Raw genomic sequence first — 144,179 nt, 5'->3', positions numbered from 1 at the left:
CAGCTTCTAATTCTTGGCAGATCTGCTTTTTGGTGATTCTCGGTTAGATCTTCACCCTCCTGACCAATTTTCTCTCAGCAGCAGGTGATAACTTGCGTTTTCTTCCTGATCGTGGTAGTGACAAAACAGTGCCATGCACATTATACTTACAAACAATTGTTTGCACTGTTGCTCTTGGGACCTGCAGCTGCTTTGAAATGGCTCCAAGTGACTTTCCTGACTTGTTCAAGTCAATGATTCGCTTTTTCAGATCCATGTATGTATATTTTTGACCCAGCAGATTTGATCACTTTTTCTGTTCACCCATAATAAAGTCATTAAAGAACCAAACTTCATGAATGTTTTTTGTGACAAAGAAGTATCTGTTCCAATCACTCTATCGGAGAAAAATCAGAGTTGTAGAAATAACTGGAAACTCAAGAGAGCCATGACATGATGTTCTTCACAAGTGTATGTAAACTTTTGACCACAACTGTAAGTACTGCACTGTACTGTGAAAGGGATCCACAGATAGAAAGACTTGTAATTCTTAAAAGATAAATGTGAGTACAAGTTATAGTAATTTTGATAGTTTGTATATTGTGACTAAATATTGCCATCTAGTGTATTTGTTGAGCTAAACTTAATGTTTATGAATAGAGTATTACTTTGCATAGCTATTTTGATTGGGAATGGCAGATCTCTTTGCATTGAGCGCTTTTCTTTTTGTGAACATTATTTTATTTTTGAGAGATAGGAATATTATTTTTGATGTGCTCTCACTAAATGATACTGTAGCGACTTAAATGTTCTTAACTGCCCAAATGCATGATGGGAATTTGAGCAACCATGAGCCACAGTGTTTGCTGCAAATGGTATATCTTCTCTGCGTTGAGTACAATACATGGTGTTAAGAAAAAGATCATCCCCAGATCTTCTTCCCCATGTCGCTTGCCACAATAATTATAACAATTGTGGAAGAGATGCCACTGCTTATTCCATTAAATAGCGCGGTTCCAATAAATGCCTGCGTTACGAATTCGCTCTTCTTGGTCATTGACGGCGCTATGAACCGGCGATTCATGTTGGCTCGCTGTCGTCGATTGGCTTGGTTCGTCCGATTTCCTCCTGAGGAAGACTGCGGCGTACATATAAACACCGAGAGTCGTTGGATGGCTTTTTGTGGGTACTGTTATTAACAAAACAAAAGCATGTGGGGGACGCAGCACTTCAGCCTGCGCTAACTGCGCACTTTCTCTACTCTCTTGTCCCTCTCTCGCTCGACCACTTTCTTCCTCACTGCTCAATCTGACAATGCCGGTCACATTGAAAATAACAGCGGCCCCCTTGGCGGGTGCCGGTAACACCTGCGTCCACTCCACTTACTTGTCTCTGCCCTTAGCTCTCAATATACTTCAAACGGCGCCTTTGTAGTCTGTTCACGGCAATGGTTGAGTGGATTGTTCCACGCATGCGTTAATTGCGTTAAATATTTCAACGTGATTAATTTTAAAAATTAATTACCGCCCGTTAACGCGTTAATTCTGACAGCCCTAAGTGTAACCCTTTTCGAGGCTGTGAGTCGATCGGGTCAGTTTCTTTGTGTAGATTATATTTACTCTATCTTCTCTACAATAATGAAGACCAACACGGTAGGACAGTATATAACCTAGAAACGTCAAAGGCACGACAACGTGGCCACCACGAGAACGCAGTGAAACGCGGGGGTTAAAGTCAATCAGCCAATGCACACCAGTCGCAGTGCGGCCGCATGTTAGACGCGTCCCAGAAGTGGCTCAACGCGACGCACGCGAAAAGAAAGGCAGAGTTTATTATTTGACACGAGACGCGGCCCTCCTGCGTCAATACAATTAGCTAGGATCGGGCAGACCGGAAGTCACTCGTATAAAAATACGGTGGATCCGGTCGATTTTCAAACTAATATGCAATCGTACCCCACTTTTTGAGTCCATCAGATCTCTTGAGTGGTAGATCGGGGCACAGTTGACTTGTCTTTGTTGATTTACTGCTTTCTTCTCTGCTACAATAATAAACAACACGGCCCCGTGTTCAATACAAAACCGTCCTACCATAACGAAACAAGTAGGAACTAATATTCACATAGGAACTAAAGTTATACAACATAAAATATACAATATAAATGAATACTACATCACATTTGTAAAATATAAACACATAATCAAATAAATACTAGCCCATTTAAATAAAATAAATTGAAATGAGCTAAAATACCTGAGAATAATACACAGATCCTGCTTACACAATTAAATGAAACTAATTTCTGTGTGGGGCTTTAACTTGAGAAAATCCACCAATAAAGCTTTTGAAAACCGTTCATAAGAAAAAAAAAAATGATTCATTGAGGCATTTCATTTGTAAAATACATGTTAAAATCTTTGTCATTGGGATTGCTTTTCTCTTTAGCACAGGACTTTTTTTTCTTCTTTCTTTCAGAAAGAAAGCTGACCAATACGCGGGGTCTGGAAGGCAAATTGTTGTTGGATTATCTTTAAAGAGCATACGGCAGGAGAAAAAAAGTCTTAAATAGCATTATTAAGTGAATTAGAATCATATTTTGAGACAATTCGACTATATACAACAATTTAGCAAAGCGCAGATGACGAGAAATTAGTCTTTTAATCAGCCGGTTAGCCACGCTTACCGTTATAGGGCTCGAGCGTCCCCAACAGGTGGATGACGTCAGCGGGAGACTGGGCTCATTGGTTTTACTATTCAGCCAATTGAGGGGGAATTATTCAGAACGAGGAAATCGCGATGAAGAGAGCCGCTAAATCTCGTTGTTTCAGTCTCTCTACTCCAATATTTTTACAGGATATTCTTTTTATCCAAGTATTTTTCCACAATAGCTAAATAAATGGCTTGAGAAGGACCAGTCAGCCCGTCGAGGGGGAAGTATTCACAACGAGGAAAACGCGACAAAGAGAGTTGCAAAATGTCATTTTTTCCGTCTCTTTCCTTCAATATTTTTACAGGGTATTCGTTTTTATCCAAGTATTTTCCCCAATTGCTAAATAAATGGCATGGTCATGACAAATAACAGTCTTGTGCTAAATGGAATATTCAGGACGACACGGCAAAATTACTCCATAATGGTCAAAATTGTCGACTTCACCTTTACTGTCACACCTCATTTTATGACACCTAAATCGGACATATCATTTCCCTTCCCCGGCTTCGGAGAATGTAAACAAACCAAGAGGCGTGACAGCTAGCCGACATGCTAACCCGAACCGAGTGATGTTTCAAAGTCTTCGAAGCGGAAAATCACACATAACTAGCCCGGATTATTTGACTTGACGACTGGGTTGTCGATTGTCTTCGCGGACTGGCAAACCGCCCGGCTGTGACGGCCCCTGGCCGTTTAATAGTTAATTTTCTGAGATTCTTCCAGTCAGCTGATCGTCGCCTCCACCAGCTGGCTGCTTCCCCTCCCACTGTGACGACAGCTGAGCGACGCAGGACGGACCGACGACGTCACCGCCGCTGATTGGCCACGGAAAAAGGCGCCAAGCTTCTTAAACCTGCCGCTGTCAACGCTCTAGGAGGTCGCATTTGACAGTATTCTGCCGCGGTCCTCCTCGCCAGCTATTTGCTCGCCATTCACGCTCATTTGCATTTGATCGCTAGTTTGATACACTCCCGCTTTTTCGGTGAGGTCTTTTGTGTTTATTCGTTATTGGATCGTTTTTGTTCACCACTGTAAATAAGAGCACTGAAGCAAGTAAGGGTAAGTCGCCATTTCTGTTCAACCCGTTTTCTCCTGTTTTGTGTAGAGTAGGAAGTTAGGTTAGAAGCTGTCTTTTCTTTGTTCCTTTTACATGATCAGGGTTTAGTTAGCGGGTGGGGTTTAAGTGTAGCTCCTTTTGTTTGTTGTTTTGGCTTGGGCTTACCCTGAAGTCACGCTTCGTCGGCATACTGTACATATTCATTGCGAGTTTGATTGTTCTGTAAATAAATTTGTGTCCACTCGTATATTTGTGTGTCTTGTTTTATGTTACGCCCTTCGCGAGCCGTCTTTGGCACGTAACACCGGCGGAGAGCAATTTACAGCTCGTTCCCCGGAGGAGGGCGGCTGCAGTTGTTGTGCAGCTAATGTGCATGAGGAGAGCTTTTTACATGCCTATCAATGATCAAACGTAAGTAGCCATTTATTTAAAGAAAGTTTGTAGTGTTTACTTTGTAATCGCTGTATTCATATTTGACATAATACAAAACAAGATGTTTACTCACTTCCTCGTAAGTCCAATGGTCCCACAGTAGTCGGGTTTGTTTTGGCCAATATCCACGGTGAATGGGAACCTTTTGAAACTCCAAAAAGGTGCACACGCCTCTCCCTCATACAGCAAGATTTTTCTGCAGCCGTTTGACTGGCGTGATGCGAAAAATAAACGTATTAATCCGCAAAATCAGCTGAATCCTTAGTCCTCATACACAACAGTACGGCTGGAAAGTGAAGAGGACACCTTCAACCGTACACATCACAGCGCCCTTCTCCTCAAAGCAAGACCGAAGGCGGAAGTCACTCATCAACTAAATAAATATAGCGATCGCTTCCACATACATCCAAGCGGTCCATATCATTCAGGAGCATAAAATACCGAGTGTATTATGAAATAAACATGCTTTTTCGTGTCACATGCACTTTAAATACCCGCTACTTTTTGAGCAGAATTCTTGCTTTGTATAGGCTAATGTTCCTATTGTTGAAAGCACAAAGGTGTGTAATTAACAACTAGCACATTTATATTTTGCATTTTGTTTTCTTACTGTACCAAAAATGAACAGAACCGTGACCTCAAAACTGAGGTACGTACCGGACCGAGATTTTTGTGTCCCGTTACACCCCTACTTAGCACACAAAAAGTCTCGGCAGTTAATTTGAGCCAATGGATGTTCACGAGCTAAATGTTATCAACCCATCGAACATATTCAATTCAATTTATTTGTATACCCCTGGATCACAACAAGGTTGTCTCAAAGGGCTTTGCAGAGGCAATATGATACACGATCAGAAGCAGCAAATGAAGAAACAAAGATGAATAAATAAAGTTCAAGTGTTGGGTATCCCCCATCCTTAGACCCTCCATGTCGGCAAGGAAAACTCCAAAAACTCCAGAGTCTTTGGGAGAAAATGAGAAATCTTGGGGAGTACCACAGTCAGGAGAGATCCACTCCCAGGACGGATGAACAGGAAGCCCCAGGACTGCTAATGGGAATTAGCAGGCGAAGTTACAGTCCGTAAAGATGCATTGGAGTAAAGGAACAAGAAGAGGTCCATCTAGCCAGATGAGACGGGGGTAGCAACGAGGACGTCCATCCAGCCAGGTGTCCGAAGAGACTAGACAACTAGATATTAACATTGGAAAATAGAAATAAAGTAAGACAAGTGGTAGGTAGAGTGAGAAAAAGGAGATAGAACTCAGTGGCTGTACTTCCCCCAGCTTTATAGCTTCTAGTGCAGCTTAGACTAAACTGTGAGTCTACTCCGACTTCAACTAGCCTGACCATAAGCTTTGCTGAATAGGAACGTTTTTAATCTAATCTTAAATGTGCAGACTGTCTCGGCTTCTTTAATATTAGCTGGAAGCTGATTCCATAAAACAGGGGCTTGGTGGCTAAAGGCTCTAGCTCCGACAGTACTCTTAGAAACCCTGGGAACTACCAGTAGACCTGCATTCTGAGAGCGGAGTGTTCTGTTGGGGCAGTATGGAACCAGAGCATCGGTGAGATAAGATGGCCCCAACCCATTAATGGTCTTAAATGTAAGAAGGAGGATTTTAAATTGAAATTTTAAAAAAATTAATTTTAAATTTAATTCTAAACTCGACTGGAAGCCAGTGAAGGGCCTGGAGCACAAGGGTGATGTGCTCTCTTCTATTGGTTCCTGTTAAAAGTCTTGCTGCTGCGTTTTGGACTAGCTGAAGACCTTTTAGAAAACTTTTAGGACAAGCTGCAAGTAGAGAGTTACAGTAATCCAATCTCGATGTAACGAACGCGTGAATTAATTTTTCTGCATCGCTTTTAGGTAAGCAATGCATATTTGGGATCTACTAGAACAGATACATATTCTTCCAGGAAATGTAGAAGCTAAAAACTAACAGGAAGGGCTGAGGTGTCTATGCACAGTTCGGCGTGTCCACAGTTTAGTTATCTAGTTACACGACAGATACATGATACTGTATAGACACAGGCCGAGAATACCTCAAGCTATTTTTTAATGGGCTTGCAACAGACGTTGTGCTGAACGCACAACTTGCATTTCATGTTCAGGGGACCAATAGACATCAGCATAAATGAGCTAATGGTTATAATAATGGGTGGCTAGAAGAGGGAACCACTGCTGCGGGTGGAGAGATGTGCTGAAGTCAGGAAGATTTGGGATTTTATTATCCAGTAGGTGTGTGCTGACGTTTCAGGGGAACCTCCTGAGATTGACACCATCAATCTGAGGTCTAAAAAAGAACAAAAGTTTAATCACCTCAAAGATATCCCCCTATTGTGGGAGTAGCCAAGATAGACAGTCTGAGACAAAAGACATGCAATTAGCAAAAAAAATCCGACAGAAGTTACGATTTGTTTTATGTGAGGAATTTTCTGTATATAATCTGGAACTGTCACACTGGGTAACTGTCATCTGTATTCTTCAATACCGCTATTCATGCTGCAAAACAATCTGCCTGTGAACTTTAAGCAGCGCGAACATGCCTTGACAAAGTAAAGTTCAGGCAAGAGCCGTGGGAGTTAAAGTTCTCTCGCTCTACTTTTTTTTGTGCCTGAAGTAAATCTAACAAATTTGCCCTTGTCAATTTATTTACTCAAGAAAGAAAACCAATTTGAAAGTGCTAAATAAAGATTGTAGACTGAGTCATTGTGGAAAGTGAATGTCTTCCTTCTGTCTCGTGGTTTTAACGTCACCTCTTTATAACTGTTATTTTTAGTTTCAAGCCTATACAAAGCTAGAATTCTGCTCAAAAAGTAGCAGGTACTTAAAGCTAATCCAACAACAATTTGCCTTTCAGACCCCGCGTATTGGTCAGCTTTCTTTCTGGAAGAAAGAAGAAAAAAGAAGTCCTGTGCTAAAGAGAAAAGCAATCCCAATGTCAAAGATTTTAACATGTATTTTACAAATGAAATGCATTAATGAATCTTTTTTTTTTCTTATGATCAGTTTTCAAAAGCTTTATTGGTGGATTTTCTCAAGTTAAAGCGTCAGACAGAAATTAAGTTTAATTGTGTAAGCAGGATCTGTGTTTCATTCTTATTATTGAATTACAGGTTTTTTAGCTCATTTCAATTTATTTTATTTAAATGGGCTATTATTTATTGTATTATATATGTGATGTAGTATTCATTTATATTGTATATTTTATGTTGTATAACTTTAGTTCCTATGTGAATATTGGTTTCTATTTGTTTTGTTGTGGTAGGAGGGCTTTGTATTGAACACCTGGCCGAGTTGATTATTATTATAGCAGAGAAGACAGCAGTAAATCAACAAAGACAAGTCAACTGTGCCCCGATCTACCACTCAAGACATTTGATGGACTCAAAAAGTGGCTTATGATTGCATATTAGTTTGAAAATCGACCGGATCCACCGTATTTTTACACGAGTGACTTCCGGTCTGCCCGATCCTAGTTACCGGTAGTAGTATTGACGCAGGAGGGTCGTGTCTTGCGTCAAATAATAAAAATCTGCCATTCTTTTCGCGTGCATCGTGTTGAGCCGCTTCTGGGACGCGGCGGCCGCACTGCGACTGGTGACCTAAAACCCTAAACCCTAACTAGCTTTAAAATAACTCATTATACATTGTATGTTTTCTTTAATATAGTTTGTGTTTTAAGAATAACAATGTATTGCATTTCAATAGGTGATTTATTAGGCTGTATTGTCACTAAATTTGTGCTTGAATTGGTTTAAAAAAAAAAAAAAAAAACAGGCAATAATATCGCAAAAATTTATGGGACATATCGCGCACTAAAATTTGGTATCGCGACAGGCCTAACCAGTGATAAGAAGCTAATTCAAACAACAAAATTCAAGCAACAAAAGTTGAGCGTGCCACCGCAGGGCCGGTTGTAGGCAGATATGTATGAGGGGCCAGTCAGAAATGTGTAGCGGGCATCATATGTACACATCATGCTCAAGCCCCCACCCCACCCCCCAGTGCTTATAATAACAGCGTTCTCTTCATTGAATTGGGCTATTAACTGTGTTCAACCATAATCTAGAGAAATGGATTGCACTTAGTCAAGTAACTGAACAATAAAATAAATAAAATATCCTTCATCCAGATTTTATCAACCAACAAAATAACATATATCTCAACTGAATGACCTAATTCTTAAATAAATTGTAACCTGAGGACTGAAAGGTAGTTATGAATAATAATGAAAAAAAAATGCTTCTCTAATTTATAAAACACAACAGATATAGAACAGAATATTTTATCTTTTCATTTTAATTTTTGTTAGCAACCAAACAATTCAAAAATCTCCCTTCACTCTACTCCACTCGACAACAACAATCTCCTAATTCACTTGCCTACTAATAGTGATTGGATGTTTACTGGGGGCTGTGCGTGCTTTACTGTGCGCCCGTTGGCCATCCTGTGAATACACACACAGCGTATGCAAAGAGAGATGAGAGAGAACTGATACTATATCGTCTTTGTGTCCCCTTTTTGGCTGATATTTTTCCATGACTGCAGATTAATCTTTTAACTTGTAATGTATTAATTTTGTAAGTATATTAACTCATTTGCTCCCAAAAACATATAAATATGTGCTATTTGTAATTGTTTCAGTGTCCCAAAAACGCATTTTACGTTTTTTTTTTTTTTTTTTTTTACAAGAGACATCTCTAGGTTCTGATGCAACTTTGCTCCGAAGCACAATGCTGAAAATCCACTATAAAGCAATAAAACTGGCCACTGGATTGAAGTAGCGCATTTGGTAAGACCCACAACCCAACGGAACGAACGGCCGGGCCGCTCGGCCGGGACGCCAGGCGACGAACGACCAAGTGCGACAACCAGGAGGACGTCCAGGATGCTAGACGGCGAACGACCGAGCAAAACAACTGGTAGGACGACTGAGATGCCAGGCGCTGGACAACCGAGCAGAACGACCGGGACCACCAGTGCAGCGGAAACGCGCACGGCCAAACCTGTTCCGCCCAGAAACATAAGTTCCCCAGGTGAACTCCGCCACGAGGCAGTGATAACCACAAAAGAAAGACTCAAAATGATCCATCTTGATGAGACACTACAGGCGGTGACGAAGGAAAAGCCCACCCCGTCCGCCGAAACAGCCGCGGCGGCCACAACAGCGCCATCTCCTAGCCCAACAGTCCAGCCATGTGCAAATAAATTGTTACTTTGCTATCAAAAGCTCTAAGAAAGATCTTGATGAGACAGACGGTAAGGGAAAAGTTTACCCCCTCTGCGGAGACAGCCGCGGCCACAACAGCGCCATCTCTCGGTTCAATAGTTTAGTTATGTGTAAATAAATTGTTACTCTGCTATCAAAAGCTCTATTTGTCTTGTTGTTTGTGTTATTTTGTGGAAGAAAAACATTATTCAGATGTTCGGGATGTCACAAAAGCAAAAAATAGCTGTGTTAAAGTCAAAGTTATGTTTGAAATTTATGCTTTTACAAAAAGCTCAATTTGTCTTTTTTCATCAGAAATTGGAAAATTGCTCAAACTAAGCTATTTTCTAATGCTGATTTCTAAAGAATGGAAAAAGATATGAACTAACTAGAGATGTCGATCGATCGGGTCCGATCACGTCATTTTCAAAGTATCGGAATTGGCAAAAAAATATCGGCCATGCCTTTTTTTAATATATATACTGTATATTTTTTAATTAAATCGTTTTCTAATTGTATTTAACATTACAGACATAATGTTACACTCATCCAGTCTTTAGGCTTAAGGTAGGGTTATCAAATTTATCCCGATAACGGCGGTAATTAATTTTTTAAAAAATGTATCACGTTAAAATATTTAATGCAATTAATGCATGCGCTGCACGACCCACTCACGCATTGTCGTGCTCAATCTGTAGTGGCTCCGTTTTACCTATGTAGAGAGGTAAAAGTCAGCGTAAAATGAGTAGAGTGAATTTTGGCAGCCTTTGGAGCCTTTTTTCAATTGGCTAAAGCCACTCCCTCTCCCTACGATTAGAAATATCATGGGAAGCAATGTAGGGAAGCAAGGTAGCAATTGATCTGTTTCTTAACACCTTACATTATTTCCCAATGCAGAGAAACTATATCAATTGGTAGCACTACGCACAGTCGTGGTTCCACTTCCCATCATGCATTTGGGCATGGCTACAGTATCTTTTACTGAAAGCTCAACAAATACACTAGAGGGCAGTATTTAATCAAAATATACAAAGTCACAAGTCTTTCTATCCGTGGATCCCTCTCAAAGAAATAATGTTGATAATGTAAATGCCATCTTGAGGATTTATTGTTATGATAAACAAATACAGTACTTATGTACTGTATGTTGAATGTATATATTTGTCCGAGTTTTATTCTTTTTTTTCTTAATGCATTGCCAAAATGTATATGATCCGGGAAAAAATATCGGGAATGATTGGAATTGAATCGGGAGCACAAAAAAAAACGCAATCGGATCGGGAAATATCGAGATCGGCAGATACTCAAACTAAAACGATCGGGATCCGATCAGGAGCAAAAAAACATGATCGGAACAACCCTAAACTTTTTTTCCTGCTGAAAGAAGAGAGTCTAATCTTTCCTTTGGTGGGTTCTATGTTTATATAGCAATAGAAAAGAACTTTCTGTAGGCCTTGCTAAATCAGTCAAAATCCAGTAAAACGGCCAGGAGCTAAGGGGGTAGCACCGGTGAAAATGGTTGGGAATGAATGAGTTAAAAATTTGCTTTCTCAACTTCTAAAATTTGAGGGAGCACTGCCACTTCTTGCCCCTGCGTTCAGCCGACGTCGGCAAGTTGCAGCACATATTTAGTCAATGACATGTCCACACAACAGTATGCAGTTGATCACTTAATTTTTTACATTTCGGGGAGCTTGCCTTGCAGTCTTCATGTCCTAAATACTATTTTACAGTTTTGCAATGTTTTCCTTTTTTGAGCCGAATCCACAATTTTACATAATCACTACTTAGGACATTTTCAAGTCAATTCAACCTTTCCTATTTATCAAGATTCTCCACACCCAGCTCCCAACTCGTCACATCGCAGCAATCTTCCCTTCTGCCGTGAAGCAGCAGTAAAAGTTCGTGGTGGCAGGAGAAAGCCACAATGGCAGCCAGATAACAATGCGGAGACTGCACACTAATTGGCTCGGGGCTTACTGGGAGAGTCGTATGTTCAGCCGCCTGGTATTTGGGGAGAGAAGATGGGAGGGAGGTGGATGGTTTGGAGTGTGGATGTGTTCTGGGGAGGGGGTGAATGTCAGTTTTGATTACGGATGTGTGAGATAAGTTTAGTGTGCGAGGTGGAAAGAATTGTGCGCGGCTTTTCTCGTGCACGACTGCCATACAAAATTCTAATCAGAGGCGATGGCATATGCATTTTTTTAAAGGTTAGAAACTAACTGGAGGTACAAGTCTTAAGCCACAGCAATAAAATCACTGCATTTACAAGTCAGTTATTGTCTAGGTGTGACACCCGCAGGAACCAGATAATTAAAGTCACCCATAGCATCTGCACTAACAATTTCTGAAACATTTACTGTTGATTTGTCATAAAATGAAGGTTATTTTCACCATTTAAAAGTGATGCATACGGCAATCAAGACGGAACCGAGAATATACTAATAGAGGTCTAAAGGAAAAAAAAAAAACATTGTAGAGCTGGTTAGCGCTGTGTTTATTACAAACATGTAAAAATTCAAAAGTCGATGCAACCAGGACTACAGAGTTTTGTATGTTGCCTCTATATGTAATTGGCCGGGAATCTGCAATATTGGAGGGGGAAAAAAGTGAATCATACTAGGATATTCTACAAAACAACTAATAAACAGATAAACAAGCTATTTTCATTCTTCTGCTGTGAGTTTATAACTAGTAGACGTCTCATCTGTTTGAAGTGGGCGGGTGTACTTCCGCCAGTTCTCTGACTGGTTGGCTTGGTGGCACATTTGTAATGTGTGTGCCAAACTGAGCGTGAAAAAACAAACCGGCGAGCGTCGGGTTCGAGAGATTGAGCGGGTAAAACTAACATGCAAACACAATTATGGAGCACATACTGTAGTAGATTATGCTCAAAATTATTTTCTGTGCTCAAAATGTATTGTTGCTTGCTCAAAATATTTAATCGCTCGCTCCATATATTTTTGTTTGCTACAAATCTATTTTTCGGTGTTTAAAATCTGTCAGTGCTCGCTCAGAATAGGGGCACAAATATAACCCCATACATGTCTCCATGCGATGCAGAATTTTGCAGCCGGGCCGAGATCGAAAAGTGGTATTTTGTATTTGGCAAAATGGATTTTGACACATCGGATTTTTTTTTTAATATGGCAAAATGGCTTTTTGTGTATGGCATTTTTTTTTCTGTTTTGGTACATGGTACGTTTTTTAGTTTATGGCAAAATGGCATTTTGTGTATGTTTTTTTTTTTTTTGGGTATATGGTAAATGGTATACGGCATTTCTTTGGTATGTCGCTTTTTTTGTGTATGGCATTTTTTTTCAGTATGTGACATTTTTTTAGTATATGGCAAAATGGCTTTTCGTGTATGGGCTTTTTTTTTTTCTTTTTTGGTACATGGTATTTTTTAAATGGCATTTTGTGTACGGCTTTTTTTTTTTTTTTTTGGTATGTGCCATTTTTTTGGTACAGTATATGGCAAAATGGTAGTTGGTATACGGCATTTTTTTGGTATGTCGCTTTTTTTGTATATGGCATTTTTTTCAGTATATGACATTTTTTTAGTATATGGCAAAATGGCTTTTCGTGTATGCATTTTTTTGGGGGTATGTGGCATTTTTTTGGTATATGGCAAAATGGCTTTTGGTATATGGCATTTTTCTGGTATGTCGCTTTTTGTTGTACATGGCATTTTTTCAGTATGGCATTTTTTTTAGTATATGGCAAAATGGCTTTTGGTATATGGCAAAATGGCTTTTCATGTATGAATTTTTTTTTGGGGTATATGGCATTATTTTTTATGTATGGCAAAGTAGCATTTGGTATATTGCAATATGGCTTTTCGTGTATGGCTTTTTTTTTTTTTTTTTTTGGTATGTGGCATTTTTTTGGTATATGGCAAAATGGCTTTTGGTATATGCCGTTTTTTGGTGGGGTATGTTGCTTTTTTTTGTATATGGCATTTTTTCTGTATGTGGCTTTTTTTTAGGTATATGGCGGGGGGGTTTTTTGCTATGTTGCTTTTTTTGTATATCGCTTTTTTTTGTATGTAGCATTTTTTTAGTATATGGCAAAATGGCTTTTGGTATATTGCAAAATGGCTTTTCGTGTAAGGCTTTTTTTTTTTGGTACATGGTTTTTTTTGTATATGGCAAAATGGCTTTTGGTATATGGCAAAATGGCTATTCGTGTATGGCATTTTTTTTATTTGGGGTATGTGGCATTTTTTTGGTATATGGCAAAATAGCTTTTGGTATATGCCGTTTTTTGGGGGGGTATATGGCATTATTTTGGTAGATGGCAAAATGGCTTTTTCTGTATGGCTTTTTTTTGGGGGGGGTATGTGGCATTTTTTTTTGGTATATGGAAAAATGGCTTTTAGTATATGGCTTTTTTTTTTTTTTTTTTTTTTTTTTTGTATATGGCATTTTTTTAGTATGTGGCATTTTTTTAGTATATGGCAAAATGGCTTTTGGTATATGGATTTTTTGGGGCATGGCTTTTTTTGCACGCCATGCATGTCCATGCCATTGACAGCTATGTGCGTCCAAAAGCCATTGTCATGCCTTGTGCTGAGTTTTGTTAAGATTTTGCCCGAGTGTATCTGGTCATTGTGATTACCCATTGATTTCACCTGTTGTTGCCTGCTCCTTGTGTCTTGATGAATCAGCGGCCTGATGTATCAACCACCTGTGTCTCATTGTCTCGTTACCCCCATGTCTGTATTTAAGTTTCCCATTTGCTGTCTGTTCTTGTTGGATCTCTCTCTTTCCATGTGTCGTTATTCTGTCAAAGCGCTCGTGTTGATATATATAGTTACAATTCCTGGTCTTTTGTTTGATCCCCACTGCTTTTGTTTGTACTTTCTGTTTGGTCAACTAACATTAAATGCGTTTTTGAGTTCACCACCGCCCTCCCTTGCCTCCTGTGTTTTCCCTGCAATTCGGTCCTCCTTGCACCCCTACGTTGTGACATATACCAAAAGCCATTTTGCCACGTATCAAAAAAATGCCATTTACCAGAAGCTATTTTGCCACATACCAAAAAAACGACATATGCCAAAAGCCAATTACCACTTTTCGTTCTCGCCATCTCTTGAATTTTGACTGGCTGGACTCACAAGAGAAAGATGTGATTAAGATGTCATTAGCGAAATGGACTTCCGACACAAGTTGGAAGCGGCTGCAAGTCATGAAAGAACTTGAAAATGACGTCCGTATTTACAGAACTTATTCGCGTGCTTGTCTGTCTGTTTACCTGTTTATGCGAATGCATTTAATAAGTAAGGCGGTGTAAACTTTTAGTGGTTGTATGATGAGCTCCTTCCTTTTTTGAAAGCCTCTCAAGGTTTTAGGTTTAAAGGGTTAATGCTTTCGAGTAATTTTCCAATTATGTTTTAAGGGTTAATGCTTTCGAGTAATTTTCCCATTATTTTTTTTTTTTTCTTTTCAAAAGAGCCGTTCTGAGAAATTTTCATAACCTTATGGTTAAAATCAATTAATGCCCTACACATTTCAGTACAAAACAGCAGTCTATGATGCATTTAGAAACAAAGCTTTGAATTCACTTTACAGGATTAATAGGTCCTTCAGTTGCTCTACTATATATTAAATCTGAAATGGGCAATTATGTTTTTGGGGAAAAAAAACCTTTCAGAGTCTACCAAACAGTTTTATTACCAAATAATGGAAACCACAATGTGAAGGAAAGGCTGCTTGTTTTTCTCCTACTTTTAAAAAGTCTTAGTGAGTCCTTTTAGGAGGTTTGAGTCAATCAGTAACCTGTCAGATCGAAAGCATTTTCACCCCGTGGTTGTTCCAGCTCAACTCAATCCCCCTTTTTTTCCTTGTGTTTTCAGCCTTCCTCTCAAACTTGTTTTATTACCTTGACTCTATTGAGCGAGCCCACCTGCCAATGAAACATCGCTCCCCGCCCGCTCGAGACCCCCACCCAACCTTACGCTGCTCAGCCGCCATATAAAAGAAGGGTCGTGGTGTCAGACATACTCAGCAAATTGGGTTGTGGGGAAAAAAGGCACTTTACAGTGGATGAAGGTAATCCTGTAAAACTAAAGCTATCTGTCAGTTGGTTCTTGCTGCTATTTTTTTGGCCTTTTGGATGGACAATGCTTACTGTAAATTACAGCTATAAAGTGGTATGAAGCACACAAAATGAATTTTGGTGAACAAGCACTGAACCTTCACAACGCTGCAGTGACACTCGCAACAAATCTGCAGCTTTATCGGCTTTTTGAAACCATCTGGTGCACTCCAGTTATCCAGCTTTGGTCAGCACAGTTGTACTAAATAGGGGCGGGAAACTCTGGGTACTAGGGTTGTTCCGATCATGTTTTTTTGCTCCCGATCCGATCCCGGTCGTTTTAGTTTGAGTATCTGCCGATCCCGATATTTCCCGATCCGATTGCTTTTTTTTGCTCCCTATTCAATTCCAATCATTCCCGATAATTTTTCCCGATCATATACATTTTGGCAATGCATTAAGAAAAAAATGAATAAAACTCGAATATATACATTCAACATACAGTATATAAGTACTGTATTTGTTTATTATGACAATAAATCCTCAAGATGGCATTTACATTATTAACATTCTTTCTGTGAGAGGGATCCACGGATAGAAAGACTTGTGACTTTGTATATTGTGACTAAATATTGCCATCTAGTGTATTTGTTGAGCTTTCAGTAAATGATACTGTAGCCATGCCCAAATGCATGATGGGAAGTGGAACCATGACTGTGCGTAGTGCTACCAATTGATATATCTTCTCTGCGTTGGGAAATAATATAAGGTGTTAAGAAAAAAGATCAATTGCTACCTTTCTGCCCCACATTTTTAAACGTAGGGAGAGGGATTATAAGGCTTTAGCCAATTAAAAAAAATGCTCCAAAGGCTGCCAAAATTCACTCTACTCATTTTACGCTGCCTTTTAGCTCTACTGTACTGTCTCAGAAAATTAGAATACACAATATTCTAATTTTTTGAGACAGTCCTGTGTATATATACACAGTTGAAGTTTAATATAATTTAAGTTATGTTCTAATATTGAAATAATTTTGCTAATTAAATCTAACATTTATTCTGGAAGCTTTCAAACTGTTTCTTAAGTAGTTTTTGAAAACAAAGGTTTGAATTGATCGGTGTATCACCTGAACCAATACATATGAAAGTATAAGTCAATACAGATGTATTTTGCATTAATCATTTAACCTATCAATTAATTAGGTTCATACTCATGAGAAATGTAGACCTGAACCCCATTCACCCCATTTGTTTGGTCTTATTAAAGTCTCGTCTCCAGCAAAAAGTTTACATGCAGGTTATGCTGTTATATCGTCCCTACCAAACCTACATTCTTGGATGACATACCTACTTTGTATGCGCCTACCGACCGACCTAACAAACTACATACAGTTGTGTTCAAAATCATTCAACCTCCACTTCAAAAGTGAACTATACAAAACCATAGTGAAAATATTTAGTTAAATAACAATTTTTCTCATGACGATGACGAGACGATAACGAGCTAAAAACGTGTCATAGACTTCATAATGATATTGACGGGTCACACCCGTCATACACTGCATCACACCTTCAAGTAGGGGACCTGCCCTTGATGTTAACTTTATCATAAAAAGCACCGAGGCACTTTCAATCAGTGACGATGTTTCGTGTGTGAATTGTCTGTTAGTGAAAATTAAAGATCAAAACAACTCTTTTGACACCAAACCTGTGCTTTATTCTTCATATACTTGAAGTGTGACACGTAAATAAGTCACAGACTCACAGCAAACATACTGTATGTACACAATAAATATTGAAGTGCACCAACCAAAAATACGACATAAAGTGATAAAAAGCTGGCAATTTTTGGCCGACTTGGTCACCGCTTCGTGTCGGTGGTTCTTCCATTTTTTTTTTATTCAATCGCTGACCTTGCCATTTGGCAAACTTTAAGACTAATTTCCTGAGACAGTCAGGAAATTAGAATATTGTGTATTCTAATTTCCTGAGACAGTCCTGTATATATACACAGGACTGTCTCAAAAAATTAGAATATTGTGTATTCTAATTTTCTGAGACAGTCCAGTATATATAGATAAAACCGCGCCATTACAGATTGAACCCGACAATGCTTGAGTGGGTCGTCCAGCGCATGCGTTAATTGCGTTAAATATTTTAACGTGATAAATTTGTAAAAAAAAAAATTAATTACCGCCATTCGGGATAAATTAGATAACCTTACTTTAAGCCTAAACTAAAGACTCTGGATGAGTGTAACATATTATGTCTGTAATGTTAAATACAATTAGAAAACGATTTAAATAAAAAATATATATATTTTAAAAACAGGCATTTTTTTTTTTTGCCGATTCCGATACTTTGAAAATGACGTGATCGATTGGGATGCCGATCGATCGGGACATCTCTAATTACATGTATACCAGAAAGTGAGGTGTGTTTTATCATTTTTACCTTTTAACATCAGCAGGAGTAAACTTCTAAAAATTTGCAGTCAACTATCATGAAAACTGTCCATCATTTTTTGGACACACCATTTTTGTATATTATATAACCTTTTTTTTTTTTTTTTTTTCTCTTAGTCCTAATAAAGTCATCCATCAATGCAAAGCAAAACGCTATAACCTCCAGAGAGGTTTGCTCTGGAGACGCCCGACGCCCTACAGCTCAGGTAATCATCAGTTGTCAGTCATCCCTCACTTAGCCTGTCAGTACGTGATTGAGATGATTGATGACCGTCTTGATACCAAGGAGGGGGGAAAAGTAGCCACGCAATCCACGGTGGAACCATCATCCAAATGCGCAATGATAACGTTTAGGTTGTTGTGACACAGGAACTCATCTGGTTGAGCAATCTGAGCAATTGAATTACCGTGTTTTCTCGACCATAAGGCACGGCTTAAAGTAAAAAAAATCTTCAAAATGGATGGTGCGTCAAATAATGTGGTGCGCTTATTTTGTGGACTGAGTAAAAATGTGTCTGTCTGACTGAGCAAATTTTGAAAAGGCGGACATAAGTGAGCCGCAGGAGAACCTTAAAGGGAGAAGGTTGCGTATGATAGGGGGCGTGCCCCATACGCGGAGATTAACCCTTTAACACCTAAGCCTGTTTTGGCCGAATTTGCATGCGTTTGTTGCCTTTATATTTCAAAGAAAAAATTGTTCACAATGGCCAAGTTGGGTCCCTTTTTAAGGACACCTTGAACTTCATGTCCAAACTGTTGTTTTCTTCACTGACCAATTATAATCCACATTTTGGACCCAAAAAGACAAAAAAAATCCCAAAATATTTTTTCAAAATTTGTAATGTTGATGTAAAATAAGATAAGATTGAATAGATAATAAATAAAATAAGATTGAATAGTTTTAAGTTTGACAATTCAACACAAACAGCAAGTATGGTCATAGGCGTTTTTGGCCTTTACATATACAGTACTATGGTCAAAACGGGTTATATACAGTGCAAAATAGTGAGAAAAAAATATATATATATCATCTAACACAAAAAGGGTTTGTAGGATATCTCTTTGTGAAGTTAGGTATTATACCCATCACCTTATCTAAAATATATACGTACATGCAATCAAGCTTCTCGAACACTCATCTTTATAAAAATTGAAAAGATTATAGTGAAGAAAAAAAAAAAAAATATATATATATATATATATATATATATATATATATATATACACAACATTGGAAAAAAAGCATTTTCAAAAATATTGACAAGTAGTTCAGTTCAATTCAAATTTTTCGGGCATACGACCCAATAAAGTTTTTTTTTTTTTTTTTTTGCGAATTCAATAAAGCTTCTGCATGAACAGGTCACGGAGTTGCGTCACACACAACGTCACACAGCCTACTCTTTCGCCGTTTGCGCGTTACTGTCAGCCTGTCACTTCTACTCGCCAAGACGCCGACTTATCCCAGGAAAACAACGACAAATACGGCTCATCTTCTTCCTTGAGTTAATGAAATAATGCATTAGCTTGCGCTAAATTTAGTTTTAGATTCATTCTGCACGTTTCAGTCGCTCGCTCAAACTAACTGGCCGTTGCTTGCTTCGCATGCCTCCTTTTCCTTAGTTGGCGCCTCGCTCGGAAATTTATTAAAAATGTCCACATTCGGTTCGTCCTACTTGACATCACAACGGCTCTTGGGATATGTAGTATTTTGTGCTGCTTTCGGTTTTGAAAAAGGACAAGAAATGATGGAAATATGGAGATAGATACATGGTCCATGCAGTGTTTTAATGCATATTTGTGCAATAAAACTATAAAACTCAAATGACATTATCTCCCGTTTTTCTTGGTCGATTGACTTCAAATAAAAACTGATGTGGACATCAACTTCCGTACTTTCAAATGAGACCAACCAGCGGCACGTGGGTGACGTAATTGCAGCGTGACGAAGTTTCAAAGACGACATGCGTAAACGCATCGCTGCCGACACGTTCGGTGTTAAAGGGTTAAGGGGGGGCCTGCTCAAGGATGGCCGAAAATGTCATTGCATGTAACTGGCTTTCCAGTACATGAATTTAAAATTAAGACTTTGCTGGTAAAATGTTGTCTATAAAAGTTGTAAAGCAATAAAACAAGCAACAAAAATGAATGAATTGAACAAAAAAAAAATTATACACTGACACTGAATGGTATGTGTTCGTGTCTTATGTACTGCTCTCAGTTGTTCTTTGTGACACATTAAGGAGCACACAGTCTTTGTGATGCAAGCTTTGTGACGCATGAATGTGATGCAATATGCTGGCACATGACAGTTCTAAGTAGCCTGATTTAGAATTTCCCCTAAAAGAAATTATGGGAAACAAAAACCTCATTTTCAATGTATGATTATAAATATTCCTGGCAGGAATATTCGATCAAAAGGGATGTCGTCTCCTGTTTTGCCACTATTTTAAAACTCACCCCCGGGAGGATTCGTTTGGCAAGGGTGTGAGTGACTGGGAAAAATTGCATTAAATAGGATATCTCTGCGGAACGCGAAAATCGGCGTTTGCTTCTCCACAGAAAAAGGCGCGCGCACACAAGCATGCACACACACATAGCTGGGATGCCTATATTTACGAGCATGGGCTAAGCTACTAACCGAGCATATATCTTGTAAATTAATTTTATTGCTGACGCCGTGTTTTGGGGTCATCAACATGTTTTGTCCCCTCTGCCCCAAACGTCAAACTCTGCCTATGCCGTGCCGATAGGCGGACCTACTATTCAGGCGAAGTAGGCGATCGCCTTAGGCCCCCAACCAATAGGGGGCCCCCAACCGGCTGCCCTTGCCCCAACGAGCAAGGGCTTGGGCCACCGGAGCCAGCAGCACCCCCAACTATTCGTCATGTATAATTATGTCAGATTACCAAACAAAAAAATAACAAAACAAAAAAGAAAGCCATTTGAATGCTGCATTTAAATTATCTCTCCCCCACACACACGCACTGCAATGGACTGTTCCACGATGACGGACTGATTATCAGTCGCTTAGCTTCATTTAACGCTGTTTATCTTCGCCTAGCTTCGTTTAGCATGGCTAAGCTCCACTTAGCTGTTCGTTAACTTCACTTAGCTCTCCCGCATTTTTCACGCTACTAAGCTCGTTTTTTTTACAGCTCACTTGCTACTTTGCACGTCAGCTATCGTTTATTTCGAACACATGTGCGAACGTGGTCTCCATGAGAGCCAAAGTGCAGTGAGGGAGGAGTTGAGAACAGGCCGCTAATGCCTCTTTTAACTTTCTTCTTCTTCTTCACACCGAACATAAAATACATGACAGCACAACCTGTGGCGAAACAATGCAGTACAGTTCCAATCAGTCATACAATAACACTCAACAGCTGGTTAACACCATCAACAGCTTAGAAAAAAAATTAAATCTATTAGTGACACCTCAAGCAATGACGAAGAATGTTTTTTTACGGAGTGTACGTAAAGCTTTCGGTTAGCGGTTTTAACGAACGTACCTCAGGTGAACATTTCAAAATAAAAGTACGTCATGTTCGTCATATAAATAGTGATCTCTGGAGTTAATCCCACATACTTCAGCATTAATATTATAATACTACAGAATACAGGTTCTACACTAAGAATAGCTTTCAAATGACACTCTTTATGACAAAAATTATTGGCAATTAATAAGTATTACAATTATTATACTACTATTATATATAGTAGTAAACTATAATAATAATGCTAGAATTTTTTGTTTTTGTTTTGAATAATTGTTTTGAATAATGTTGGAAAGGCAAAGTGAGTGTTCTGAATCTGTTTACTTTGCATTCTTTTGCACTAGTAAATGCTATCGGCATTTAACCGCATTGTTTATTTGTGATTAATTATTGTTATTTACATGATTATTTGTACTTTAATAAAGAATTTAAGTGTTCCAAAATGGTTTTGTGAATTAATAAGCGCCAACAAAAATTCCATTGCTAAATTACTAAAAAAAAAAAAAAAAAAAAAAAAAAGAAAATTATTAGATTAGTCAACTAATCTTAAAACTAGTCAGCTGACTAATCAGGAGAAAATTTGTAGTTCAGGACAGCCCTATAGTGTACCGGAACATATTTCCTCCACACCTTTCTAACGTTTTTAACCCCTGACCCATGAAGAGGGCCCCTGGATATGTTCGCCTTAGGCCCCAAAATTGCCAAGTCCGCCACTGGCCGTGCCCCCAGTAGCTGTAAAGTTCGAATGTGTGCGATTGGTCAAAAACATTGGTTTGGCGAAAGACCCTCGAAAATGGCATCTATTTGCGAAGAGACACGCTTACGAAGCGAATCCGAGTTCAAAATCTTCCTAAAACAAAAAAAAATTGGCACCAATGGAGATTTTTAAGAGGAAGACGTTGCCTAAAGAAAAGTTAAGCTGCCATGTTTAATGGAGCCCCAGCCAAGCTATTCAATCCGGTTACAGAAGATGAGGACTTTGATAGATATGTGGATTGATTAAAGATTGATGTCAGTAATTGAAATCAGCTGTGCTCCCGCTGCATTAAAAAAAAAAAAAAAAACACTAGCACGCATGCTAGCACACATGCTAGCGGGCATGGTAACGCACGATTGTCGGAGTGAAGTTCTCCCTTTGAAATCTCTGTAGCCACTAGGCTTGCCACCCGTCCCTTGAAATACGGAATCGTTCCGTAATTGGGAATTAAAAGTTGCGTTCCGTATTGAACCAATACGGAACGCAGTTAATTCCGTATTTCACAATTGTCCCATGGGGCGACCCGCGGCGTCGGGGAGGGGTTGGGCGGCGGTGCACCCAGCCTATGCACGTCTGTCACACACAAACACATACCTGCGCTCATGAGTGAACACTGAGCCAACAATAATGAACAAAAACGGCAGGAGATATTAAAGACAGCAAAATAGTTATCTGCCTGCCCGCTGCTGTCTGCCCTGCACTGCGCTCCACTTCCGGGTTCGTTGCCTAGTTACCTCGCTCGCTCTGCTCAATGCACTGCGTTTTCAAAACAAAGATGAGTCGGGACACCCCACCTCATCCTCAAAAGAGGAAACGTCCCCCAAAAATGGAGTGGCTCGACAGAGTCACTGATGATGATTATAAAGCGAACTGCAAGGCAGTTTTTGCAGTGTCTCACAGAGGTGTAAAACAGCATGCTGCAGGGGACCTCCACAAACGGAGTATAAGATCCCAGAAGAGCCTTCGTCACAATTCTTTGTAACTGAAACATCCCCTGAGCTTGATTTAGTATGTTATCATGCTCTGTATATGGATAACATATAGGCTATATTTATATTTACCTTCATACATTTTGTATTGATAGGAGCATAGCTAGGCTATTTCAGTTGCTACTATGGTTGACTTTTTTTTCAGGAATGTTGATTTTTTTTCTTAAAACATTCATTTATTATCAATCAATATGGAATGGATTTATGTACCCATAAAGAACATCTTATTTTGTTATGCTAACTAATGCTCGTCATTTGGAATTATTCCTAATAGATTAACAGCAAATTAGCACTGAATAAATAGTCCTACTGCGAATATATACTATCTATTAATTGATTATTTGTGATACCAAAATTAAAGCAATAATTTGACATCATCGCACGCCTACCTTCTAAATTACTGCAGCTGAGGTGACACAGGTATACCACACAGTAAAACGTGGCCAGAGCTACAATACTGTAGTGTTGACCGTGGACACAGGCTCAATCATCAGATTTTTATGTGATTCCAAAATGGTGAAGAAAATGACTTTGGGGAGAACAAAGCAAGAGACAAGTCCTGGGTTCAAAGGCAGTGGGTGATGTGCTCAAGATCTTAACGTCACCCATCCCATTCTCCATACAGACCGGTGCCTCGAATAAATTGAGCAGGAAGATGTTTCCCCTTGCTGTCCAGTACTTCAGTCCAGAGTCTGGGGTCACCAACAAAATGCTGGACTTCATAGAGAATGCAGACGAGTCAGCTGCTGGAATTGTAGCGATCCTGCAACATTCCTTTCAGAAATTTGGCTTGTCAATGGATCACGAGACCGGATTTGGTGCCAACAACACAAATGTTGATTATGAAATCCATAACTTCGTTTTCACTAACCTGCAGAAAAAAACAAAACAGTCTGCTGCAAGGAAACTGCCATGCCCACATAGTGCACAATACAGTTTTCGCATCTAAAAATACATACATTTCTATGCATTTTAGGAGTTTCGGGGATACCCCTTTTTTTCGCCCGTAAGGCTTTGGGCGCGACGGGGGTGTCCCTTATTTCTATTTCTGAAAGGTGGCAACCCTAGTAGTCACGCTTCTCTGCGGGACGTGTGGAATTCTGTAAAATAGTAGTCCAGGGTACCGTTTTCAGTCAATAGCACGGCAAAAGCAATTTCCCCCCATTTTTTACCATAGCTTTTAATTACGAACATAACAATTCGCTGGATTGCATTGTGTTTACCCTGTAGCTCCTCGCTAGCTACACCCCAAGGCACCAAGCATGATTGGTAATGGATAGGGTGACCAAACGTCCTCTTTTGCACGGACATGTCCACCTTTCATGTCATGTCCTCGTCATCTGGCCGGGTTTTATAAATTCATGAAAATGTCCGGATTTAATGATTTTTTACGGGACCAATTTGAAGAGAATCCCTCCGGCCGCTGGGGGGGGCAGCGCTTGCCTGCGTTGTCGTGGCTCCTACTAGTAGGAGCGGGAGAAGGAGTACAGTTTGCCCCTTGTATTATGGGGTATTACTGCCATCTACTGGGTTGACGGTTTGGCATGAGAACAGGCCGTTACAGACTACAATAAGGAGTAGTTTTAAGAGACGTTTATAGTGCTCCGTACACCTTTCTGTAAGTTTATCTTCTGTTAATGTCGCTCATGTGTCTTAGCTTATATATTATACAAAATATAGGTACAAAGAGATGCAGTATGTTGTATTAATTGTTCTGCGTTCGTGTATTTGGTTGAATGTTAGTATTGTGTTCTAAGTGGGAGCGCCTGCACAGTTGTTAAGTTTTTTACAATAAATACGTATATGATGGCAACTGTTGACTTCTGTCAGAGTTTTGTACTGGCGTGTTCTGTAAAATCCCGTTTGGTGTCGCATCGTAGTGCTACAGATGATTGTAAACATGTATAGCAAAGTTTGATTTTGCGTCGTCTCCTGGTACTCGCTAACAGGGTAGCTATCAGTGGGGTAACTAAGCCGCACTAGGCATTATGGGAAACGTAGTTTTGAACTGCTGCGTTTGGAAACATGCCGGTTGAATAGTTTGTCAGTTTATTTTAGTTATTGTTTGCGTGCAATCTAGAACATTGAATGAGAATAAAAATTGAGTGGGAATAACAATTTCAAACAATTGTCATGATAATAATTTATAAAAATGTTTATGTGGCACAAGCCTACTGTGTGTCTGTATTGACTGTACTATATTTCCACGGGTCTGCATGATATTTTTTTGGGCATTATTTAATTTTTTTTGTTTGTTTGTTTGTTTGTTTGATTATTTTTCAGTAAAAATAAAGCCTGTTGAGTAAAAAAAACTTACTTCCATATCATATATAATATATACTATATGGCATTTTATTTATTTATTTTATTTTATTATTATTTTTTTTTTAAATAAAACTGAATTTTTCTCTCCAGACGAAGGAGGCAGACTTTAAATATATTAAAGTGATATAGGCATCTCTGAGTGAACTTCGAGTAAAATTCAAGTATCTCGAGGCCAGGCAATGTCTTTTTTGGAAATCAAAATATGGTCACCCGAGTAATGGAGAACTAGTGAATTTACCCAAAGACATTTCAAATGTAGTGAAAATGTGCTCTCACCAAAATGAGTCTTTATTTAGCAACAGAAAAAAATCCATTGAGGTATACAGTCCTTAGTTAAGTAGCATCTTTGCATCGGAACGCAGCTACATAAGCATTACGCTAATGTGCTTTTCCGTGTCTTAAGTTGCTTTCATTTTCTTTTTATTCCAATACCAGCCTTTGCAAATTCATATTTGCCCTTTGTTTTCTTCTTCCTCATCTTTTCCATTAAGCTCGTTCAAGGAAAAACACTTGAACGGCAAAGGAAATGAACAAAAGCAACATTATACACCTTACTGAGTTAGCGGAAATGAATGCACAAGCCTGGACACGATGTACATTCCTTTTTGTTTTCCCAAGTTGTTCCGGTCTTGTTCATGCATTTCTCGCCACAGAGTTATGCTCAGTGACGGGGGAAGGTCAGTACTGAGCAGAGAGGTTGTGAAGTTTTTTCAAAGGCAGCAGGTGTAAAAGTCAGTCTTTAGCCGTAATGACATTAGGAGTGGGAACCTCTTGGTACCTCACAATACGATACGATTTGCGATACAAAGCTCACGATAACGATGATCTGACGATACGGCGATACAACGATTATCGATACAATGGTCAGGAAATCATTCTAGGATATTCTTCAACTAATAAACAGAAAAACAAGCTTTTGCTGTGAATTGGAATGAGTTTATCACTAGCAGATGTCCAATCCGTTTGAACTGGGAGGGTGGCAGCGAATGAACGAATCCATCCCTCCCACTTCAAACAGATTGAAAGTCAATGGACGTTAGTGGTAGCCAATGCCAGGCAATGAGGTAATTTTGGGCCATTTAAGGTCATTTGCCTGTTGATTTTCAGTTACTTCCTGTTGATTTTGGGGTATTTTATGGGTCTTTCTGTTTATTTTTTAGTTACAGAACAGGAAATTACCTGGGAATCATCCAAATGAATAGGCAGTTACTCAAACTCAACAGAAAATGATCGGAAAATGCCCTAAAATGAACAGCAAGTGAACTGCAAATGCCTTGAAAATCGGACAGAATGACTGTGAAATAAGGCTGCAGCTATCGATTATTTTAGTAGTCAATTAATCGATGAACTATTTAGTTCGAATAATCGAGTAATCGAATAAGGACCATAAAAAAATAAAATGCTTGTGCTGAGCCTCAAATGGTATATATAAAAAAAATAAAAACTAAAAAAAAAACTATGTTCGACAAAAAAACAGTTGGCTAACTTACATAGCAAAAGTTAGCTTAAATGCTATAAAATCCTTTTTTTTTTTTTTTTTTTTACAATGCTCTTAACAAAATGGTTCAGACACATATTCCCACAGAAAATCACTGGCGCCTCCAGAAATTTTTCATAGGAGTGGCCAGATGGGGCCACTTAAAATCTTGGGGTGGCCAAAACTAAAAGCTATAATTTTAGGTTTTCATTATATTATTGCAGTAAAAAGGTCAGGGGAAAACTATCAGAAAGACTTAAGGACACGGCTACTGATATACTTTGGTGTTTTGTGTAATATTCAGTGTTACTAATGATTTCATGTGCATAGTCCATAACTGTCTAGTCAACATTTTGAGTTCCACAACAATTCTGTTTTATTGTGTTATGTATATATTAGGCATAAGGTGTACATTTAACTAGGGCTGTCAAATGATTAAAATTTTTAATCGAGTTAATCACAGCTTAAAAATGAATTAATCGTAATTAATCGCAATTCAAACCATCTCTAAAATATGCCATGTTTTTCTGTAAATTATTGTTGGAATGGAAAGATAAGACAAGACGGATATATACATTCAACATACTGTACATAAGTACTGTGTTTGTTATAACAATAAATCCACAAGATGGCATTAACACTATTTACATTCCTTCTGTGAAAGTGATCCACGGATAGAAAGACATGTAATTCCTAAAGGATAAGTGTGAGTTTGTATATTGTGACTAAATATTGCCATCTAGTGTATTTGTTGAGCTTCCAGTAAATGATACTGTAGCGACTTAACTGTTCTGCCCAAATGCATGATGGGAAGTGGTGCAACCATGACTGTGTGTGTGGTGGCTGCAAATGCTATATCTTCTCTGCGTTGGGTACACTACAGGGTGTTTAGAAAAAGATCAACTCCTGTCATTCTTCCCTACGTCGCTTCCCACAATATTTATAGTTGCTGTGGGAGAGATGACAAAGCTTTTGCCAATTAAAAGCACGGCCCCAATGAATGCTTGTATCTACTCCACTCACTTGACACTGACTCTTATCTCTGTATATAAGTAAAACGGCGCCATTGTAGGCTGTTTGCGGCAATGCACGAGTGAGTCGTACCGCGACTGCATGATTAATTTAAAAAAATAATTACCACCCGTTAACGCGATAAATTTGACAGCCCTACATTTAACAAAACAAAATAAATGCATTCATTTGGGATGAAATGTATAACTGATGCTACAACAATCTAACGATATACTGGCAAGCGGGGTGGCCAGTGGGGTGGCCACCCAATTTATAGGGGTGGCCTATATTTATATGGGTGGCCCTATATTTATATTTATAGGGGTGGCGCCACTGCAGAAAATGGCTAAATATACCAATAAATTAAATTACGAATGCATAAAAAAAAGTTAGCTCAAACAAAAACTTATGTTGGTCTTAACAGGGAGTAGATGGATTCAGGCATGTGAAATGAGGTAGACTTGAGAGCCTTGTATCCACCCAAATAAATAAAACTAAATGCAAACTCTTTCAAAACAAACCATTACAACGCCAATTTAATTAAACGAATACTGGAAGCAGCCAAATTTAATTAGAATCTTTTTTTCTAATCGAATACTCGAGTAGTTAATCGATTAATCGTTGCAGCTCTACTGTGAATGCTCTGGTTTCGAATGAACAAACGTTCCCAGTCTAAATGGATTGGGCGTCGAGCACCGTCAATGCAGCCTTAGAGTTAACTGAGACACTATTATGTTGGAAGATTTTGGTAGCAACCTGTTGGTTCATTTTAATTTAATTTTAGACATTGACACATTTTCAAAATGATATTTTGATTCTTGGCAGGAGCACATCGATAACCTTTAGGGATACAAAGTATCACGATATGTCACCATTTCGATATTTTTTTCACACCCCTAAATGACAAACAAACAAGCTGAAGGTGAAGACAATATTTTAATACCTTTGTGAAAACAAGCTCCAGTGTCGAAAAGCAGTAAATCAGAAGCCAACTATGATCGCAATAATTTACCTGTATTAGCAGGTTAGCTTATTGGTACAACCTGCATTGGATTCACTGTGGTGCAACTCATCAACACCCATTGAGTGGGTGTGTTGGAGCAGGGCGACACACAGCACCGTGGGGTCCCCGGCACCACGCTTGAGAGACAAGTCGTTACCCAAATGCATCCCAATAAATGCTGAGAGCCGGCCCGGGCACGCTTCTTCATCGACCCGTGTGAAAATGCCTTAAAGTGCATCGAGTGAGAATCCCACTGGGACGGCTGAGTCAATATCAGCCAACGGCAGCAGTGATTGATTGATCTTACGCAAGCGCGATCGCCTTGCTCCACCTTTCCTTGCCCTGACGTTCTTCGGGTGCGTGCGTTAGTGTGAATGTTCCCAAATTGGATCGAGATTCAGTCACAATAGATTAGCCTGGGTGCTGTGTTTTTTTCTCACCCAGATCCGATCCACACTAAACCAGTAAATTGATCGTGTTCAAGACACCCGGTTTGACACTGATTGCCCAAATAAGAAGTGATGAAAGCGACAAGGGCACAAGGAGTAGTGCCCCACCAGATCCAGGAAGATTTTGAAACCTGATTTACCAGAGGAGCCATTTTTATAAGCACATTATACAGTACAGTAGGGTAAATAAGTATTTAGTCAACCACTAATTGTGCATATTCTCCCACTTCAAAATATTAGAGAGGCCTTTAATTGTCAACATGGGTAAACCTCAACCATGAGAGACAGAATGTGGGGAAAAAAACACAGAAAATCACATTGTTTGATTTTTAAAGAATGTATTTGCAAATCATGGTGGAAAATAAGTATTTGGTCAATACCAAAAGTTTATCTCAATACTTTGTTATGTACCCTTTGTTGGCAATAGACCCTACTCACCAACGTCACAGAATGACGTGTCGCTGTATCCGGCCGCCATATTGCCTGTCTTTGTTTATCCGTATTCTCAATGGTTTCAATTTGTCGTGCAATTTATAGTGCAATTCATGGAAGCCCCGGTACTTTCAGATGCTGTAAACTCATTGGATGCGTTGCATAAAAGGCGTTATGTGGAAAAGCTTCAGTCTATCCATTCGCCAGATCCATATTTGATGCCTAAATCGATATTTTTCGACCCGCTGTCTTCACCCTCTCTGCCTGACATCTGCTACCCTGATATCTACAACTATCTTGACCATACAAAATCAGCCTATTCTCACGAAAGTTTGAAAAACTTTAAGAGCAGCACTCTAAGCAACATTACCCCGTGTGACCCTTTACTTCCAATTTTCTAAAATGGCGACAATCAATTAAAAAAAAAAAGTTGACTGCAATGGCCGACGCTTCAAGGATAGGTGGATATTGGACTATTTCTTCAATAAAACACGCAACAACTGGGTCTGCCTCATTTGCAAAGAGACAGTCGCTGTTTTCAAAGAGTTCGATGTGACGCGATATTAACAAACAAGACAAGCTAACATGTACAACATTACAGGGAAGATATACGCAGCAACTTGAAGCTAGTTTAATTTCACAGCAGCAGTATTTCGCAAGAGCCCGAGTGTCGAAAGAGAACGCCACAAAGGTGAGATTGTTGAAATTATGAATTAAAAAAAAGAAAAAAGTAAATGTGACACACAGAATGGCTTGCTAAAATTTGTTTAAATATATTGTTCTATGTAAATCAGCCAAGGTAGCCCCCCGCATTTTTACCACACCAAATCTGGCCCCCTTTGCAAAAGGTTTGGACACACCTGTTTAACTGATGATCCGTAGAAGAGGCCAGCTTCTTTCACTTGGTACCAGCTAAATATTATTCAAAATGTAATGATGGTGGAAGAAATAAGCATCTTGAATTTGAAACTGTATGTTGTCGGCGATTAGCCTCGCAATGATCTTAATTGTGGTTGTCAGCGCAAAACCCTCTAAATATATATTAAATGCATCTTACCAGATATAAAATGACTACTACATAATCTGTGGTAATCGTTTGGAGCCCAGTTTTCTCGTTGAATTGCAGCAGTCCATCTCGCTCTCCTCTCCAGGTCTCTCGGAATACGGTAGAACTTCAAGTCTCTCCGTCTATCTTTTCTGTTATTGCAACCAACCGCCACACACGCCTTCACCATTCTGATTATTAATGTTAACGAGCAGAAAAACACGCCATAATAGGAGGAATTTACGTAGCGGTAATGCGTCAACACGACGAGTAGACGGACAATATGGCGCGGAGGCATGGTTGTGACGTCATGTGAGTGGGGTCTATAACGGAGCCCAAACGTTTTCTGTAACTCTTCACAAGCTTTTCACACACTGTTGCTGGTATTTTGCCCCATTCCTCCATGCAGATCTCCTCTAGAGCAGTGATGTTTTGGGGCTGTCGTTGGGTCATTGGTAATTATACATGACGAATAGTTGGGGGTGCTGCTGGCTCCGGTGGCCCAAGCCATTGCTCGTTGCGGCAAGGGCAGCTGGTTGGGCGCCCCCTACTGGTTGGGGGCCTAAGGCGATCGTCTACTTCGCCTGAATAGTAGATCCGCCTATGGACATATCACAAATAGAGCTGTCCCGACTAGTCGACGTTGTCGACGTCATCGATGACGTAAATACGTCGACGGGCAAAACATACCGTCGACGGGTAATGACGGGTTAAAAAAAAAATTACATGCGGATAATGTTTAGAATGGCGGGCGCTCGCGATGCAAGCGGTGAAAAAAAGCGGACCAGAATGGCCAGAGTCTGGAATTATTTCAAGGAAAATATGGAGGGTGCCACTGTGTGTACTCTTGCTAAGCTGAGCTCGCATACCCGCACGTAGCACGTCGGCAATGAAGGAACACTTGAAGCGCTGTCACCCAAGAGTAATTTTGGAACACAACAAGAAACAACAAGCTAGCGCAGTGATTTTCAACTCTAGTGTGCCATGAGAGATCGTCAGGTGTGCTGTGAGAAATCGGGTGGAGGTGCAGTAGGAGGGAAGGAAGGAGTAGGTTGAAAGTTCTGGTTGTGTGCAGATGAGCGAGGTAGTGCTCGCGCCGCGTTCAAGGACTGCTCGGATTTCTAGCTAGCAGGGACCTTGCTGTCCGCGACAATGTGGACCCCAGCACGTCTACTGCACATGATTTGGTTAGACTCGTCGTGTGTCGATATACTCGAAAGTGTCCTTGAAAAACACTGGCGGATTATAAATTCATAAAACTTTCTAATGATTTGTTTTAATTGAAGTTGCCTTTATGTGTGTCTTCTCAACTTGCATCATTAAGTTTTTTCCACATGTACTTCATGTTATTAATCTACTCTAATCTTCTCGACATCTCTGTGCACAGCATGCAGATTGTATTTATTAGGATCGTGGAAGCTCCCACTTGGGGGGAAAAATATATATATATATACATAATATAATAAAAATGTATATGGAAACACAGCACTGGCCTGCTTACTATTATCCATGACTGCACCAATGTTACTTTATATTAAAAAGTATTATTGTGAATATACATATAGTAGTATACTATCAAATTTGTACTATATATTTAATTTTTGTTACTCTGATTATGTGTGCCTTTCATTCAAAATAATTGTAATATTTCAGTGTGCCTTCTGCTTTATCTATTTTCAGATTAAAACAAAAGTTGAACAGTTTTTCCCCTCCCCAAAAAATGCGGAATGCGCACCAGATTGAGCATCTGAACTCACACAAAGTATTCTGAAAATGATTGTCCGGGACATTGCAATTCATTTTAACATTTAGAACAATATAGACATACCACAAAAAAAGAATTGTTCACAGTGTTTCGGTTGACATTTTTTTGTAGTAATTAATGCCAGCAGCATTTGGCCTCATTATCTGTGATGTATTACTGATATTTATGTTATTTATTCATACATTAATAAAAGAATTTAAATGTTCCAAAATGTTTTTTGTGAACTAATAAGCTTCAACAAAAAATTCATTATTAAATTAGTAAAAAAAAAAAAAAAAAATGTATTAGATTAGTCGACTAACCGTAAAAATAGTCGGCTGACTAATCGGGAGGAAATTAGTCGTTTGGGACAGCCCTATTCACAAATGTTATGAAAAATTTTTATATAGGTTGAAAGGTTACCTAGTGATGCTTTAAATAATGGATAGCTGCAGCCCCATATGAGATTACTGTAGAAACACCAACAATACTCGCACACTATTTTCTGTTGTTGACAAACTGACAAACCCACAAGCATCAATACCTCAGGAATTGGTATCTGAGGTGTCCTGTAATAATTTCGCAGCATTCTTTACACACAAAGTACTAAAGATTAGACAGACTGTGTGCAACTCCAGATTAAAAAATGTTACATTAAATGCCTCTCAAAATGTCCCCCACGTCAATCTTAGACAGTTTAGCCTCTTGGACTATGCCACTTTAACAGAAATTGTGTCAAAATTAAAGCCCACAACATGCTGCCTTTACATCCTTCCTTCAAACTTTTTCAAAACTGTTTTTCATTGCATAGCCCCGGACATACTTCAGATTATAAATACTTCTCTCCAAACAGGAGAGTTTCCTCAGACTTTAAAAACTGCAGCAATAAAACCTCTCCTAAAAAAAACCTAATCTGGATGCCTCAACCATTAGTAATTACAGGCCAATATCAAATCTGACATTCCTGGGGAAAATTATCGAAAGGGTTGTGTTCGAACAGATCCAGACTTTTATGATGCAAAACAATCTTTTTAACTCATTTCAGTCTGGATTTCGGCCACAACACAGCACCGAGACCGTGCTAATCAAAGTCCTAAATGATATTCGTCGGAATACAGATGCAGGCAAATCATCTGTTCTGCTACTATTGGATCTCAGCGCCGCATTTGACACGGTTGATCACAACATACTACACAGCAGATTGGAACAGTGGGTAGGGCTTACTGACACTATTCTTCAGTGGTTCACATCCAATTTACATGATAGGGATTTCTTTGTGTCAATCGGAAACTATCAGTCAGAACGAACCAAATTCACGTGTGGAGTCCCTCAAGGGTCAATTCTTGGAACACTCTTATTTAACATCTATATGCTTCCATTAGCTCAGATAATGGAACAGTGTGACATCTTCTATCACGCCGATGCAGATGACACACAACTGTACATTTCTGTGTCCCCACATGATTATAGTCCCTTAGTCTCCCTGAGTAAATGCATTCATCAAATCAATGAATGGATGTGCCAGAATTTTCTCCAGTTAAATGTGGAGAAGACAGAGGTGATCATTTTTGGGCCAAAAAAGGAAAGGTCAAAGATAAGCAGCCAACTTAGCACAATATCACTTACAGCTACAAATCAAGTCAGAAACCTGGGCGTAATTATTTGCCACGTTTACATGGAGCCAAATATTCCAATTACAATCGGAATATTTGTTCAAGCCGAATAAATGTGTTCCATATAAACACCTCATTCAGAATGAACAGGCCCAAACCGAATGGAATTTCATTCCGATTCACAGGGGTGGAATATCCCTTTTCCCAAACCGATTAGAAGTAAAATTATATCATGTAAACAGGGAAGCGGAATGGTGTCTGGTTGCGTTCTTTCTGCACTTTGTATTTAATTCAAACTTTAAAAGAATTGAATATAATTGCTCGCTTAGATGGGCGTAAAACGAGGAACAGTGAACTATTTAAAAAAGTTCACGAGAGGTTACACGAAGCCGGAATAGACCGGAGCGTTGACCAGATTAGAAACCGGTGGAAAACTGGCTACTACAAGGCAAAAGAGCAAAACAGCAGAAGCGGATACGACCCCACAAACACGACAAGTGGGTTAAAGTTAAAACAGCAGCACTCCGACGATCGATCTCCATGTTTTGCAACGTGACGCTTTGTTTTGATTAATCTGCGCATGTCAGACGGCAGTTGTCAAACGTCCTTTCGGAATAAAGGCAGTCACATGCAAACGCTGGATCGGAATAGATGAAGTGACATGTAAACAGCTGATCTGAAATTTCCATTCGGAATGATTTGAATCGGTATGAATAATAGTCAGCATGTAAACGTGGCTACTGACTCAGACCTAAAATTTGATAGCCATCTAAAGTCCGTCACTAAATCCGCTTATTACTACCTAAAAAAATATAACCTGAATTAAGGGGCTTATGACACAACAAGACATGGAAAAACTTATGCATGCATTCATTTTCAGCAGATTGGACTATTGCAACGGTATATTTACAGGTCTTGATAAAAAATCAGTCAGGAAGCTGCAGCTAGTACAGAATGCTGCAGCCAGAGTCCTCACAAATACAAGGAAGCTGGACCACATTACACAGGTTTTGAAATCGCTACACTGGCTTCCAGTGAGTCAAAGGATAGACTATAAAATACTACTGCTCGTCTACAAAACACTTAATGGCCTTGGACCAAAATACATGCATGACTTGTTAGATTCCTATGAGACATCCAGACCCCTAAGGTCGCCTGGAACCGGTCTTCTGCATGTTCCAAGAACAAGAACTAAGCAGGGTGAGGCAGCATTTAGTTATTATGCTCCTCACCTCTGGAACAAGTTACCCGAACCTCTGAAGTATGCTCAAACTGTTAGCTCTTTTAAATCAGGGCTAAAAACGCTTTTGTTTAGCACTGCATATCTATAACTGTCTATATATTTCAATCTACCTGCTTTCTATTCCTCTTGTGCTTATTTCCATTGCTGATTTCAATTATTATTAGGAGTAGTAGTTTTTTATTTTTCTTTTATTTGTATTTATTTATTTTTATTCTGTGATCAAGTGCGATCTTTTGTCTTGGTTTTTACGTTGTATTGATTTAAATGTGATTTTTATGATCTTCATGTGATGTAAAGCACTTTGAATTGCCTCGTGTTGAATTGTGCTGTATAAATAAATTTGCCTTGCTATATAAATAAATTTGCCTACTGTACAGTAGCTGTGTAGCTCACCTTAGGTTTTTTTTTTTTTTTTTTCTTGTGAATAAATTGCATAACCTCAGATTGGAATTCACAGAATGTTCTTGGACTCTTTCCATTTAGTCCTGTGAAAGTGGTAATGATAAGAAGCCAATTTTTCTCGGAGAATCGCATGTATGAGATCCTTTCTGATATACTCAAGGCAACAAAATAAAAAAAAAAATCCAACATTTCTCCGTCTCTCTCCCGGTCAAACATTCAAGTCCAATTCCAGTGGTTTTCACGTATTAGTACTAGCACTGAGGAGGAAATTTCATGTTTGACTAGCACCGTGGCGAGAATATGTTGAACTCCCCTCCGGATTCTTTATCAGGGTACATATTTTAATGAGCCGTGCACAGACGGAGACAGGAAGCGAGGTCAGCTTTAAACACGGCGATTAGCAGTTCAAAGAGAACAAGCGGGGTTTCATCTACCTCTCCTCCTCTCGGCCTTCCCTCCGCTCATGCTCGCTTCCTCTCATCTTCAAACGAGCTGGGTGGAGGGTGACGGATAGCCTCTCCTGGGTCCACCGACAGGGGGTATTGAAGACAGGACGTGTAAGGCTCGAGGACAGCTTTGTTGCCCGCGTTGCTCGGTTTCCTCGCAAGGCCCCGGTGTGAGGCCTTCTGCTTGTGTGCAGACCCCTGCTTGCCTTGCTGGTGTTCTTGAGGGGCTTTAAAATGTCATCCGTTTTAATTCAAGTAGCCCTGAAGGCACATTTTCTCCTTATGCAGGACAAATAAATCACTCAAAGAAATCTTGTACCTGTGCGGAATTCTAAGCAGTTATTGTAAACTTGCTGCATACCAAGTACTTGGGTAAAGACTGTGATAAGACCTCTGTGTACTATGGCAAAAGTCACTCAGAAAAAAAATCATTAATCAATACTTCCACGGATTGCTGATATTGTTATTCATTAATAATATTACTAAGGCGTGAAAAAGAAGCCATTCAAATGATCCAACTCGATTCTACGTTGAGAGCAAGACCGAAAAGCTCCACTGAAAACAGTGGACATGAAATTAGAATATTTGATATTATAAATAGGGCTGTCAAACGATTAAAATTTCTAATCGAGTTAATCACAGCTTAAAAATTCATTAATCGTAATTAATCGCAATTCAAACCATCTCTAAAATATGCCATATTTTTCTGTAAATTATTGTTGGAATGGAAAGATAAGACACAAGGTGGATATATACATACAACACACTGTACATAAGTACTGAATTTGTTTATTGTAACAATAAATCCACAAATGGCATTATTAACATTCTTTCTGTTAAAGTGATCCACGGATAGAAAGACTTGTAGTTCTTAAAAGATAAATGTTATAGTTACAAGTTATAGTACTTTTATATTAAAACTAGGGCTGTCAAACGATTAAAATTTTTAATCGAGTTAATTACAGCTTAAAAATTAATTAATCGTAATTAATCACAATTAATCGCAATTCAAACCATCTATAAAATATGCCATATTTTTCTGTAAATTATATATATATTCTGTAAAATAAATTGTTGGAATGGAAAGATAAGACACAAGATGGATATATACAGTGGGGAGAACAAGTATTTGATACACTGCCAATGGGAGTGGCAGTGTATCAATTGGCATGGGTTTTCCCATTGGCAGTGTATCAAATACTTGTTCTCCCCACTGTACATTCAACATACGGTACATAAGGACTGTAGTGGGCATTTCACTCTACTGTCATTTAAATCTGTCTATGCTGTCCTCACTCCGAAGCGTCTACTTTTTCCAAAGCTAGACAGCTAGTGAACGACGCCTTAATAATCAGACTTCTTCCTTCTTCATCTGATTTATTAAAAAAATAGCCTCAAACCATTGTCCTCTTTAGACCGTCATAAAACTACAAAACAAAAAGTACACAAGCATTGCATTAGCAACAACGTTAGCTTAGCACGCTATACAGGTTCACTAAACATAAACAAAAAGCGTCTCATACAAAAAATAGAACATTTCGCTTACTAACATAATATGTACATTCTTTACAACAACCATTCTTACGGACAAATCTTGTCCAAGGATCATATAATCATAACATTACAACGTAGGCGTCAGCCCGAGACGTCATGCAGCCATATTGAACTGGCAAGAAAGCAATAAACCATGTCGCAAAGCGACCACAAGAGTTCGCTGTTAGACAGCACAAAAAACCTTGCTGTAAAACTTACCAAAAGGCAGAATACTGTCTCAGCGGGACATGTGCGTTTATTGCGTCAAATATTTTAACGTGATTAATTTAAAAAATTAATTACCGCGCGTTAACGCGATAATTTTGACAGCCCTAATTAAAACCCCTCTTCATGTTTTCGTTTTAATAAAATTTGTAAAATTTTCAATCAAAAGTAGAGTTGATATAATAATAAGAATAAAAATAACAATAATAAGAATAGAGAGACCAATGTCTGAGTAAGTTTTACGTGTATTTTGCATAGCTATTTTGATATGGAATGCCAGTTCATTTTGCATTGTTGTTTAACTGTGTGAGAATAGGGCATCATTACTATAGACTGAAGTGCTTTTCTTTTTGTGAACAGTATTTTTTTTTGAGAGATAGGAATATTATTTTTGTTGTGCTTTCACTAAACGATACTTATGTTTGTTGTGAAGGAGTTGCCAAAGCTTATGCCAATAAACGCTCCGTTATTGCCAACAAAGGGTACATAACAAAGTATTGAGATGAACTTTTGGTATTGACCAAATACTTATTTTCCACCATGATTTGCAGATAAATTCTTTAAAAATCAAACAATGTGATTTTCTGTGGGTTTTTTTCGACCTTCGGTCTCTCATGGTTGAGGTTTACCCATGTTGACAATTACAGGCCTCTCTAAAATTTTCAAGTGGGAGAACTTGCACGATTAGTGGTTGACTAAATACTTATTTGGCCCACTGTATCTATGAACAAATGCTGGGTGGCGGCTTATAATCAGGTACGCCTAATAGTCCAAAAATTACGGTAGCTGTATTACTTTTTTCCCCTTAATATTAAAAAGGACACATTGTTATGCAGAGGTGTACTACTAACAATAATAATTATTTTATAGACAAATGATACTATATACAGTGGCAACAGAGAGTTGGGGGGCGCAAAATGTTTACGTCTTCTGGAGGGGGGACGTAACAAACAGAACAGCACTGGTGTAATCCAACATTGAAAATGGTAGTATTTTATATTTATTTAAAAAAAAAAATTTTTTTAAGTAACCAAGGTTGCCAGCTGGCTAGTGATATCTGACTGTTACCTCATTCAATCCGTGCAAAAAAGGGTGTATTGTCTCTTTGTTTGATGTTTTCTTCTGTTTATTTTGCACTTTAATAAGAGCTGTTTTTTCTTTTTATCCAATAGAATAAAATTGTGTATACTGTGATTTTTAAAAAAAAATTTTTTTTAAAGCCATTTTGTTTCTCCTGTTGTACCGAACCGTGATCCCTGTCCCGAAGTACACGACAACTACACGAGGCGCCATATTTGCATGTCTGTCTTGTTAAAGTCAGCAAAGTTGCTTGTCTCAAATAGTTATGTTTGTTAACTTTCTTTTCTTGAAAACAACAACAAAGAACGAACGAGCACGCTCTCTTCAAGAGCAGACATGACTGAATTTGCACTGCCAAAGGTCGGCTAGACGTACTCAAAGAAAATCAAGGAAAAATCTTTTTTTTTTTTTTTTTTCGTTTGAACTTTGAAGAGACAAAAAATCCTTGCCGAAAGTGATAGCTTGGCTGCAATTCCTGTTCAGGATGGGTTGGTTTTAAAGCTGCCACAAAAAGTCACGGTTTTTCTTTCAATGTAATCACGCATGTGAAACAACTACACGTCGACTGATTTGGGAGGGGAAACTCTTAAAGAAATGAGAGGAGACTCAGCGGGGAAATGAGATGGGAGGGAGGGAGAAGTCGATGCAAGGTCAAGACTTTTCTTTTCACATGATGGACTAATGAGCAGTAAGATCCGCTGATAAATTAGTCGAGAGAGCGTGTAAAACCTCTCATTTCATGTGATTTGCTCTCATGAGAGTTTAGTGTGAAATCTTCAAAATGTTAAGTAGTATATTAAGACATTTTTATAGATGTTTGAGCTCTATTTTAAGCTCTACAAATAACAAATTAGGGGTGGGAAACTGGCTACCTCATGATACAATTTGCAAAACAAGGCTCACTATTCACGTTCAATCGTCAATTGTTGCATTGTTGCAACTGTCTATCTTGCATGGCAAAAGTCAGCTAGCTCAGATGCTATATAATGCTAATGTTTACAACAATTGGTTAACTTCCATAGCAAAACTCCGCTAGCGCTGATGCTATGTAATGCTAATGTATACGATAAGTGGCTATCTTGCACAGCAAAAGTCCGCTAGGTTAGATGCTATAGAATGCTAATATTTACAACAAATGGCTAACTTACATAGCAAAGGTTCGTTAGCTTAGAGTCTATAGAATGCTAATATTTTCAACAATTTGCTAACTTGCATAGTAAAAGTTTGCTAGCTTAAATGCTATATAATGCTAATGTTTACAACAATTGGCTAACTTGTATCGCAAAAGTCCGCTAGCTTAAATGCTATATAATGCTAATTAATGATTAATGAATGAATGGAATTTTATTGTCATCATCATCGGTATCGTTGACAATCATTGACAATTACAAAATGTGATATGATTTGCCCAAAGGAACCGAAGAAGACGACAAAGGCGGGCGGGATGAAGCATATGCTCATCAGTTTCCCGTCCCCCATACAACTAAAGACGCACTTTCAGGCATGGAACATACATCAAAACTGTAAAATAACACAGTCAACAATCTGGGTTTAGTAACTAAGCGTCCAGTCAAGCAGCTCAATTAATGTCAGGGCGTACAAGGTTATGACTTTGTCATGTCCCTGACATTTCAGCATCTGTTTGCTGTGGAACATTTTGTTGTGGCTATGTGTGTGACATATTATCATAGCTGGTGTGAGTAGCGACTCAAAATGCTTTTCTTATAAATCTCTTAAAAGGATACATTGCTGAGATGTACATGGTGGCAACAATTGGCGCACACAAAGGTCACTGTAACAGTTTCATCAGACATGAATGTATAAAATCAAACAACATGCTGTACATATTTTATCCCAAGATTAATGTCTCCACAACGAAAACATGCTTAGTATTCGTTTTATACAGTATATTTTCCATATACTCAGTAAACTAGACATTTGAATCAGGAGCTCGGTGGACACAGCAGAAGATTATGTTTTTACAATTGGGATTAGGAGTTCAATTGTAATACATTCCAGGAGATTGTCAATCATAATTGCAACACCCCCTCCCACCTTAGATGCCCGATACATTTGTTTCATGTTATATCCGTGCAAATTAAAGTCAGCCTTTGTTGTCTTTAGTAGATAATCCTTCATGTGTTCAAGATTCTTGTAGAGACTCCTGCCGTTGATTAGTTTCAGCTCACCGTCCACATCCACGAGTTGTTATACTGCTCGGCTATGTAGTATTTACAGTTATCCAGCTATTGTAGTCAGCTGATCGAGTCGTAATAGCTTTAATCTTCATATCTTGCGTCTTGACAAGGATCCTGCAATCCGAGACCCAGGTGTTGGCTATTTTCCCAGCTTTCTTGAGTTGACGTGCTTTTCTAGCAATTTCGGCGAGTCAAGTTGTCACTCAAAAAAATCTTCGGCCCTTTCAGGTGGCGGCGCTGGTTAAGCAGGGCAGTCTGGGTCTTGTGGTCTGCCAGCTTCATGAGCACCGTCGCCGGTCCTCTCCCCCCAGATGGGAGCAGAAGGCAGCGACGGATGTCCAGCGGTTCCATGTTTATTCCATACTCTTTCAGTTTAGCAATTGCCAGTTGCGCCACTGTGTCCCCTGGGCCAGGCGTCAGTTGTAATCCAGAAATGATGAGCTCATTTGCGCGTCGGCACTGGTCGAGATCATCAGCCAGAATTTCCAGCCTCTTGATGCGAACATCTCTCTCCTCGACCACCTGCTTGAGTTTCTCGTTTTCAGCGCGAATTAAATGGAGCTCTCTTTCGATTTCTTGATTCTGGTTTTGAATCGAGCCAGTCAAGGAGACCTCCAACTTCTGTATGGAGGATTTTATTTCATCCAAGTCTCCAGGTTTCAAATTCTTTGGAGCCATACTGGGAGTCGAGCTTGCTGGCCCTGAGCGCTTATCGGTCAAGATAAGAGAGTGCTTTAGGAGCTCAGGGTGCGTCTGTACACAGTGAAGGTTGAGCAGCGAAAATAATAATATAAATATAAATAATATTTACAACAACTGGCTAACTTGCATCGTAAAAGTCGGCTTGCTTTAAATGCTATAGAATGGTAATATTTTCAACAATTGGCTAACTTGCGTAGCAAAAGTTTGCGATCTTAAATGCTATATAATGATAATGTTGACAACAATTGGCTAAATTGCATCGCAAAAGTCCGCTAGCTTAAATGCTATACAATGCTCATATTTACAACAATTGGCTAACTTGCAGAGTATAAGTCTGCTAGCTTTAAGTGCTGTATACTGTAGGCCTAATGCTAATGTTTACCAGATCTGATGCGCACCAGATTGCTTAAATTTATTTTATTTCTGTCGATGTCCCTTTTAGGGGCGCCGCACTATTGAATAACCTCGGGAGCAAAACTAAATTGAAAATCATTGTTGGTAATCACCACGATTTATCACAGCATTTGCCTGCTGCATTATTTTGCTGATATGCTTAAAACGTGTGCACACTGATACACTAATTAGCCAGGCTTGCGCTGGAATGTGGCTAAAATTTCACTTTGCTCCCATTCTTAACATCCACATTAAAAATTCTCTTTATCCATTTACTCCCGGAGTAATTCTCTCTAACAAGTGTCTCCTCAGTGCAAGCAGGCCCGGCTCCCCCGTACTGCCAAATGAAAGCTAACTCAATGAGCGCTAATCTCAAGGCCTTTATGAGCATTGCCGGGATGAAAGAACGGTAACGGAGCGGATGAAAAGCTGTTCTTTTTTCCCTTCTCTGCAGCACTGTCCACTTATGAAGGAGTTTAGGGGTTGTTTGTGATGATGATTAAAGATAAAATAAATCCTCTTCCTCTACTTTATGCTCTCTAAGACAACAAGAGTTTGCGAGTAGCTTTTTTCCATTCACTTCAGTCTTTGACAAACAAACGCCAGCTAGCGAGAAAGAGGTTGGAATGTGAGGCTATGACAGGAAATGAATATTTAAGCAAGGAGCCGCAGGTGGAAGCGCTGCAGCCATTTCAGCAGGCTTCTCGAGCACATCATTTATTTACCAGTTCAAGAGACTTCAAAGTGGGTTTAAACATCATCGTATTTTTCACTATGTTCTTCTTTAAAAAGGCACATCACTTTCTGGCTCACTCGTAGGTGCTGCCGCTGTCACCCCTAAAGTGCAGACGTGAAACATCACTCATTTGCTTACAGTAACTCATCATAATCAGAGGTGGGAAGTAACGCGTTGCATTTACTCTGTTACAGTTACTTGAGTAACTTTTTGAGAAAAATGTTTTTCTATAGTAGTCTGACTGTACCATACTTTTTATTTTTACAGGCGTAGATTTGTGAGTAGATTCTAGGGATGTCCCAATCACATATTTTTTGCACCCAAGTGTGATTCACAAGATTTTGAGAATCTGCTGATACAGAGTCCCAATTCGATACAGGAATAAAGTTAAATTATTTTGAATAAAAGTTTCAAACATGTTACAGTAATATACTGTTTACAATACTTCCTCTTTTGAGTGTTGCAGAGTATAAAACGTATATATTTTTGTTTCTTTTGTCAAGGCCATTGTATTTCCGGATTATTTTGTTGGGTTGAAACAATAGCGGTTGCGCAGTGTCTGTAAACGGGGTCTCCAGGGTAAAACACAGGGGCGTAGGTTTGCATAGGGACGGTAGGGACAAAACACTACCAACTTTTCAGGGCGCTCAAATTGTCCCCACCAACTTTTAAGCAACTTTATTTGTTTGTATAATGGCTTCAATTATATAGCTCATTTAGATTGTCTTTCCATGTTTTAATTGTTGTAACTGACCCTACCATTGTCAGGTGAATTATTTTCATTATGTTCACACTTACATGTACCTCCATTCACTTGTTAAATGTGCTGGTAAATTTTATCCCTCCTAAACGCACATTTGGCTGATGACCCCCAATCTCACACACACACACAGGCATTAGATTTTAGGGATATTAGATGTTTTTTTTCCCCAGCCAGCATCAGCCACTATAAGAAATGTAAAAAGACGTCAATGTTGTGAAAGAGAGGAACACACCACTAATTTTGCTACTGAAAGTCCGACCTGAGGCGGCACGGTGGCTGAGTGGTTAGCACGTCTGCCTCACAGTTCTAAGATCAAGGGTTCAATCCCAGGCTTCGGCCTTCCTGTGTGGAGTTTGCATGTTCTCCCCGTGCCTGCGTGGGTTTCCTCAGGGGACTCCGATTTCCTCCCACATCCCAAAAACATGCATGGTAGGCTGATTGAACATTTTAAATTGTCTGTAGGTATGAGTGTGCGCGTAAATGGTTGTATGTCTCCTTGTGCCCTGCAATTGGCTGGCAACCAGTTCAGGGTGTCCCCTGCCTATTGCCCGTAGTTAGCTGGGGTAGGCTCCAGCACCTCCGTGACCCTCGTGAGGAAAAGCGAATGAATGAATGAATGAAGTCCGACCTGCATTAGAGGTAGCATGACATTAAACTGTGTGAACTTGCTAACCTGCAGAACTCGAGTAGGTAGCTGCTTACAGAGAAGTGTCCTCCTGTACGTGTTTTTTATACTGTCAACGTTGAACTGTGAGAAATGTAGTTAACAGAGTTTTACCCCCTTCTTCCCAATTTTACTTTTTATTTTATTTATTTTTTGTTTCATTTTTTTTTTTGTTGAGTTTGGCTGTGCTTGTGGACCAAAGCAGTAGTTTTTTTACCTGAAGGACATATCCAATTTTTTTTTTTTTGTTATTCCCTGACAAATAAGTTTTTTTTTCTGTTATATTTAATTTCTTAATTTAGACAATGTGGAGTGGTCTTCAGACAAATGTTTATTTTTTTGCATTCCTGCATAGTTAAGAGATGATTAACAAGCTTGTATTTATTGTCTATAGCCACGTTTACACGCTGACTTTTATTCATACCGATTCAAATCATTCCGAATGGAAATTTCAGATCAGCTGTTTACATGTCACTTCATCTATTCCGATCCAGCGTTTACATGTGTCTGCCTTTATTCCGAAAGGACGTTTGACAACTGCCGTCTGACATGCGCAGATTAATCAAAACAAAGCGTCACGTTGCAAAACATGGAGATCGATCGTCAGATCAGCTGCTGTTTTAACTTTTCGAGTGGAAACAAAACTTCAGAATGACACGCGGTTCGTTTAAAAAGTTGTGTGGGCTGGTGGAGGGATTCATGGATATAAACTTTCCGCCGGACTCCAATTAGGTGCGCTGTGCTTGGAAGCCATGTTGCAAGTGACGTTACTTACGTCACCAAGTGACGTCACCACGTCAGTACGGAGCATGTGCAGAAAGAACACAACCAGACACCATTCCGCTTCCCTGTTTACATGATATAATTTTACTTCTAATCGGTTTGGGAAAAGGAATATTCCACCCCTGTGAAACGGAAATTCCATTCGGTTTGGGGCTGTTCATTCCGAATGAGGTGTTTATATGGAACACATTTATTCGGTTTGAACATCTAAACCGATAGCAATTGGAATATTTGGCTCCATGTAAACGTGGCTTTTGTTAATATAATTTATGTTCAAACAATGCAATTTAAATTTGCTCATAAAATCTGGACATTTTTCATGGAAGTTTTCAAATGTTTCTTTTCTAATTTTTGAAAACAAAGGTTTGAATTGAACGGTGTAGGCTGAACCAATACACATAAAAATTAGTATAAGTCAATACAGATTTATTTTGCATTGACCACTAAGAATGTCCTGTCCCCAGCAAAAAGTGTAAATGCAGGTTATGCCATATCACCCATACGAATGTTGAGCCAAACCTATGCCCTTGGTAAAACAGACAAATTAAAAACAGTCCGGGGGCATAATGCGCCATGAAACTGCTGTGGCAGCATATAGGCACATTGTTCTATCAAACACAACAGTTTTTTTGGCTGAAAATACAGCAGTTTATTTTAAATAGGGGTACAAGATTACTAAGGCGGCAGCTATCGATTATTTTAGTACTCGATTAATCTATCAACTTGTAGTTCGAATAATCGAGTTATCTGACTACGAACACTTAATGCGTTGCAGAATCAATTATAGGAGATGGAAAACCTTGGCTTGCTAAGATTGCACTTTCAAGAAAGCATTAAATGTGAATACAAAATAAAAGTCCGGAGTATTTCTTCAAACTGTGCAGAATTGCACTTTCATTTAAAAATAAATTACCTTATTGGCCCCAATATAAGACAGTGTTATATTCGTGGTCTAGATATTATACCCATTCACGACGCTAGATGGCGCCACATATCATTGAAGCGATGTTCTGTCATGACAGATCTCAGCTGCTCTCAAGTTTAACCAGTTTGCATTATTTTATTGCGATGTTTTTCCTTATTCAGATTTGTTTCAAGACTACAGTTACAGTTAGACTTCACTTTGATGGTTAATGCAGTTATTCCAATTTTGTTGTTTTATCACAATAGATTGGTTTATTTACATTTCAAAACCCAGAAGCCATTCATTTACGAATGTGATTGCACTTTAGTTTACATGTTTAAATGTTCAGATAGTAAGATTTGAATGAGGCAAAATACATGCTTTTTCTCTCAAATATATACTAATGATCATTTGTTTCAGATGTACTGTAATTATTTTCTGTATAAAAATTAATTTGGTGTTCAAAAAGTCTTTTTTCAAACTTGAGTCTAGAAAAAGGGGGTGTTGTCTTATAATCAGGGCTGTCTTATATTCGGGCCAATACGCTAAAATACTCACTCTTAAAATAAATTAATGTGGAATCTAAGTACAACAAAAGAACAATTGGCTAATTTGCATAGCAAAAGCCCGCTAGCTTATATGCTATAAAATGCTAACGTTTTTTGACAGTGCTCTTAACAAATTGTTCAAACACATAATCCCCTCAAAAAAAATATATATATACCTCTAAATTACGAATCCACAAAAAAACGTATTAGCTCCAACAAAAACTGAACTTATATTGGTCTTAACTGGGAGCAGCTGGATTCAGCCACGTTGAATAAGTTATGTCCTTTTCACTGTTCCCATTAGAGTGCTGTGTATCCACATAAAACTAAATGCAAATACTTTCAAAACAAACCATTACAACATCAGTCTAATTAAACAAATAATCAAAGCAGCAAAGTTTTTTTCCAATCAAATTACTCGAGTTAATCGATTAATCGTTGCCGCACTAGTGCCTGGCATTTGGAATAAACCTTCCTTAGTTTGATCTTTTTTTTTCCAGTTTGTGATGAGGATTAGACCAAAAAAAAGTATTTCTGTGGCACTTTGTGTAGAGGAAAGATCAACTATGACTTCAAGGTTACTTTTTGAAGTCCTAATGCATGAGTGCTAAGAGCCTTGCATCTCTTTCCATTATTTCCTCCTTTCAAACTTGCCAAATTCATGAACTCACTTGACATTTAGCATACCAACGTGGTATATTGTTTGTCGACGAACGCAACCGTCAATTCATGTAAAAACATGAAAGATTTATCTGAAAATGCTCGTTTCACAGAAATCCTTTGTGTTGATATGCCGACCGCAATCTTTCCGACTTGGCTAGTCGGTATGCGACAGGCGAGTTTTAAGCAGGATTATGAAAAGGAAAAAAAAAAAGAAAAGTTGAAAGACTGAGTTTCATTAAACTTTGTAGAAAGGAATTTTGTATGAACCTAAAGTTAAAAAAAATAATAAAGTAGATACCGTGAGCCTTCTTTCATCCTTCTGCTGTGAATCGAAATAGATTTATAACTAGTAGACGTCCAATCCGTTTGAAGTGGCTCTCATTTCAAATGGATTGGACGTCTATGGCTGCCAATGGCAACCAATGGGTTCAATTCTGGGTCATTTCAGGTCATTTGCTGTTGATTTTTAGTCACTTTCTGTTGATTTGGGGCCATTTCTTGTTCACTGCCTGTTGATTTGGGGTTACAGAAGCAGAAGTGACCCGGGAATCGCCCCAAAAACAGAAAGTGGCATGTAAATGCCCCGAAAATCGAAAAGACTGGCTGCGAATGCTCTGGTTTCCACGTCCATTCGCCCCGATTGGCCGTCTAGTCTAGTGCCGTCAATGACAGTCATTGCGAAAACAGAGATACGATTCAAGTGGAAGACGAGGGAGTGAGACACGTGGAATATAATTGTCGAGGAAGATGCTAGTTTGCACTATTACCGGTGGTTTAACTTTCTACGTTGTGCTCGAATAGAGGTGGCGGACCCTTGTCTTTGTGCATGAGTAGAACTGGCAGATCTGCATCATGGAAAACGCTAGAAAAAAATTAAAAATTGGCCAACCGAGCTGTATGGGAAGTTTTGATGATTCGCGGCGAGAGATCGTTTGCCAAGACTCGCCTCATGTGAAGAGCAGCTATTCAACAGGTATGCCGGGGGAGCCTGGCAGCATGAAAGAAAGAAGTCCTCAATCACCAAAGGGTTTCGAGGGGTCAATCTGCTTTGTGACGAGGAGGACGGCACAGGCTCAGGAGTGGATTTGCCTTATTATGAGAGACATTGAAGGCGACAGCGAAGAAGAGACTGAGTAGGTGCGTGGCGTGTGTATCTGAGCGTCTTCATATCCGACACTGAGGGTGAAGACTTCCATGGTTTGAGTGCACAGGAGGAAGATGAAGATGGCTAACAAAGATTTTTATGTTTTTAATAACCAGCCCAAATACTGCTGTACTGCCGTGCTGATGCTATGTAACTTCCGTGCCGCCGCTATATAACTGCCATGCTTGCTGGCGCTGTTTGGACCGAAAAGTTAAGGTGTGTTATTAAAATTTTGAAAACTCTGTGTATTTCTTTGTCAATATCTCATGTTACTAAGGCTACGTTCATACTACAGGTCTTAATGCACGAATCCGATTTTTTCGTGTTTTTCCGACTCGAGTGAGGCATTAACTTGACTGTCTGAACGTGACAAGTCGTATAGAACTGGACCATTTCAAATCCAATCTGGGTCACTTTCGTATGTGGTTCAAATCCGATCTGGGCCACATTTTTCCAGACTGTCGCGGCGGTCTGTACTGTCCACTCTCCCAAATCGGATTTCATGCAGCAATTACGTCATCAAATAGCGAGAGAGACGTTACCATACCGGTGCAGCTGTGCGTTATTAGCGCCTAGCTTGCAGTGAACACGGCTTTTGGGGAAGGGCTGGGCTTGACAACAGTCATAAAAAATAAAAATGGGTTGAGGATAAGCCTGAGAATGATCGGTTTTCTGTCTGCTCCATATAAGCAATATTTCAACATTGCTTACACGGCCGCGAGTCGGGGCAAACTAACCGTGTGTGTGTGTGACATGCACGGACAGTGCGTGCATGCTATCGATCCATATAAACTTTGAATATAAGCCTAAACGGGGATTATTTGTGTCTGTTATTTGTGTCCTTCTTTTGAAAAGCAAAATATGATATCCCTGGAATGACGGATGACGTGTGTCATTTGTTTTGATGCTTCTGCGCATGCGGGTCTTCTTGCTCAACGCGTGTCGGACTGCGAATTACTGCACATGCGTAATACTTGAACGGTCTCAATGGACAAAGGCAGTCTGAACGGGCACGCCAAAAAAACGGATATGACAAAAAATCGGATTCGTGCATTAAGACCTGTAGTATGAACGTAGCCTAAGTGGGCACACGCGGCTCATAGGAGAGGCTTATGCAGGGCCGGCCCAGGCCATGTGGGGGCCCTAAGCAAAATAATGCAAAGGGGCCCATATTTTTGGCCCACCATTTCGTCACAGTGTACTGTGAAACACATACATGCAATTCAACCCATACGTCCATATTTTGTATATTAATCAGATTTTGTTGCACTACATACTTCAAACTTCTCACCCCAAATGATTGTCAGTACTTACAGTAGATAGCGCCAAAGCTTTTTCTAAAAGAGGAAAGAAAGAAGTCAAGGAAGAACTTTTATTTTTTTAAGCTTGTAATCAAGTATCAAAACTCACAAAAGTCAAATAAAGCAAACTGTAGTAAACAAAATAGAATTAAGCAATTGCCAAATGGGGGGCCCCTTAGTGGTCAGGGGCCCTAAGCAGCTGCATAGTCTGCGTATAGGCTGGGCCGGTCCTGGGCTTATGTATGTACAAAATGTTTTTTCCTTTCAAAATGTACTGGGTGAGGCTTGTAATCAGGGGCGCCCAATAGTCCAGAAATTACGGTACGTCTTTGGGACACTGAAACAATTAAAAATAGAACGTATTTATACGTTTTTGGGAGCAAATGAGTTAAGTTTGAGGAAGGTGGCAGTAACCCTGCCACACAAAAAAATTATAAATGTGCTGACTGCTTTACGGCATACGTCACGTCCCCCATTCATTATAAAGACTGAAGTGGGTGCGAACGCTTTTGCGCGAATTTTGTAAAGATGGCAGAGCAACAAACGAGACAAAAAGTTTTGTCCGAGGAAGGACAAAAAAGGCTACCAGGGTAAAAAGATACTCAAGAATAAACATTGGCCTGGCTTTTACTTGCTGGCAAAACACTTCCGCTTTTGTCCACCAGCATCGCAAAAATCCACCAAAACTGAACAGTTACCAAGTGTTGCTTTAAAAGTTCACTGTTCACGGTTCGACTTGAAAAAAACTTTTTTATTAGCGTAGTACAGTATATTTCACTCCAGCTGTGTCCTTTTGAAAAAGCACTGGTGGATAAATGCTGGTCTTCTTTTGAGCTTTAAAGAAGCCTTCTCAACATTTTTGACATACACAGTAGGTTGTGTTCTCTGTGTGCGTGACTCACTCTCCTCTGAGTCCCTTTCCCTGTTCAAGATCTCGGACATAACATCCTACCCTTTTGCGATTGGCCATTTTCCATTGAGAGAAAAGACTAGAAAACAGCAAAGAAGGCTGCTGCGCCAGCTGCTTTCCAATGTTTTCTCTTCTGTGTAGTGTGAACTATCAGTGTCCTTGAGGGATCCATATTTCCCTTCCGCAAGATTCCTTCACGGGCCAAGATGTGCTCGTGTGGCTCCTGGTGATTAGACTTTGATGCTACCTTGACTGATAGTTGAGGGAGGAGTGCGTAGAGAGCGAACACAGAGCAGAGGCACCGCTGCTGACACAGTACTTTACTCTGATAACTTTGTTATACTTTTAAAAGTGTTTCCTGCTCTTCTACCACCAAAACAACAGCTTCGCATGGGGAGCGGCGCTTAAATCAACAGAATTGATGAGCTGTGTCAGTGTTTCAGGTGGAGAAGGTCGATGGAAAGCATGGGACTCAACACCAAAAGCCATCGTTTCCATTATCCAGGAGCAACTGCATTATGCACAAGATGGTGTTTCTTTATTCAGCTGCTGAACTAGTCTAGCAACAAGAGACCTCGAAACAAAACAGTCATTTTGGCAATTACGCATGAGTCTGCATTGATCTTTTCATTATATTGTGACGTCTGTTAAAGTGTCTATTGTTATTTGTCGGCTTTTCAGTCATTGTTCAAGCAATTACTGGCCAATCTGCATGCAATATTATTCTAGATTGTGCTGTAACTTTGAATTCTGTTTAAATTCCACCCTACCTGTATGGTCTGACAAACGATATCACCACCATCTTTGGTCAGATGTTGCGGATTATTCATTATTTATTGGCCAGTCAACTACAGGGATGATCTATCTCGGTCTTTGTTTACTGAACTATAGAGTGTTGACAATATATCGAAAAGGTGATATATCGCGATACTTTGTAGCCCAAAAGGTTATTGATATGCTCCCACCAAGAATCGATATAACGTTTTAAAAAGGTGTCACTGTTTAAAACAAAACAAAACAAAACAGGTTGCTACCAAAATGCTCTATTAGAGTAGTTTCTGTTAGCTTACTGGCTGCCATTGACGGCACTAGACGTCCAAGTAATTTTGACTGGACTGGTCTTGTGCCATCATTGGTACTGAAACCAGAGCATTCAACACCTCCTGTTCATTTTAGGGCATTCACGGGTTAATTCCTGTTGATTTTGAGTCACTTCCTATTAAGAGCAAAAAGTGGTATTTGGTATGTAGCCTTTTTTGGGGTTTGTGGCAAAATGGGTTTTGGTATGTGGCATTTTTATTTGGTATGTGATATTTTCTTTTTTTGTATGTGGCAAAATGGATTTTGGTATGTTACATTTTTTGGTATGTGGCAAAATGGGTTTTGGTGTGTGGCATTTTTTTGTATGTGGCAAAATGGATTTTTGGTTGTGGCAATTTCATTTGGTATGTGGCATTTTTGGGGGGGTATGTGGCAAAATGGATTTTGGTATGTGGCAAAATGGGTTTGGTAAGTGACATTTTTATTGGTACGTGGCAAAATGCATTTTGGTATGTGGCATTTTTATTTGGCATGGGATTTTTGGGGGGGTTATGTGGCAAAATGGGTTTTGGTATGTGGCATTTTTATTGGTATGTGGCAACATGGATTTTGGTATGTGGCTTTTTTTGTATACGGCATCTTTTTAGTATGTGGTGTTTTTTTAGTATATGGCAAAATGGCTTTTGGTAGATGGCTTTTTTTTTTTTTTTTTTTTTGCTGTTTGGCATTTTTTGGTATGTGGCAAAATGTCTTTTGGTATTTGGCATGTTTTTGGGTATGTGGCGTTTTTTGTATGTGACATTTATTTTTTGGTATGTGATTTTTTTTTTTTTTTTTGTATGTGGCATTTTTTTGTATATGGGAAAATAGCTTTTGTTATGTGGCATTTTTATTTGGTTTGTGGTATGTGGTTTGTGTTTTTTTTTTGTATGTGGCAAAACGGATTTTGGTATGTGGCTTTTTGTGTATATGGCATCTTTTTGGTATGTAGTGTTTTTTTAGTATATGGCAAAATGGCTTCTGGTGTATGGCTTTTTTTTGTATATGGCATTTTTTGGTATGTGGCAAAATGTCTTTTGGTATATGGCATGTTTTTGGGTATGTGGCGGTTTTTTTATATGACATTTATTTTTTGGTATGTGAAATTTTTTTTCTATATGGCAAAATGGCTTTTGGAATGCGGCATTTTATTTGGTTTGTGGTATGTGGTTTGTGTGTTTTTGTATTGGTATGTGGCAAAATGGATTTTGGTATGTGGCATTTTTATTTGGTATGTTAAAAAATGGGTTTTGGTATGTGGCATTTTTATTTTTCGTATGTTGCATTTGTTTGGGAACGTGGCAAAATGAATTTTGGTATGTGGCATTTTTTTGGTTTATGCCAAAATGGGTTTTGGTATGTTGCATTTTTTTTTTTTTTTTTTTGGTATGTGACAAAATGGATTTTAGTATGTGACATTTTTATTTGGTATGTGGCATTTTTTTCTTTATGTATGTGGCAAAATGGATTTAGGGAAGTGGCAAAATGGGTTTTGGTATGTGACATTTTTATTGGTACGTAGCAAAAGGGATTTTGGTATGTGGCATTTTTTTGTAGATGGCAAATTGGCTTTTGGTATGTGGCATTTTTATTTGGTTTGTGGTATGTGGTTTGTGGGTTTTTTTTTTTTTTTTGGTATGTGGCAAAATGGATTTTGGTATGTGGGATTTTTATTTGGTTTGTTAAAAAATAGGTTTTGATATTTGGCAATTTTATTTTGGTATGTTGCATATTTTTGGGTATGAGGCAAAAAGGATTTCAGTATGTGGCATTTTTTGTATGTGCCAAAATGGGTTTTGGTATGTTGCATTTTTTTGGGGGTATGTGACAAAATGGATTTTGGTATGTGACATTTTTATATGGTATGTGGCTTTTTTTTTTTTTTTTTTTGGTATTTGGCAAAATGGATTTACGTATGTAGTATTTTTATTCCATTTATCCATTTTGCCACATATCAAATACTACTTTTCGTCCTCGATGTCTATCCATTCTTGAGTCACCCAAAATCAACAGAAAATAATGTGAAATGCACCAAAATGAACTCATCGCCTGCCACTGGCTGCCACTGAAAGCCATAAACGTCCAATCCGTTTAAAGTGGCAGGGATGGCAATCGTCCAAGTTTTGTTTGACATTTACAGGTCACTTCATGTTCTTTTTAGGGCATTTACAGGTTACCTCCCGTTGATTTTGAGTCACCGCCTGGTCATTAGAGGACATTATTGAGTCACTTTCTTTTCAGTAACCCAAAATCAACAATAACTGACCTTTAAATGCCTCAAAATCAACAGGAAGTGACCTGTAAATGCCCCAAAAATAAAAGGAAGTGACTGAAAATCAACAAGAAATGAAGTGAAATGCTCCATAATTAAGTCATTGCCTTGCAATGGCTGCCACTGATGGCCATAGACGTTCAGTCCGTTTTGAAGTGGGAGGGATGGCAGCGAATGAACGAATGTTCATTCGCTGCCATCCCTCCCACTTCAAAACGGACTGGACGTCTACTAGTGATAAACTCATCCCAATTTATTTGTTGTATTGTAGAATATTCTAGAATGATTTTCTGGCCCATGTATCGATAATTGTTATATCTCCACTTTTCTACTGTCAGTCACTGTCTTACAAGTATTTGAACGGTATGTTTATAACTGCTCATCAGGCAGACAACTAAAATATTGTAAAAACCTTCGCTCACCAAGGAATTTCTGATCCCGTTAGAGATAACAATAGTAATTAATCCAAGTTGTCATATTTGTTTTACATGGTCGTTTGTATCATGACAGAAATCTTCTGCCTTCAAAGTACGCTATTACCTGAGATCACTTGGATACGATCATTCTGAAATTACACACCTGTCATTTATAAAAAGAAAAGGAAAAAAGACTCTTGACTATGAAAACATGACTGCTTTAATATTGCTGTAAAGAAAATGGACTAATTCATTAATTTTGACATCCTAATTTTCTCCAAGCTACCAAACATAACCTTGCATTAATGAAAGTATTTAGTTAAAGGTGAAAGTTGCGGCTCCTGTTGCCCTTTAATTATAGAGCCACTTACCAAAAAAATAATATCTCTATCTTCATTACCTCCTGACATGCACTCTGTGTATTTAATAAGCCAGGGTGGCCAACCCTTACACTAGTTCCATCAGTGCAAATGAAACCTCGGACTTCCATCACGTTTTCAGTAACCGTAGTCAGTGTGGGCAGATTAAATTAACATCCCTACTTCTTGGCAGTTGACATTACAAGTAACTAAATTATGAAATATCTCTTAGATTAAATTAAGTTGATGAAACATCACATAAACGTGGAGGCTACTCGATCACCCTTTCTAACGGAACCATTGATGCTATCTATTTTCGTGCTGGCTTGTAGCAGATACTGTCTGGATCAGGAAATGTCATTGTATTTTATTAGCATTCATACATGAATAAACTTTGAGCTGTACCCTTAGCCACATCATAGGGAAAATGGGTTTTCTATTAGAACGGTGTAACAGTGCCCTCAAGTGGCTAAAAACGTAATGTCAACGCTCTGTTTTGATTGTTGCAGATACTACAACTGCTTGTAATGCTAATTTATTTTTCAGTTCGAATTGTATTTTAAAAATAGTGACGTTCAATGAATAAAATAATGTTAGCTTAAAACGGCTGAAATGTATGCACAGCACTGAGAGAGTTTTTTTTTTTTACATTTAAGAGCTGTACTTTGTATATGGCTTGCACAGTGGCGGAACAAATGTGAACAGGGCCCAGCTGTGATGAGCATAAATGGGACCCCCTGGGAGAGAGGGGTTGGAGGAGGGACAATCTTGTGTGTGTACGTGTGTTTGGAGGTGCAAGTGGGATTTTTTTGCAGACCCCACCAGACAAAAAGCCAAGTGTGGGGGCTGACAGAGATATTTAAACACTTGAACACTACAGTCCCTGACAAAAGTGTTGTCGCTTATCCATTTTGTGGAAACAATTGCTAATAACCTGACTTTTAATTATTCAATTGGTTTCAGAAATGGCTCATATGCAGTGTTGTTAATAATGGCGTTAGAATATAACGGCGTTACTAACAGCGTTATTTTCTTCAGTAGTGAATAATCTAATCAATTACTTTTCTCATCTTGGCAACTCCGTTACCGAGGCGTGCGTTACTATGCGTTGCGATGTTGGTTGACGACCGCGAGAAAAGTCTGAAAAAGACAGACTCACGGACACGAGAGAGCAGAGCAGGAGTGGGGAGGAAGCAAGGGCTCCAATAATACCTGACTGTAGCCGCTAGCCTACAAACTACGCCCACATGATGCTTCGGTAGATATCACATACATACAGAACTAGATGCAAATGACAGACACGGCGGCATTAGCAACATGTATAATAAAGAACTACATGCGTTAGTAAACAGCCGCCATCTTAAAGCAGTAGACTTCTCAAGAAGGCGCTGTTGTAGAAAACCTTCCTGGCGGACCTAAGTAACTTTTTATCTAAAATACTCCTAAATCGGCAAAACTTAACTTAAATCTATCTTGAAATGATGAAACAGTTTTAAAAGTTACACATGTCGAAAATAGACAGAAGGGAACTAATGCAATAACAGGAGCAATTTTAACAACTTTAACGGTTGATTCACTACATTAAATGACTTCCACATATAGCAAAGGTTACTATGTAGTTATTTTTTTTGGGGGGGGGGGTTCTTTTCTTTTGTTTTTTGAGAAAAAAAAACAAAGTTTCCGAGTAGCATCACGTGCACGAAAGGCACATTCATTGATTGGAAATATAGAAGAGGAAATACCTCCCTCCTGGGAGGGGAGGGAGAGTGGAGTGTCACAGCGTGGTGCTGTGATGCTGCATGTAATGTAGCATCACATTATTTTTACATATTAAATTGTGTATAGGTTTATTTTTTATGACTGTCTTTTATTTTGCAATGATAATATAACCGTGCATCTGTATGTGTCTTTTTTTGTCAACCGACTGTTTTGTGAAGCAAAAGTGTGTATGCATTTATTTTCAAATTTAAAAAAAACACACACAAAAAAAAAACACGTAATGTTGCATAGCATAGCAAGCGGCGGGGTCGCTCTCTCCCAACTCAATGCTAAGTATATACTGGAGTATTTACATAAATACTTATTTACGTGCAATATTAATGTGCAATATTCAATGCCTTCACTGTCAACTGCTGCTACTTCAATTATTTGCACTGCCTGAACATAGGACTACCTCATACGTATTTTATATTTATTTAAATGTTATACTTTAATTCTTGCAAGCCACTTTCGAGATTTTGTACTTGTCCTGCGCTGTAAAGGGAGATGCTCCACAATTTCATTGTACAACCGTATAATGGCAATAAATGGCTATTCTATTCTATTCTATTCTAAAAATGCATAGGGCAAAATTAAACCACGAAATGGAACCTCGTGGTACCCAAAGTCACACAGGCGTGCTATCGCCTTCACTTTCGTGCTGGGTCGTAGCTGATACTGTCTGGATCAGGAAATGTCATTGTATTTTATTAGCATTCATACATGAATAAACTTTGAGCCTTAGCCACATCATAGGGGAAATGGGTTGTCTATCGGAACGCTGTAACAGTGCCCCCAAGTGGCTAAGTGGGTAATGTCAACGCTCTGTTTTATTTGTTGCAGATCCTAGAACTGCTTATAATGTTAAATCATTTTTCACATCGAATGGTATATTAAAAAATGGTGACATTCAATATACCGCTCTCTCTCAACAGCAATGTCGAAAAGTCACACAAAGTCACACTAGCGCGCAATCGCTCTCACTTTCGTGACTTTTTGAACTGTCAAATTGTCGCCACTTTCAGGAGAGCGAGACTCACGAAACGACCGCTCCGAGAGGCTCGGCCAGTCACTCTCACACGGTACATTCAGCAAAAGCATGCAAAACGCAATCGCCACATTAAAACCCAATTCTGTGTCTCAAACGCAACTGCTTAGCGCAGCACAACATTTGGCTATGGGTAATCATCTGCCATCTTGCCATTCTTGATTTTCGCTGTACTTCCACTTCCAAGGATGCCGTGCGTGTACTGTCAAAGCCTCTGCATGCATGCATTAGGTTTACTTCATAAATGAAACGCCACCATTTTGCATTTTTCATATACAACCTTCAATGATGAACGTGGGTGAAAAACGTACTCAAAAATTTCTACTTAACAAAAAGTGCTAATGAAGTCAATTCATTCCAATGAAATGTACTTCAGTAAAAATAAAATTACTGATTTAAAAAAATCTAAAACAAGTTAGACAAAAAAAAAAAAAAAAAAACTACATAGTTACAGAAATGTGAGTAAATGTAATTACCGGTGTTGTTTTCCACCTCTGATGATGAAAATGTTCTAGGAAAAGGGGTCAAAGGGGCTTACAAACACACATAGTTCCGTTAATTGGAAGATATTGCGAGGAGTTGCTTTTTTTCATCCAATTATTGTTTTAATGGCAAAAGGTTATCTTGATTTTAATTAATCACAGCAAATCACTCCAGCTTCCTCTGTGGTGACACTTTAATTTGGGCAGTTATTATCCTTGCCGCAGCGTCGACGCAGCACATTGAGTAATGGCTCTGTAATGACCCTCGCTAACTGCAGACCGCATGTCTGCCATTTAATGATGCAAGAGAACAATGTCAGACGTGCAGAATGCATATTGTCTGATCAGGAGGGACACGGGCCCTGTCAACCTTTTCACCGACAGTAACGTGTTCAACACGGCAACATGTTCAATCAAGTGTCATAGGAGTTGCGTCTTATGTACATTGCTGATAAGAACAAACTGAATGCACCCTACCTATCTCGTGTAATGGTCTATTCCAGGGGCGGAGCTTAGAGGGGTGCTAGGGGTGTGGGGGTATCTAGGCCCAGGCCTCTTGACGGCCTGCTTTGCGGCCATAAATGGGGTGTGTTTGGGCGATGAGAGGGTCAAACAGTGTATCACAAAAGTGAGTACACCCCTCGCATTTCTGCAGATATTTAAGTACGAGGGGTATTCAAAAAGTAATGCAACCAACTTTATTATGTACAAACAAATTATAATAGCAACATGTATTATACATCAAAAGAAAGGTACAAGTGTGAGGATTACAGTTTTACTTCTCCACATAGTCTCCACCTCTCTCAAGAGCTACAGTCTACCTATGAACAAGGGCATGTATACCAGTGTTGTAGAACTCAGCCGGTTGATCTCTAAGCCAATTCTTCACTTCATCATTGCCATATTGGTTGCCCCGGAGTCCTTCTTTCATTGGACCAAAGAGGTGGTGGTCTGACGGTGCCAAATCAGGAGAATATGGCGGATGTCCATCCAAATAAAGTGATGACCTCCATGGTCCTGATGCTTGTGTGAGGACGTGCATTGTCATGCTAGAGGAGCACATTGGCCATGTCCAAGTTGGGCCGAACACATCGAATTCTTGCTTTGAGCTTCCTAAGGGTCTCAATGTATACCTCAGAGTTAATGGTTTCCCCCTTCGGCTAAAAATCCACAGTGATTACACCTTGAGAATCCCAAAAAACGGTGGCCATAATTTTGCCAGCTGATTTTTGGGCCTTGAACTTTTTGGGCTTATCGGCTATGCTGGCTTTACCCACCTCTTTGTGGTCTTCAGTACTGTTTTTAAATCGCTGTACCCATATTTTTATAGTACTATAGTCTATGGTATCATACCTTGTAGACATTTTCCAGCCGGTTGTGAATCCTCAGAGGGGTTTCTCCCTCTGCAACAAGGAATTCGATTACAGCTCTTTGTTTCTGACGAGCTTCAAGAGGGGCAGCCATTTTGGAAGCTAGTTTAAGCTTTAGAAATCTGAAAATAAGAAAAACACATATAACAATCGCAAAAAGGTGTGTCCGATCATGTTTGTGCCAAATATAAACAAGATTGGTAAAATCCTGTACGAGCAATGCACTTGAGTGCATTACTTTTTGAATGCCCCTCGTATATGGCGGAAAACACTCAGATGACTCTAAGTTCCGCTCTGAGACCCCCAATTTGGCCAAAATTCAAAATTGTCCGATATGCATGTGGAAAGCTTAAAATCTCAATTTTCTGGGGGAAGAAAAATTTGAACAGGTGGGATTTTTTTTATTTTTTTTAATGTTTTGTAAACAGCAAAACCCTAGCTGGAGGTGAGAGCACGTGAGAGCAGAATTACAGATGCCACGACTTTAACGAGATATTATCGCTTACCTTGTTTCGATCCAAAAACTCCATGTGGCATGTATCACCGAGTGTCAAGACACAGCTGTGAATGGCCACAGCTGGATTGTTTTGGGGATTTTATGGGTGAAACATGGTAATATAACAAGGGTTGTGATGCAGAAATCGGAGACATGAAAGAGTGGCCGAGATTTTTTTTTTTTCTTCAATTTTTCAATTTTTCTTTGTATCAATTATTAACATCTAACATATCGGGGAAAATGCGACAGTAACAAAAAAAAAAAAAAACAATTTAGCGATAGTTAAGAGGTAGATAAGCGTGACTTTTATTACAGATGCCATTTTTTTATTCTGATGTTATTTGTTTAAAAGTTTAAAATATGCGAGTGAATAATTTTTCAAAGTTGTTTTTTTTTTTTTTTAAACAAAATATTAGACATCAATTAATGATTCTAAGCTAAAAATGACAGACATTTTGAATAATAGATATAATTACTTATCTTGTATTCATGGCTGGGTTGAAACAAAAACGGTTGCGCGACGTCTGTAAACGAGGGTTTTCAGGGTAAATTAAAAACAGTTAGGGGGCTAAATGTGCCATGAATCTGCAATGGCAGCATATAGACATATTGTTCTATCAAACTCAATAGTTGTTTTGGTTTAAAATACAGCAGTTTCTTTTAAAGAGGAGTGCAAGAGCAGAAACTGCTTTTTCAGTCTTGTCTGTGTTTTCCGCCATATCTTTTCATGGGACAACACTAACAAAATGACACTTTGACACAATGAAAAGTAGTCTGTGAGCAGGTTATATATAATAGAGTTCATTTATTTTCAGCATTGCTGCAGAGATTGAAGAGGTGGAGGGGTCATTACCACCACGATGCTTGACTGTAGGCATGACACACTTATTGTACTCCTCACCTGGTCGATATACCTAAAAGGATATATCTAAATTTCTGCAGAAATGTGAGGGGGGTACTCACTTTTGTGATACACTGTAACACTAGCAACTTTTCAGGATGCTCAAATTGTCCCAACCAACGTTTAAGCTACCTTAAAAAAAAAAAAAAAAGCTACAATGCTCAAGTAGGTCGAAATCCAGCGTAGGGCTAATGCACCTTAAAACATGTTTTGTTTTCTCCATGAGATAACTGTTGTTGTTATGTGGTCTAAACAAATAAAAGTTGATCTGATTTTATTTGACTTAGAACACATCCATAACTGAAAAGAATGGACATGCAGGTGACAATGTTTTTTTAGGTTAACTATTGTGGTTCCTCCGTTTTATTATTATAATTATTAATTATTATTATAGTTATTCTTTGTTCCGCAGCCCCTTTGAGCTCAATTTGACCCCCTTAGAATGCTTCAAAATGCACCAAAATCGGCAGACAGGTCATGACAGGTGCAATCTTTGATACCGAGTAAAGAAAAATTCCAAATACACTATGTAGCGCCCTCTAGCAGTCATTCTTTGTCCCACCGACGCTTTGAGCCTTACTTCGACCCCCTCAGAATGCTTCAAAACTCACCAAACTCAACAGCCAGGTGAACACCGGTTAAAACTTTGATAAAATGTAAAAATATAAAAATACGCGTAAATGTGTGTAACGCACCCTAGGAACAAAACCAACATTTCATTTAATTTTTTTTAAGGTGAAAGAAGAGGTAACAACGTAAAGGTTAAAATTTAGAACACATCAGTACAATAAAAAAAATGGGATACCATATACGGTGCCCAGACTGCCGTTAGTACTACATCCAGTTTTCTTTGGGTGGGCAGAGCGTGTCCGTGGGTGGGCACTGCCCACCCATACCCCACCTGGTAACGTCTCTGCATGTAGAACATAATAACTTAAAGGCAGCAAAGAACAGTACAATAAAACTGAGGGGAAAAAACAATGCATTGTGCTAAAAGTCATCACAACAAATAAAAAAAACAAATAAGAGTAAAGAAATTTGGTAGAAATCATTCTTCTGAAAACTACTTCGTGTGTAACCGCTGCACATACTCGTTTTGAGCAGTTGGGGGAGTAATACAAATTAAAGACAGAAAATCAGTCACATTTTCAGAACGAAGAAGCAGCGCTTCCAGAAGAAGAAAATGGCTCGATAGAGAATAGATGTCAATTTTGCAGCATTTAGCTACTAGTCTATCGATACCTTAAGCATGTTTGATCGCTGCTAAAAACGAAAAATGTTTAAAAGGATCAAACGCGCAAATTTCCGTCGGCGAAACGAGTCCGACGAGGACGAGCGGGAGGAGAATGTGCAGCCGATGCTGGCACCGACGTTGTTCGGGCCTGTTTTAGAAGAAGTCCCGTTCCTGGAGACGTCCAGCGGCAACAACGATAGCTTAAGCCCCAAGAGCAATGGTTTCGGGGCCAATTTTAAAACCCCCAGAGACTTGAAGAGGGACAAGAAGGGGAAAGACAACGCTACGGCGCTCGGACCCACAAAAGGCAGTTTGCTTAGTTTCGACGACGAAGAAGAAGAAGGTACCGCACCGACGCTAATTTTTGGCTAACGAACGAAGCTTTGCAAGCCGCCATTTTCACATCGTTTTTCAATTTAGCTCCATAATCATGACTCGTATCGATATAAAATGCCTCCCGAGGCTACTTAAAACGACTATGACATCCAACTATTGTATGGTGCCTCCAGAAATTTTTCATAGGGGTGGCCAGATGGGTCCCACTTAAAATCTTGGGGTAGCCAAAACTAAAAGCCATAATTTCAGGTTTTCATTTAACTATCGCAGCAAAAAGGTCAGGGGAAAACTATCAGAAAGACTTAAGGACACGGCTACTGATATGCTTTGGTGAATTGTGTAATATTTCATGTTACTAATGATTTAATGTGCATAGTCCATAACTGTCCGGTCAACATTTTGAGTTCCACAAAAATTCAGTTTTATTGTGTTATATACTGTATATATTAGGCATAAAGTGTAAATTTAACGAGGGCTGTCAAACGATTAACATTTTTAATCGAGTTAATCACAGCTTAGAAATTAATTTATCGTAATTAATCGCAATTCAAACCATCTCTAAAACATGCCATATTTTTCAGTAAATTATTGTTGGAATGGAAAGATAAGACAAGACGGATATATACATTCAACATACTGTACATAAGTACTGTATTTGTTTATTATAACAATTGGGGCTGTCAAACGATTAAAATTTTCAATCGAGTTAATTACAGCTTAAAAATTAATTAATCGTAATTAATCGCAATTAATCGCAATTCAAACCATCTATATAATATGCCATATTTTTCTGTAAATTATTGGTGGAATGGAAAGATAAGACACAAGATGGATATACATATATGTATATTCAACGTGCATTACATAAGGACTGTATTTGTTTATTATAACAATATATCAACAAGGTGGCATTAACATTATTAACATTCTGTTATAGTGATCAATGGATAGAAAGACTTGTAGTTCTTAAAAGACAAATGTTAGTACAAGTTGTAGAAATTTTATATTAAAACCCCTCTTAATGTTTTCGTTTTAATAAAATTTGTGAAATTTTCAATCAAAAAATAAACTAGTAGCCTGCCATTGTTGATGTCAATAATTACTTACACTATAAAATCAGTCGCACCCAAGCACCAGCAGAGGGCTGCAAAACTCCGCAAAACACAACAAGTGGGCCTTTCACTCTACTGTCATTTACATCTGTCTGAGCTGGGCAAGTGCGTTAATTGCGTCAAATATTTTAACGTGACTAATTTTAAAAAATTAATTAACGCCTGTTAACACGATAATTTTGACAGCCCTAATAACAATAAATCCACAAGATGACATTAACATTCTAACATTCTTTCTGTGAAAGGGATCCACGGATTGAAAGACTTGTAATTCTTAAAGGATAAATGTGACTTTGTATATTGTGACTAAATATTGCCATGTAGTGTATTTGTTGAGCTTCCAGTAAATGATACTGTAGCGACGTAACTGTTCTGCCCAAATGCATGATGGGAAGTGGTACAACCATGACTGTGTGTGGTGGCTGCAAATGCTATATCTTCTCTGCGTTGGGTACACTACAGGGTAAGGGTAGTAAGAAAAAGATCAACTCCTGTCGTTCTTCCCCACATCGCTTCCCACAATATTTATAGTCGCTGTGGGATAGATGACAAAGCTTTTGCCCATTAAAAGCACGGCCCCAGTGAATGCTTATATCTACTCCACTCTGCCTCTTATCTTTGTATATAAGTAAAACTGCGCCATTGTAGGCTGTTTGCGGCAATGCGTGAATGAGTCGTACCGCGAATGTGTTAATTGCGATAAATATTTTCACTTGATCAATTAAAAAAGAATTAATTACCGCCCGTTAATGCGATAAATTTGACAGCCCTGCATTTAACAAAACAAAATAAATATATTCATTTGGGATGAAATGGATAACTGATGTTACAACAATCTAACGATATACGGGCCAGTGCGATGGCCAACCAATTTATAGGGGTGGCCGTGGGATAACGTCACGGGCGTAGTATTGCATAGGAATGGTAGGGACTGAAGTCACTGCACACTACCAAAGTTTCAGGGTGTTCAAATTGTCCTCACCTACTTTTAAGCAACCTTATTTGAATTATATAATTACTTCAGTTATATAGGTAATTTATAATGTCTTCCCTTATGTTGTAAGGATAGAATTGACTAGTGCTGCAACGATTAATCGATTAACTCGAGTATTCGATTAGGGAAAAAAATTAATTAATTAAATTAATTTTTGCTGCTTCGGGTATTCGTTTCATTAAATGGCGTTGTAATGGTTTGTTTTGAAAGTGTTTGCATTTAGTTTTATTGATTTGGGTGGATACACAGCCCTCTTGTCTACCTTATTTCACATGGCTGAATCCATCTTCTCCCTGTTAAGACCAACATAAGCCTTTGAGCTAATGATTTTTTGGAATGCATTCCTAATTTAATTTAAAGGTATATTTAGCCAAATTTTGTGGGAATATATGTCTTAGCCATTTGTTAAGAGCATTGTAAAAAAAGTGTTAGCATTTTATAGCATTTAAGCTAGCGGACTTTTGCTATGTAAGTTAGCCAATTGTTCTTTTGTTGTACATAGATCCTCTTTTTCTTTTTGTGTTAGGCTCAGCTCAGGTATTTTAATTTTTTATTGTTCCTTATCCAATTACTCCATTATTCGAACTAGATAGTTCATCGATTAATCGACTACTAAAATAATCGGTAACTGCAACCCTATTTCGAATGAACGAACGTTCCCAGTCTAAATGGATAGGGCGTCGAGCACCGACAATGGTAGCCTTAGAGTAACCTGAGACACTATTATGGTGGAAGATTTTGGTAGCAACTTGTTGGTTCCTTTTTTTTTTTTTTTCTTTTTTTTTTTTTTTTTTTAAACATTGACACCTTTTTAAAACGATATTTCGATTTTTGGCAGGAGCATATCGATAACCTTTTGGTATACAAAGTATCACGATATTATATCACCATTTCGATATTTTGTCACAGTCCTAACACAAACATATATTAGCTGAAACAACTTACAGCCTTTTGTGGGCCAAATCGGAGCGCAGCTGTCCTTTATCCATGTCAGACGAGTCTACTCCTCAGTTATACAAGGCGGCAGTCCAGCCAGACCAACGCTGACACCAGAGGATAGTGTATCCTCCATCATTAAACAAAATACAATACTTTTGGACTTTTTGGATAGTTCTTTTGAATTTTTATAGGGTTATTACAGACTTACGCGAACATTCGGGAACAGAACTTGTTCTAACCTGGGGACTACCTGTAATTGATTTTAAAGAATCTGATATTCCCCATTTAAAAATTGAATTTCAATTCGTTATCCGTTCCACCCATCGAATAACACCATAATTGTATTGTTGCGTGTTTTTCTTTTAACATGATAATGAAGAATAATGCATATGTTAAAGATGGTAAATGTTATACAGTATAATGTGTTATTTGGAAAATATTTTAACTGTCTTTGTTCTGTGTGGCAATATAACCAGAAGGACCAGACGTCTTCCGAGTGAAGAAGTCCAATCACAGCAAGAAAATAGTGAAGCAGCTGAAGAAGGAGTACAAGGAGGACTTGGAGAAGTGTGGCGTCGTCAAAACAGGTGGGCGATTTCAGCACAATTTACTAATAAATTTGATCATATGAATTTATAAAGTGTCATTTGGTTGCTGTCAACCATCATTTAGTCAATTTGAAAGCCTAAAAAATCAGAATGGTCACCAAAAGTGGTTGTTAAAATATTGCTTGGTTTGCTAAATAGAAGCGGCACCTCAGCCTTTTGTCACTGTCAAAGAAGAAGTGGTCATCAAAGTGGAAAATGAAGTTGGCGAAGAAGAAATGGATGTTGACAGTGCTGACGAGCAGAAGGAAGATGCGAAGGGAAGTCAAGGACAAAGAAGCAGCAGTGGAAATAACACTGGAGCAACATTCAACACGCTTTCTTCCCTCAGCACTCTGAGACCTGGTACTACATTGCGTCATATGTTTAACTGTCTTTTTTTTTTGTCTTCATCTAATGGAGTGCTATAGTTCTCAAACAGTGTCCTAGGGCTTCATTTTAAATTCAGTTCGTGTATTTCGCCAGGGGAGATCCCTGACGCAGCATTCATTCATGCTGCCAGAAAGCGGCGACAGCTGGCCAGAGAGTTGGGAGGCGACGCCCCGCTTGTTGAGACGGAAACCCCCAAGAAACGACTGGCGCAAGAGGACCAAGACGGAAGCGACGACGAAGACGGGGAAGAGAAGCGGATTCGTTTCAGCGGCGTCCGAAACAAAACTCAAAGGCAAAAGATCGCGGAGGAGATAGGTACTTTACGTTATTCAAGACTTGTTGAACATCCGCTTTGTTGAGTCGTGACTAGGCATGTACCGGTATGATATTCTGACGGTAAAATAACCTTATACCAAAATATCACGTATCACGGTATAGCAATTACAGCTGTAAAATGTGTTACTTTGAGATATCTGTGTTTAAAAAAAAAACCAAACAAACAAACAAAAAAAATACCTTTTTTCCATTGAACAGAATTTTTATTTTTCAAAACATATTAGCAAATTGGAACATCTGTATAATGTTAAGTTAAAATAAAAACAAAACATTCTAAATAAAATTAAAACAAATGCTGTCCTGTAGGTGAGTCTAAACCCACAGCTCAACATTATTACCATCAGAACAAAAATAATGGAATTATTTTCCATAAAAAGCATGTGTGTAAGACTCATATTTACATTATACACACTTTCTCAACACAGACAATTGCCAGAGAGAGAAAAAACACCACGTTTTACCACCGCTGGACACACTAAACACACTGGAGTTAACTCTCGTGGCTGGTGGGAAACATTCATGACAGTGTTAACAAGAGGCGATCCGATTATGATTCAGAGGCTACAATTCAATTATAAATCGATTATTGATGCAGAGCTGCTTTTAATGTTTCGTATATTAGTTACAAAAATAGTACAAAAATCATCTCAGCCTTAAATAAACTAGTGTTTAAATATCAAGTTTACAGTTCAAAAACTATATTCAATTAATTTAATGTTGTGAATTGATTGTTGAAGAAAAATTGCTCCCGTTATTCCATAATTTCCCTTCTGTCTACTTTCGATATGTGGAAGTTTTAAAACTGTTTCATCATTTAAAGATAGATTCAAGTCAAGATTTTGCTGATTTGGGAGTATTTTAGATAAAAAGTTACCGTATTTTTCGGACTATAAGTCGCACCAGCCATAAAATGCCCAACGAAGAGGGGAAAAAAAACATAGGTCGCACCGGAGTATAAGTTGCATTTTGATAAAATCCAACATAAAGAACATATGTCATCTTGAACGCCAATTTAAAATAAAAATTCAATAGAGAACAACATGCTGAATAAGTGTACAGTATGATAATGTTACATGATGCATGAACAACATAGCTATTGAGGGTTATTCAGATAACTATAGCATAAAGAACATGCTAACACGTTTACCAAACCATCAGTGTCACTCCAAAACAGCAAAATAACATGTGAAATGATATAATAATGTGTTTATAATTTCACAGATAAGTCACTCCAGAGTATGGTTCGCACCCCGAGCCAAACTATGGGAAAAAAACTGCGACTTATAGTCCGAAAAATACGGTAAATAGGTTCGCTCGGAAGGTTCACTACAACAGAGCCTTCCTGAGAAGTCTACTGCTTTAAGATGGCGGCTATTTACTAACGCCGCTGTGTCTGTCATTTCGCATCTAGTTCTCTATACATATGCTAACGCCGCAGTCTGTCATTTCGTATCCAGGTCTGTATACATGTGATATCTACTATAGTATTACGTGAGCGTAGTTTGTAGCAAATGGGTGTTGTTTGTAGCAGCTGTCGGCCGCAGTCCGGTATTATTGTTTTTTTATCTAGCGGCATGAGTTGTCAGTCCGTTCCTCACTGTGTCCCGAAGACTGCGCTGACTGTGTTTTAGTTTCGCTTTACTTAGCATATTTAAATAATCAGAATATGGATGTTTGTGAATCGTTCTCAAATCTTCTGCGACCGTCGGAAATAATCTAAAGAATCGGAAATTTCACACACCTTTACTATTTACGAACCTTTAATTTTGTATAAAAGCGAAGTCATATTGGAGGTGTTGCCTCCTCGGCAGCCACCCTCCACAAACTTGTTTTACATATCGGTTGGCCCTCCTCCTCTAAACCGCGGCCGTCTGTAACTCTTCTGTAGCCGAAGTATTCCCACACCAGCTATTTGGTTTTCTTCAATGGGGGGAAAAAGTTCTGGAGTTTCACTACCTCCAGCCATCGTGTAGCACACCTGACTCGCTGACACTGAGCAACAACCGGTGGGGGAGGGTTGAGCCTTGCAGCTGAAAGCGAGGGATTTCTCCCTGCATTTCTAAAAAAATAGCGAATACTTTAGGTATGGTTTGACGGAATTTTTTTGCGGTTTTGGAACCATGACGCTTTCATACCACGGTCCACCTTGGAACTGATAATCGGCACATGTCTAGTCGTGACCTTCCGCCGCATGCCTGCAGGTATCGAGGGCAGCGACGACGAGGCGCTGGATGGTGGTCATGATGAAGAGGTGAGCCGGTGGGAGCAGGAGCAGATCAGGAAAGGGATCAGCATACCACAGGTGAGTATCCATACACATCCCTTTCCTGAAAGGTAACGGAAGCATATGTTCGGTCCTGTGGTTTAAGTGGCAGTCAAGAAAATACCTTTCTTATTCTAATGTAATATCAGTATATTTTTTCAGCTAATGAATGAATTGGTAAGAAATAAAGGCTAGCCATCAATGATTCATGGTAACACTTGCATAATTCCCAAGTAACGAGGTCTTGTCACTCCTCGCCAGGTCCAACCAGAGGAGACACCGGCCTACTACCAGAACAGCTATGAAACTCAGCCTTACGGCAGTGGCTACAACATGCCCTTCACCTACGGCGTGATGCCCCAGCAGGCCGGCAAGCCTCCCGGTCCAACCGACGGCGCTGCGGCTCACTTCGGTCTCTCTGTTAGTGACTTAGCCCCAGTGTCCATTGATCTGGTAAAGAAACGCCTTCAGGATAGGTAAGAGCAGCCTTCACTTTGTGCTGTGGTCTCGGAGAACCTGTAAAGCGGCATAGAGAGCTAACAACATACTTTTTTTTGTCAGAAATGACTTAAAAAACAGCATTCGAACCTTCTCTTGTGTGTAATAATGACCTCCGTGAAGTTGGCAACCCATCAGGCACAAATTTATAGAAAAATGATGTCAATTGTTTGTGCTATGTTTGTGCTGCTATCGTTTTTGAGAATTATAATTCTTTTATAGGTCAATCTGAGGTCAACCCCTCCACCCCCCGCCATTTTGATTTTTAAAAAATGGCTAAAAATGGTCAATCGTTTGTGCTGTAAAACACTTGTTTGTGCGGCAACGGTTTTGTAGTTTATTGCGCTTTTAACTCATTCGCTCCCAGCCATTTTCACCGGTGCAACCCCCTTCGCTCCCGGCCGTTTTGCTGGATTTTGACTGATTTTGCACGGTCCACAGAAAATTCTGTTCTATTGCTATATAAACATGGAACCCTCCAAAAGAAAGATTACTCTTTTTTTCAGCAGGAAAAAAGTAAGTTCATATCTTTTTCCATTCTTAAGAAATCAGCATTAGAAAATAGCTTAGTTTGAGCGATTGTCCAATTTCTGATGAAAAAAGAGAAATTGAGCTTTTTGTGAAAGCATACATTTCAAACATAACTTTGACTTTAACGCAGCTATTTTTTGCCTTAGTTACATTCTAAACATCAGAATAATGTTTTCCTTTTACAAAATAAAATAAGCAACAAGACAAATAGAGCTTTTGATAGCAAAGTAACAATTTATTTACACATAACTAAATGAGGGATGACGTTGTTGTGGCCGCGACAGCCGGGTAAATTTTTCCCTCATCGCTCCCTGTCTCATAAAGATGGATGTTTTTGAGTCTCTGCGCGGTCTGCTCGGCAAGCAGGACGGACTCAACGGCATCGTCCGCTGCACTGGTGGTCCCGGTCGTTCTGCTTGGTCGTCCAGCACCTGGCATCCCGGGCATCCTCTACTGTAGGTTGTTCTGCATTTGGTCGTCTTCCGCCGACGCCCCAGCCGTGCGGCCCGGCCGTTCGTTGCCGTTGAATCGATTTGCAGGTTTTACCAAATGCGCTATTGCCCTCCAGTGGCCAGTTTTATGGCTTTAAAATGGATTTTCGGCTTTGTGCTTTGGAGCTAAATTGAATCAGAACCCAGAGATGTCTCTCGTTTAAAAAAAAAAAAAAAAAAAGGTAAAACACGTATAAATACGTCTTTGGGACACTGAAACAATTAAAAATAGAACATATTTATTCGTTTTTGGGAGCAAATGAGTTAAACGTGAGCAGCAAAAACGAATGACACCACTTCGGGTCCATTTTGCAGTAAATGACGGGGCTCCATGATGTCATCGCTATAAATTAAAAGCATAATATCTACATAACATATCTACATAACAGTTGCAGCACAAACAAATCTTTTTACAGCACAAACGTAGCACAAACGATTGACATGATTTTTCATAAAGGTCAAATAAAGACCTTAAAGAAACTGTTCTCTTGACCCTCTTCCTACTGTCCCCCCCCACACCTGTTCTTGTTTTGTGTCAATAGGCTGGGTCATATGCGTATAGGCCACAAAGCCAACCTCAACCGGTACACAGAGATCCAAGAAGACCTGGCTTCCTCAGAGAGCGCCATATTACAGCTGGACGGCTCGTCCAATGACAATGCAGATCAATATCAATTCTTGCAAGAGATGCGAGGGTATGTTGGAGACTTGCTTGAGTGTTTCGGTGAAAAGGTAAGGGAGATCATCTGCTCTCTGTTTAACTTTTTTAATGTTTATATCCTGTAATCTTGAGTACATTGTAATTTTGAATGTTGAAAATAAGGTTTTCATTTCACTAGTTTGAAAAGTTGACTAAGAAAAAATTGGCAAGTGTCAAATATTAGCCTCTTTCAAAGAAAAAATTGCAGCATCGTATTTTTTGACAAATGATGCCTTACACAGAATACACACAAATTGCCGCAAATATGTGCTCTTTGACACGTAAATTGGATGCGCGATGACATCAGGTCTGTTGCTTGTCAGACAATGAAAATTACCTTCACCGTAACATTCCATGACAAACAGGCGCACGTACTCCAGAAGAAATTGCTACTTTAACATCGTGAGGAAAAAAGCAGAAGATTGTGCCGTCTTTTGCAGGCTGTCTAAAAGCGGCTAAGTGGGTCCTCGGTTTTTGACAGTCCTAACATACAATATTTCATTGTGACTAGACTGTCTAAGGGGCTATCCTTTCTCTGAGGCATGCTCCTCAACTCCCTTTTTCTCCCAATGTGTTTGCTTTACATGAACTGTTTTCCATTCAGTTGAATTACAATTGTGACTTTAGAGAATGTTGCAACTTTTCAGTCTCAAGGTCATAAACCGAGGACCCCCCCCCGTATTGTCTGTGATGCGAGGCAGTGCGTAGACTACTATTACAGTTGCATTTTAGACTGTCGCTGAACTGAATGAATAGTTGTATAGTGAAATCGCGACGAAAAAAGAATATGAAGGCAAACTGTGCTACAGAATCACAACTAGATACCTCTGGGTACCCATGATATGATACGAACAACGATTGCCGTATTGGCCCGAATATAAGACGACCCCCTTTTTTTCAAGACTCGAGTTTGAAAAAAGACTTTTTGAACACCAAATTAATTTTTATACAGAAAATAATTACATCTGAAAAAAATGATTATAACCATATATTTGAGAGAAAAAGCATGTAATTTTGCCTCATTCTAATCTTAATATCTGAAACCTTTAAATATGTAAACTAAAGTGCAATTACATTCGTAAATGAATGGCTTCTGGCTTTTGTAATGTAAATAAACCAATCTATTGTGATAAAACAACAAAACTGCAATAACCATCAAAGTGAGGTCTAACTGTAGTCTTGAAACAAATCTGAATAAGGAAAACATTGCAATAAAATAATGCAAACTGGTTAAACTTGAGAGTAGCTGAGATCTGTCATGACAGAACATTACTCAAGTTCAGCCTTCGCTTCAATGATATCTGGCGCCATCTAGCGTCGTGGATGGGTCTAGACCGCGAATATAAGACGACCCCCACTTTTGCAGTCTTATTTCAAAGCAAAAAACTGTCTTATATTCGGGCCAAAACGGTACTAATAAAAGAAAAGCTATTTTTATCCTTCTGTTATGAATTAAAATGAGTTTCACTAGTAGACAAATTTTAATTCGCTGCCAGTTTCATGTTGCAATGGCAGCTTTTCCTATCCAACTCCCGCGACTGACTGAGCGTAGCAATTCTCAATAACTGAGGGGTGTCCAAAGTAGTGCAAACGCAGCACAAACAAATGGCGCACCTTTGGGTTCATTTTGCAGTAAATGGGGAGCTTGAGGTATAAGGCAAAATGCACCCAAATGGGTGCCATTTGTTTGCGCTAGTTTTTGGGGCACCCCTCTGTTTTTGGGACACCCCTCTATTATGGAGAGAGTTGGTACGCTCCGTCAGCCGCGACAGAGGGGCTGCGATTGATGTCATCACTCGAAAATAATATCTCAATAGCTATAAAACGATATCAGCACAAACCTAGGACAAACGAATGGCACCATTGCTGTTCTGCTCCGCCGTGGATGGGGGGCTGCTTGAAGTCATCTCTTAAAATTAATTTCTCGAAAACGATATTAGCACAAACGAAGCATAAACGACTGACCCTATTTTTTGCCATTTTTAAGCAAAATGGGGGGCTTGCTGACCTCTGACCTATAAGAGAATGGCAAATATCTCATACATGATAGTACCAACAAAGTTTCACAGCACAAATGTAGCAGAAATTGACATAATTTTTATAGAAATTTGCGTCTGAGGGGCGGGCCAACTTCACGAGAGTGTTGATTTTGGGTGACTGGAAAGTCGTGACTCAAGAATGTCCCCAAATTGATAGAAAGATACTCAAAATCAATACAAAAACCTGTAAATTTCCTAAAATGAACAAGAAGCATATCTGTCAACCCGAGGCCATTGGCAATCTTACAAATAGTTGCATATGCCCTTGTGACTAATCTTACAACGTTTTATATGGTGTGCAATATGAAACAAAAATAAAACTAAATTTTTATAATAATACGGATTTATTGGTAATATTGTCACATATAACCTGGTGCAATCAAATTACAGTCAATATCTTCAGCTACATCATGATTATTAAAATTTAACAGCGACTTTTGTTATAATTGTATGTAGCACTTTTGGCAATTTCTATCTTGTCTTGATGGCTGCACTTCAGCTCGCAATTAAGTTTGACTTGAAGGTAGTTTGTGTGTCCAATTATAAATTAAAAAGGTCAATTGATAAAATTAACATACCGATGCAATGTTTGAGTCAGTGAACATTTCTTTTGCTAATTCTGAGAAGTGATCAACAATAGTTGCAGGCTAATTGTGTTCAGCAACAAATTGGCAAAATAAAATCTCCGCTTTCGTCACTTTTCATTCTGCAGACTGCATCTTTATGACCAGTGTTGTTTATCTTTTTTTTTTTTTTTTTTTTTAATTAATTAATTACAGTTACAAATTGCTTCTCCCAAAAAGTAATTGAGTTAGTAACTCAGTTACCTGAATGTAAGAGTAATTAGTTACTTAGCAAAGTAACTGGTGTTACCTTTCATGTTTTTTTTTTTTCTTCATTAAAAAAACAAAACAAAAACATAGTAACTTGCTATGTTTGGAAGTCATTTAATGTTGTGAATTAACCGTTAAAGTTGTAAAAATTGCTCCCATTTTTGCTGTAGTTCCCTTCTGTCTACTTTCGACATGTGAACGTTTTAAAACTGTTTCGTCATTTAAAGATAGATTCAAGTCAAGATTTTGCCGATTTATGAGTATTTTAGATAAAAGGTCACTTAGGTTCGCTAGGAAGGTTCACTACAACAGAGCCTTTCTTAGAAGTCTACTGCTTTAAAATGGGGGCTGTTTACCAACGACAGCAAGTGTATCATTTCGTATCTAGTTCATATACAAGTGATATCTAGCATAGCATCATCTGGGCGTAGTTTGTAGGCTGTCGGCTACAGTCAGGTATTATTGGAGCCGCCTTTGCAACTGCGTTACAACTCCCCCTTTCCCACTCCCGCTCTTCTTTCTCCGTGTCTCCGACTTTTCTCGCGTCATTTAACCAACGTAGTAACGCACATTGTCTCGTTGACGAAGCATTGACAAAAGCCGAATGGAGAAAAAAAAAACGTAATGCACGAAAAACGTACAGATTTTGAACGTACGGCTTACACATTTAAAAATCAGTGCTCAGTTGTACAAATTACGCCGAAACCATACAACTTGAAAGGTATGAAGAAGTGACCAGTAAATGCCCACAAGACTGGCTGTGACTTCTCTGGTATCATTGTTATTGACGGCCAGTTCAGTCAAAATTTAATTGGATGTCTAGCGCCGTCGATGTCGGCCAGTGAGCTCACGTAGACACTATTCAAATGAAAGATTTTGCTAGCAACCTGTTGATTCCTTTTTTTGTTGGTTTGATCAATAAGCTTTTGGGCTACAAAGTCTCACGATATATCACCTTTTGGATATATTGTCATACCCCTAATCACAACACGTCATAAATTGCTGACTAGTAAATGCATGTTTAACTCTTTTATAGATTTGGTCTTGCAGCACTAACTACACGGAGCAGCCTGCGTCTTCTAAACTCATGAATGTTTGTTTTAGTTCTAGATGATTGCGACCAGCATTCTGACGGATCCCTGAAATGATAGTGGAATATTGCTTGTTAGTTTAAAGCACATTGGCCTATTTTTGTTTGGGTTTTTTTAACTGTAATTCTCAGCTTGAACCATTGGCAAGTGATTTGCCTTTTCCTCACACTGGCAATATTCCAGCCGCACTATTCTGTCGTACATCACAATATTCCTCTCCCTCACAGCTACGAGGCGTTCCCGTGACTCCGAGCCCTGCGCTTGTGTAGTTCAGAGGTCACAGAAGGCGTCGTATGTTTCAGGTGCCCGTCGTCGAGGAGCTGGAGGCTGCCATGCACCAGTTACTAAGGCAACGGGCCTCGCGACTCGTCCAGAGAAGACAGGATGATATAAAAGATGAATCGGCGGAGTTTGCAAGCCTTTCAAGTCAGTCCATCTATAAGGTTTTTATGATTCATTCGAACGGCCTCGTTAGTTCTGTGCGCGTGGGCGAGCTCTGTGTCTGTCTGGATAGATTTACACCCCCTACTCTCCTTTTAAAAGTGTGTCTCTGTGTGAGAGTGAGCATGCATACATAAGGGGGGTAAAAATGTCTCTTGTTTTGCACTGCCGTGTCTCACTGTCAGTGGGATGCTGGTAAAGTCACTTGACAAAAGTTATCTTGTGAGCTCTTGAGTGTTGTTGCAGACAGGTAAGTGAATTGGAATTGATTATCTGACAACTGATGGACCGGACTAAGATGAAATGATTGTGAAGGATTTTGTAAATTGGGTGGAATTTATTCAGTACATTTATTACAGTAATGACTTTGCTACTAAACAGAGTGTATGTTGTAATCAATCAAAATTATGTGCATCCAAAATCAATTTTGTTGAGCCAATGTAGGGCTGCAGCTACAGATTATTTTAGTAGTCGATTAATCTATCAACTAGTGAGTTTGAATAATTGAGTAATCGGATTAGGGACATGCGTTGCAGAATAAATTTTAAGAGATGTAAAACATAGGCTTGCTAAGATTACACTTTCAAAAAAAAAAGCATTAAATGCGAATACAAAATAAAATTCCCAAGTGTTTCTCCAAAATTTGCAGAATACCACTTGTATTGAAAAATAAGAATACCAGAGTTTAGTCTCAAACGGTATAAAACAATAAATGAGGATCTGAATACAACAAGAGAACAATTGGCTAACATGCACAGCAAAAGTCAGCTAGCTTAAATGCTATGAAATCCTAAGGTGTTTTTTTTTTCTTTTTTTTTTTTTTTTACAATGCTCTTAACAAATCGTTCAAACACACATTCCCACAAAAAAATGGTTGAATACAACTATAAACTAAATTACGAATACATAAAAAAAACGTTAGCTTAAACAAGATTTACCTTATGTCAGTCTTATCAGGGAGCAGCTGGATTCAACCATGTTAAATGAGTTTTGTCATATTCACTGTTGCCACTAGAAGGCAGTGTATCCACCTAAATGAATAAAACTAAATGCAAACACTTTTAAAACAAACCATTACAACGCCACTCTAATTAAACGAAGACTCAAAGCAGCAAAATTTCATTCAAAGCTTTATTCTAATCGAATTACTCGAGTTAATCGATTAATCGTTGCAGCACCAATCCAATGTTCATCCTCAGTCCAAATGTATGGATTTGTAACAAATATCCTACAATATTTAGGTGCATAATTCATAATTGATCGTAAAATTTAATGTCAATATTAAATGCTAAGCAGTGTTAATGTGAGGTGAAGCTATAGGATGATGTTACAATAACTAAAGTGGCCCCTCACATCACTCCTGTGTCTTACAGATAAAGCCGTCATGGCTCCCAGTCTGGACTCGTTCGGTCGTGACCGCACGTTGTACCAAGAGAGTAGTCGCCAAAGGAGGATAGCGGAACGAGAAGCCCGGAGGTAAGGTATATTGATAATATTTTGAGTAGGGATGTCCTGATCCGATCACGTGATCGGAAATCGGGTGAAAAGGATTGAGTTTTTGATTAAAAAATATATTTATTTTTCTGTGTCATGCTCATTCAATGCCACACCTTCCCCCCTGCTAAGCAGTGCAGCCAAAATGTCCGATGCATCTTGCGTTTGGTACAAGTTAACGATGATTGACATGTTTGTAGCTTTGATCTTTCCAGAGAAGCTTGGTAGCGCTATGATCAAAGGCACAGATGTGTCAATCATCATTATAAGTGGCATAAGTGTGCTGTGTCAGATCTTTGTACAAGTGAGAAGCTGTTCTCAGCAGCGTGAGCATCAAAGCATGAGTGGATTTGAGTAAAAATACTCAATAAAGCATTTAATAGAGATAAGCATTTTTCCATGTTATTCTTGTTTAAAAATAATTCACATTATGAAGGCAGCAAGGTGGGACAGTAACATGTTTGGAACTTTTGATCAAATAAAAACGCATCGGGACGCTATCAGCAGATTTTCAAAATCAGGTGACTGACTCGGGTGCAAAATTTTGCGATCAGGACATCCCTACTTTCGGGGTATCAAGTATCACGATATATCGATAACCTTTTCGATTTATTGTCACACCCCTAGTCGAAACTAGGGGTGTGAAGACCAAAAAGTGCCCAACTTTGGTACCTAGCTCAGGTCAGGCCTGTGAATGAAAACTCACCATTTTGATATGTGCAAATTTTGTTGAGTTTTTAAGCATGTTCAGAACTTCAAAATGGCCATTTTCATTTGCCCTGAAGAAGCCCAACCCTAAACCCTAATTCCCAAATAAGCACGACTTTGGTACTCCGCCCAGGTCAGGCCCGTGAATGAAAACTCACCATTTTGATAACTTAACATCTCATATGTCTCATGAAGAGTGTCACCAATTTTGAGGAGGATACAACTAACTGCCTCGGCGCAATGGTTTCAAACGTGCACCCTGGTTTTCGACAAAAATGGCATGTTTTTCAACATTCAATCCAAAATACCTGATTTCCTGTTGAGGTTGGAATATGGGTGCCACAGACTTTTTGAAGCATTTTTGCATTTTCTCCGCTAATTTCATCGCTCTACGTTGAATATACCTAAATGGTGAGGCCTTTTTTTAAAAATTCCAGGGGGCGCCACTGAGCCATTTTTTGACATTTTTTCGCAGTGTTGCCAAATTATCGAAATTTTTGCGAAGCGGCATATTTGTGCAAATTTTGAGTTTTTGAGCCTGTTAAGACCTCCGAATTGGCCATTTTTATTTGCCATGAAAAAAGAATAATAATAATCCTTTGCAGAACAATAGGGCCTTCGCACCAGTTGGTGCTCGGGCCCTAATAAAGGCTAAACAGTACAAGAGGGTTCGTGTACTCACCTCATATTCAATTGAAATGCCTTAAAACTACTGCTGGACATCTGAAAGACAAGGAGCAATGAACGATCTCTCTTCACCTCTCGCTCTAAAAAATAACTTGCCCACAAAAAAGGCCGGGCCGCTTCTGTACCTGCCTGTCTCATACACAAATTTATTTTCCAGTCTTTTAAAAAGGAGCTCTCCCAGTAACCGGGAGCATCCATCTTTATGTTGTGCGTGCGTCCGGGCGGCAGACGTGTCTTGAATTTCGTTCCGGTACGTGCACTGTCATAAAGTTATGAGGGAAAGTCATCGTTTTTGAACCTTTATAAATCGTAATCGAATCGTCACGTGTCGAATCGCGATGCATGTAATCATTGATTTTTTGGGGGGGAACTCCTCTAGTCGAAACGCTTGACATAATGTAATTTGTGGTTTTGTTAGAGCTAGACGGCGTCAAGCACGAGAGCAGAACGGAAAGTGGGCGGAGCACAAAGAAGGCTTGTCGTCCGATGACGAGGAGACGTCTACGGACATCACCGGCTTCGACACGGAGCACGGTATCGAAAGACTCATTGACGAGATGAGACAGATGGACACCAACTCACCCGCAATGCAAACTTTTTCCTTTCTAGATCGTATCACCAGAGAATGCAAGAAAGTATTTGAGGATGTGCTGGAGGATTTCCATTCCCTGGACTACATCAAATCCCAGTTTGAAGTGTGGAGGAGAGACTACGCCGAGTGCTACAAAGACGCTTACATCGGCCTCTGCCTGCCCAAACTCTTCAGCCCTCTAGTTCGACTGGAGCTCATCGCATGGAACCCTCTTGAGGCGAGTCCTGATGAAACTTTGGTTTTAACTCTCAATGTGCAAATACTGAAATCTACCTTTCTCACGCGTCCCTTTAGGCACAGTGTGCAAACTTTGAGTACATGCTCTGGTTTGAGTCGCTTTTATTCTACGGTTTTAAGGAGAATAGTAAATTGCAAAAAGGGGACAGTGACATTGGACTGCTACCAGCTATTGTGGAGAAGGTCATCCTCACCAAACTGACAGGTGGTCAAGTTAGTCGTCTGTTCTATTGTAACTGTTAAGGACTACAGCTCACCAACGCGTGTTTGTGTGCAGTGTTGTCAGAACAAGTTTGGGACCCGCTGTCAAACAGTCAGACGACGCGACTGGTGGGCTTTATTCGCAGACTGATGAAAGGCTACCCAACTGTGCTCCATGGGGACAACCAATACACACGGGTAAGGTCTACCTTCACGTGTGGCTTTGGACTAATTGTGTAAAAAGCATTCTAAATCTTCTGTGTATTTATTTGTTCGTCAGGAATTGTTGAAAACTGTCGTACTGCGAGTACGGCGGACTCTGGATGAAGATGTATTCCAACCCCTCTACCCTAAAAAGTATGCTCTTCTTTTGCTTAAATCGGGTGTGAGGCCTTGTTCAAACTAGTAGACATAATTGGATTTTTAGCCTATTCAGATTGAAACTGGATGGCTGTTTTATAGTCTGAACAGCAGTGTTGTTTTTTCCAGGTCTTTTCATTTTTGTCTCCGTCATCTCCAGAAGTGTTTGTTTTTGTCTAGTTTTAGTCATGTGTACTCAATGTTTTCGTCCGTAAGATTAAAAAAATATATACAAAAATAAAGATTTTCACTTATTTCAAATGAAGATTGACAGACGAGCACATATTGTAGCATCTGCAAGAACAACACCAACTTGGCGATACACACTCAGCAGAAAAACAGTATTTTATTTTCAATTAATTATACCCACCTGGCAGAGGTGGGTAGTAAAGCATTACATGTACTTCGTTACATTTAGTTGAGTAACCTTTTGAGAAAATTGTACTTTTACTTGAGTAGATAAAACGCTATTTTTACTCCGCTACTCTGCACAACAGTAGTTACATTTTTCCTTTATTCTACATATTGTTTTTTTGCCAGCAATGTCATTGCCAAGAGTAACGCTACTAATTTCACCAATGAGACGTTGCAATAGTAATCACATGACTCCATTGCACCAATCAGACGCAAGCTAGCCGTTCTATGATCACGCCAGCCTGTTTAATCATGTGGCGTCTTTAAAGCACCGTAAAAAATGAAGTATTTAACATGGAGCGCTGCCCTCAACATGACACGAAAGCGCAGTTTTAAACCTCTCTCCCATTTATTTGGCACCGATTGACCACGGAAAACCGGAGATATGATCCTTTTAATTTCGATAGTAACTATGAAGGAACTACAGTATTCACTATTCAAACTAGGAACTATTTTTTGCACTAAAGGGCACTCATGTTCTTAGGACGAATAATGCTTCATTTCTGCCTTGTCCGCCGTAATTCAATGATTTTTTTTTGTATTTCTTTGTCCATTACTTACTTTTTACTCGAGTAATATTATTTTGAAGTAATGCTATTCTTACTTGAGTAAAATTTTTGGGGCTACTCTACCCACCTCTGCCACCTGGATATCACGAACTTTATGTAAAAAAAAAGTTGTCCGAGAGTTTAAAAGGACGCTCGCCGTTGGCATTAACCCAATGCTAATGCTACGAGTTACATTTAGTGTGGGATGATACTCATCACAGACTTTTAAAGGCTAAAGCAAAATTGCATATTCCCTCTGGCCAAGAAAAAAAAAATTTTACCATGTGTGTTTCAACACAAGCAAACCTGAAGTCGGAGGACACGGGGGGGGGGGGTGCGCAGCACGTCACATGAGTGACACAACCAGACACTGCTACAATGCAGGCTAGCTACACATAAAATGTCACGCATTGTGAACATATGACAGAAACTTGCGCGTTTCTCTCATTCTCATCAGACGAAAACTAGCATCTCGTTATATTTTAGCTTGCCAAAACGCGTTTTTAGCTCGTTATCATGTTGTTGTCATGAAAAATTTGTTCATTGACAAAATATTTCTCTTATATTCATCGTTGGCGAAAACACTGCTGAACAGTCAAAAAAGCAGAGAAATCTGATTGAGACCACATGCGGGAGGTAGTTTCACATCAGATCTAGGGGCCGTTTACATGGTGACCCTCCGAGAATACGAAAAATTTCAAATTTGCATTTATATGGGCCCGTCTCCATTCGAACAATGTCGCAATTCCGCATGAAAACAATGTAGTATTCATGCCAGGCCCTAGGGGGCAGTGCAGATTTACAAGGTGACAGCGAATGATGCACTTTGACCCCACCAAAGTTCCTCAGCCCGGGAAAAAAATGTGCCCGCCCACTCGAAGCAATGGCATTTTTCCTATGTTCAAAAAGGCACAAAAATGGAAACATTCAACATATTTGATTTTAAAATATTATTAAAACAGTAAATTAAAGCCGACGTTCCGCCATATTTGCTGTTTTTAATGTTTAGTAGCACCGCTGCGCAAGCCCGATGTGACTTGTACGAGTGCTGACATTATCGGCGCGGTCTCGCGCCGCGGGAGTCTTTGATATGCATGCGGAGCAAGTCCCCCACAATCGAATTCTTCCATTTTGGAGGCAGGATTCAGAATTTTTCGTCTTCGCCGACACCATATGCACACGAGGCCACTCCGCAACATAGTCATTGCGTCTTCGTGTCGCAGAGTCGCCATGTAAACTGCCCCCTAAACAGCTTGGATAGGATTTGACCATCCGTGGCAACGCTCTATGCAGGATGACGACTGTCAGATGTGTCAATATTGCAAATTGGTATAAATAGTGTGAACAGTCAGCCCTAAAAATCAGATTTCAATCCGATTGGAATCATATTTTTCTGCAGTCTGAACGCAGCCTAATAGTCTTCAGACCTATTCTAATGATGTCATACTATTGTCATTGTTTTGCTTTTGTTCAGTTTGCTGGAAAACAAGAATGGCGGTCCCTACTTATTCTACCAGAGGCAGTTCTGGACTTGTGTGAAGGTTTGTCAACAATCCCTCTTGCTTTTTCAGTAAAGCCATCTAATTCCTCAAGATACTAGTAAAATCCACTAGAGTTATGGTTCATAGTGTGTGTCTGATTTAAGAATTATTCTATTTATCAAAACTAACAGTGTTTGTTTTCAATCTCCTTAGCTTTTGAGAAATATCTTGCAATTGGAGGGCATTGTCTCCACTTCCTGTCTAAAGGACCTGGCTTTAGACAGTACTCTGAACAGGTACATCCTCTCTGCACTGCAGACCACCGATGCCAGTGAGGACAATGTTCTTAAGTCCCAAAAGGTAGGCTGTTACTTCATTTGTTTGGGAAAATATATACTGTGGTATGAAAAAGTATCTGAACCTTTTGGAATTTCTCACATTTCTGCATAAAATCACCATCAAATGTGATCTGATCTTTGTCAAAATCACACAGATGCGAATACAGCGTCTGCTTTAACTAAAACCACTCAAACATTTATAGGTTTTCATATTTTAATGAGGATAGCATGTAAACAATGACGGAAGGGGGGGAAATAAGTAAGTGAACCCTCTGCCTAAGGAGACTTAAAGAGCAAATGAAACCAATTTTTACCTAACATTAAGTCAGGTGTGTGCCCAATCCCTGATGAGTTGTTTAAAGCTGCCCTGCCCACTATAAGACACACACCTGGTAAGAAATGTCTTGATGAAAAGCATTGTCTTATGTGCATCATGGCTCCGTCAAAGAGCTGTCTGAAGACCTGCGATCAAGGATTGTTGATTTATATAAAGCTGGGAAAGGATACAAAATCATCTCTAAAAGTCTGGATGTTCATCAATCGACAGTCAGAAAAGTTGTCTACGAATGGAGAGACTTTTGGCCGTTTTTGCTTCTCTCCCAAGGAGTGGCTGTCCACCAAAAAATGACGTCAAGAGTTCAGCGCAGAATACTCAGAGAGGTTAAAAAAAAAAAAAAAAACCTAGAGCAGGGATCCCCAACCTATTCCATAAAGGCCCGCTGTGGGTGGAGGATTTTGTTCCAACCAAACAAGATGACACCTTTTCACCAATCTAGTGTTTTACAAGTGCAATCAGTTGACTACAGTCAGGTGCTGCTTGTTTTAGCAGGAACCTCTTTGGTTCAACGGTCTGTGTTGGATCAGTTGGAAGAAAAACCAGGGCCCACAGCGGGCCTTGAGGACTGGTTTGGAGACCCCTGCCCTAGAGTGTCTGTTAAAAACTTACAGAAATCACTGGCACAGTACAACATCTGTGTGCACACATCAACTATATGTAAAACTATGGCCAAGGAATAGTGTTCATCGGAGGACTTCACCGAGGAAGCCACTGCAACACCTCAACCCCACTGTGAAGATTGGTGAGGGCGCATCATGATTTGGTGCTGTTGTGCTACCTCAGGGCCTTGAGAACTTGCAATCATTAATGGAAGAATGAATTCAAAGGTTTCTCAGGATGTTTTGCAGGAAAACCTGAGGCTGGCTCTCAGACAGTTGAAGCTAAAAAGAGGATGGATGCCGCAACAAGACAATGATCCAAAACACAGATGTAAATCAACTTCAGAAAAACAGAATACACGATCTGGAGTGGCCAAGTCAAAGTCCAGACTTGAACCCAATTGAGATGCTGTTGCCTGACCTAAAGACCGCGATTCATGCCAGACATCCCAGGAATCTGACTGAACTACATCAGTTTTGTAGTGAAGAATGGGCCAAGATTAGTCCTGGTCGATGTTCCAGACTGATCTGCAGCTACAGGAAGCGTCTGGTTGTTATTGCTGCCAAAGAGGAGCCACAAAATATTAAATGTGATACTTTTTCATACCACTGTATATTTACCGGGCTGATGTTGTAATAAAGAACAGACCTCTCACGCTTTCCCTTGCCTTGCAGGTGGTTTACTGTTTGCCGACGCAATGGTTCGCCGGGCTGAAGGGCCAGCAAACGCTGCCTCAGTTAGAGCCGCTCTGTCGCTACCTTGTCCATTTGGCTAACTCGTTATACCGCAGCAGCTTGGGGGCGTCTGATATCGAGCGGCGTATCACAAAGTAAGATCCTTTAGTCTTTCCCTTAAAGCTTCAATACAATTTGTTGCCTCACTGTGCATCATTGACACCGTCCACAGGGATCACGTGAAAGAAGTCATAAAGATGCTGGTGCACGTGAAGGCTGTGGACCACATCATTTCCGTGGCAGCTGAGCAAGGCATTAAAGACATTAAGTCTCTGTTGGAAACCAAGTCGTAGACGGATAAACGGCAGCACTCGCTGGTTCTTCTTCAGTCATTTGTCTCCTCGATAAAATGCGCAAATAGGTGTAAATATTGTGAATAATGTATATAAAGGTTTGTGTCTTCATGTCTACAACACTGACTACATGTCAATAGCCTTCATAATGTATTTGGACTGAAAATTTGAGGATCAATCAGGCTTTATTAAAAAAAAAAAAAAAAAAAAAGGTTAAAAACTGCCTACACGTTTCCTCACATATGTGCAAAGTGTTTTTTTGCTAGCTCAAACACAAGGAATCCCGCTACCACCCTACATGAAAGAGTTGTAGGAATATGTTTTTCCTTTGTTTGCTTGTGAATAAAATATACATTTGAAAGTACTTGGCTCTTATCTCTGACATGACAAATATAGAGGTTGGACAAAATAATGGAAACACCCAACATTTTGGCATCATACTCATTTAACATAATTGTTAAAGAATGGCATGAGAAACATTCTAATTGAGCATCTTGTATGGCCGGCACAATCCCCAGACCTCAACATTATTGAGCATTTATGGACAGTTTTAGAGATTCAATTAAGACGTTGATTTCCACCGCCATCGTCTCTAAAAGAGAGGTTATTGTAACTGAAGAATGGCTCAAAATTACTTTGGAAACAATTCTCAAGTTTTATGAATAAATGTCTTGGAGAATTGATGCTTGAATTGCCACAAAAGGCGGACCTAGACCATTTTAAATTAGTTTTTGTTGATTTTTTTAAGGTGTTTCCATTATTTTGTCCAACCACTGGAGGGCAAACGTGAGTCCAATTCCTATTTACTTAGGCCTTTGGCACCATCTTGTGACTTGTTATGGAGATTGCTAAATGTATCATCCATTCTCATTACGAGTTACATTTAGTGCTGCAATGATTAACTCGAGTATTTGATTTGAAAAAAGTGATTTGAATTAAATTTGGAGTATTTTGAAAGTGACGTTGTAATGGTTTATTTTGAAAGCGTTTGCATTGTTTTATTCATTTGGGTGGATACACAGCCCTCTAGTCTGCCTCATTTCACATGACTGAATCCAGCTGCTCCATGTCAAGACCAACATAAGCCAAGTTTTTGTTTGAGCTATTTAAAAAAAAAAAAAATGTATGCATTTGTAATTTAGTGTATAGGTATATTTAGCCGTTTTTTTTGTGGGAATATGTGTCTGAACCATTTGTTAAGAGCATTGTAAAAAAAAAAAAGTGTTTTATAGCATTTAAGCTAGCAGACTTTTGCTATGTAAGTTCGCCAATTGTTCTTTTGTTGTACATATCGTATTGGCCCGAATATAAGACAGTGGTTTTTTGCATTGAAATAAGACTTAAAAAGTGTGGGTCGTCTTATAGTCGCGGTCTAGACATTAGACCAATTCACGACGCTAGATGGCGCCAGATATCATTGAAGCGATGTTCTGTCATGACAGATCTCGGCTACTCTCAAGTTTAACCAGTCTGCATTATTTTATTGCAATGTTTTTCCTTATTCAGATTTGTTTCAAGACTACAGTTCAGGACTTCACTTTGATGGTTAATGCAGTTATTGCAATTTTGTTGTTTTATCACAATAGATTGGTTTATTTTCATTTCAAAAAGCAGAAGCCATTCATTTACGAATGTGATTGCACTTTAGTTTACATATTTAAATGTTTAGCTACTAAGATTTGAATGAGGCAAAATAACATGCTTTTTCTCTCAAATATATTGTTATAACCATTTGTTTCAGATGTACTGTAATTATTTTCGGTATAAAATTAATGTGTTCAAAAAGTCTTTTTTTCAAACTTGAGTCTTGAAAAAGAGGGGGTCGTCTTATATTCGGGCCAATACGGTAGATCCTTATTTATACCTATTGAGGCTCAGCTCAGGTATTTTAGTTTTTCCATGTTCCTTATCCGATTACTCGATTATTCAAACTAACTAGTTCATCGCAATTCAAACCATCTCTAAAATATGCCATATTTTTCTGTAAATTATTGTTGGAATGGAAAGATAAGTAAACTACTGATTGAAAATACACCATAAGGTGTCAATGGCGAGTTTTAAATTAATTACAGATCTAGGCAAGGCAAAGTCTGAGTAAGTTTTATGTGTATTTTGGATAGCTATTTTAATTGGGAATGCCAGTTCTCTTTGCATTGAGCGCTTTTCTTTTTGTGAACATTATTTTTTTGAGAGATGTGAAAGCACATCAAAAATAATATTCCTTAAATGATACTGTAGCGACTTAACTGTTCCGCCCAAATGCATGATGGGAAGTTGGGCAACCATGATTGTTAGTAGTGGCTGCAAATGGCATACAATATGTTCTGCGTTGTGTTCAGTTAAGCGTTTCAATAAAAAGACACGCCTGTATGCCACTTGCATTTCTCTGCCTCTCCGCGCCCAATGTGCTAAAACCGTGTCATTGTAAAATGTTCGAGGCAACGCATGAACAGGTCATTCCGTGCATGCGTTAATTGAGTCAAATATTTTAACGTGATTAATTAAAAAAAATAATTACCACCGTTAACGCGATAAAATGAATAAAACTACTCAAAAGTAAAAGTGGTCGTCCAAAAAATGAAGTCAAGTGCAAGTAAAAAAGTATTTGGTGAAAAGACTATTCAACGAGTGAGTAATATTGTAAGTAACTGCTTATATTTTTGTTGGATTTTTTTTTCCCAGTTTTTTTTTCTGAGCACAAAGTTATATATATGGATTGTTTTTTATAATACTCTACAATAACCAATTAGATAACCACATTAAGCCAAAGAAATACAAACAAAAAAAATGGAATACCAGCGAGTGAAAAAAAAAAAGACAGAAATGCAGCATTATTCGTCCAAAGAGCATGACTGCCCTCTAGTGGAGAAAATAGATCAGAGTTTAAATAGTGAAGAGTTCCTTCATGATTACTATTTTGAAATTAAAAGGATCATATCTCTGTCAATCGGCACCAAATAAAAACTGGGAGAGAGGTTAAACTGTTGAGGGCAGCATTCTATATCCTTCGTTTTTTTACGGTGCTTTAGAGACGCCACATGATTGAACAGGCTGGCATGAAGATGGAACGGCAAGCTTGCGTCTGATTGGTATAATGCTGTCATGTGATGATTGTTGTGATGTCTCATTGGTGAAATCGGTAGCTGCCCTGGTAATGCACCAGGCACGTCTCTAGTCTTGGCATCGCTGGCAAAAAAATAATAAATCTAATATGTTAAATAAAGAGAAAAAATGTTAACGACTCTTGTGTAGCCCAAAGTAGCGGTGTAAGAGTAGCGTTTTTTCTTCACAAAATTACTCAAGTAAAAGTAAAAAGTATAGCTTAGTAAAACTACTCTTAGAAGTACATTTCTCTCAAAAAATTACTCAAGTTTAACAGTAGATGTAACACGTTACTACCCACCTCTGAACATATTATCCTAAATGTTGTAACGGATGGCAGGGCAGGATGACTGCATAAAAGGTAAAAAAGGGAGCAGACGTCCACTTATGCAGTTTTAATAGACAAAAATAAATAAATCCAGCTCAACCACTCGTCGTTTGGGAGTATAACGGACCATGCACACATGTTCACACTTGACTCCCCAAAAGTAGGTAGCAACTGAAGAAGAAAGTGAACATACAACATAAAGAGGCGCCACTGTGTGGTGGATGTCCTAAGGAACAAAGAGGATCACAGAAGTGACGGTTACAATGTTATGAAAATATTTTTTAAAAGTTGATAAGTTACCTAGTGTTGCTTTAAATGATTTCAATCAACCGATTATTTAATCATATTAGTATTTATTAATGAATAGACCCCGCCCAATTCTCTTAAATGTCAATGTAGTCAACTCCGCCCCACACACAAAAAAATACGCACTCGATACATTGCCCCGCCCAATCTATGTCCCACGTACCCTACCTCGCCAATGTGGCGCAATAGTGACTCAAACCTAATTCTTCAGTACCAGTCATCCTGATCGGCACAGTTTGGACTTATTATCGAGTGTCTTGCGTGTGCAATTTGTGAGAGTTTGGACCAAACTAGCTGCGATAGCCTCTGATGCTTTTTGTCTATTTGTACAAGGTAAGCTACGTTTTGCTTTCACGACTACCATGTGCGCGCACACAATACATACCGCCGAGTTATTCTGTTGCATGGAACTTCATGTACAGGCTTTGCATGAGCGAATCGCCGTTAATAGGCACACCCCACGCGCACACAATAAAATAAACACTTAAGGACTTGTTGCTCTATCCAACATTACAATCCGCCCATGCAGAATGTCCAATGACGGCTTTCCTTGAACGCATCATGATGAGGACCACAAAGTGATAAAGACACGTTCTAAATTGTTTGCCTTTACAATAGCGCGAATTCATTTGGAAGGTGGTATTTAGTTGCTTAAAATGGCACTTCCTTTAAAAGTTACTTCTTCAGATAAATTTGCTTGTATTATTGTCATTATTAGTAAAATGTTCATTATAATTCTGGCTTTACTACTGCGTTAGTAAAATGTGTTCAGACTTGAACACTAAGTCGAATTACTGCATCCTCAATAACAATTGAGTACTTAGAGGTTGGGTAGAGTAGCCAAAAATTTCACTCAAGTGTAGCGTTACCTCAAAATAATATTAAAACAGAAAATCACATTGTTTGAGTTTTAAAGAATTTATTTGCAAATCATGGTGGATAATAAGTATTTGGTCAATACCAAAAGTTCATCTCAATACTTTGTTATGTACCCTTATTGGCAATAACGGAGGCCAAACGTTTTCTGTTACTCTACAAGCTTTTCACACACTGTTGCTGATATTTTGGCCCATTCCTCCATGCAGATCTCCTCTAGAGCAGTGATGTTTTGGGGCTGTCGTTGGGCAACACGGACGTTCAACTCCCTCCACAGATTTTCTATGGGGTTAAGATCTGGAGACTGGCTTGTCCACTTCAGGACCTTGAAAAGCTTCTTACGAAGCCACTCCTTTGTTGCCCTTGCTGTGTGTTTGGGATCATTGTCATGCTGAAAGACCCAGCCATGTCTCATCTTCACTGCCCTTGCTGATGGAAGGAGATTTTCACTCAAAATCTCTCGATGCATGGCCCCATTCATTCTTTCCTTTACACAGATCAGCCGTCCTGGTCCCTTTGCAGAAAAACAGCCCCAAAGCATGGTGTTTCCACCCCCATGCTTCACAGGGGGTATGGTGTTCTTCGGATGCAATTCAGTATTCTTTCTCCTCCTAACACGAGAACCTGTGTTTCTACCAAAAAGTTCTATTTTGGTTTCACCTGACCATAACATATTCTCCCACTCCTCTTCTGGATCATCCAAATGCTGTCTAGCGAACCGCAGATGGGTTTGGACATGTACTTTCTTCAGCAGGGGGACACGTCTGGCAGTGCAGGATTTGAGTCCCTGGCATTGTGTTACTGATAGTAGCCTTTGTTACTGTGGTCCCAGCTCCTTACCGTTCTTGTTATCATTTTGACGCCACGGGGTGTGAGCTTACATGGAACCCCAGCTCGAGGGAGATTATCAATGGTCTTGTATGTATTCCATTTTCTAATAATTGCTCCCACAGTTGGTTTCTTTACACCAAGCGTTTTACCTATTGCAGATTCAGTCTTCCCAGCCTGGTGCAGGTCTACAATTTTGTCTCTGGTGTCCTTCGACAGCTCTTTGGTCTTGGCCATAGTGGAGTTTGTAGTGTGACTGACTGAGATTGTGGACAGGTGTCTTTTATACCGATAATGAGTTAAAACAGATGCCATTAATACAGGTAATGAGTGGAGCCTCGTTAGACCTCGTTAGAAGTTAGACCTCTTTGACAGCCAGAAACCTTGCTTGTTTGTAGGTGACCAAATACTTATTTCCCACTCTAATTTGGAAATAAATTCTTTAAAAATCAAACAATGTGATTTTTTGTTTTTTTCCACATTCTGTCTCTCATGGTTGTGGTTTACCCATGTTGACAATTACAGGCCTCTTTAATCTTTTCAAGTAGGAGAACTTGCACAATTGGTGGTTGACTAAATACTTATTTGCCTTACTGTAAACTGCATGCGGCTACTTTCGATTTATGGTGCTACACTAGGTCACTAGCATGTGTCACCGTTGTCCATTTCAATTAGGACTGGGAACCTCTTGGTACCTCACGATACGATTTGCGATACGAAGCTCACGATAACGATGATCTGACGATATGGCGATACAACGATATTCTACAAACAACTAATAAACAGAAAAAAAAGCTTATGCTTTGAGTTGGAATGAGTTTATCACTAGTAGACGTCCACTCCGTTTGAACTGGGAGGGTGGCAGCGAATGAAGTTCATTCGCTGCCACCCTCCCAGTTCAAATGGATTGAACGTCTATGGCTGTCAGTAGCAGCCAATGCCAAGCAATGAGGTAATTTTGGGCCATTTAAGGTCATTTACCTGTTGATTTTCAGTCACTTCCTGTTGATTTTGGGGTATTTTATGGGTCACTTCCTGTTTATTTTGCGTTACAGAACAGGAGGTGACCTGGGAATCACCCAAATTAATAGGCAGTGACACAAACTCAACAGGAAATTACCTGTAAATGCCCTAAAATGAACAGCAAGTGACCTGTAAATGCCCCGAAAATCGGACCGAATTACTGTGAATGCTCTGGTTTTGAATGAAGTCTAAATGGATTGGGCGTCGAGCATTGTCAATGGCAGCCTTAAAGTTAACTGAGATCCTAATATGGTGGAAGATTTTGGTAGCAACTTGATGGTTCCTTTTTTTTCCTTTTTTTTTAATGTTGAAACCTTTTTAAAAGGATATCTCGATTCATGGCAGGAGCATATCGATAACCTTTTGGGATAGAAAGTATCACGATATATTAGGGTGACCAAACGTCCTCTTTTGCCCGGACAAGTCCTACTTTCACGTAGTGTCCTCGTGGTCCGGGCGGGTTTTATAAATTCATAAAAATGTCCGAAAAATGTCCGTTTTTTATGATTTTTCACGAGACCAATTTGAAGAGAATCCCTCCGACCGCTGGGTGGCAGCAGTTGACATGGCTCCTACGAGAATGGAGGGAAGTAGTAGTTCTGCTTGTTTTTGTTGGCAGTTTACCCCTATCATGAGGCATTACCGCCATCTACTGGGTTGACGATTTGGCCACAATGCCTGAAGTTTTTTTTTTTTTTTTAATGATAAATACGTATATAATGGCAACTGTTGACTTTTGTCGGAGCTTTGACTGTAAAATCCCGTTTGGTGTCGCATCGGTGCGCTGCCGATGATTGTAAACTTTTATAGCAAAGTTTGATTTTTGCCTCAGCTAGCTATCAGTAAGCTAAACCGCGCTAGGCATTATGGGAAACGTAGTTTTGAACTGCTACGTTTGGAAACATGCTGATTGAATAGTTTGTCAGTTTATTTCGGTTTTTGTTTGTGTGCAATCTAGAACATTGAATGAGAACATCAATTGAATGGGAATAACAATTTGTCAAGGACAACTGTCATGATCGTAATTTATAAAAATGTTTAGTTGGCACATAGCCTACTGTGTATATGTGTATTGACTGGACTACATTTCTATGGGTCTGCATTATAAATTATATATATATATATATATTAGGGCTGTCAAAATTATCGCGTTAACGCGCGGTAATTAATTTTTTAATTAATCACGTTAAAATATTTAACGCAATTAACGCACATGTCCCGCTCAGACAGTATTCTGCCTTTTGGTAAATTTTACAGCAGGCTTTTTGTGCTGTCTAACAGCGAACTCTTGTGGTCGCTTTGCGACATGGTTTATTTTTTTTCTTGCCAGTTCAATATGGCTGCACGACGTCTCGGGCTGACACCTACGTTGTAATGTTGTGCTTATATGATCCTTGGACAAGATTTGTCCGTAAGTATGGTTGTTGTAAAGAATGTACATATTATGTTAGTAAGCGAAATGTTCTATTTTTTGTATGAGATGCTTTTTGTTTATGTTTAGTGAACCTGTATAGCGTGCTAAGCTAACGTTGTTGCTAATGCAATGCTTGTGTACTTTTTGTTGTTGTAGTTTTACGACGGTCTAAAGAGGACAATGGTTTGAGGCTATTTTATTAATAAATCAGATGAAAAAGGGAGAAGTCTGATTATTAAGGTGTCGTTCACTAGCTGTCTAGCTTTGGAAAAAGTAGACGCTTCGGAGTGAGGACAGCATAGACAGATTTAAATGACAGTAGAGTGAAATGCCCACTACAGTCCTTATGTACCGTATGTTGAATGTACAGTGGGGAGAACAAGTATTTGATACACTGCCAATGGGTTTTCCCATTGGCAGTGTATCAAATACTTGTTCTCCCCACTGTATATATCCATCTTGTGTCTTATCTTTCCATTCCAACAATTTATTTTACAGAATATATATATAATTTACAGAAAAATATGGCATATTTTATAGATGGTTTGAAATGCGATTAATTGCAATTAATTACGATTAATTAATTTTTAAGCTGTAATTGACTCGATTAAAAATTTTAATCGTTTGACAGCCCTAATATATATATATATATATATATATATATATATTTTTTTTTTTTTTTTTTTTTTTTAAGTCATTATTTTTTTTTTTTCAAACTGCATTTTTCCATCCAGAGTGACGGGGCACACTTTAAATATATTAAAGTGATATAGGCATCTTTGAGTGAACTTCGAGTAAAATTCAAGTATCTTGAGGCCGGGCTGAGTGTCCTCTTTTTTAGAAATCAAAATATGGTCACCCTACGATATATCACCATTTCGATATTTTGTCACACCCCTAATTTCAGTGGAACTTATAGTGTAAAAAGTGAACGGAAGAAAGTCTTAGAAAAGGAAACTGAGTAAATTTTCTCCTTATGAAACCCCATATTTTGTTCTTACAATTCCGCTGTCCACGACTAATCTGCCAATTTTTGCATTAGTACCTGTGTGTGAGGTAAATATAGGCCATCTTTGGGCAGCAACAGTGCATGATTCAAATGTGAGCAGCACTGAGGGGGATGGGAAGCATCTGGAGTGAAAGCAGCAAGTGGTTACACAGCAGACATGGGAGCAACAAATCAAAAGTCTTGTACCTCTTTTTTTATAACGTGATGCATTTCACAAAGGAGCACTGTGCATTCCAACTAATCCACAGTTTAATGTCAGTAAACACCAAATCATCATCGGTTCCTACAAATACATTTTTGTATAACATATTAATTCTGTTCACCTTTTGGCTGTCACAACATCAAAAGTATCTCATTTATTACCAGGCCGGCTAACTTTAGCTGCCTTGCCCTGAAAGTGGGTCACCAGTGGTCTGACTGTAGGAATGGGATACATCCTGTATGTTTAGCTATGTACATCTTACGCAAGCTTGTGGCTACTTTCCAGGTTTACCGAGATCAGACCCGTTCCCCACTCTTGCTATCTTGCTGCTGTAGTGTTTATGTAGCCAGTAAGACTAATAAATACTAAAGTGGTAATCTTGGGGCAACTAACGATTCGACTACAATTCAGAGGCGCCGATTCGATTATAAATCGATTATTGATGAGACCTCCCCCCCACACGACCCCCCGCTTGGTTTGTACATAAATTCCAAATTTGTTCAAAAAGCCTCTCAGGCTAAACGAAACTACTATTTCAGTATCAAGTTAACAGTTAATAACGGTAAATATAATATTCAAGTCCCCATTCTGTATCAGCAGCTTTAAACTACATTCAATTAATTTAATGGTGTGAATCACCCGTTAAAGTTGTTAAAATTGCTTGTGTTATTCCATAATTTCCCTTCTGTCTACTTTCGACATGTGAAAGTTTTAAAACTGTTTTAAAGATAGATTCAAGCCAAGATTTTGCAGATTTAGGAGTATTTTTAGGGCTGTAAAGCGATTAAAATTTTTAATCGTCATAATTTACAGCTTAAAAATTAATTAATCGTAATTAATCGCAATTAATCGCAATTCAAACTATCTATTAAATATGCCATATTTTTCTGTAAATTATATATATATTCTGTAAAATAAATTGTTGGAATGGAAAGATAAGACACAAGATGGATATATACATTCAACATATGGTACATAAGGACTGTATTTGTTTATTATAACAATAAATCAACAAGATGGCATTAACATTATTAACATTCTGTTAAAGCGATCCATGGATAGAAATACTTGTAGTTCTTAAAAGATAAATGTTAGTACAAGTCCTAGAAATTTTGTATTAAAACCCCTCTTAATGTTTTCGTTTTAATAAAATTTGTAAAATTTTCATTCAAAAAATAAACTAGTAGCCCGCCATTGTTGATGTCAATAATTACTTACACAATGCTCATGGGTGCTGAAGCCTATAAAATCAGTCGCACCCAAGCGCCAGCAGAGGGCGGCAAAACTCCTTAAAACACAATTAACAAGTGGGCATTTCACTCTACTGTTATTTAAATCTGTCTGAGCGGGACATGTGCGTTAATTGCGTCAAATATTTTAACGTGATTAATTGAAAAAATTAACTACCGCCCGTTAATGTGATAATTTTGACACCTAAGTATTTTAGATAAAAAGTTTATTAGGTTCGCTTGGAAGGTTCGCTACAACAGGCAGTCTAATGCTTTAAGTTGGCGGCTGTTTACTAACACTGCCAAGTCTGTCATTTCGCATCTAGTTTTCTATACATGTGCTGCTAACGTCGACAAGTCTGTCATTTTGCATCTAGTTCTATGTACATATGATATCTATTATCTACCGTAGCATTATGTGGACGTAGTTTGTAGCGGCTGTTGTTAGCAGTTAGGTATTATTGTGTTTTTTATCTAGCGGCATGAGTTGAGCCGAGTCGTGACTTGAACATTGTCATTACCCGGGTAATGACAAGCATGATGTTTACTCTCGGTCCGTTCCTCATTGCGTCCCAAAGACCGCGATGACTGTGTTTTAGTTCAGCTTTACTTGACATATTTCAATAATCGGGAATTTGTATGTTTATGAATCGTTCTCGAATCTTCCACGGCTGAATCGCGAATAATCTAAGAATCGGAAATTCTGCACACCTGTAGACATGTTTGACATGTTTAACTTTCAACTTAAAAAAAAAAAAAGTGTTTTATTTATTTGGGGTTTTTTTTCGGAATCGGATAGGGACAAAATCAGGGGACTCAGAATGCGATCGGGACATCCCTAGTCAATAAACATAACTGCTGTGATAAGCTGTGACCAGCCCTTGAACAAAGGGAGAAGGCTTCTATATTAACTTTGAAGGCATCATGCATATTAGCCCAAAAACATTATTAAAAAAACGATTTCAATATTAGGCAAGGCAAGGAAAATTTATTTATATAGCACAATTCAACACATGGCAATTCAAAGTGCTTTACATTACATGAAGATCATAAAAATCACATTAAAATCAAAAGAACGTAAAAACAAAGACAATCGAAATAGGAAATGAAATTATACGTAAAAATCACATTTAATCACGAATAGAATTAAAAAATAGATAAATAAAAAATAAATATTACTACTACTACTACAGCTAATAATTGAACTCAGCAATGGAGATAAGCACAAGAGGAATAGAAAGCAAATAGATTGAAATATATAGACAGTTATGGATATGCAGTGGTAAACAAAAGCATTTTTAGCCCTGATTTAAAGGATCTAACAGTTTGAGCATACTTCAGACCTTCAGGTAACTTGTTCCAGAGGTGAGGAGCATAGTAACTAAATGCTGCATCACCCTGCATGGTCCTAGTTCATGGAACATACAGGAGACCAGTTCCAGATGACCTCAGCGGTCTAGATGTTTCATAGGAATCTACCAAATCAAGCATGTGTTTTGGTCCAAGGCCATTAAGTGTTTTATAGACGAGCAGTAGTATTTTATAGTCTATCCTTTGACTCACTGGAATCCAGTGTAACGATTTCAAAACCGGTGTAATATGGTCCTTGTAGTTATGAGGACTCTGGCTGCAGCATTCTGTACAAGCTGCAGCTTCCTGACTGATTTTTTATCAAGACCTGTAAATATACCGTTGCAATAGTCCAATCTGCTGAAAATGAATGCATGCATAAGTTTTTCCATGTCTTGGGGAGTCAGAAGCCCCTTTATTCTGGCTATATTTTTTAGGTGGTAATAAGATTTAGTGACGGACTTTGGATGGCTATCAAATTTTAGGTCTGAGTCATTATCCAATATAATTTAAAAATCCTTTTATCAGCCGATATTATCAGCTACCCAATCATATCAAACAACTCTATTCCCAACGGAAGTAAATAGAGTTAGATTTTTCCAGTACACTCGTGGACACAATTAATAGTAATACAGTGGGGCAAATAAGTATTTAGTCAACCTAATTGTGCAAGTTCTCCCACTTGAAAATATTAGGGAGGCCTAAAATTTATATTATTAATACCCTTCTTTTGGCAATAACGGAGTCCAAACGTTTTCTGTACCTCTTCACAAGCTTTTCACACACTGTTGCTGGTATTTTGACCCATTCCTCCATGCAGATCTCCTCTAGAGCAGTGATGTTTTGGGGCTGTAGTTGGGCAACACGGACTTCCAACTCCCTGCACAGATTTTCTATGGGGTTGAGACCTGGAGACTGGCTAGGCCACTCCAGGACCTTGAAATGCTTCTCACGAAGCCACTCCTTTGTTGCCCTGGCTTGCTGAAAGACCCAGCCATGTCTCATCTTCACTGCCCTTGCTGATGGAAGGAGATTTTCACTCAAAATCTCTCGATGCATGGCCCCATTCATTCTTTCCTTTACACAGATCAGTCGTCCTGGTCCCTTTGCAGAAAAACAGCCCCAAAGCATGATGTTTCCACCCCCATGCTTCACAGTGGGTATGGTGCTCTTCGGATGCACTTCAGTATTCTTTCTCCTCCAAACACGAGAACCTGTGTTTCTACCGAAAAGTTCTATTTTGGATTCATCTGACCATAACACATTCTCCCAGTCCTCTTCTGCATCATCCAAATGCTCTCTAGCGAACCGCAGACGGGCCTGGATGTGTACTTTCTTCAGCAGGGGAACACGTCTGGCAGTGCAGGATTTATGTCCCTGACTGTGGTCCCAGCTCTCTGAAGGTCATTCAATAGGTCCCCCCATGTGAATCTGGAATTTTTGCTCACCGTTCGTGTTATCATTTTGACGCAGATTCAGTCATCCCAGCCTGGTGCAGGTCTACAATTTTGTCTCTGGTCTCCTTCGACAGCTGGTCTGGGCCATAGTAGAGTTTGCAGTGTGACTGACTGAGGTTGTGGACAGGCGTCTTTTATACTGATAATGAGTTAAAACAGGTAGCATTAATACAGGTAACGAGTGGAACCTCGTTAGACTTCGTTAAAAGAAGTTAGACCTCTTTGACAGCCAGAAATCTTGCTTGTATGTAGGTGACCAAATACTTACTTTCCACCCTAATTTGGAAATAAATTCTTTAAAAATCAAACAATGTGATTTTCTGTATTTTTTTTCCACATTCTGTCTCTCATGGTTGAGGTTTACCCAATTACAGGCCTCTCTAGTCTTTTCAAGTAGGAGAACTTGCACAATTGGTGGTTGACTAAATACTTATTTGCCCCACTGTAATAATTCAGATTTTTATTGATCTTAATTCAATGAGTAATGTGGCTTCAAAAGTAAACACAGCCACAACAATTGAAGAACGTGAGAAGGGTGCGCAGCCTTCGCCCCCAGTGCGTCTATTTTAAGTAGGTGATAAATGAGGCACAATGTATTCTCAATTCAGTACTCCATGAGGAGTTTGACCTCCTTCCATCTGGACACACACAAAACAAGGACACAGCGAGCACGTGTCACATTTTTTTTTTGTTTTTATTGACAGGCTCAGTTTGCGAAGCTAGCTTTAGTCTCAGAACGCATTATAGTCGTATATTATATACATTGCAGCGGAGCGATAAACACATTTGAAGACAGTGAACATGATGTTCCTGTCCTTTCTGACGCACAAAATACCTTCCGCACAACACTTTGTTCTGTTTTTAGTGTAATCATTACAGCCATCAATCCACATATCGGTCACATAGCTGAAAAGAACTCTCGTATACACTAAATGTCAAGCAGTGTATTCTCAATGCTGCACTTCGATTGGCTGACAAAGAACACACCCCTGTTTCTCACCTGACACACCTCCGTTGAAAGGCACTACATCTACTTCCATGCAGTCATTAATAACACAAATTCTAGTTAAACCTTTCAAGACTCCGCATAATTTTTTTTTTTTTTTAAGCGTTTTTTTTTTACAGTGTGTACAGTAGTGCACAACATCACTCCTGCTTGCAATAACTGCCATGTGATTCCCACGGATCCGATTTCGGAACGCTTTAAGATGCCGCACGCTCCTTCTCGGTAGCTTGTTGTATTGTGAAACGTGCAATTTAATCCTGTTTGGCTAAGGCGCCCAGTGTTTGTCTATCAGCTGGAGAAGGTCTGTCTATCAAGTAAGTTACAATACCAACTCATAGATCTTATTTACTGAATTATTTTTAGTGTTGCTTTGTTAGCTACAGTTCAGACAGTTCAAGTACTAAAAAATTATGTGCTTGTATTGATTGTATTTGGGACTTTTTGTGTCTCTGAGGTATTTGTTTTAAGAACTGCGTTGTAGGCTATAGGGGTGGGAACCTCTGGGTACCTCATGATAGGATACAATAAAGATGTCACGGTATGGCGATTAGAGCTGAAACGAATACTAGAGCAACTCAAGTAACTCGAGTTTGAAAACAGGTCCGAGTAATTTTATTCACCTCAAAGAATCGTTTAATTTTGCCAGCTCTAAGCATCACGTTTTGCCCGGACTACTTTTAATGCGGGACAACGCGTTGACGTCAGGTACGTAGAGAAAGAAGCAATTTTTTAAAAAATACCTCATTGCAGCCGACAGCCGCTACAAACTACTCTGACGTTGCTAAAAACTACGCCCGCATGATGCTACGGTAGTAGCAGGTAGCGTTTGATGCGTCTCGTAGATATCACATCTATGTAGAACTAGATGTGAAATGACAGACTGGGCGGCATTAGTAAACAGCTGCCATCTTAAAGCAGTAGATTCTCAGCGCTAATAAATAAGATGTCGCTAGCTGTCACTCGATCACGTAACGTTAGCCTTGCGGAGGGCTAGGTTTCTATGGATGTAGATTTGTGTCTTTGTTATGCAATTAAAAAAAAAAAAGTTGCTTCAATCAAAAAAAAAAAAAAAAAGTCGCTTCAAAATATATATTTTCAATAAAAAAAGTCACTTCAATCAAAAATAAAATGTGTTTAAATAAAGGCAAAAATAAATTTGAAACTAAAAAAAAAATGCATTTGAAAACTATTTTTCTTTGAATTTTTTTCTTTTGATTGAAACAACTTTTTTGATTGAATTAATGTAGTTTTACATTTGGGCCTTTATTATTTAATCAAAAAATAAGTTGCTTCATACAAAAAATATTTTTAAAAGAAAAATCACTTCAATCAAAAATTTAAAAAATTCAATCATAGAAAAAAAGTTTTTGAATGATAAAATATTTGAGACTCAGAATTTTGCATTTAAACACTTAGTTTTTCATTTAAACTTTTTTCTTTGATTGAAGCAATCCTTTTTTGTTTGGGCCATATTATGGGGTAGGACATTTGTATCTAAATCATTCAATCCCAGAAAAAGTTGCTTCAATCGAAAAAATCAGTTTCAAAAATAAAATGGCCCTTCCCTAAAAAAAATACTATTTTTGAAAATATTTTTTTTAAATTTGAAATACATATATTTTTTTTAAAAAATTGAAGTGTCACTTTTTAGAGAGCAAAAAGTTTTGAACTCATTTTTTATTTTACGTACTAAAAGCTTTGAAAAAAGCACTTTTTTTTAAATAGAAAGTTTTGATTGAATCGAAGGCTACGTTCATACTACAGGTCTTAATGCACGAATCCGATGTTTTGTCACATCCGTTTTTTTGGCGTGCCCGTTCAGACTGCCTTTGTCCATTGAGACCGTTCAAGTATTACGCATGCGCACTAATTCGCAGTCCGACACGCGCTGAGCAAGAAGACCCGCATGCGCAGAAGCATCAAAACAAATGACATACGTCATCCGTCATTCCAGGGATATCATATTTTGCTGTAAAAAAGGAGGACACAAATAACAGACATAAATAATCCCCGTTTAGGCTTATATTAAAAGTTTATATGGCTCGATAGCATGCACGCACCGTCCGTGCACGTCACACACACATACGGGCAGTTTGCCCCGACTCTCGGCCGTGTAGTCAATGTTGAAATATTGCTCACTTGGAGCAGAGAGAAAACTGAGCATTCTCAGGCTTATACTCAACCCATTTTTATTTTTTATGACTTTTGTCAAGCCCAGCCCTTCCCCAAAAGCCGTGTTCACTGCAAGCTAGGCGCTAATAACGCACAGCTGCATCGCTACGGTAGTGTCGCTCTCGCTATTTGATGACGTAATTGCTGCATGAAATCCGATTTGGGAGAGTGGACAGTACAGACCGCCGCGACAGTCTGGAAAAATGTGGCCCAGATCGGATTTGAACCACATACGAAAGTGACCCAGATCGGATTTGATATGGTCCAGTTCTATGCGACTTGTCACGTTCAGACCGTCAAGTTAATGCCTCACTCGAGTCGACCTGTAGTATGAACGTAGCCATTTTGACACAAAGATCCAACTTCACCGCTACTTCTGACATGGTTGAGTGACAGGTGATTACGCTAATGGCATAAAAGCATGATGAAGCAAGAATAATGGCCACCAGGGCTCTAGCCAGCCATCGGACTCGGCTCGAGGAGTTCAAGCCGAAAATAGCGCACCTAAGGCTTTGATGCGAGCTCGTGCTTCTATTATCCGAGAGTACATCTGAGATGCAATTGTTGGCTGCTTTCAACAATGTACATCGAAAATAAAGACATTGATTGACTGAAAATGGTTCAATATTAGATGAAATGTCTTGTTTTCTCGTGTACATTTATAATTGAGCTTTACCTAAAAAAAATGTTTTATTCCGTTAATCGATAGAATTTTCAGTCGATTACTCGATTACTAAAATATTCGATAGCTGCAGCCCTAATGGCAATACAACACTTATTAGGACATCATTTTAAGATATTCTACCGCAGTGGTCCCCAACCATTTTTGCACCATGTACTGTTGTGATGTGGTTCATTTTTTTCCACGGACCGGCAATGTGTCGCAGAAAAATACAGTAAATATATAAAATAGCACGACGGGGGCTTAACACGAACGTAAAGTGCAGGGAAAATGTAACTCACCACATGTTGAATCAACCTTTTTTAACAACGGCCTCTCCTAAAACTTGACAGCAAATATTATTGGTCGCAGGCATAATAAGTTCTTCTCCAATCGTGAAGGGTTTCTTGGCTTTAGCATTACGGTTCGTGTTTATCATCACTAATTGTTTCTGTCCTTCATTTTCGCACTTTTTTGTTTAAAAAATTCCAAAGGGTTTTCCATTATTCTAGGGTGCTTAGTCGAAGCAGCTTTAAAGGCTTCATTGCCTTGTTTGCTAACTTTTGGCCACCTATTATACAAAATGGCGTCGGCTCCTCTTCTGACTCGTCAGGTGGCCTTTTCCCCGTAAAAAGTTTTCCAAAGACGTCCGTTTTTCAGTCATCTTCGCTAGATATAAAAAAATAAATAAATGCTACCTCCAATTGATTTCTATGACGACATCCGACCAAGTTTTATTATTATATCTATTGACTAATGAATGAATGAATGAATGAATTTATTGTCATTGTCATCATCATCAAAAAAATCATTGACAGTTTCAGAGTGTGGAATTTTACCCGAAGGAAAGACGAAGACAGACAAGGAAAGACGGGAAAAGCAGATGCTTATCGAAACCCGTCCCCCATCAGCCCGGGACGCACAAACAGCATATTGTGTATCGGTCCAGTCATAATCTTACACATTTCGTTCAAAAGTCATTGATTGCCATGGATTTTCACAAATTGTCAATTTGAGTGAGTTCATTGTATCAGTTGATGTCCAAGTAGGTAAAGGGAGGGAAGGCCAGGGGTGCAATGGAGGCTCGCATCTGCTGTATCCGCTTCAGAAGATTAGTCATCATCCTCCCTTGCCCGGTTTGCTCGAGCGAGTCTCTCGTGATCACGTAGCTCTGTGTTGATTTTTTGACCAGTTGAGCGGCGGCGTCACTTAGCGCTGCTTGTTCCTTCGTCACCTGTGACAGTTTGTCGCCGTTGTGATGAGCAACCTTCAATATCTCGTTGAGTTGATTCTTCATCCTCATCGAGAATCCGCGAACCCAGAGGGCACCAAGAAGCAACAGGATGGCAAGAGCCATCAGAGAGCCGAAGATGAAGAGGTCCTCTACGTCCTCTATCTGGAGAGACGTTAGGCATAACGGCCTTCATTTTCCCCAGGCATCCTCCACATAACCAGACGTGAAGGTGTTGGCTTGGTGTCGGTCTCATCGTAGAAAATATTTTATCCATAGAACTCAAATGCCCAATCTACAAGTTCCATTTTGTCGCAGGTCAAACACGGCACTCTCGTTGCAATGGCAGCTCAGTAATGCGATTTTGCTGAAGGGCATATCCTAAGTGCAAGTGTTATGTCTTATTTTCTGACCCTGACATTTAATCATCCTTTGCTGTGAGAACATCTTGAACATCTAATCCGAGCAAAACGACCGGAAGTACCCCGTCCGCCATTGCTGAGGTGTGCTGCAGCCAGCAGCAGGCAGCTAACGTTACTGTTTACATTGACTGATGCTGGGCTGCTACTGAGGTGTGTAAACACTAGGGCTGTCCCGACTAGTCGACGTAGTCAAGGTCATCGATGACATAAATGCGTCAATGAGCACAACATACCGTCGACGATTAACTCATTTGCTCCCAGAAACGTATAAAGACGTTCTATTTTTAAATGCTTAACTGTCCCACAAACGTATTTATACGTCTTTTGCGTTTTTTTGTACAAGAAGCATTCAGAGCTTCCGATCTATCGCCGAAACAAAAAACAAGCCTCAAAACCAATTTTAAAGCAATAAAACTGACCACTGGAGGGCAGTAGCGTATTTGTTAAGACGCCACAACCCAATTCAAACAGTACAACTTTATTAGGGAAGTTAGCAGAGCCCCTCCGCAGCTTGCTGCTCAGGTCCACCGCACGCTCGAGTGTCCTGCACGGAAACGTGCACGGCCAAACCAGTTCCCCCCCAGGAACATAAGTTCCCCAGGCGAACGAGACAGTGGTCACCACAAAAAAAAGACTAAAAAAAAAATCCATCTTTACGAGACAGTCGGCAATGAGGGAAAAGTTTAACCGCTGTCGCAGCCACCAAACGTCATCTCTCAGTTAGGTAAGTGTGAATAAATTGTTACTTTGCTATCAAAATCTCTATTTGGCTGGTTGTTCATGTTATTTTGTAAAAGGAAAACATTATTCAGATGTTTGGGATGTCACTGAAGCAAGAAATAGCCGTGTTAAAGTCAAAGTTATGTGTGAAATTTTTGCGTTTACAAAAAGCTCATTTTCTCCGTTTTTTCATCAGAAATTGGAAAATTGCTCAAACTAAGCTATTTTCTAATGCTGATTTCTAAAGAATGGAAAATGATATGAACTTACTTTTTTTTCTGCTGAAAGAAGAGAGTCTAATCTTTCTTTTGGTCGGTTCCATGTTTATATAGCAATAGAACAGAATTTTTTGTGGGCCTTGCAAAATCAGTCAAAATCCAGTAAAATGGCCGGGAGCGAAGGGCCTTGCTCCGGTGAAAATGGCTGGGAGTGAATGAGTTAATAAAGGGTTAAAAAAATATATGCATGGAAAGTTGAGGACTGTCGGTATGCAAGCGGGGAAAGTGGCACAAAGCCAAAAAAGTGCACCAGAGTGGCCAAAACATTGACTTATTTCAACAAAACAAAGGAGGGTACACTGTTGTGTCCTGTTTCTTCAGTGCCAAGCTTGACTGCACGTTGGCTGTGAATGAACACCTAAAGAGCCCTCACCCAGTTGTAATTTTGAAAGGCGACAGGATACAACAAGCTGGCAGATCGTAAGTCCATCTAACTAACTAAAGACATGTTTTATTGAAGTTGCTAAGCCTGTCACGATATACAATGAGTCCATTTATCGCAGGGTAAATTTTGAGAGCGTTTATTTTCACGGCTGTGTTTTATTGGCGGGTGCGTGCGTACATACATTGGTGCATACGTGTTGATGGCATAGGGGACTCCAGTTCCTTTCACAGATGTTTACTGGTCATCAACACGCCGTACAATTAAAGTTCAGAAATACAAAGGAAACACATTTATATTAAACACTGAAAACTAATGGGGAAAAAAGACAACCTACTTTAGCCTGCTATAAAACATTGGCAGTCTTCTCCAAGTGCTTTTTTGCGGAGTGTAAAGCTTACGGTTAGCGGTTTTGCGAACATACTTCCGGTGAACATTTCAGAATGAAAACACTTCATATTCGTCATGTAAATAACGATTTCTGGAGTTAATCCCATATACTTCAGAATTCAGATTCTACACAAAGAATAGCTTTAAAATGACACCCTTTATGAAAAATCTGATTGGCAATGAATAATTATTATTATAATACTATTATATGTTGTAGTATACTATAAAATTATGCTAGATTTTTTTTAAGAATTGTTTTGAATCCTGTTGGAAAGGTGAAGTCAGTGTTTTAAATCTGTTTACATTCCATTCTTTTGCACTAGTTAATGCAATCAGCATTTGACCTCATTGTTTATTTGTGATTCATTATTGATATTTACATGTTTATTTTTACTTTAACAAAGACTTTAAGTGTTCCAAAATGTATTTATGAATTAGTAAGCATCAACAAAAATGTCATTGTTGTCATTGTCCTGCTGGAAGATCCATGGCAACTGAGGGAGACCCAGCTTTCTCACACTGGGCCCTACATTGTGCTGCAAAATGTGTTGGTAGTCTTCAGACTTCATAATGCCATGTACACGGTAAAGCAGTTCAGTGCCAGAAGTAGCAAAGCAACCCCAAAACATCAGGGAACCGCCGCCATTTTTCACTGTGGGGACTGTGTTCTTTTCTTTGAAGGCCTTGTATTTTTTTTTCCAGTAAACTCGATGTTGATGCCTTTTCCCAAAAAGCTCTACTTTTGTCTCATCCTCATACTACCATAAAGTCATTTTTCATTCAGATGCCGACGGATAGTACGGGTTGACACTGTTGTACCCTCGGACTGCAGGACAGCTTGAACTTCTTTGGATTTTAGTCGAGGTTCTTTATCCAACATCCACACAATCTTTCATTGAAATCTCTCATCAATTTTTCTTTTCCGTCCACATCTAAGGAGGTTAGCCACAATACCATGGGATTTACACTTATTGATGACACTGCGCACATTAGACACGGGAACATTCAGGTGTTTGGAGTTGGACTTGTAGCCTTGACATTGCCCATACTTCCCCTCAATTTTGTTTCTCAAGTCCTCAGACAGTTCTTTAGTCTTCTTTCTTTTCTCCATGCTCAATGTGGTACATACAAGGACACAGGACAGAGGTTGAGTCAACTTTAATCCATTTTAACTGGCTGCAAGTGTGATTTAGTTATTGCCACCACCTGTTATGTGCCACAGGTAAGTAACAGGTGCTGTTAATTACACAAATTACAGAAGCATCACATGATTTTTTTAAAGGATGCCAACAATTTTGTCGGGCCCATTTTTGGAGTTTTGTGTAAAATGATAATAATTCAATTTTTTTTCCCCATTCTCATTTCTGTGTTTTCAGTGCAAGAAAAATAAATGAAGATATTACTGCCAAAGCATTTGTAATTGCAATGATTTTCTGGGAGAAATTGAGCATTATCTGACAGAATTGCAGGGGTACCAATACTTTTGGCCAGCAGTGTAAATGTGTTTTGATTAGGGTTGTTCCGATCATGTTTTTTTGCTCCCAATCCCGATTGTTTTAGTTTGAGTATCTGCCGATCCCGATACTTCCCAATCCGATTGCTTTTTTTTTTTTTTTTTTTTGCTCCTGATTCAATTCCAATCATTCCCGATAATTTTTCCCGATCATATACATTTTGGCAATGCATTCAGAAAAAAATGAATAAAACTCAGACGAATATATACATTCAACATACAGTACATAAGTACTGTATTTGTTTATTATGACAATAAATCCTCAAGATGGCATTTACATTATTAACATTTTTCTGTGAGAGGGCTCCACGGATAGAAAGACTTGTGACTTTGTATATTGTGACTAAATATTGCCATCTAGTGTATTTGTTGAGCCTTCAGTAAATGATACTGCAGGCATTCAACCCAAATGCATGATGGGAAGTGGACCCATGACTGTACGTAGTGCTACCAATTGATATATCTTCTCTGCGTTGGGAAATAACATAAGGGGTTAAGAAAAAGATCAATTGCTACCTTGCTTCCCCACATTGCTTCCAATGATATTTCTAATCGTTGGGAGAGGATTTGTAAGGCTTTAGCCTATTAAAAAAAGGCTCCAAAGGCTGGCAAAATTCACTTTACACATTTTACGCTGCCTTTTATCTCTCTAAATGGGTAAAACGGCGCGATTACAGATTGAGCGCGATAATGCGTGAGTGGGTCGTGCAACGCATGCATTACTTGCGTTAAATATTTAACGTGATACATTTTTTAAAAATTAATTGCCGCCGTTATCGGTACCTTAAGCCTAAACTAAAGACTCTGGATGAGTGTAACATATTATGTCTGTAACGTTAAATACATTTAGAAAACGATTTAATTAAAAAAAAAAAAAAAAAAATATATATATATATATATATATATATGTTTTAAAAAAGCATGGCCGATATTTCTTTGCTGATTCCGATACTTTGAAAATGACGTGATCGAACCCGATCGATCGGCATCACATCTCTAGTTTTGATGCTACTTGGAAAGCAAGAAATATTGACCAGTTTTTGCATAGCTCCAGAATAGAATCCAAGATGGCTGCCATCGGTCCAAAATCCCTACCTGATTTAAATGCTGTCATTTAAGCTGCTTAATTAATCAAACAGATTCTTTTTAATTCAACACTGCTACCTAAATTCAGTCACTGAGGGGTTCGCTCAGTTCATCCAGACAGATTTGATTTACTATTTCTGCGTGTGCTTCTGTGAGTACTCTATACCAGCCAAACAATTTTTGCGCAAGCTAATTCACCCTTGTGAATTGGCTTGTGAATCTTTGCCTTTTTGACAAGTCAAGCCATTTAATTTAAATCACTACCTTACCCATAATCACCATAATATATGCAAGAGGTGTAATAAAAGTTTTAGGAACTCGTGAACCAGAACACACTTTCAAATCCAACTTAAAAGTACAAAATTTCCCTGGAGCCGAACACCTGTTCCCAGAACTTCTCTGACACGCCTTTATGCACTCCTGGAAGGATTTTTCCAGGATCCTCTGGCACTCTGTCACCACTTTTGTACCGCCATAACCTCAGGAAAGAAGAAAAAAACTTAACCGTTGTGTTATTGGGTTGGCAAATATTAGATAACTGATCTAATATCCGATTCTGAACCAACCTGGTATGCTAATCTTGAGCAAAATGATTGCAGTTTACATCATCACAGTACTGCAATGACATCTCTGAATTGCATTAATTTGAAACATTTGAGTGAAAACAGTCATTAATTTCTATTTATTTTAAATTTATACAATACTTACTTACCTGCTTACTTACAATACCTGTGAAAGCTACTGTAAACCCAAACGTAAGTCATGCTAACTAGCCATGTTATCTGACTCGGTAGCAAATCGAAAGTATTATGCTGAGGGCTTTTGCTAGTTAACAAATTATATGTAAACTCAAGCCCTTGTCAACTCGTTCTCAACTCGTTCTATTTTTAATTGTTTCAGTGTCCCAAAAACGTATTTATACGTCTTTTACGTTTTTTTTTCACAAGAGACATCTCTAGGTTCTGATGCAGCTTGGCTCCAAAGCACATTGCTCAAAATCCATTTTAAAGCAATAAAACTGGCCACTGGAGGGCAGTAGCGCATTTGGTAAGAACTCATATAGGACGATGAAAGGAAATGAATGAAGAGAAATAGTCAGGAAACGGAAGAAGTAATAAGCGTGAGAAAAACGTGGAGAACGATGTAACACACAAGGCATATGCCCCACACAAGTAGGTGAATTCTGTTATATGGTCGTGGTCACTACAAAAGAAAGATTAAAAAAAATCTATCTTGATGAGACAGGTGGCGTTGAGGGAAAAATTTACCCCGTCTGCCGATACAGCCGCGGCCACAACAGCGTCATCTCTCAGTTCAATAGTTTAGTTATGTGTAAATTAGGGGTGTCAAACGATTTAAATTTTTAATCGAGTTAATTACAGCTTAAAAATTAATTAATCGCAATTCAAACCATCTATAAAATATGCCATATTTTTCTGTCAATTATTGTTGGAATGGAAAGATAAGACACAAGATGGATATATGCATTCAACATACGGTACATTGGTACTGTATTTGTATATTATAACAATAAATCAACAAGATGGCATTAACATTATTAACATTCTGTTAAAGCGATCCATGGATGGAAAGACTTGTAGTTCTTAAAAGATAAATGTTAGCACAAGTTATAGAAATGTTATATTAAAACCCCTCTTAATGTTTTCGTTTTAATAAAATTTGTAAAAATTTCAATCAAAAAATAAACTAGTAGCCCGCCATTGTTGATGTCAATAATTACTTACACAATGCTCATGGGTGCCGAAGCCTATAAAATCAGTCGCACCCAAGCGCCAGCAGAGGGCGACAAAACTCCAAAAAACACAATTAACAAGATGACATTTAACTGTGCTGTCATTTTAATCTGTTTGAGCGGGGCATGTGCGTTAATTGCGTCAAATATTTTAACGTGATTAATTAAAAGAAATTAAATTTTGACAGCCCTAGTGTAAATAAATTGTTACTTTGCTATCAAAAACTCTATTTGTCTTGTTGTTTATGTTATTTTGTAGAAGGAAAACATTATTCAGATGTTTGGAATGTCAAAAAAGCAAAAGATAGCTATGTTAAAGTCAAAGTTATGTTTGAAATGTATGCTTTTACAAAAAGCTCAATTTCTCTGTTTTTTCATCAGAAATTGGAAAATTGCTCAAGCTAAGCTATTTTCAAATGCTGATTTCTAAAGAATGGAAAAAGATAAGAACTAACTTTTTTTTCCTGCTGAAAGAAGAGAGTCTAATCTTTGTTTTGGTGGGTTCCATGTTTATATAGCAATAGAACAGAATTTTCTGTGGGCCTTGCAAAATCAGTCAAAATCCAGTAAAACGTCCGGGAGCGAAGGGGGTTGCTCCGGTGAAAATGGCTGGGAGTGAATAAGTTAAAGGAGAAAACTTCTAATTTGGATTTGAAATATAGTCTTCATGAAAGCAGTGCCGGCGCTTTTCCGACACACCCCGACTGCTTTTTTTAGTCCACTTTTAAAATCTGTGTCATGTTGAAGTGGAATATGATGCCTGGGCCTACGATAATTCACTCTTGGTGACCTCGGAAACGCTAAATAGAAACTTCAAGTCTGAGAAGCAGCAGTTTAAAGTATGTGGTCTGCTCTATACATAATTTATTACCTGGAACATTTGCGTACATCTTTGTAAAGGGAATTGAAACATGAAACCTTAGGTTACCCTCAAGAGGAAGTCATCATGGCTGTATTACCGCCCAGATGACCTTTCAGATCTTCTGCCACCATGTCACTGAGTTCTTCAAAGGCACCTTCATCAGGGATATTGCTCTGGATTCTGTAGTTTTTTTCAGTTTCCAGCTAGTTTTTAGAATTTCTGTTCCTCAAGCTCCCCTCATATGAACTCATTGCTAGGAATGTGAAAGCGATAATAGACCCTTCTTATCATCCAGGGAGTGTATTCCAACAACAGCTCTAGTGTTATGCACCACAAACTGGCTCTAATGCGTACAGCCTACCATTTGGGGAATTACGAGACCAAGCCTCTAAAGCAATCTGTATCACTTTGTAAGGATACAAAAAAAAGCTGAAATAATACTAGTCAGAATGCTATAGAAAACAATAGTAGCAAAAATATCCTGCAAACGGTTGAACAACACCAAATGCATTAAAACAAAACATTGAGGTCATAACATCAATAATCAAAGGGCACCTAGGTAGCAAATGTCTGGCATTGTTATTGTTGTTGGGTATGAATCACACTGCTTGGACTTTGTCGTACATCTTCAGTGTCACTCAAAGACTGTCAATACCTTGCTAAATATCGCATCGTTTCATCTGGTAAGGACTACTGTATGATATTATGAACAGTTGGACTTGTAATGATTAGAATTTGCTGCTTCAAGACAACGGGCAGATAAGGGCAAAACGGATACATGACGCCTTCTGACCACGGAAGCCCAACGCACGCGTCATGCAGCTGACTGAGCAAGATTGACACTGACAAGCAGGTGATAGGCAAGACATAATCCTAAACAACGCCCAACAAGCCTTCCGGACCACAGCCCGCCTCACCAGAGCCAAAAGACTGAATGTTTAACTAATCGTAATTTTTCTCGGGAATCTTTTCTTGACTTGTGATATGGTGACCCTAGATCCAGTTTGCCTCCTTATGTTGCAAAGCCTTTTTCCAACTTTTAAATGGAGTCAGTACAACTGGTTAAAACTAAGATGAACACGCAGAGTTTGGGCATTTGGCCAGGTTGTCGGGGATCTGCCGGCCTGGGTCGTTGGAATTGCGCGAGCGCGGTTATGACAGTTTGGCTGGCGTGATTCAGATTCCTTCCAAACATAGAGTCAAGTCAGGATTTTGTGGATTTGGCAGTTTTATAGATAAAAAGTTACTCACCTTAGGTTCGCTACAACAGAGCTTGCCTGAGAAGTCTACTGCTTTAAGATGGCGGCTGTTTACTAACACTGTCGTTTCGCATGTACACATGTGATATCTATGAGACGCATGCATCTAGTTGAGAGGTTCCCAAACCGGTCCTCAAGGGCCGCTGTGGGTCCTGGTTTTTGTTCCTACCCATCGAGCACAGACCGTTTAACCAATGAGATTTCTGCTAAAACAAGCAGCACCTGACTACAATCAACTGATTACAGTTGTAAGACACCAGATTGGTAGACATCTGTTTTGTTGGAAAGAAATCCAGCACCCACAGCTGCCCAATGTGGAATAGTTTGGGAACCCCTGATCTAGTTCTATATAGACCCTACTCACATGACGTCACAACCACACCCTTGGCCATATTGTCCGTCAGCTCGTCGGGTTTAAGCATTACCGCACGTAAATTCCTCCTATTATGGCGTGTTTTCTGCTCGTTAACATTAATAATCAAAATGGTGAAGGCGCGTGTGGCGGTTGGTTGCAATAACAGAGAAGATAGACGGAGAGACTTGAAGTTCTACCGTATTCCGAGAGACCCGGAGAGGAGAGCGAGATGGACTGCTGCAATTCGACGAGAAAACTGGGCACCAAACGATCACTACGAATTATGTAGTAGTCATTTTATATCTGGTAAGATGCATTTAATATATATTTAGAGGGTTTTGGGCTGACAACCACAATTAAGATCATTGCGAGGCTAATCGCCGACAACATACAGTTTCAAATTCAAGATGCTTATTTCTTCCACCATCATTATTTTTTAAATAATATTTAGCTGGTACCAAGTGAAAGAAGTTAAACAGGTGTGTCCAAACCTTTTGCAAAGGGGGCCAGATTTGGTGTGGTAAAAATGCGGGGGCTACCTTGGCTGATTTACATAGAACAATATATTTAAACAAATTTTAGCAAGTCCTTCTGTGTGTCACATTTGCTTTATAATTTTTTTAAATTCATAATTTCAACAATCTCGCCTTTGTGGCGTTCTCTTTCGACACTCGGGCTCTTGCGAAATACTGCTGCTGTGAAATTAAACTAGCTTCAAGTTGCTATAATTTCTCGCCGCGTATCTTTGTTGTAATGTTGTCGTACATGTCAGCGTGTCTTGTTTGGTAATATTGCGTCACATCGAACTCTTTGAAAACAGCGACTGTCTCTTTGCAAATGAGGCAGACATAACTTTATTGAAGAAATTGTCCAATATCTACCTATCCTTGAAGCGTCGGCCATTGCAGTCAACTTTTTTTTTTACTGATTGTCACCATTTTAGAAAATTGGAAGTAAAGGGTCACACGGGGTAATGTTGCTTAGAGTGCTGCTCTTAAAGTTTTTCAAACTTTCGTGAGAATAGGCTGATTTTGTGTGGACAAGATAGTTTTAGATATCAGGGTAGCAGATGTCAGGCAGAGAGGGCGAAGACAGGGGGTTGAAAAATATCGATTTTGGCATCAAATATGGATCTGGCGAATGGATAGACTGAAGCTTTTCTACATAACGCCTTTTATGCAACGCATCCAATGAGTTTACAGCGTCTGAAAGCACCGGGGCTTCCATGAATTGCACTATAAATTGCACGACAAATTGAAACCATTGAGAATACGGATAAACACTGACGGACAATATGGCGGCCGGATACAGCGACACGTCATTCTGTGACGTTGGTGAGTAGGGTCTATACATGTGATATCTATGAGTCGCATCAGACGCTACCACCTTAGCATCATGTGGACGTAGTTTGTAGGGGCGTGGTTTGTAGCGGCTGTCGCTCTGCTGCGGGCTGCAGTCAGATATTATGATTGATTGTGTTGCGGAATGGCCTCACCTTTACATGGTGACGGCGACAACGGAAGGCGAAGACACAAACTTTTGATTCCGGCTTCCAAAACGGAACATTTAGATTGCGGGTATTGTTCCGTAAGGACCGTAACCATATGAATGGAACGCTCTCGCTCTGATGACGTCAGCACTCGAACACGGCACTTTAGGCCGCTGCTAGTAAACATTCAAAACAGCAAACATGGTGGATATTTTTAAATACACCGTATTTTATGTTCGCGTTTTTGTGCCATTTGAAGCAAAGAAAAAAAAACGCGTGGACGCCATTGCATTCGAGTGAGCAGGTACTGTATGTTGTCTTCCAGGCTGAGAAGGTTGTTGTTAAGAAGGTGCATCATTGGCTGTCGCCTTGTAAAAATTCACTGCCCCCTAGGGCCTGGCATGAATACTAGAATTGTCTTCACGGGGAATTGAGACATCGTTTGAATGGTGATGGAACCATGTAAACGCAAACATGAAATGGGTAGTGTTCTGTTGTTTTTGATGGAGCGTCAACATGTAAACGCCCCCAAAAGGCTGATTTATGCTTCTGCGTAGCAGTGACGGCGGACCTATGCCGTTAACGCAGACCCGATTTACGCCGTAGCCTAACGAACACCTCTAAAAAAATTCTGACTACCAGTCATGTCAATGCGTGGTGACGTGAACGTCAAAGGACTGTGATTGGTCCGCTCAGAACGTTGTTTCCGGGTCAGCGCAACAGCACCACCGTTTTCAAACATTGGCAAACGTCTTCTGATACGTTGAAAATTTGCGTTTTTTTTGGGGGGGGGGGGTTAGTTCTAAATCAGGCTGTTTAGGACAGCTATACTTTTGGGCAAGATCGTCGTCCATTGACTACGGTAGGCCAGGTGGTGGCTTTATTGTACAATTAACGTCTTTAGTAGGGCAAACTGAAACTCCGCTCACCATTTTGGCAGTGCTCTCTGGCATTTCATGGTCCACATCTTCAATCCTTGGTTGAAGTTGTTGTCACTTTTGAAAGCTTAGGTTTGAAAAAAAAAATCACGTAAATCCATCTTGCATCTTCAGTCTTCAAGTAGTTTAGGCTAAGCAAAGCAAAAGACCGTCTCAAGGTGCTCGTCACATGAGCTGTTAAAAAAAAGTAATTTTGACCCATTATAATTTTTTTTAAAAATTCATTTCATTCATTTTTGTAGTTTTTTCTATTGCTTTACAACTTTTATAGACAATATTTTACCGGCAAAGTCTTAATTTTAAATTCAGACATAGGAAATGCAATGCAATGACATTTGTTTGCCACCGGGGGGGCTAAGCACACCCTTAATCTCACCGTATGATATCGATTAGTTGCAGCTACAAATAAACTCGTTCCATCGCCGTCTATGACCGAAGGAAAATTAAAGGAATTCGAAACGAATGCCCCAAAATCGTACAAAGGCAAAGCCACACCCCTCTAGTGGCTTGGCGGTGAATTACAGAGCAACTTGTTTCCTAGACGCAGAACTTCAAATGCTCAAGACGATGTAGGGTCTACGCCAGACATGTCCAAAGTCCGGCCCGGGGGCCAAATGCGGCCCGTGGTCAAATTTCATCCGGCCCCCAGCCTCTGTCATAAAATCAATAACATCTGGCCCGGACACAGACTTAATAAATTGGTCAGCACTACTGCAACCAGCATATGAAGTAGCTTACACACGAAATGCTGCTCCTCATTTACCCACTAAAAGGCAGCAGCACTTTAACCCTTTATTGCCAAATGTATCACATTTGATACACCTAAAATTTCATGATTTTCAGACTAATTTAGAATTTTGACATTTCTTTTTGAAGAAAAAAAAAAATACGGATGCAAGTCAACACATGCATCTGCAGGTTCCATGAGAAAAAAACATGATTTAGCATGGGTTATAGACATTAGAGCGCTTATTACACGTATTCATTTTGACTTTTCACAAATTTGAAAAAAAGGTTTCATTAGGACCTTATTTTTCAAATTTTGGGATTCTCTGATTATTGCTTCATGTTGCAGGTATTTAAGGGCTAAGCAACATTAGTCTGTGTGACCCTCTACTTTCAATTTTCTAAAATGGTGACAATCAACAAAAAAAAGTTGACTGTGACGGCCGACGCTTCAAGGATAGATGGAAATTGGACTATTTCTTCACTAAAATATGCAACAACTGTGTCTTGCCCCATTTGCAAAGAGACAGTCGCTGTTTTTAAAGATTTCAATGTGAGGCGATATTACCAAACAAGACACGCTGACATGTACGACAAAATTACAGGGAAGATACGCAACGAGAAATTGAAGCAACTTGAAGCTAGTTTAATTTCACAGCAGTAGTATTTCGCAAGAGCCCGAGAGTCGAAAGAGAACGCCGCAAAGGCTAGTTGCGAGATTGTTGAAATTATTCATTAAAAAAATAATAAAGCAAATGTGACACACTAAAAGGCTTGCTAAATTTTGCTTAAATATATTGTTCGATGTAAAGGACGCCAGCCAAGGTCGGCCCCCCACATTTTTACCACGCCAAAACTGGCCCCCTTTGCAAAAAGTTTGGACACCCCTGGTCTACGCCGTTGCTCCGCCGGGAACGGAACGCAGAAGCATAAATCAGGCCTAAGACCATTCCAGTACTTGTGTCATGAGTCGTAATATTTCTATGTCAAACAGTGTATTCAGGGGGATTTGACTCCACGCCTACGAGCTTCGTTATATAACACATGTCAACAACACACCCAGCAATAAAATGGATTATCCATATAGGCTTTTTATTTTTTTGGACACTTGTCAGAAATAATGGATTTGGGATTTGTTATGTAACACAACAGGAAACGGTGTTCTACTTTAGTTAGTCAAGTATGTTCATACTGTAGATCTGATTGCATGTGCCGCCGCTAAAAGTGTTCTCAAAGCTATGTCCCTCTCTGCCAGTGGCTCAAGCTTCTTCTGCTAACCGCTGTATAAAACTGTAATGCTTGGAACCCACGCTCATTTCCACCAGCGACGCAGACCCTCACATTGTTTTTTTTTTTTACGCCATCAGAAGGCGTGTACTGCTGCTCTCCTGTGATCCACGAATCGTTCCGTTCAACCAATCCTGCAGTCGACTCAATAGCGATGGACAAACTAGTGAGATTTGGGAAGCAGTTACTGAGGGTCAAGGTGGTGGACTGTAACACAGAGGATTCCCGCCTGTCGAGATGCCTCAACACATTGGACCTAGTGGCACTGGGAGTGGGGAGCACGCTGGGGGCTGGTGTCTACGTCCTCGCGGGTGCTGTCGCCAGGGAGAATTCAGGTAATAGACATCCATGATTCAAAACTCCCAACAGCCTCTAATTGTAAGCATTGCATTGTATCGTAGGTCCCGCCATCGTACTGTCTTTCCTGATAGCAGCTTTAGCATCAGTCCTAGCCGGCTTGTGCTATGCTGAATTCGGAGCTCGTGTTCCCAAGACGGGCTCGGCTTATCTTTACTCTTATGTGACTGTCGGGGAACTCTGGGCCTTCATAACTGGATGGAACCTCATCCTCGCTTATATCATCGGTAAGCCAGCCTTCGCTACCGTATTACATACCAGCGAGAGCATGTGCATGACTGACTGAGATGTTATCTCCATTCATACAATAAAATCTGACATTATCATTAATAACCTGATATGACAGAAATCCAAGAGTCTGAACATGTTCAATGAAATTTTCTATGTTTGCCAGATGATCAAATTAAATCAGATCTAATTAGAATCCACACACTCATATCAAATGTCATTCAAATGAGGTTTCTTACAAATATGACAAGAACCATCAGCCTTATTAATAAATCTCTCTGCACTTTAGGCACGGCGAGTGTGGCCAGAGCATGGAGCGCTACCTTTGATGAATTAATAGGGAAGCGGATAGAGGAGTTCTGCCGAGGGTACATGCACATGAATGCGCCGGGAGTACTGGCGGAATACCCTGATTTATTTGCTGTTGTCATTATTATCACCCTCACGGGTAAGAAAAAAAAATATCTTTATTTTTATTACAACTTGTTTTGCCTTTCTGATCGTGTTTCTCATTCCTATTCAAATCCAAGGTCTGTTGGCATTTGGAGTGAAAGAATCTGCAATGGTCAACAAGGTTTTTACATGTATCAACATGCTTGTCCTGTTGTTCATGGTGGTCTCTGGCCTTGTCAAAGGTACTTTGAAGAATTGGTACCTGGACCCTGATGAAATCCTACATGCCAGTAATAGTAGTAACTCAAGTTACAAGTAAGGGCTCACACACATACAGAATTACTTTACTTCCAAAAACATAACACAAAACACCTCAAAACAAATCCAATTAATGATAGAAAAGAACCACCGCAACCATGAAGCCAATGAGTCACCCATTACCATTACCAATAAACATACACTCCCACATAAGATATGTTTTTATTAGAGGTCGACCGAAATGGGATTTTCGAATGCCGATGCAGATATCTTAAAAAAAAAATCACTTTATTTTATATATATATATATATATATATATATAAGGGCTGGCAAAATTATCGCATTAACGGGGGGTAATTAATTAATATTAATCACGTTAATATATTTGACGCAATTAACGCACATGCCCCGCTCAAACAGATTAAAATGACAGCACAGTGTTATGGCCACTTGTTACTTGTGTTTTTTGTCTCCCTCTGCTGGCGCTTTGGTGCGACTGATTTTATAGGTTTAAGCACCATGAGAATTGTGTAATTATTGACATCAACAATGACAAGCTACTAGTTTATTTTTTGATTGAAAATTTTACAAATTTTATTAAAACGAAAACATTAAGAGGGGTTTTAATATAAAATTTCTATAACTTGTACTAACATTTATCTTTTAAGAACTAAAAGTCTTTCTATCCATGGATCGCTTTAAGAGAATGTTAATGTTAATGCCATCTTGTTTATTTATTGTTATAATAAACAAATAGAGTACTTATGGACAGTATGTTGAATGTATTTATCCGTCTTGTGTCTTATCGTTCCATTCCAACAATAATTTACAGAAAAATATGGCATATTTTATAGATGGTTTGAATTGCGATTAATTACAATTAATTAATTTTTAAGCTGTGATTAACTCGATTAAAAATTTTAATCGTTTGACAGCCCTAATATATATATTAATCCTTTTTTTTTTTTTTTTTTAAGACATTTTCACTATGGTAATGGTAAATGGTGTTATATAGCGCTTTTCCACCTTTCAAGGCACTCAAAGCGCTTTACACTATCTCACCATCCACCTACTGGTGACGCAGCACCAGGAGCAACGTGGGGTTCAGTATCTTGCTCAAGGACACTTTCACGAGTTCGTCAGGGTGAAGAATCAAACCCACAACCTCTGGGTTGGGGGACAACTACTCTACCACTGAGCCACGCCACCCCACATCACCCACTAGATGACTTGAACAGCTGTTAAAACTAAAAATTATTAAAAACTAAATTATAAACTCCTCAAGATCACTTCTGGCGTTTATTGCCACGACACAACATGTCCGGCTGCCTCGAACGTCTCCACAAACACACACACATTCATTCCAGCGCGCGCTTCCTTGCGCAGCAACTATTTAACAAGCTAAACGATGATTGACTTATGCGGCGCATGTGAAGTCCGCTTCTCAAGCTCAAACACAACCATCTGTCAACATCTTTAACTTTAATAAGCAAGTACCGCAGTGACTAAGGAACAAAGAGCTGGGAGAGGGAGGGAGGGAGCCTGTGCGGAGAGCATGAAGTTTGTGGATTCAAAAAGAAAAAAAAATAACTATCGCCCGTCCTTGCGAAGGGACTATTGCGCATGCGCACATTGCGATGGCGATGTTTAAACGATATATCGTTCAGGCTTACACTCAGCAAGAACGGTACATTATTTTCAAATAATTAAATCCGCCAGGACGTCACGACGAGATGTAAACAGGTGAGAGTTTAAGAGGATGTTCGCCATGCTAAAGCCAATGCTAAAGCGAATACTATGCTAACACTATGAGTTACATTTAGAGTGTAAGGATCAGTCAGTAAACACCGTATAAGGCATATTTACAAAACAGGCAGCCTGTAGCAGCCTGCCTTTAAGCCAATAATGCCTGACTACAGTCGACAGCCACTACAAACAACGGCCAGTTGCTACAAACTGAGCCCACATGATGCTACGGTAGATATCACATGTATAGAGACCTAGAGGCGAAATTACAGACTCGCCGGCGTTAGCACACGTATAGACAACTAGATGCGAAATGACAGACTCGCCGGCGTTAGTAAACAGCCTCCATCATAAAGCAGTAGACTTCTCCGGAAGGCTCTGTTGTAATGAACCGAAGTAACTTTTTATCTAAAATACTCCTAAATTGGCAAAATCTTGACTTGAATCTATCTTTAAATGATGAAACGGTTTTAAAACTTCCACATGTCGAAAGTAGACAGAAGGTAAATAATGCAATAACAGGAGCAATTTTAATAACTTTAATGGTTGATTCACAATATTAAATGACTTCCAAACATAGCTAAGGTTACAATCTAGTTTTTGCAATATCCGCAATACCCCTGTGTCTAGTTAAGTTTAGGGTAAAGAATTGGGCTAGAGCAAGGGTGTGCAAGTCCGGTTCTCGAGAGTCGCTATCCAGCTTGTTTTCCATGTCTACCCCCTTTAACACACCTGAATCAAATAATCGGGATCGTTATCAGGTTCCTGCAAATCTTGCTGATGAGCTGATCATTTGATTCTGGTGTGTTAAAGGAGGGAGACATGGAAAACAAGCTGGATAGCGGCTCTCGAGGACCGAACTTGCAGACCCCTGGGCTAGGGCCTATTGTCCCAAAAGCCCTTTGAACTTTACAGAGTACAGCAAACTAATTCTTCGCGCCACTGGACCAACAGCAGGCGTGGTTTGGAGGGGCGTAGTTTTTTTGAGGCATGGTTTGTAGCGTGGCTGCGGCTGCAGTCAGACCCTTGTCCTTCAAGCCAATAATACCTGACTGCAGCCGACAGCCGCTACAAACAACGCCCACGTTGCTACATACTACGCCCACATGATGCTACGGTAGATACTACATGTACATAGAACCAGATGCGAAATAACAGACTCGGCTGTGTTACACATGTATAGAGAACTAGATGCGAAATGACCGACTTGGTAGTAAACAGCCGCCATCTCAAAGGAGTAGACTTCTCAGGAAGGCTATGTTGTAGCAAACCTTCCTAGCGAACCTAATTAACTTTTTATCTCAAATACTCCTAATTCGGCAAAATCTTTACTTGAATCAATCTTTAAATGATGGAAAAGTTTGAAAATCTTCACATGTCGAAAGTAGACAGGAGGGAAATAATGAAATAACGGGAGCAATTTTACCAAATTTACCAACGGTTGATTCACCACATTAAATGACTTGCAAACATAGTAAAGGTTACAATGTAGTTATCGCAATATCCCTGTTTCATGTTTACATTATACACACACTCTTTCTCAACACAGACATTTGCCAGAGAGAAAACCAACACAACGTGTTTTACCACCGCTAGACACACTAAACACGCTGGAGTTCCTTTAATTTTGTATAAATGCAAAATCATATTGGAAGTATTGCCTTCTCGGCAGCCACCCTCCACAAACATTTTTTACACGTCGATTGGCCCTCCTCCTCTAAGCCGCGGCTATCTGTAACTTTTCTGTAGCCGAAATATTCCCATACTAGCGATTTTGTTTTCTTGGATGGGGGAAAATGTTCAGGAGTTTCACCTCCTCCAGCCATCGTGTAGCACAGCTGACTCACTAACACTGAGCTTGCCTGGCACGGCCAGACTGTTCTCCCTGTATTTTTCAAACACTGAGAGAAAAGTCTGGGAACCAGCCCATTAACGGCCTCTCGAGCAGGTACAAAATCAATCGACAAATCAGATTCGTTTATTTGCGTGACGTGTTCTTAACGAGCAACGTCACTCTTGCGCGTCGGAAGTCGTCTCCACAACAACACAGATGGTGAACATGAGAGCTGAGAATATGTTCCAATCCGCGGTAAAGTCAGTTTTAAATTACTAAAAACACATCGACACCAGTCATTGACAACAGTCTGTCTTGTGCTAGCCATGTTGAATAAACTCTGCTCTCCTCGTATGTTTACTTCCGCGCGCAAGTCCCTCGTCCTGCCCTCGTCGTTTTACTAACGTCACGTCTGCCCGTCGCTGATTGGTCCACTCCGCTGTCTGTTTGCTGTGGCTTGCTCCGCCCTGGAAATTGTGTCCGCTGAATGGTGGCCAGACTCAATAGCTGGAACAGCGGTGAGTCTGGTGTACCAGGCAAACACTGAGCAACAACCGTAGGGGGAGGTTTGAACTTTGCAGCTGCAAGTGAGAGATTTCTCCCTGCATTTTTGGGACATAAAAAATAGCTAATACCTTAGGGACGGTATGACGGAAATTTTATGCGGTTTTTCATACCAAGGTATACCTTGAAACCGGTAATCGGCACATGTCTAGTTCATCGACCGATGGCCGATGTTGGAAAAAAGTCAATATATCGGCCTGATATATCGGCTGGCCGATATATTGGTTGATAGATAATAGGGGGAGGGACGCGAAACTTTTACGCCTTCCTCGGGCCGTAACCTTAAAATAATTGAGAAGCATTGGTTTAGGCGCATTACCTCTACCGCCCCTTAAAGTTAAGGAGGACTAACTCCAACATGGATTTTATCTAACGTTTTTCCTTAAACGTATTTGCCGTCTGACTGTGATGCCCGTATCCTGACAGTATGGAACAAATACCATTACACTCTTAGAATATATGTATTTTATACTTTGATATACAACGAAAAGTTACTAGTCTCGCTACGTACAGGATTGGAATTGAACACCAGTTCAAATTTACCATTTGCTATATTTATTTCTCAACCTTTATTCATCTCTGAGATTTGAACAGGTTTCAAACATCCTCCTCGGTCCTGCGCATAATCCAATCTCCTTTTTTGTTTTTTTCCTGTGGCTAGTTTTACAGACTTCTTACCAACGAGAGAGGAACTTGGTGTTGGTGGCTTCATGCCATTTGGTTTCACAGGCGTCCTGTCTGGAGCTGCTACCTGTTTCTATGCTTTCGTTGGATTTGACTGCATAGCAACCACAGGTCAGTGTTGATTTGGTTGGCCCTCATATCTTGGTCTAATTTCCGCATGCCTAATATTACCCAGTAGACATACTTTTTTTGAGGGGAGTGTAACTAGATCTGGAGCGAAGATCATGTCTCTGCAGCTTGTCCAAACATTTGGGGCTATTACATAAGCAGGGCAAAAAGAAACACTAAAGTTCTAAAGTGCTTGGCCCAATACGAACTATGACGCAGGTAACAAGAACCACTCGGACAGCCTTCCTTTTATGTACTGTAGCTTCTAATCTGTGCACTCTGTAAAAGGCTTGTAAGAGCTTCCTCTCGCCTAGCTTGTCCCACCCCCCTATGTCCTGAAGTCTAATTGGCTCCTGTGCCGCTAACCCTGAGCAATTATTTGAGTTTTATTTATGAGGGTTCAGTCCAACACATGGCGTCAGACTTCATCGTGCGTTATCTGGGTCAGTCAGTGGCTTTGACCTGTCAAAAACAGCGAAACGATCCAGACGGCGTTATTGCGATGTCAATTTTAACGGTGCAAAAAGTCATGAGTATCAGTCTCAGGAACGTTATTACATAACAGCTTGTAGTTGAATGGTTGTGTGTTTCAGTCTTACTAGCGCTAAATAAGCTCCTTGTTCAATTCTGTTGCAAAATGCAGAGGAAACGATTATCAAATCAGTCAGTTAGATCTGTTTTCCACCATTTTAACCGACTGCTAAAGCTTTTGCAAGTTTGTTGGAACTTGCCACTAATCAAAACACACAGTGTTGAAGTAAAAGTGTCAATCCAATTTGAGATAAACTAAATAAAGCATATATTTTGGGCTGCATATATCGAATATTTTAGTAATCGAGCATTCTGCTGAAAATTGCATTGATGAATTGAGTAATCGGATAAAACCGTTTTTTAGGTAAATAGTAATTATAAATGTACACGCGAAAACAAGACATTTCACCTAATATTCAAACATTTTTAGACAATCAATGTCTTTAACTTAGATGTACACTGTTAAAAACAGCCAACAATTGCATCTCGGATGTGACTACAAAAAACTTAACTTGCTTTCACGAAAAAAACAACATCTTATAAAAAAAAATAAAAAATTCTTACCTAAAAATGTCATTACGCCTGATAACACACATCACTTGTTTTTCTCACGTTTCAATTGAATTTCCAGTTGTGTCAAGCTATTTTTAAGTTCTAGTTAAGTTTTAGATTTAAGTCTACATTAGGGCTGCAGCTATCGATTAGTGGTCGATTAATCGATGAACTAGTTAGTTCGAATAATCGAGTAATCGGATAAGGAACATGAAAAATTAAAATGCCTGAGCTGAGCCTCAAACGGTATAAATAAATAAATAAATAAAACTTACATAGCAAGCAAGTAATTCCGCTAGCCTGAATGCTATAAAAAACTAAGGTTTTTTTGTTTTTTGTTTTTACAATGCTCTGAACAAATAGTTCAGACACATATTCCGACAAAAAAACTACATATCCCGATAAACTAAATTACGAATGCATTAAAAAAAACATTAGCTCAACCAAAAACTTAGCTTATGTTGGTCTTAACATGGAGCTGCTGGATTCAGCCATGTGATAAGAGGTGGACTAGAGGGCAGTGTATCCACCCCAAATCAATAAAACTAAATGCAAACACTTAAAAAAAAAAAAAAAAAAAAAAAAAAAAAACTTTACAACGCCACTTTAATTAAATGAATACTCGAAGCAGCAACATTTAATTTGAATCTTTTTTTTTCAATCGAATCCTCAAGTTGTAAGTCCAGATAGGATTTTGAGTTTTTGCAGTGTTGTAATTAAATGTATGATAACTGCTGTATGGGAGCACATTAGGCACCAGTGCTACTTGGCGTTTTATCCATCAATGACTACCAAGCTAAAATTGAAAGTTAGCTTTATTATGGTTTTATTTTACAACCTCATCACTCTACAGCGCTGTGTTTTTACAGATTAAATAAAGCCTGTATGAAAAACAAGTTAGCCACGCATCAATAGTAGTCATAATTGATAGAAACCTAGCCCTCCGCAGGGCTAACGTTATGTTAGCAAGGTACAGTAACGTTAATCTTATGTATTAGCGCTACCTTAACTTAATTTTATCTTGTCCCGAGTATCGCTCCTCCGCTCTTGGAGTAAACGGGGTGCTTTTGGTGGAGCGGGATCCAGCCGGGGGGACGGGAGCGTCAGCGAGGCCGCAGGTAGCCGGGGGTAGCGTTATGCAAGTGTTGTCTTACACTGAATACATAAAACAGTTTTCGCCTTGGTCTCCAGCTTGAAATGCTCCCACTCTTTTGACATTTTCTGCTTTTTCCTGGTGCCTTTCTCTTCGCTTTCGTGGGCTTATTTGTCATTACCTTTATATTCATGTGTGGTTGAAATCAAATATATCCGCCGCCTCACTCTTCTTCCTGTAGGCACGTGACATCAGTGCGTTGTGCCGCATTAAAAGTAGTCCGGGCAAAACCTCATGCATAGAGCTGGCAACATTAAACAATTCCTTGAGGCTGAGAAAATTCCTCGATAATTTTTAAAATCGAGTTACTAGAATTATTCGAGTAATCGTTTCAGCTCTAATAATATTTCTTCTTACTGTATAAGAAACAAAAATTGTCCCCCTGTTGTTGATTTATCGATGCCGTTGATGTAGACTGACAGGAAGAACAATTACATGAGCTTGAAAAATATGGCTGAAGTTACAATTAACCTGTAAATCCACATAATGCTTTTATTTAGCACAGATTGATATTTTTGTTCAACAGTGTTGGTTTGGCAGCCTTTTTTATTTTTGTCTTAGTCTTTTGGGTGAAAATACTTATTAGTCTTAGTCATATTTTAGTCATTTCAAAAGTTGTTAGTCTGAAAAATTTAACAAGGTTTGGTTGCTGTGTTGGGAAAACAGAGGCAATGCAGTTTAGGAATGAAGACACAAACCAGTCACTTCATCCCATATTTCCTCTCTTTATTATAAAGTTTTCACTTTTCAAGCGCATGGCAAAAAAAAACAAAAAAAAACTTTTTAATTTCTAAATTCTTCCAAAACCTAAAATATTACCGTTATCAGATTAGCGTTTTATATTTACTCATAGAGTGAAATGGTCCATTGTGATAGCACATCACCTAAATAAAAGAGGTATGTAAGACATACTTTTCCTTAAAGGCATTACACTGGGAAGTTTCCTTTTTTTTCTAGGAACAATGGCAGTTAACAATTGTCTTTTTTTCCACATAACATATCAACACATTAACATTGTTTTATATAAAGAATTAAAATCCGGAGTGGAGATGTGGTTAGCGCTATCACACTGAGTCCAGCAATGGCCGTTAGCTGTTAGCTCACGAGCAGCTAACATTAGCGCATGAACTCGATACCAAAGTTCGTTAAAAAACACTATTCTTAGTGGCGTAAATTGATCACATTAATGTCTTTACAAGGTAATGAGTTTCAAAATACAATTGGAAGTACGTTCCAAACATTACTTGCCTGGATTTCAGGGTTAAATCGACAGACATTTATTTGTATACAATTTTTTCTAGAAATACTACAAACCCAGATAGCAGACCGACGTTGTAAAGATGTTGGATCAACATTCCGCTGTCGATCTTATATCGTTGAATCAACGTCACTTTTGCACCTTCATTTAATGTCGTTTCAACGTTGAAATCCTTACAAAACCTATACGTCATTTCAATTATTAATAATATTGGAACAACGCTGAATCAATGTTATGTTTTCGACCAAAACGCCCGGTCATCCATAATTCAATGACTTTTCAATCATATTTCAAGGTCAATCATAAATCAACTATTTGTCAACATTAGTTCATCAACTATAAAACAATGTTAACCCAACCATCGCCTGACATACCATAGAACAACGTTGTTGCAACATCACTTGACGTCGAAAATTTCGATGTCAACCATACTGATTATTTTGACGGAAAATCAACGTTTATTCAATGTCGGTCTGCTATGTGGGAAGATATTAATCACAATATCTGAGACCACATTATTTTTTTAAGTGCGTCACACGTAGACATATTTTAGTCATTTCAAAATGTGCTAGTATGTAAAATTCAACAGTTTTAGTCCAGAAATAAATAAAGGTTTTCAACAATTTCGAATGAATATAGACATACGAGTACATATTGTAGCGTCTATAAAAACTGCGCCAACTTTGTGATGATAAGACACACTCAGCAGGAAAACCAGTATATCATTTTCAATTAATTAAACCCACCTGCACGCCACGAATTGTATTAAAAAAAAATAATCCAAGAGTTTAAGATGACGCTTGCCAGTCGTCATGCTAAATGCTAATGCTAACACAAACGCTATGCTAACGCTACAAGTTAAGACGAAATATGGCATGGTCTAGTTATGTTTTAGTCTCCCAAGACACCTTTTTAGCTTGTCATCGTCATGAAAAAATTGTCAGCGAAATATTTTCGTTATCGTCATCGTTAACAAAAACATCACTGGTTTCCACGATATGGCTAAAGGTACAATTAAGCTGTAGATCCACATACAGTACTGCTTTTCATACCACAGATTAATCATTGTGTTCAACGAAATAAGGCCAGATTTGAGGCTACTTCATTGTTTCAGTATAGTAAGTGCTATTTTGCATGTTTTGTGGCACACTGTCAAGTTAAATTTGAGCCTTGGCTCAATTAAGGTTAAGAAACACTGGCTCGTAGAAGTGTACCTAATGTTAGGTTGTATTTTTTTAACATGATTCTTTCAGGAGAAGAAGCAAAGAACCCCCAGCGAGCCATCCCAATCGGCATTGTGTCGTCACTGCTCATCTGCTTTGTGGCGTACTTCTGCGTTTCGGGTGCACTCACTCTCATGATGCCTTACTACCTGCTCGACAGCAATAGCCCCCTGCCGGTCGCTTTTAAGTATGTGGGCTGGGATGGAGCCAAATATGCCGTGGCTGTCGGCTCCCTTTGTGCACTGTCCACAAGGTAGGCCTTCTCAGGCTACATGTGCTCTATATGTTTTTAGTCTATTTTTGTATACGTGTTTTAAAAGTCTTGGCTTGCTGAGAATTTAGTGCTATCAGACTGCATGAGCGGTTATGAGATAACCAAAGGTCAAGCAGTACATCTTTTTCTAAATATCCACCTGAGCTTTAAGTGTGCGTGCCTAAATTGTCTGTAGTGACTGTGCAAGTGTACGATTCTAGAATTCTACAATACCGTGGACACTCAAAACATAAACAAGTTTGCCACTGTCATTCTCACTGCACGCATAATACCGTATGATTTCCTAGATTCATGTTGTTTATGTGACTTGGAATGATATGTCGTATTTGTTGACTATTTGAGATAAAACCTCATCTCTGTATACTCACTTCTCACGCATATGTACTATTTTCCTGGTGCTCACCTCCCACCTCTGGTAGTCTACTGGGCTCTATGTTTCCAATGCCCCGTGTCATCTGGGCTATGGCTGACGACGGGCTGCTTTTCCAGTTCTTGGCCAAGATCAGCCCGCGCAGCAAAACCCCGCTAACTGCAACCCTCACCTCAGGCATGGTGGCAGGTGAGACACTAACACGCATGTTTTCAAAATACATAACAACTAAGCCCGTAACAATATGCAAAGTCGCCAAACTCTTTGACAGTGGCGTCATAAGACCGTCATAATTATGACATGACACTTGTATCCGGCAAATTATGTCACTTTTTAATGGCTGTAAAAGATTTGCCGGATGACATTTAATGACATCTGTCATAAGAATTCAGTAATGCTCATTACAGTGTCATGTCATAATTATGACAGTCTTGTTACAGTCTAATGACGCCACTGTCAAATAAAGTGATTCCACACCAAATATTCGCAACTGATGGTAACTCGCAACGAGACAGGCTAAGATGTCAACAATGACCTGTTAGTAGGGATGTCCCCGATCCGATCACGTGATCAGAAATTGTAACAATCGGGCCATTTTTCAGAGGATCCGAATCGAATCAAATTTGATCGATGTGGGATCTTCTAATGCCGATATCTAAAAAAAAAATTTCAGCTGATTGCCGATATCCAAAGCCTATTTTGCAAGGCGATATTTGAGGTAGTTTTTTTTTTTTTTTTTTAAGCACATAGGTTTTGAAAGCCAATTAAAAAAAAACGCTTCAAGTAACTTCAAATTTACGATCATGACCTGAGACTTAAAGGATTAATTCGGTCTAGTGCGACCAAACCAACGAACGCAGCACTTCTTTTTATGATTATACACACTCAGCAATTACAGTACGTTATTTTTAAATAATTAAACCCACCAGGACGTCACGACGAGATGTAAGCAAGTGAAAGTTTTAGAGGGTGCTCGCCGTGCTAAAGCTAATGCTATGCTAACGCTATGAGTTATACTGAGAATGTAAGGATCACTCATTAAACACCTTAAGAGGCTAAAGCAGTACTTCTCAAATAGTGGGGCGCGCCCCCCTGGGGGGGCGCAGAGCAATGCCAGGGGGGGCGCATGTGACCTCGGGGAACATGTTTTATGTGTTTTTTTTTTTGTTTGTTTTTTTGCCGTACTGGAATAAAGTGTACTTGCACATCCACTCAGTAGGTGGCAGTGGCGCTCTCATTTTCAGAATGCGCGCAGTATTTTTGAACTAAGGAAGAGCACTCAGCACACACAGACAACAGATATGAAGAGCAGTGTGCCACCGCCGTTTTCGAAAGCCGTTTTCCGACCGGACTCACTCACGCAGCGACCCACTGTCTTGTCCGGTTCTCACGTCGCCGCCCGAGAAGTGCCATTTTCGGCTTGGGATCGTCACGATGACTGCCCTCACCTACGGTTCTACCTCGGCCGCCGTGAATGCGCTTTTTTTGTGCCGTTTGCCTTTTAGCTTTGACTTTTAATACAGTGGGTGATGATGAAAGACCACTGTTTACTGTGTCTAAAAATAATTATAGCAGACAGCAAGAAGCCAAATCAATTAAGACGCCACTTAAAGACATTAGACCCCAATCTCATTGTTAAGCCGCTTGATTTTTTCAGTGAAAACGTGCCGAATATTGCCAACAATCGTCCTGCTTTGTCAGTGTTATATCAGTAAGCCAGTGAGCATTGTTAGCATGTTAATTGAAAAATAACTCCACATCATTGCAAAGGAGGTAAATACTGTGAGCAGCAAAAATAAAAACTGTCCTGTCCAAGGACCCCCCCCCCCCCCCCCCCCTTTTATTCAGATTTGTTTTTTCGGTCAAATTTTTTGGCACATTGTCCTCATGAGTGAATGTTTCTAATCAATTTTAATTTGGTATTATTTACTGATTTTATTACATTTTATTTTTCTGTATCAAATGGTCAAAAATGTACCTTGAGTGTATTTTTTAGTTTGGATGTGAATTTTTTTTTTTAATTCAGGCAAATTGATGCACATCAAGTCTTCTCTGTTACAAACAAAACAATGTTTATAATAAAGTTATACTTTATTATAAGTTGATCTATGTTACTTTTTTTCTTTATTAGAAAAAAAGGACACAGTGTTAGGCAGATGCGTATTTATAATAGTAATTTTATAGACAAATGATACTATTTACAGTGGCGGCAGAGAGTTTGGGGGGGCGCGAAACATTTACGTCTTCCTTGGGGGGGCGTGACAGAAAATAATTGAGAAGCACTGGGCTAAAGTAACATTGCATCTTCTTTCATGCAAGATTTTAGAAAAATTTTAAAATATTTACAAAACAGGCAAGCCTGAAGCTTCATGTAGCAGTCTTCAAACTGCTGCAGGGTCCTTCCGTGGTCCTACTGGACAGCAGCCCACACAGATACCTGATCAAAATCCTTTTTTATTTATTATTTATTAATAACACAATTATATATACAGTGACCCCTCATTTTTCTTGGTTAATAGGGACCAGAACCCGCCGCAATAAGTGAAAAACGACGATGTACCCCCCCCCCCCCAAACACACACACACAATTTTTTTGTGTGTGTTTTCAATGTATTTATTTAGATTTAGCATTGGAAAGAGAAATATATACAGTGCTGTGCAAAAGTTTTAGGCAGGACAACTGCCTAAAACTTTTGCACAGTACTGTATATTTTTATTACATTATGTATATACAGGATATACTGTATGTATATATATTTTTCCCCAAGTGGAAGCTTCCATGATCCTAATAAATTTAATAATTAAAAAAAAAAATACAGTACTGTGCAAAAGTTTTAGGCAGGTGTCCTGCCTAAAACTTTTGCACAGTACTGTATATATTAATGACATGTTTTTTCACTGTTTCCCCAAAGTATAATTATATATATATATATATATATATATATATATATATGTATATATATATGTATATATATATATATGTATATGTATATATGTATATATATTGTGTTCAATGTATCTATTCAGATTTAGCATTGGAAAGAGATACATAAAAGACATGTTTTTCCCCCCCCCTTTTTTTCCCCCAACGTATAATTTTAAAAAATTAAAAAAGTATATTTTTCCCAAAGTTTAATTAAATTTAAAAAATATGTATATTTTAATAAATAGTTTTTTAAGCACAAATGTAATAATTATGATACGTTTTAGACATGTTACTATCCCACCTAATTATTTTTAAACAGGAATAAAGCACAGAAATGCTGGGCTTTATTAAATGCTTGAGTCCACTCAAATTCAAAGCTGCTCATTTACACACAATGAGTTGCCACAGAAACTGTTTAACAAGTTAAATGATGATTGACGCATGCGGCACTTTGAAGCTCGGTTCTCTGGCAAAATCAAACATCATTGTCTGTCATTCATTGTTTACTTTAATAAGCAACTCCAGAAATTAGGGCTGTCAAACTATTAAAATTTTTAATCGAGTTAATCACAGCTTAAAAATTAATTGATCGTAATGAATCGCAATTCAAACCATCTATAAAATATGCCATATTTTTCTGTAAATTATTGTTGGAATGGAAAGATAAGACAAGACGGATACATACATTCAACATACTGTACACAAGTACTGTATTTGTTTATTATAACAATAAATCAACAAGATGGCATTAACATTCTGTTAAAGCAATCCATGGATAGAAAGACCTGTAGTTCTTAAAAGATAAATGTTAGTACAAGTTATAGAAATTTTATATTAAAACCCCTCTTAATGTTTACAAAATAAACTAGTAGCCCGCCATTGTTGATGTCAATAATTACACAATGCTCATGAGTGCTGAAGCCCATATAATCAGTCGCACTGAAGCGCCAGCAGAGGGTGGCAAAACTCCAAAAAATACAAGTAACAAGTGGACATTGCACTGTGCTGTCATTTTAATCTGTTTGAGCGGGGCATGTGTGTTAATTGCCTCAAATATTTTAACTTGATTAACTAAAAAAAATTAATTACCGCCCGTTAACGCGATAATTTTGACAGCCCTACCAGAAATACAATTTATAATTAGCAACACAGGAAGTACTGTAAACAGTACAATACTGTAACATTTTGGAACTTTTGTTCAAATATATATATATTTTTTTTTTTTGTCGGTCTCGGATTGGGACCAGCAGATTCTCAAAATAAGGTGACTCGGACTCAAAAATACAAATATATGCGATCGGGACATCCCTACATGTGAGCTTTCCAAAAAAGAATATTCATTCATTTATTTTGCATTTTATTATTGTTCAATCTTCACAACTTACTATTACATTAAGTTAAATGTTAGTATAAATGTTTTAAGAATTTTGTGTGTCGAATCATGGGTCATGATTTTGAATCGAATCATGAATTTTTGTACAGTTACAGCCCTAATAACAACAGTTTCTAAGTCTTCTTTTGTCATGCTGTTGGCCTAAGATAGGCAGAAACCAGTACCAAGGCATGAAAAAGGAATTCACTAACCCTATTTAACATCCTTTTTTTACACTGAGGATAAAATGCATGTTGTCGGCATGATAGTTGAAAAATCTGAATTCAAAGGCAGATTAACCACGAGTGGAATTAGTTGTTATTTGATACAGACTTTTCAGCATGCAGGCATCCAAACTTTTCAACTCAATTGACCGTCATGCTCCTACTGCTCGTACGTAGCTGGCTTGCATCCTGACGCTTCTTTCAACCGTGGCAAGTTTGCGACTGGCCATCTGTGTTTGTTTCCTGTTGACTAATTATTTCCTTCTCCCACCCTACTGACCTTTTCTTAATCCCCCCCCATGTGCTGTTCTCATGCCTGTCACTCCAATCTGTTGTTTACCTCTCTGCGCCACCCCAGTCTGTTGGGGTCCATGTTCCCCCTGCCCCGTATCATCTTTGCCATGGCTCGGGATGGCCTGCTCTTCTCCTTCTTGGCCCACGTCAGCGAGAGGAAATCCCCCATAACATCAACTATGACTGCAGGAGTTCTGTCCGGTAAGATGAATAGGGGACGCAAAGATACCTGCATGAGTTGTTTAGGAGCTCACTGAATTATTACTGACATTCAAAAGTGTGTTTACGTTGGCGGAAGTAGTCAGTCATCCACTAAGTGGCCCCATGTACAGTTATTGTATTTGTTGTTTGAAGCTATTTGCAGGGGATAGGCACAGAGCTATGCTATTAATATTGCAGAACTATAAGTAAACGACGCACAATTTTTAAGAGTTTTTCTCCTTTTCCAGCTATCATGGCATTTCTGTTCGACCTGAAGGATTTGGTGGACTTAATGTCCATAGGTACACTGCTGGCCTACACATTAGTAGCTGCCTGTGTCTTGGTACTAAGGTAAGTGGAGTGCTGTTAGAACTGTTAAAGAAATGTTCACAAAAGAATCCAAATAGTACTTACAGTATGTTGGTCTATTCACCAACATTTGTCACAAGAGCAGGTAGGGATGGGAATTGATAGGATTTTTATGGTTCCGATTCCATTATTGATATTGCTTGACGATTCGATTCTGTAGCGATTCTCTTATCGATTCTAATTTGGGGAAAAAGAAGTACAAACATTTGATTGAAATCTAGTTTGTTTAATCAGAAGTCACAACCTTACAAATACAATGAGGTCAAAAGAGGCCTAAAGCCTCGATGTTAACTGTGGCCAGTGTTATTAATCTTAATTTTAAAAAGTAATTAATTACAGTTACAAATTACTTCTCCCAAAAAGTAATTGCATTAGTAACTCAGTTACCTGAATGTAAGAGTAATTAGTTACTTGGCTAAGTAACTGGTAATAATTTTCATGTTTTTTTTTTCTCAAAAAAAAAAAAAAAAAAAAAAAAAAAAAGGTCACATAATGTGAAGTTTAAAGGGTTTTGGGACAACTGGCCCTAGCCCAATTCTTTATCCTAAACTTAACTAGACACAGGGGTATTGCAGATAATACGATAACTAGATAGTAACCTTTGCTATGTGTGGAAGTCATTTAATGTTGTGAATCAACCGTTAATCAACCGTTAAAGTTGTTAAAATTGCTCTCGTTGTTGCATTAGTTCCCTTCTGTCTACTTTTGACATGTGTATTTTTAAAAACTATTTCATCATTTAAAGATAGATTTAAGTCAAGATTTTCCCGATTTAGGAGCATTTTAGATAAAAAGTTACCTAGGTTCGCTAGGAAGGTTCTCTACAACAGAGCCTTCCTGAGAAGTATACTGCTTTAAGATGGAGGCTGTTTACTAAAACATCTACCATAATTTTCGCACTATAAGCCGCGCCAGACTATAAGCCGCCACCCACAAAAATTGGCATGAAAATGGCATTTGTTCATAGATAAGCCACACCGGACTATAAGCCGCAGCCGTCCTCACTGTATTATGGGATATTAACACCAAAAGATATTAACCGGCAATACTTCATTTGACAGCAACATCAAACGACTTTCATAAGACCAAATGAACCCCCATGAAGCTTTGAACCACTTGGTTGCAAAGCTTCATTGCTTCAAGAAGCTTCATTTGCTCATCACTGCTCCCTTGGGCGAGACAGTCAACCGCTGCTACCACCTGCGGGCAACACTGTTGTTGTCCAACATGCCTCCTAGCATGCATTGCAGTGCGACAGATGCAAATAACTATCAAAATTCATCTTCTTTGCTAATTATTTCTTCATTTACTGTTCCAGTTGTTTCATTATTGCTAGTTATGGTATTTGGTAACACTATATTTGACAGTGGCCCCATAAGACTGTCATTAGACAATGATAATTATGATATGACACTGTCATGAGCATTTATGAATGCTTATAACAGATGTTGTTTTGTGTTATCTGGCAAATTATCTCACTTTTGGATGTAAACATTCAAGCTGGACATAAATGGAGTTAGTGACATTATTTGCCAGATGACACATAAGCATTCAGTAATGCCCATGACAGTGTCATGTCATAATTATGATGGTCTTATGACAGTCTTATGACACCGCTGTCAAATAAAGTGTTCCATTTTAACTGAAATAAATCAACAAATAAGCCGCACTGGACTATAAGCCGCAGGATTCAAAATGAAGGAAAAAAGTAGCGGCTTATAGTCCGACAATTAGGGTAGTTCTTTACTATACATGTTGCTAATGCAGCCGTGTCTGTCATTTGCATCGAGTTCTGTATATATGTGATATCTACCGAAGCATCATTTGGGCGTAGTTTGTAAGCTATCGGCTAAAGTCAGATATTATTGGAGCCACCTAGCATAGTAGCATCGCGCTTGCAACAGCGTCACCCTCCCTTGCCTCCTCCCCACTCCTGCTCTGCTCTCTCGTCTCCGTGAGTCCGTCTTGCTCAGTATTTTCTCGCGTCAGTCAACCAACATAGTAACGCACGCCTTCTCCGACTCAGTAACGGTAACGGCGTTGACAAGATGAGAAAAGTAATTATTTAGATAACTCACTACTGAAGAAAATAATGCCGTTAGTAATGCCGTTATATTCTAAAGCCGTTATTAACAACACTGACTGTGGCAAATAGACAAGAATGTATAACATTTTACCAAAACATTTTTCTAATAGAAATAAAAAAATCTTCCTTTTTATAAAGACATATGAGCTGATACCACTCAAAAACAATAATAAAAAAATATAAATACTGTCAAATACAACAGAACAGTGCGTAGTGCAAATGTGCAAAATTAACAATTCTTTTGCAGAAAAATAAGCATGACTGCTTTTTCAGGTAGGATATGTGATCTTTCTGCACTTATGGTGTCTCCAGAAGTGGAGAACACCCTCTCAGATGGGGTGGAGAAAGCCTGCACACGCAGAAAGTGTTCAGCTAGTCCAGACAGCAGGGGCAGAGTCTCTCTTTTGTTGTCCCAAGTATTAACAAGTTTATAATTAATGGTTAGTGTAATTACATATGGACGGTTGGATCTTATACAATATAAGAGGAATTTTAGCACAATCAACCGTTAACTTCATAGTTGGGGTACTCTATAGAAAGGCCTTTTGATACTGAGTAGATTAAAAGTGGGTTGAGACCAATGGGACTATCCTATCTCGAATTACGGGCAAAAATACGCTGATTGGCTGTCGTCGTCAGGTGCATTTCGGGAAGTAAATCGGAACATCCACTTCTGTTAGTCGTAGCAACACAAAATACCACCATCGGATGCGGAGGTACAGTGAGGCAAATAAGTATTTAGTCAACCACCAATTGTGCAAGTTCTCCTGCTTGAAAAGATTAGAGAGGCCTGTAATTGGCAACATGGGTAAACCTCAACCATGAGAGACAGAATGTGGAAAAAAAACTGAAAATCACATTATTTGATTTTTAAAGAATTTATTTCCAAATTACAGTGGAAAATAAGTATTTGGTCACCTACAAACAAGCAAGATTTCTGGCTGTCAAAGAGGTCTAACTTCTTCTACGAGGTCTAAAGAGACTCTACTCGTTACCTGTATTATTATACCTGTTCTAACTCATTATCGGTATAAAAGACACCTGTCCACAATCTCAGGCAGTCACACTCCAAACTCCACTATGGCCAAGACCAAAGAACTGTTGAAGGACACCAGAGACAAAATTGTAGACCTGCACCAGGCTGGGAAGACTGGATCTGCAATAGGTAAAATGCTTGGTGAAAAGAAATCAACTGTGGGAGCAATTATTAGAAAATGGAAGACATACAAGACCACTGATAATCTCCCTCGATCTGGGGCTCCATGCAAGATCTCACCCCGTGGCGTCAAAATGATAACAAGAACGGTGAGCAAAAATCCCAGAACCACACGGGGGGACATAGTGAATGACCTACAGAGAGCTACATAACAAAGCATTGAGATGAACTTTTGGTATTGACCAAATACTTATTTTCCACCATGATTTGCAAATAAATTCTTTAAAAATCAAACAATGTGATTTTCTGCCCTCCCCCACACACATTCTGTCTCTCATGGTTGAGGTTTACCCATGTTGACAATTACAGGCCTCTCTAATATTTTCAAGTGGGAGAACTTGCATAATTAGTGGTTGACTAAATACTTATTTGCCCCACTGTACATACTTTTGTGTGAAATCCAGTCTGATTGGCCCTACGACCCAGCAAATTCAAATTATTCCCAAAACAACACTGATTGGTGGACTACCGACCGAAATGAGTATTAAAAAATTGCTAATAAAATCGTTTAGGATTATTTTAGATGCATATACAGTCCCTGACAAAAGTCTTGTCGCTTTTCCATTTTGTAGAAAAAATTGCTAATAACCTGACTTTTAATTATTCTATTGGTTTCAGATATGGCTCATATGAAAGCTAAGACCCTCCCAAATGATTTTGAATGTACAAAAATATATTTATTTCACTGAAAAAAGATTTATCATTTAATGAAGACATAAAGGTCAAATTTTGTTTTGTCGCCTACAGAAAGTAGTGTGAAAATTGAACAAAAATATACTTCAAATACAAAAAGATGTTACATAACATACGCGAATTAAGTAGTGGTGCAGTGAAATCCAAATTTAATATTTTGTATGACTTCCATGGGCTTGAAGGACTGCATCCATGCGGTTCGGCAAGGATTCATACAAGTCATCAGGAACATCAAAGAAAGCAGTCTTGCATGCCTCCCAGAGTTCATCAACATTCTTGGGTTTCGTCTTCCATGCTTCCTCTTTCATCTTACCCCAGACATGCTCAATGATGTTCATGTCTGGTGACTGGGCTGGCCAGTCCTGGAGGATCTTGATCTTCTTTGCCTTGAGGAACTTTGAGATAGAGATTGAAGTATGCGATGGAGCACCGTCTTGCTGCAGAATTTGTCCCTTTTTGTGGTTAGGAACGTAAGAAGCAGCTAAGATTTGTTGATATTTCAGACTATTTATGTTGCCTTCCACCCTTCTTAACTTTGGTAAAGGTACCAAACCCCACAAGTTTCACATGTGGATTTACCGAACCCTTCAGAATTAAAAAATAAAGCTTTTTTTTTTTTTCAAATTAAAAACCAATATATCTAAGATAGCGAGCTAATAATTTAGCAAATTTACGTTCAAAATTCTACTCATTTTGACAGCATGCTTTATAAACAGGTCAAAATTTGAGACCACGCTGGCCATTGGTCTGTTGTATTCCCTCATACTAAGTGTGAGTCAACCTTCCACTGAGCAAACCAGTTCCTCCTCCTATCAGATTGAGGACGAGCAGGTAAAAGAAATTGATTAAGCCTGTAAATTGGGAGCAAATAGTCCAAAACCTGGTTTAAAAAAAATACTTTGCTTAGATTTAATCAGCATACGAAAATAGGGCTTTGCGTTTCTTTTACCTTCGCCGAACCCCTTAGACTTACTCACCGAACCCCTGGGGTTCGATCGAACCCAGGTTAAGAACCACTGCTCTAGTTTCAGTGCCTTTGGTGGCGCAAGACGTGCAATCCAGTCAAAATGAATTGGATGTCTACCGTCGTCAATGGCAGTCAGTGAGCTAACAGACACTATTTTAATGGAAGATTGTATTTAGCAACGTGTTGGTTCCTTTGGTTTTGATGTTTTTTAAATAGCGACACCTTTTTAAAACGATTTATCGATTCTTGGTTGGAGCATATCGATACCCTTCAGGGGTATATATCAGCTTTTCGATATATTGTCTTAGCCCTCGTGATGAGTAAAAAAATATGACCAGTGTACACTTCATCAACTCGGTCATCACGCAATTCTGCAGCGTCTGCTATCAGTCAACCGTTGAAATTGAGCCGTACATTCATATTGTATGCAATTTCACACCTCATCATCTTTTATACTGCTGCGCAGATTACGACCGATTTGAACTGCGTTTGCGGACATTATGATTGACAGTACTTATTGCCTGCTAACCTTACAGTATATTACTGTGAAGAAACTAGTTGCTGCGGTTGAAATTCTGTTTTGTGCACCTATTTGATTGGCAGATACCAACCTGAGCAGACAGGTGTAATGTATCAGATGGCTAACATGCACGAGGAGATGGAGCAGAACGATGGCAGTATGGGAATCCTACCCGGCGTGGAGGAGACCTTCCGCTTTAAGACGTTGCTGTTCCCCGACAACCTTGAGCCGTCCTCCCTTTCAGGCTTCACGGTCAACATCTGTGCCTCTATTATGGGTACGCGAACACACCTGACCTACTTTTACGCAAACAGGCATAAATATTTATCGGCTGGAAAAACCTTTGTGCGACTGTAAATGACAACTTTAGAATAGTGATTTCTGAACCTTATTAAACCTCTGAAACCTTATCAAAATTAATCTTCTAATTGGGCCAATTCGACCAAGTGTGCCAAATTTTGTGGTTCTATAAGCTGCCTTAGTCCATACAAAAGGTCTTGTAACTACAATGACCAACTTGAAAAGACCTGGACATGTAAGGTTGATGCAGATGACCCCCACAGGACCCTTCAGGGTATGCATCCACCATGCACGGGAAGTTTGGCACATGTTGTATGTCTGCCAAGTTATCACAGTTCAAAGTTTGTGGCTAGACAAAATGGCCATGGTCATTTTCACTTTCCTGCCTAATGGGTAATATTTCAATGCAGTCGTGTTCAGGCTGGGATATCTCTCTTACACGCCAGATATGAAAAAGACTGAACCTCGTATCAGGGAGTTATTAGTCATTTACTGAATTTGGCGTATTGCCAAAACAAAAGGCCGACTTTGGCATTCCACTCAGGTCAGGTCCGTTAATGAAAACTCACCATTTTGATAACTTCGAGTTGGGGGGGGGGGGGGGTTAATTAATCTGTGGAGTTGATTTTTAAAAATTCCGTATATTTTGTGAGTTTTTTATTATTTTCAGGGCTCCAGAGTTGCAAGGCTAACGCAAGTCGATAGTCCCCTCCTAGCATGCCAATAAAAAAAACAATATTAACAGATCTAACATATTAAAATAAATTCAAAATGCAGGTCAATGTTCAAAAATCCCATGCAGCCAAAACAATGTTGCACCAAACATATTAACAAAACAATCAAATCTGAAAAGATGAGTGTGATATCTCGCCACCCTGCTTGCCCAGGGAGCCTGCTCTCTGCAAAGCAGCTGAATAACTAATGTTGCTGTTCATACTGCAGTTATTGACATGCAATGCTAAGTTTTAATTAAAGTTAAAGTTTTAACTTTTTCCTGAAAACATAGCCAACAGTATTGATTGCACGTGTCATCGGTGAATCCCCTGTATGCATATGTTGTCTTATGGGCATGCTAGGAGGGGACTATTGACTTGTGTTAGCTTAGCCACTCCGGAGCTCTGAAAATAATAAAAAAAAACTAACAAACTCCACTGATTTTTTTTTTTTTTTTTTTTTTAAATCAACTCCACTGACTAATTAAACCCCCCCAACACGAAGATTAAGCCTGATGTCTAAAATTCCAAACCTCCCCTTTAAGATCTCATATGTCTCATGAACAGTCTCACCAAATTTCAGGAGGATCCAATTAACTCCCTAGGTGCCAATGTCTCGGATATTGAAAGCTACAACAAGAAAACAATGTTTAAAAGCTATAAGAGGAAAATACGCCAAAAGTATTTTGAGGCAAAGGGAAGGTTAAAAAAAGACTAGAAAAATGAGAATAATAAGTACTCGCTGCTTTCAACTAATGTGCATTGGTAGCACGTTTCGCCATGTAGGATATTTTGGCAGAACTCCGTTTCAAAATAAGGTTTGTTTGGGCAGGTTGCAATTTAAGAACATGGTACTGTAAACTCAAAAAAAGTTTGAGCATTAATTGGTATTTTTTACTATTCAGTTACACAAACATGATCTATAAACCGTGCAAAACTTTACTTTTGATGAAAATAGACCGCAAGTCCGATGCATAGATTTCATAATATATTAACGGGACACTGCGACAAGCCTTCGGGTAGGGGGCCTGCCCACACCTAGCATCATGGGGAGTTATTCTCAAACAAACGCATGCAGTTGTCTAACACCGGATTTAGGTTGAGAAAGTACGAAAGCTGTACCGCATACAAACAGGAAGGATTGCCCCAGGAGTGATTTGTTTGAGGATTCAAGGTAATTATTATATTTTTCATACCATGGATGCATTTTGAAACGTGAAAAAAAATCATGAAATAGCCCCTACAGCATTGGCGTCATAGTTCGCAATATTTATGTAAAATAAATGGTACCTGCCTGGTTTTTTGCTATGAACCAAGAATCGAGGCTGTTTTACGTTCTTATCTATAAAGAATTCAGGGATTTAAGCTTTTATTCACAAGAATTTTCATCGTAAAAAGCTCTTTTTATTATATTAGTCAATGTCTGATATTTTTTTTCAATAGTTCTTCTATTTTGACCTTATGAAAGTGGTCACCCTATTCGGCCAGCGTGTTGCTTCTCACTGTATTTTGATGATTTGTAACCGTTTTCGGTGCCGAATATTCGGCCACATCTACCGAAAACCAATGATGCATTTTTAACTATTTTCTGACACATCTCTAGTAAAATTACATTAGTGCAGTCATTTTCATTTTTTTTTTACATGGTCACCATTTTAGAGCACCTTTTTAACGACTACAAAAAGAACTCTTGATTTTTATGTATTTATTTATTTATTTGCTTGGCAGGCCTGCTGATCCTACTGTTCAGTGCATTGGCAGTCCAGGGAGGCTCAGCTACGTGGAACGTTGTGTTTCTCAGTATCATCTTCATCATGTGCCTCCTCCTCACTTGTATTGTCTGGAGACAGCCGCAGAGCAAAACAAAGCTCTCTTTTAAGGTTTTTCTCTTTGCTAGCCTACAAATTACCACTCAGTGTAGCGACTTCCTGTACAATGTTACTATTCTGTGACATTTGGCCCCGTAGGTTCCGCTGCTTCCCATTCTGCCGGTGATCAGCATGTTTGTTAACGTCTACCTGATGATGCAGCTGGACAGAGGCACTTGGATACGGTTTTCGGTTTGGATGGTTTTAGGTAAACATCTCTTTTGCACGTGGCATTGTTAGTGTTGGCAAGTTGGCTCGGGCATAAGCTGTGGCGGTTTCTGGCATGTGTATCATGCGCAGCAGTACAACATTGCAACTTGTAAAAATATTGTCATGTTGTCAAGCAATAAAGAGATCTTGTTAGCTTCAGCTTTTTAACAGCCACTCATAGTGTGAATAACAGTGACCACTTTATCCGTTTATCCGCAGGTTTAATGATCTATTTCTGCTACGGCATCCATCACAGCGCCGAGGCGACGGCGTCCCGTTCGTCTCCCGATACGGAGATGAACGGCTTCAAGCGTGATTCAGTTTCCACGACGCCCGAAAAGGAGGCCTTCCTTTACAATGGCATCGAGGTCAGGGAGGACGACGACGGAGAATTGTAGGGAGCTTTATTTTGACCGCGTGTTTATGTAATTTGGACTCTATATCTCCTAACTATTAGAGCACGGTTCACAAGATTGAACGTTGAAATGATCACATTCAAACACAGGACTTGTGAAGCTGCACGCTGCTATACTGAATATTTTTGCTAACGTATGTTAGCTGTTTTGTAGCTTGTTGCTGACACGAAACCTGTTCAAGTTCCTCGGTGACCATAATGTGGGTCAGATTATGCTTGCAAAACAGTTGTCAATGACATATTAGATTTTCTAACAATGATACCAACATAAATTTGTATTGATAGTGTTGGAAAAATTACCTCTAAAGCGTTAGCATCGCTAGTTTTTGTCCTTTGTAAAGCATTCAGTGAAACTTGATTACATGAATAATAGGGTTGTTCCGATCATGTTTTTTTGCTCCCGATCCGATCCCGATCGTTTTAGTTTGAGTATCTGCCGATCCCGATATTTCCCAATCCGATTGCTTTTTTTTTTTTTTTGCTCCCGATTCAGTTCCAATCATTCCCGATATTTTTTCCCGATCATATACATTTTGGCAATGCATTAGGAAAAAAATGAATAAAACTCGGACGAATATATACATTCAACATACAGTAGATAAGTACTGTATTTTTTTACTATGAAAAGAAATCCTCAAAATGGCATTTACATTATTAACATTCTTTCTGTGAGAGGGATCCACGGATAGAAAGACTTGTAATTCTTAACGGATAAATGTGACTTTGTATATTGTGACTAAATATTGCCATCTAGTGTATTTGTTGAGCTTTCAGTGAATGATACTGCAGCCATTCAACCAAAATGCATGATGGGAAGTGCAACCATGACTGCGTAGGGGCACCAATTGATATATCTTCTCTGCGTTGGGAAAGAACATAGGGTTAAGAAAATGATCAACTACCACCTTTCTTCCTCACATTGCCTCCCACGTAAATTTTAATTGCTGAGAGAGAGAATGCAAGGCTTTAGCCATTTAAAAAAAGGCTTCAAAGGCTATCAAAATTCTCTCTACTCATTATACGCTTCGATTAGCTCTATATATTGGCAAAACGGCGCCCTTATGGATTGAACGCGACAATGCATGAGTGGGACGTGCTGCGCATGCGTTAATTATTTAACGTGATTAATTAAGAAAAAATAATTACCGCCGTTAACGCAATAAATTTGATAGCCCTACTTCAAGCCAAAACTACTCTGGATGAGTGTAAGATATTTTGTCTGTAACGTTATATACAATTAGAAAACGATTTAAATTAAAAAAATATATATATGTATATATATATATATATATATATATATATATATATATATATATATATATATATATATATATTAAAAATGGCATGTCCGATATTTTTTTGCCGATTCCGATACTTTGAAAATGACGTGATCGGACCCGATCGATCGGGACATCTTTAATGAATAGCCTTTAACGAAAGGAGTATTCTTGTCGAATCATTTCAGTAGGCCTACTTTACAACCATTGTTGTTTTCGTCTACAGTGACGATAATGAAAATATTTCGTCCACAAACAATTTTTTTCATGACATGAGACATAACGAGACGAAGATGCAACCGTTTCTGTCAAATGTACGTGAAGTACGTCAGTTTACATCGGAGCAGTATTTGGGTCGTGTCACTCGTGAGATGTGCTGCTCCTCTCCCTCACTCTCCTCACCGGAATTTAGGATGTGTTTCAAGCTAGGCTACGCTCTATCTTGCTTGT

The 144,179-nt window shown here is 39.0% G+C and overlaps 2 protein-coding genes across 4 annotated transcripts; both read left to right on the top strand.

Annotated features, from left to right (window-relative positions):
• The first annotated feature begins 62,202 nt into the window (after positions 1 to 62,202).
• Positions 62,203 to 85,255, top strand: paxbp1 (PAX3 and PAX7 binding protein 1). The gene is made up of 18 exons (XM_057821230.1): positions 62,203 to 62,629; positions 66,144 to 66,254; positions 66,414 to 66,617; positions 66,738 to 66,959; positions 69,182 to 69,282; positions 69,505 to 69,719; positions 71,306 to 71,495; positions 75,729 to 75,852; positions 77,241 to 77,343; positions 79,175 to 79,290; positions 79,366 to 79,565; positions 79,643 to 79,790; positions 79,863 to 79,984; positions 80,067 to 80,143; positions 82,583 to 82,649; positions 82,803 to 82,949; positions 84,539 to 84,693; positions 84,771 to 85,255. The coding sequence occupies exons 1-18, from the start codon at positions 62,329 to 62,331 to the stop codon at positions 84,889 to 84,891; spliced, it is 2,724 nt and encodes a 907-aa protein (XP_057677213.1). The 5' UTR covers positions 62,203 to 62,328; the 3' UTR covers positions 84,892 to 85,255.
• A 3,536-nt stretch (positions 85,256 to 88,791) lies between these two features.
• On the top strand, positions 88,792 to 143,760 carry slc7a1a (solute carrier family 7 member 1a). Of its 3 annotated transcripts, none has more exons than XM_057820775.1 (13): positions 88,792 to 88,960; positions 116,626 to 116,880; positions 116,947 to 117,129; positions 117,420 to 117,578; positions 117,661 to 117,838; positions 122,587 to 122,720; positions 127,465 to 127,687; positions 128,128 to 128,267; positions 133,344 to 133,446; positions 139,030 to 139,223; positions 141,688 to 141,839; positions 141,927 to 142,035; positions 142,257 to 143,760. In XM_057820775.1, exons 2-13 carry the CDS (start codon positions 116,700 to 116,702, stop codon positions 142,433 to 142,435), a joined length of 1,935 nt encoding a protein of 644 aa, XP_057676758.1. In that variant the 5' UTR covers positions 88,792 to 88,960; positions 116,626 to 116,699; the 3' UTR covers positions 142,436 to 143,760. The 3 variants fall into 3 exon arrangements, with proteins under 3 accessions (XP_057676758.1, XP_057676759.1, XP_057676757.1); XM_057820776.1 differs by lacking the exons at positions 88,792 to 88,960; positions 128,128 to 128,267 and adding exons at positions 95,685 to 99,335; positions 132,959 to 133,095; XM_057820774.1 differs by lacking the exon at positions 88,792 to 88,960 and adding an exon at positions 95,686 to 99,335.
• Positions 143,761 to 144,179: the final 419 nt, after the last annotated feature.

Source organism: Corythoichthys intestinalis, chromosome 18 (genome assembly GCF_030265065.1).
Source record: "Corythoichthys intestinalis isolate RoL2023-P3 chromosome 18, ASM3026506v1, whole genome shotgun sequence".
Classification (NCBI taxonomy): Eukaryota; Metazoa; Chordata; class Actinopteri; order Syngnathiformes; family Syngnathidae; genus Corythoichthys; species Corythoichthys intestinalis.
The sequence above is the reverse complement of the archived record's forward strand: the minus strand, read 5'-3'. Positions and strand labels throughout refer to the sequence as shown.

What these genes read in the sequence shown, in the direction of transcription:
- paxbp1 (XM_057821230.1), top strand. Translation starts at nt 62,329, where the DNA reads ATGTTTAAAAGGATCAAACGCGCAAATTTCCGTCGGCGAAACGAGTCC. An exon ending in GGAGTTTGCAAGCCTTTCAA is followed by an intron (nt 75,853 to 77,240) that starts GTCAGTCCATCT and finishes TGTGTCTTACAG; the next exon opens with ATAAAGCCGTCATGGCTCCC. An exon ending in AGTTCTGGACTTGTGTGAAG is followed by an intron (nt 82,650 to 82,802) that starts GTTTGTCAACAA and finishes CAATCTCCTTAG; the next exon opens with CTTTTGAGAAATATCTTGCA.
- slc7a1a (XM_057820775.1), top strand. Translation starts at nt 116,700, where the DNA reads ATGGACAAACTAGTGAGATTTGGGAAGCAGTTACTGAGGGTCAAGGTG. An exon ending in CTTTGTGCACTGTCCACAAG is followed by an intron (nt 127,688 to 128,127) that starts GTAGGCCTTCTC and finishes CACCTCTGGTAG; the next exon opens with TCTACTGGGCTCTATGTTTC. An exon ending in GCCTGTGTCTTGGTACTAAG is followed by an intron (nt 133,447 to 139,029) that starts GTAAGTGGAGTG and finishes TTTGATTGGCAG; the next exon opens with ATACCAACCTGAGCAGACAG.